Source organism: Dromiciops gliroides, chromosome 6 (assembly GCF_019393635.1).
Source record: "Dromiciops gliroides isolate mDroGli1 chromosome 6, mDroGli1.pri, whole genome shotgun sequence".
NCBI lineage: Eukaryota > Metazoa > Chordata > Mammalia > Microbiotheria > Microbiotheriidae > Dromiciops > Dromiciops gliroides.
This window is the reverse complement of record NC_057866.1, coordinates 88,724,146-88,854,694: the sequence shown is the minus strand read 5'-3', so window position 1 is coordinate 88,854,694 and position 130,549 is coordinate 88,724,146. Positions and strand designations below refer to the sequence as shown.

The 130,549-nt window shown below is 37.4% G+C and overlaps 1 protein-coding gene and 1 pseudogene across 5 annotated transcripts; both read right to left on the bottom strand.

Annotated features, from left to right (window-relative positions):
• Positions 1 to 19,421: 19,421 nt before the first annotated feature.
• KIAA0232 (KIAA0232 ortholog) lies at positions 19,422 to 122,115 on the bottom strand. 5 transcript variants are annotated; one of them, XM_043971034.1, is made up of 9 exons: positions 121,917 to 122,114; positions 85,103 to 85,602; positions 73,335 to 73,472; positions 44,319 to 44,385; positions 43,051 to 43,132; positions 37,332 to 40,629; positions 24,455 to 24,563; positions 20,621 to 20,718; positions 19,422 to 20,251 (listed from the first exon to the last, which is right to left on the bottom strand). In XM_043971034.1, exons 2-9 carry the CDS (start codon positions 85,331 to 85,333, stop codon positions 20,072 to 20,074), a joined length of 4,203 nt encoding a protein of 1,400 aa, XP_043826969.1. In that variant the 5' UTR covers positions 85,334 to 85,602; positions 121,917 to 122,114; the 3' UTR covers positions 19,422 to 20,071. The 5 variants fall into 5 exon arrangements, with proteins under 5 accessions (XP_043826969.1, XP_043826972.1, XP_043826973.1 ...); XM_043971037.1 differs by having other exon boundaries at positions 85,561 to 85,602; XM_043971038.1 differs by lacking the exon at positions 85,103 to 85,602.
• LOC122732028 lies at positions 110,028 to 111,005 on the bottom strand (annotated as a pseudogene).
• Positions 122,116 to 130,549: the final 8,434 nt, after the last annotated feature.

Here is a 130,549-nt window from a genome sequence, read left to right as displayed (position 1 = left end):
CATTTAGAGATAAAAATTTCTCTAAATATTGCTTTGGCTACATCCCACAAATTTATGCTATCTCATTGTTATTAATTTTAATGAAATTACTGTTACTTTGATCTATTCATTCTTTAGGATAAGGTTATTTAGTTACCAATTAATTTTTAACCTATTGTTTTTTTTTTTAAACGGGGCAATGAGGGTTTAAGTGACTTGCCTAGGGTCACACAGCTAGTAAGTGTCAAATGTCTGAGGCCTGATTTGAATTCAGGTCCTCCTGAATCCAAGGCTGGTGCTTTATCCACTGCACCACCTAGCTGCCCCCAATTTTTAACCTATTCTTCAAAGGCCCTTTATTGAATGCAATTTTTATTACATTATGGTCTGAAAAGGGTCCATTTAATATTTTTCTGCATTTGTGAGGTTTTTCTGCTCTAATACATGTTCAGTTTTTGTGAAGATACCATGGACAACTAAGAAATAGGTATATTCCTTTCTATTCCTATTCAGTTTTCTCCATCTAATTTTTTTAAACATTCTATTCATTTCTTCAATTTCTTATTTATTTTATGTTTAGATTTAGCTATTTCTAAAAGTTTCCCCCAGTATAGTTTTGGGTTTTTTTGATGAGGCAATTGAGATTAAGTGACTTGCCCAAGGTCACACAGCTAGTAAGTGTCAAGTGTCTGAGGCTGGATTTGAACTCAGGTATTCCTGAATCCAGGGCTGGTGCTCTATCCACTGTGCTACCTACCTGCCCCCTCCCCCTCGCCCCCAGTATAGTTTTACTGGCTATTTCCTCCTGTAACTCATTTTAACTTTTCCTTTAAGAATTTGCATGCTATATAATTTACTGCACATATGTTTAGTATTGATTCATTCATTATCTATAGTACCTTTTATCAAAATGTAGTTTCCCAGGTTATCTCTTTTAATTAGGCCTTTTTGTTTGTTTTATTTTTGCTTTATCTGAGACCTTGATCTTTACCCCTACCTTTTTTAAACCTCAGCTGAAGCATAATAGATCCTTCTCCAGCCCCTTATTTTAACTGTATCTGTTTCAAGTGTGTTTCTTGTATACAACATATTGTTTCTAATCCATTCTGCAATCTGCTTTCATTCTATGGGTAAATTCATTCCCATTCCCATTTCCATTCCCATTCCCAGTTATGATTACTGTGCATTTCCCTTTATCCTATTTTCTTCTATTTCTTATTCTTTCTTTTTATTCTGTCCCTCCTCAAAAGTCTGTTTTACTTTTGGCCACTGCCTCTCTCAATCTGTCCTCCCTTTTACCTGCCCCCAACTCCATGCGCTCTCTCTCTCTCTCTCTCTCTCTCTCTCTCTCTCTCTCTCTCTCTCTCTCTCTCTCTCTCTCTCCCTATCCCCCCACCTTCCTCTGTATTCTTCCCTCTTTGAAATTATTCTGATAAGAGTAAGGTTCAAGTGTTGCCTGCCGTTCCCCCATCTTCCCCTCCACTGTAAAAGCTCTTTCTTGTGTCTTTTTGATTTAAGATCATTTTCTCCATTCTTCTTCTCTCAGTGAATTTCTCTTTCTCACCCCTTGATTTTTCTCTGGAGATCACTCCAACATAATCAGCTCACATTTATGCCCTCTGCCTATGTAGACTCTTTCTAGCTGGTCTAATAATGATAAAGTTCTTAGGAGTCACATTTCATCTTTCCATTTATGTATGTACAGTTTAACTTTATTGAGTCTTTTATAATTTCTCTTTCATGTTTACATTTTTATGGTTCTCTTGAGTCTTGTATTTGAATGCCCAAATTTCTATTCAGCTCTGATTTTTTCATCAGGAATCCTTGCAGGTACTCTATTTCATTAAAAGATTATACTCAGTTTTTCTGAATAGACTATTCTTGGTTCTAATCCTAGGTCCTTGGCCTTCCAGTAAATTATATTCCTAGGGTGTAATTTTCTTCACTATTTTTTGTTTCTTTTACCATTATTTTCTTGCATCACTCTCATTTCTATTTCCAGTTTTTCCTCTACCATTCTTATCACTCTCCTTTGTTCTTCTATGAATTCTTGTTGGGTTTATGTCCAAATAGCATTTTTCTTTGAGGTTTTGTTTCCAGTGATTTTCATGATGTAGTCTTCTTCTAAGTTTGTCTTGATCTTCCCTGCTACCATAGTAGGTTTTTTTATGGTCATATTCTTTTTTATTGTTTGCTAATTTTTTTCCATCCTATTTTTTTGGCTTTGAACTTTATGTTAAAGTTGGGCTCTGTTCACCTGGAATTGGTGAGGCACTGTCCAAACTTCAGGCTTTTTCATGTAGCTCTTTTCACAGCTAATTCTATGGACCTTTAAGTTTTTGGTGCTTCTAAGGTGGTGTGACTTGGGAAGAGATGTGGTCACTGCTCTCCTGGTCTGCTTTCTGGTCTTTACCAATGAAGGGCCCCTGCCCCTCTGCAGCCACAAGTGCTAGTGCTCCACTAGGCCCTAGAACTGTGACCATGTCCCCTGTTGTCTTGTGACTGACCACAAGTGCTTCTCTCCATCCTGGAAGGACAATGGAGTTGCCTAACCATGCCAGGCCTTGCACCCATTGCCAGAGAAAGATCCCCTTTCTGACCTGTTATCTGAGCTCCTTACCTTCTCTAGGACAAGAGCTCCCAAAGCTACTGCTGTTGTCTCAGTCTCCAAGGTCCACCACTACTTTATGCACTCTAGGCCAGCCCCTACCCTGATGTTGCAGATCTCTCTTGTTGACCTTGGGCTGGAAAAATGTCTTACCTCAAGCTTTTGTTGGCTGTGTTATTTTAAAGTTGTTTGGAGGGGAATGCTGGGAGTTTGGCTGGGTAGCTGCCTCTACTCCATCATCTTCGCTCTGTGCTACCCCTCACTCCCTCACCTGCATCAATTACCAAGCCTTTCCTGATCTTTCAACTGGAAATGCATCTGACAGGATCATAGAATCTCAGAATTAGAAGGGACCTCAAAAGTCAAATCCAATCCGGAATGGAACAGGAATCGCCTCCAAAGCATCCTTCTAAGAGGGTCATCCTGCTCCTGTATGAAGCCCCCAGGGCTTGCGACCTACAGAAGCAGCCTATTCCATTGTTAGACAAATCTACTTGGAAGTTTTTCTGCATTTTATGCTCCAATCTGACTCCCTGCAGCTTCTAGTACTGTCCTCTAGTGCTAAGTAGGACAAGTCGGATGCCTCTTCCATGTGATAACTCTTCAAATATCAGACATCAGAAACCTTAATGCACTTCAAAATCTCAAGTGACAGAAAGGAGGCTTCACTTTTCTTCAGCCTGCTTTGTGCCTCATGACTAATGTGGAATCAGACTATCCCCGAAAGGGATCCGAGAAAGAAAATAAAGACACATATATGCAAAAATATTCATAGCAGCTCTTTTTATGGTGGCAAAGAACTAGAAATGGAGGGAGTACTTAGAAACTGGGGAATGGCTGAACAAGTTATGGTATATGAGGGTGATAGCACAGGATACTATTGTATGGGAAGAAATGAAGAGTATGGATTCAAAGAAATCTGGGAAAACTTGTTATGCCAGGCAAAGTCAGCAGGACCAGAACAATTTATACATGGCAACAATATTATAAAGATAAACAACCCTGAAAGACTTAGGGACTCTGACAGATGCAATGACCAACCACAATTCCAGAGGATTCATGATGAAACATGCTATTTATGGGCTGACAAAGAGAGATGATGGACTCAGAGTATAGATTGAGACTTTTTGTTTGTTTGTTTCTTGAGGGGCAGTGAGAGCTAAGTGACTGACCCAGGGTCACACAGCAAGTAAGTGTCAAGTGTCTGAGGCTGGATTTGAACTTAGGTCCTCCTGAATCCAGGGCCAGTGCTTTATTCACTGAACCACCAAGCTACCCCCGAGACATTTTTTTTTTTTTTGATAGGACCTCTGTAGGAATTTGTCTTACTTGATTACACATATTTTCTTTCTTTCTTTCTTTCTTTCTTTCTTTCTTTCTTTCTTTCTTTCTTTCTTTCTTTCTTTCTTTCTTTCTTTCTTTCTTTCCTTCTTTCCTTCTTTCTTTCTTTCCTTCTTTCTTTCCTTCTTTCTTTCTTTTTTGGTGAGGCAATTGGGGTTAAGTGACTTGTCCAGGGTCACACAACTAGTATGTATCAAGTATCTGAGGCTGGATTTGAACTCAGGTCCTCCTGACTCCAGGGCCAGTGCTCTATCCACTGTGCCACCTAGCTGCCCCGATTACACATATTTTCAGCAGGAACTTTGTTCTTCTTACTGGGAGTGAGGAGGGATGGGAAGGATAGAAAGTAAATTTTCATTGATTCAAAAAAATAAGTTAATTTTTTTAAAGTAGTACCAGAAAAACTTTTTTCTTTTACCTGAAGGCTTCATTAAGTTATTATGAACCATGAGAGCACTGCTATTTTTTTTAATTGGACCACAGTATCATAGATGGGATCTAATATAGAAATAGTAATGATAAATTAAATTCCACTTTAAGATTTACAAAACACTTCCCTGACATTAGCTCTGTGACATAAGCAGCAAGAGTGTTATTCTCATTTTGCAAATGAGGAAATAGTTTTAGAGAGAGGAAATGACTTGCCAAAGTTATACAGTTGGTAAGTGGAAGAGCTGGGATTTGAAATTAAGTTCTCAAAGTCCAGTTCTTTTTCTTCAAGAACATCAGACCAACTTTATTAAACCACCTTTATGAAAATGAAAAGCACCCATGTGTGTGTATATATATCTATATATATAAAATTTATAGTATTTTTTTTAGTGAGGCAATTGGGGTTAAGTGACTTGCCCAGGGTCACACAGCTAGTAAGTGTTAAGTGTCTGAGGCCGGATTTGAACTCAGGTACTCCTGACTCCAGGGCCAGTGCTCTATCCACTGCGCCACCTAGCTGCCATGTAACTCTTTTTGTTATAGAAAATGAAACTAAGAGGGCAACCATCAATCGGGGAATGGCTGAATGAATTATGGCATACAAATGTAATAGAATATTAGTGGGCCTTAAGAAATGATGAAAGGGATGGTTTCAGAGACCTGTTATGACCTATATGAATTGATGTAGACTGAAGGGGGCAGAACCAGAAAAAGTTATGCATTAATAACAACATTGTAAAGAAAAACAACTTTGAAAGATTTAAGATTTCTGATCAATGTAATGACCAACCACAATTCCAGAAGTACCATGTTGAAGCATGCCATCCACCTCCTGACAGAGTTGATAGATTCATGTAGCAGAATGAAACCTACATTTTTGGTCATGTCTAATGTGGGAATGTGTTTTGCTTGACTATGCATGTGTTTTACAAGGATTTATTCCCACCTTCCCCTATGGGAGGGCAGGGGGAAAGGAAGAGCCAGTACGTAGAGAATTGGTCTAGTGATAGGGTTACCCCCGCAAAAAAAAAAAAGTGAAAAGAAAGAAGAGGGTCATAGAAGTATTTTGGGGGAAAAAGATATACAGCCACAAGTGCTGTCAGAAAAAGAGACAAACAGGGCATCTCTCAGTTACATGAATTTATGACATGCTTAAAGCAGAAAGTAAGCTGAACATAATAGAGATTAATTTCACATACAATTTCCTTTTTCTGTTCTACTTTGTATGTAGAAATGCTCATTTTATTTGGTTTTTGTTAAGTTTAGAATAAAAAGAATGTGTTCTCAGAACTGAATCAAGCTAACATTTCCCCACTAGTACCTGATTCAAAGTGATTCTGGAAACTGTCCCCCATGGTCAGTTTGATGGAGGAAGGGGAGAGAATTTCCACATTGGCAGACACACGCCTTCTGGATATTCTTTTTAAAAGTCTTGCAAGGTAAGAACACAGTGGGAATTTAAAAAACAACAAGAGCTCACATTTCTATATAGCTTTAAGGTTTATAGTGGTGTGTTGTTTTTTTTAATCACCAAAACCTCATGGGGTGTGGAAGTAAAGACAGATCTTTTGGTCCTCAAATAGAGAGAGAGAGGAGGGAGAGCTTACGGGAGGGATGCCTCTGTAACAAGAGACCTTTGGGTACACAGCTCAAAATAGCTCTTGCTCTTGTATCATGTTACACACCCCTCGGAGTTCGCTTCCTTCCTTCCTTCCCAGATACCACTTCTGCTTTGGTGCTATGATCATTATGATGTTTATATACTTTTTTTTTTCAGGCTCTGGACCGCAGAGTCCCCTGCCTCCTATACATTTATTGGGCTTTTTAAACCAGAATCCTCCTCCACCCTCCTTTATAAATCTACTGTGCCTTATTCTTCTTAGGAGTTAACAAAAAGGAAAACTCATATCAAGCTGGGCATTTCTTCTGAGTACCCAACTAGTGTGGATAACATTGTTCTCTTTTCTAGAGCCTTCTTTGATGGGAACATCTTGTTCTTATAGGTTCACCTTCCCCTTCCTTCCCAGAAGGTTCTAGCAGGAAGGTGCCTTTGGGGAAACCTTGAGCTCAGGCCCTCACTTCCAATCTGCTCAACTATTGTATTAAACTCCTAACTATTCTCTCTACTAACAATCTTTCCCTACTCCAGCTGCTTTTGTCAAATAGTGAGTTTTTACCCCAGTAAGGGTCTTTGGGTTTATCAAATACAAGACTTTGGGGTTTGTTTGCTTCTGTATGTTGTGTATGTTATTTGTTCCAGTGATTGACCTCTTTATTTCTTAAACCAGTACCAAATTGTTTTGATGATTATTGCCTCATTTGTAAACTTTGATACCTGGTACTACTAGGTCTGGGAGCAGCTAAGTGGTGCAGTGGATAGAGAGCTTGACCTGGAGTGAGGAAGATTCGTCTTCATGAGTTCAAATCCAGCCTCAGAAACTTACTAGCTGTGTGACCCTCCTATCTCTACTCAGTTTCCTCATCTGGAAAATGAGCTGGAGGAGGAGATGGCAAAGCACTCTGGTATCTTTGCCGAGAAAATAAGGGGCTCACAAAAGTCAGACATAACTGAAATGACTGAACAACAATTGCCTGGTCCCCTTCTTTCCCATTCCCCCCCATTATTTTCCTTGATATTTTTGACTTTTTCCTTTTCTTGATGAATTTCATTATTTTTTTCTGGCCTCTATATTATCAAAGTAATCTCTTGGTCATTTGTTTGGTATGGCATTGAATAAGTAAATTAGTTTAGGCAGTATTATAAGTTTTATAATATTGGCTTGGCATATCCATGAGAAATTACTATTCTTCCAATTATTTAGGTTTATTTATTTCCATAATGAGTGTTTTATAACTGTATTCATATAGTTCTTGTGTGTGTCTTAGTGGATAGACTCTCAAGTATTTTATACATTCTGTAGTTATCATCAACGGAATTTCTCTTTCCATCTCTTCCTGTTGAGTTTTGTTGGGAATATACAGAAATGCTGATGATTCATGTAGGTTTATTTTATATCCTTCAACTTTGCTAGTTATGGATTAAATTCATTTTTAGTTGACTCTGTAGGGTTCTGTAAGTATACCATCTGCAAAAAGTGATCACTGTGTTTCTTCTTTGCCTGTGCTTATTTCCTCGATTTCTGATTTCTCGTCTTAATGTTCTAGCTAGCCAATCTCAAAGCATATCAAATAGTAGTTATGACAATTACTGGAAAGGCCACTCCCAGTTTTCAAAAAGAGGAAGAGAGTAAAGCCTGGCAACTGTCAGCTACTGAGGTTAACTATGATTCCTAATTGTCTTCTGTGTGCCAGGGGATTTGAAGACAGAAACAAAACAAGCCTTACCCTCAAGAAACTTATAAATAAATACAGGATTGATTCAGAGTGAATATAAGGTAGAGTGGCAGCATGACATAATACGAGGGAACTGGTGTCATAGTCAGGAAAAGCTGTGTTCTTCCTTCATGTCCCAGGTTTGCTGTGTGGTGATGGGCAAGTCACTTAGCCTTGGTGCCTAACATAATTCTCTTAGACTAGAATCTCCTCACAGGAAGTTTCCTCAACCAATGAAGTCACAAGTCTGGGACAAAAGGCCACAAACATAATTGTAGGGATGCATTGGTAGTTGAGGGACTGGGGAAAAGTTTCATGTAGGAGGTGCTGTTGGAACTGAATGTTGAATGAAACTTGGAGGAGAGAGTACATTCCAGGCATGGGGAAGGGGACCCGTATGAAGACAAGGAGAAGGGAGACTGAATGTTGTGTGTGTGCGAGGAAGGGTAGAATTCGTGGAGGGAGTAATCTGTAATAAGTCTGAGAAGGCTGACTGAAGTCAGACAGTGAAAGGCTCTGAATGCCAAACAAGAGTTTAGGAGCCACTGGGGCTTTGTGGGAAGGGCAATGACACATCATACCTGGGCTTTGGGAATGTGGATTTGTTAGTTTTGTAAGGGATGGATTGAAATGAATTGTGGAAATTTATTTTGATTTGGGGACCCTACCTTTGGGCTGAGATCGGAAAGCCTTGGGCCCCCAGGGTCTCTTCTGTGTGGGGGGGTGCTGGTGCCCCTCCCCCTCTGCTTCAGCTGAGCCAGGGGACCCCATGGGCTGTGTAGGACGCCAGGTCAGACAGCTGGGGGAAAAAAGCCCCCAGCTCCCTCCAACCCGAGCGGAGCTATCCAAAAGATCCCGGATAGCCTGTGCTGAGGCACGTGAGGCTGGAGGGCGCAACCCCCTCCCCCCCCAACCAGCCCCTTGCTGGCGGATTAGCTTGGTCTGTAGGGGTGCAGGAAGCCCCGAGATTTGAGTGGAGAGAAGAAAAAGTATTTATAGACCTGGGAGTTAGATTAAGAGGAGGGATGAGAGAGGCTGAGAAGAGGAGCGGTCAAAGAGACGGATGGAGAAGAGGTCAAGGGGCGGCTGACTAGATGGCAAAGGTTGGAGAAGGAGACGGGGGACGAGACAAACAGTAACGCAGGACTAGGAGCAAGGAGGAAAGGCCGGCGGACAAGATTAGAGGGGCGGCAAAGGCGGCAGAGGGCAGACTGACCAGGAGGCAGCGGAGAGCACAGAAGGGTCAGCACAGGGGACAGGTTGGAGAAAGTGAAGATTAAGAGGAGTTAGAAGAAAGGAGCTGAGCAGGGAAAGTGTAACGTGCCCTGAGGGGAGAGGTGGCTAAGGCCCTTATTGTATTAAAAAGGTTACAGGCTCAGCAGGTAAAAAGAAGAACCAGAAAGCAGTCAGGTTTTACATTTTATTTCCCTGTATTCTTAATTTTAAATAGTATCTCATAAATAAACTCTGCTTTGATTATTTAGTTAAGAGGCTTCTTAATCTTTTGCTTATCAATTTGGGAGTGAAGCAGTGTGGTGGAACTTTATAAACGGCCCACATTAAATTGACAGTGGTCAGATAGCCAAATAGTCAAAAGTTCCCAGATTAGTACCCCAGTCAGCTTTAGCCCCCAAACTAGCCCTAGTCAGTAAAAATATTCTTACATTTTGAATGGCAACCCAGATGGGACTTACGGCCCAATTATAATTTCTCTAAGCTTATAATTTTCATATACTTATAATTTTTCATAAGTCAAATTATATAAAATTTCCAGATTAGATATAGTTATTAATAATTAATTTTTTGTACAGAATGAATGAATATAAAAGTATTTACTAAGTGTTTACTTTGTGAAAAGAGCTGGGGATAAAAACAGAAGTGTGGAGACAGTCCTTTCTCTCAAGGAGCTCACATTATAATGGGAGAGATATCACATCATTTCAGACTTCCAGGTCACTTGAACAACAAAATGATGCACTAGACATTTTCTCTGAAACCCCGTGATCTCTCAAGCCTTTCCAAAACAGAAATACAGTGCTAAGGGTAAAGTAACTTCAGCTGTCTCCCTGGTCTAGGACACCCTGAATCCAAGAGAAAGTTAAAGAAAACAACCCCCAAACTCACGAATTGATGGTGACTGAGCTGGAGTCATTCAGTTCCCCTCACCCACCTCCCTCAATACAGGTAGTGAGGCTGTGCTAGCAAAACCAAGGACCTGACTCAGGCTTATGACACAACCCACTGCTCCAACCTGCGCCCCCCCCCCCCCTTCCTTTTTCCAGAGTCACAGGGACTCAAACTCTAGACGGCAGACCAGCCGTGTCAGCCACAGCCATCTAGGAGCAAAAGCCTGTGGCATCAGCGCTGCCACACTTCAAACTTCCTGCCAGTGCTGCAAAGCTCTGTACTGCCAGGGCCAAACCAGAGAACTGAGGAACAGAGGGAAGGGGATGGGACCGGACATCATTAGTGTGTGGGTGCATTTGGGAGAGGGGCTTTTCCTGGGGCCAGTTCTGACCACTCAAAGGCCACCTAGGGCAGAGACCTAAGTTGGTGAACCATGAATTGCCCAGTGTGTGAGGAAGGAATGGAATAAGTATTCCAAAGAGCAATGGTGTTCAGGATATAGCCCAGGGGGACCCACCCTGTAGATCTGCGTTCAGCCATGCATGAAAAAATATGATGTTCAATAATAAAAAAGGTGTTTGAAACATTTTAGGAAGAAAAACATAACCAAAGAGATATTTTTGCTTCTTGAACACTCTAAACAACAAAAATGCTAGAGGAATTAAATGAAACAGCCAAAGAAGAGCAACAGCAATAGAGTGACAATAGAGAGACCAGTAAGAAACTTTTTTCTAAATATGTATTAGGAGACAGGGTGGAGGTGAAAGTTTTGTTGAGGTGCCAGTGAAGAGAGGTCTAGGGCATCATGGACAGAATCTGTTGATACCCTGCCTATAGGTGAATTAAGATTTTTATGTGGGACTATATTGCGACAAAGGAGGGTACAGGAAAGCAGGGAGGAAAACAAAGGAAGAGAGAGGAATGTATCATGTGTCAGAGTCAAATCAGGGGTTAGCAGTGAAGGGGGTGACCCCTATGGTCTCAGAAAGAGAAAAGCTTATGGGAGAGTATGGGAAGAGGGAGGAGCAAGAATAAAAAGGAGAAGGAAGGAGGTCTTGCTTCGGTGGTGGGAGGGGTTTTCACTGATGAACGTTTCTATGAGTAAAGAGAGATACTCAGTGAAGGGACGGGAGGACCTTACTCTGAAAGAGGCCAGGGGTGCAGTGGGAGATTTGGTACTTGAAAAATCTACTTGTCATGGGAAGAGGAGAGTCGGAACCCCTGAGAGCTACTGGCAACTGGAGGAATGAGAGAGCATGGACAGATGGAGGAGATTTCCAGGCAAATGTAGGAAAAAAAGGTCAACAAGAGATGGCATAGATCAGCAGTGGGGGAGGGGTACTACCATAGGGCAATGTTATCTTTTACACCTAAAAAAATTGGCATTGTTCTTAGAGTAAGGCACAATGGAAAAGTGGAATTCATGGGGCAAGCTCTAGAAGGTAGTGGCAAAAATCACCTAGAGGGAGGGAAGAGCCTAGAATGGGTATCTTGGAAGCTTTGATTTCATGAGGAATACAGAGAAAAGAGAGAGACCAAATAATTATAGAGGTCATGAATCAGAGAATGAGGGTCTAGAGTAGAGAGAAAGAGGAATAATGAAGAGTATGAAAAAGTCTTTTTGGAAAAGGGCACAAAAATGAGATTAAAAAATCTAATGAGGGGCAGCTGGTGGCACAGTGGATAGAGCACTGGCCCTGGATTCAGGAGGACCTGAGTTCAAATCCAGCCTCAGACACTCGACACTTACTAGCTATGTGACCCTAGGCAAGTCACTTAACCCCAATTACCTCACCAAAAAAAAAAAATCTGATGAACAAGATGAGTTCAAAGGGAGGAGAAAGGGGAATCTATGTCACTTAGAGGGGAAAAAAAAGAGGGAAGACATTAACTAGATAAAAGCAGGAAAGAAAAAGGAACTAATAAGCAAACCCCCAAAGAGAAAAGGATAACAAATGAGAAGAAGGAGGTATTAAATGTGAGGGAAGAAAGCCAGTGGGGATAGGGCCAACTTTAAAAAGATTAACATAAAATAACTAAAGATACATACTACTGTATTTACAGAAGAGGGGAAAAAATAAAAACTTGAAAAACAAAACATTAGAGACAGATAAAGGAAAAATATAAACCTAACTCATAACTTTAAATGTGAATGGAATAAACAATATAATAAAACAAAGGTGACAGGTTGGGTAAGAAAACAAAACCCTACAATCTGTTGCTTATAAGAAATATATTAAAAAAAACAAAGATATACACAAAATTGAGGGAATAGAAATAAATTTACTATGTATGAAGTGAATAAAAAAGTGGGTATTGAAATTATGTTGTCTGACAAAGCAAAAAACAAAAACAACACCCGCCAAACTGACAACAAAAAACAAAAAAATTCAAAAAATATAAATAAGAAAATTATATTATGCTTAAAGGAACCATAGACAACAAATCATTTTCAGTAATAAACTTATACACTCCAAATGACTTACCATCCAAATTCATAAAGGAAACATTAACTGAGCTACAAGAAGATATAGATGGTAATTCAAGAGTGAGAGGAGACTTCAATATCCTTCCATCAATTTTGGATAAATCTAACAGAAAGATAAAGAAAAGGGAAAATGTCGAACTGAATAAAGTGCTAGAAAAACTAAAAGACTTATTGTATTTTCTAAATGAAATAGCAAAAAAAAAAATTACACATTTCTCTGCACCACATGGAACTTTTACAAAAAATGACCATGCAGTAGAGTATAGAGATATTGCAAACAAATGTAAAAAAGTCAGAAATAGTTAATACATCCTTTACAGACCATAGACACAAAAGTAATTGATTTAGGGCTCACAAACAAAAGATCAGACCCTAATGGAGATTTAACATTCAAATCCTAAATAATGAATGGGTAAAAAACCCAAATCATTAGAACCAATGAATAACCATGCAAAAGAAAATGAAGATGATGAAACAACATAACAAAATTTTGGGGATGAGGTTAAGGAAGTCATTAGGGGAAGAAATCATATCCTTACAAATGTACATTAAAATTGTTTTTAAAAAGATTAATGAACTGAATTTTAATTTTTAAAAATGAGTAAGCCAAAAGAATAAACAAACCTAAAATAAGCAAAAATAAGAGCTACTAAAAATCAGAAGGGAAATTGATATATTGGAAACAAAAAACCATAGAAGTGACAAAACTAAAAACTGATTCTTTGAAAAGATTAATAAAATCGACAAACCTTTAGCTAATCTGATTTAAAAGAGTAGAAAACAAAATCAATAAAATAGCAAATGACAACATACAGAGTAACTACAACAATGTAAATGGAAAGAACACCACACCAAGAAATCAAAAGTAAATGTAACAACATTAAGATCATTTACACAAAACAAAAACAACAAAAAAGATCATTTAGGACTCAAATGAAGAGATATAAAAGGATATCCCTAACCTACCACTTTGTGGAAGTCCACAGGTGTTACACATTGCACATGTTTTGGGACTTTTTCTATGCATCTGTCGGTGGTACTGACCCTTTTTTTCTCTCTCCAAAAAATATTGTTATATGGGGTGACTTTCAGGGAGAGGGAGGGGGAAGAGTCCTTGGGATAACCAGGATAATGGAAGAAACAGAAGATAGCAATAAAAAATTATTAAAAACAAAGTTTCAGCTGTGAGTCAGAGGAAGTGACTAGATGCAAGGAGTCCAATTAGAAAGCTTTTGCAATGATCATGGGAGATCAGAGCCTGAACTAAGGTGGTTGGATTGTGTGGCTAGAGAGAAGGGGATGGATGTGAGAAATACTGTAGAAATATAATCTATACAATTTGACAAGTGATTGGTGAAGGAAAGTGAGAAGTTGAGGATGACTGAGTAGCTAAAAACCTGGATGCCTGATAAAAGGCCACTGAATGTAGCAATTAAGAGATCATTGGTAACTATGGAGAATTCTGTTAGAAAGAGCAAAGGGCTAGTTGTGAGGGCAATCTGTAGGGAGGAAATGAGAGGGTATGGAATGAAAGGGAAGAGCCACTTATTCATTAGAGACTGGAGTGAAGAATAGGTGATATCAAGGGATTTTGAGGTCTAAGGAGGGGCAAAGAGGGAGCTGTGAATATTCTTTATTTTCTCAATAAAGTATGATGCTAGGTCCTTTGTGTTAGTTACTCCTTTTGGCTTTGTGCAAATCCGATAAGTGAATATAAGAAAATGGATTTATTAATATGCCAGGCACTGTGCCAAGCGCTGAAAAAAATACAAAAGTAAGTTCTTATCCTTAAGGAGCTTGTTTATATTCTTTTTTTTTTTTTTGCAGGGCAATGGGGGGACTTGCCCAGGGTCACACAGCTATTAAGTGTCAAGTGTTTGAGGCCGGATTTGAACTCAGGTACTCCTGAATCCAGGGCTGGTGCTTTATCCACTGCACCACCTAGCCACCCCCACTTGCTTACATTCTAACGAGGAGTGGTGGCCAGGGAGGGAAGGTTAGATTTGGGTGATTTAGTTCTTTCAGGGCATAATCTCAGGAAGTTGCATCTGGAGAGTAAAGCAGTATCAGGTCTGAAGGTGGTTTGGTGAAGAAGCAATGGTCCCAGAATAGGAGCCAAAAGTTGGTCCCTGGAGGTCTGGTTTAAGGGCAAATAGCAGTTAGGGTAAAGAAGCATGGTTCTCTAGGGCTGAGTGGCTTAGCTCCTTCTAGAAATGCTCTCTGATGAGCATATCCTTCATCCCCTCTGCCAAGACATTGATAAAAATGTAAAATAAGGAGTTTGGCTATGAAAGGGAAAAGATATAGAAGAATTTGAGGTGTTAGTATTGGAGGCTATAATAAAAGATCAAGCTCAGATCCCTGAGAACACTACACAGGAGACCTTCTGAATCATAAAATGAGTAATGATTACTCTTTGGGTCAGGCCAGTCAGTTCCAGATCCACCTAAATTACATCCTCGCCTCCATTTCTTTAGGAATAGCATGAGCTACTTAAATTTTGGTAAAGCATTTGCTAAACTATCTACATTTCCCTGATTTGAGGGTATAGTAATGTCATTAAAAAACAAAACAGCAATTTGGTACATGACCTGTTCTTGAATCTCTGCTCTGAGGCAGTCATTCCCTTTTCTGGATTTTCATCAAATTCGCTGGTCTAGTTTGTAGATTCTAGTCTCTTCCTTGCTCTAAAATCGGGGACATTACCCCGTCCACTGCTGTTAGATCTCAATAACATACTTAAGTTCTCTCGTGTATATTGTTATAGAATTTGTCTGGAATTGGTCATGTGAATTTATCAAGGGCACTGAAGTGCTTTTACTATACTCATTGTTTGTGGTATCGATTACACTATTCCCTATACTATCAAGCATGAATGTTCTGTCTTTTCCATCCCAAAGATTATTCCTGGCAGAGAAAACAGAAGTGACCTAAGAGTTAAACAATAACTTTCCTTTGTTCCTGTCTTGCCTGTCCCAAGCACGGGTCCTAGTATTTCATCTTTTGCCAGCATACCTAAAACAAAACCTTTTTGTGATCATGGTCCTTCTTCTCTAGTCTCAGCTCATTCTAATCTGACATTTCTGACACTATTCTTGTAGAACAGAGGCAGAGATATCAAGTCTCGAGTGCCACTGAACCAGATTTAAATGCAAGAGGGAAATATTTAACAAAATAGATAATAATACAATAAAACACAGATAACTTCACATTAAAAAAATAAGTCAACATGCAGTCCACAGGCAAACTTATACATGGATTTAGTGGCTACCATTTCTGTTGACATCACTGCTGTCCACTGTCTTTTTGTCTGTTTTCTTTCTTTTTTGGGAGGCAATTGGGATTAAGTGACTTGCCCAGGGTCACACAGCTAGTAAGTGTCAAGTGTCTGAGGTCGAATTTGAACTCAGGTCCTCCAGAATCCAGGGCTGGTGCTCTATCCACTGCACCATCTAGCTGCCCTATTCACTGTCTTTTTAAAATCTTAGTGTGTTGGCAAGTTCCTTGTGCATCCACTGTTCCTTTTAGACATGTTCCCCTTCATTCTCTAAACTGAAATTGTTTGTACCTTCAGAATTCCACCAAGAGCTTCACTTCCCTTTTGGGCATATTTTCCTTATATGATTTCAGTTCATGGTATCTTGTTTATCCTTTTCTGAACTTTGAAATTCTCCCTTTCGAAATTTGGGATGACATGTCAGATAATTCCCAACTTTCCTCTACTTCTCCATCACTAAATTTAAGATGGAATATTCATTTCTCCTTAAGGTTTCCATAATTTCTACCCAAATCCAAAGTCATATAAATCATATGCAGAAAAACAAAGAAGGATAGGAGGTGTTCAAGAAAAGAAGAGAAAGTATAGATCATCAGTTATGGGGAGTATAATTGAGAGTCAATAAAAGAAGAGTAAAAAGAATTACTGCATAACAGAGAGGGCCCAGTTAAGGGTAGATAACATAAATTTATTGTAACTCTAATCATCATGATTTTGTAATTTTTTCTAGAAGCAATCAAGAACTCAAGAATAGTAATAAATGAGACAAATGGAAGCTAGTGAAGTTTAGCAAAGAGGAAATGGTGGTAGGTCAAAGGGCAAGAAACTGAAGATTGGGTGGTTTTACCAGGGGGTTAAGACTAGAGAGGGAGGAAAGTGAGGCCAGAATAAGTGTGGCAGACAAGAAAAGGAAGGAATTTAGGAACATATATGGAGGGAGAAAGGAAGTATAAGAGAGGTGGAATGATAGACTGGTTAAAGAAAAGTATTTGAGCAAGGATCTTAGAGATACTGCTATTTACATTAAAGCTTTGATATTAGTCATGGGTTAAGCATGACTATATCTTAATAGGATACTCAATTGTTAGCAATAAATGACAGCAGGGTTTGGGGTGTATTTTAATTTCCAAACCATACCACTAACATTTTAACATTAATCTTACATTTGAAGTCATTTGGGGAAAATTGGTCAGATACCTTATACTTTAATATTTAAAAAGATATCTGCTTTCATTGTTATGGATTTTCACTTTACTCCACCTCTGACTTAGCCAATAATCCTCATTACCTGGTGGCTACCATCAATCTTGGTTGGGCAGGTAAAGCTTAAAGAGACACAGTCTATCACCAGACCCATGCTTGAAGCCTTTCCATTGGTTCAACCTGACAGACATTATGTTCTGCTGGAATAGATTTTGAGAACTCAGGATCAATCTAAGGCAGGATGAAGGATCTAAGGACTACTTAAATAGAGGCAACTTCCTTTTAATGAAAGGAATCTTACCAAAGACAGTGGTCAAACCTTAGTTTCAAGCATTGTGACCTCAGGGCTCTCCCTGTATTCCATTAGCACAAAGAATCATATTCATAGAACAGTAGCTCTGGAAGGGCCTTTAGAGATCATCTAGTTCTGTTGAGAAAGTGAAACCCAAGAGAAAGGTAACATCATTGTTAAGTGGGAGAATTTAAGTGTTTCTGGCTCACAGTCCAGGACCCTACCAGGAGGAAGCTATAGCTTGGATGTGTTTCTAAAAGAATGGTGGACTCTCCCAAATGAAAACATGACACTGTCCTTTTAAATTTTTATTTGGTGTTAAGTAACTCCACAAGAAAACAAAATCAGTTACTCTGGTGTACGTGAAATCAGAACAATACAACCACTTGAAGCAAAAAAGTAGAAACAAATCTCAGCCCAGGAATGGAAAACTGATATTTCAGTGCTATGGATATGCCACGCGCTTCATACCACAGTGTGTTTCAGCGTTTTGCCAACCTTTAATGCGGTTTTGTGTCTATCCATACAAATAACTAAAAATCACACTTCAACTCTCTTGCTGAAAGCTTCTGAGCCACTTAAGTATGGAAACAAGTAAAGACATAATTTGTTATTACCCAGGCCCTCCCTGCCCCACCCCCTCCCCTTTACAAGGGCTGTCTTTCTACATGATGATGTGAGTGAAGTCAGCACCTCTGCCCTTCGGAGCCCTTTCTTGGTAGAGAAACAGCTCAGTTGAAAAGAAACTGAGCTGAAGGTTGTGTTTGAAATGTGTCAGTGTCATCTTTGCTATTCTACCCACAATTTCTATAACAATATCCACTGTCCGAATTTGAGCAATTTACAATCAATCTTTTTTTTTTTTTTTTGCCTTCACTGTTCACAATTTTTTTCAGTGTAGGTGGTTAACAACCTTTTTTTTTTAAAGGAAGCTCCAGAATAAAGTTACAAAAAAATTTATCCAAAGTTTGTAAATAAATAACAACAACAACAAAACCCCTTTAAAGTGTTAAATGATTTGCTGCAGAAATATAAACCCTAATATAATTCTGTTTATTTGACAAGATGAAACCTAGCCAATTTAATCAGGGTTTTCAACAGCAAGGACATAGATAACCTCCTCAAATGACTTTACAACCTTAGACAGTGTTTTCCATGTTATCAATAAAAGGCAACAAAACCCAAGTACTTAATCAAAATCAAATAACATATTTTCAAAGCCAGTTCAGCTCACATTTCAAACAGAATTTGTATGAGTTCTTATTGCCTGTCAAAATGAAAAGTTAAGCTTTCAAGTCAACATTGGACTCTCTACACTTCCTGATGTTCTAGACATGCTGCTACTGTATAGATTAGTTCTTAAAATAATGAGTTGGTAAAAACTTAGAATGTTTAGGTTTTGCAAATATTGCTCCTCTTGGCTTCAACATTTTGCATAATGTGTTAAAAGCACTAGGAGTTGATAGTCTTCGTACAGATAGAACTTGACGATGTACTGTCTAGGTTAACAAAAGAAAATTTAAAAGCAAGTCACAGAAAGCAACCATCACTACTGCAATCACACGTGTATGTTGAAAAATCATTACTCTGCACCCCACCCACCCACCCACCACACACATAACTTGCCCCTAACATTCTCTCAGCAAACACAAAATGAACTACAAGATCTACTAAATTACAGCCACAACAGCGGCTAACTGCAGCAGCCAAAGATTTCTTTCAAGTGAAGTGTGACCTTTTTTGCATATAAAACATTTTAAAATATGAGCATTTTAGATGAGTTCAATAGGCTCAAATTCAATACAGGATGCATTGCAGGTTACACTAAGGTAATCATTTGCAAGGAGACATAGTCCTTATTTCTTGTTAAAAGATTTACCGTCACAAATCCCTGTTCCCCCCCACCCCAGCCCCATGACATTTTTTGGTGTTGTTTCTCAATGTTCATCAGCTTTATAATAGAAGAAAAAAGACAAAGAGAGATAGAGAGATGGAGAGAGATGGAGAGAGAGAGAGAGAGAGAGAGAGAGAGAGAGAGAGAGAGAGAGAGAGAGAGAGAGGGACTGAGAGGAGAGATGGAAAGAAGGGAGATGAAGAGAGGAAAAGAAGATAGAGAGGGAAAGGGGGGAGAAGGGGAGAGAAGGTGGGAAGAGGGAGAGAAGAAAGGGGGAGGGAGAAGACGGGAAGAGAGACTGGACTAAAAAGGAAAAGATGAGTACAAAAGAGGGGGAGAGAAGAGGAAGAAAGGGGAAAAGAAAGAAACAGAAGAGAGACTGCAACCCCCTCACATTGCCTCCACACATACCAAAAATTAAAAAAAAAAAATCCTTGGCTTCTCCAGTTAGCAAGAAAATCACAAACCATAGAATCCTCTGTGGGTTTATTCAGGGGGGAAAATATCATAAGATAGAAAACACAGTATTCTGTAAGTCTCTAAAGCACAACCTTGTTCCTACTTCAAATTTACATGAGATTTTACCAAATGAAGACTAGACAAGTCATTCATGCTCTTCTCCTGCATTCAGAAAGGCACTGATAAATTACAGTGTTCAGTATTTATCTCCCAGTTCTTAGAGAACAAAGCTAAAATGTGCCAAAAGCTAAAGTCTCTGAATAGCAGAAGGAGTTATAGACACTGCAATGCTAATAAGATAATAGTGGTGAGGCTGCAATTACAAATGAAAATAACTGCAGTTAAGAGGCAAAGAGCAGTGATGCATCTAAGATAAGCACATGCACACCCATTCTTGAATTGACAACACAATCTAGTCTATTTCAAATAGCCAAGAATTGAACAGGTTGGGGGAAAAAATGTTCCAAGAAGAGAGTTATCCTCAACCATAAAATAAGCAAGAAGAGAAAGATAAATACGCCTCTGAATCAGTTACTTGAAGAGGAAACCCAAGTTGTTGTTTTAGAGTAACAGGTCTCACAAAAAGGAGTTTTCCATCATATATTACTTTTTTAGACAATTGGTACTACTCTGCAGTTTCATAGATGAGTTCGAGAAAAAAGCTCCTCTTCACAAGGATCAACCCATTCACTACCACCTTCTGAGGCTGTGTCTTCGGAGTTGGAACTATCACTGGAATATATTTTTTTCCGGAAGCCATTTGATTTTGTTCCAGGATTTCTTTCTTCTGTACACCTTGCTTCATAAACAGAAGACACCTGAGAATAAACAAACAGTTTCTAGTAGGTCTCAAAGGCTATGGGTGAATAAACTGGTATTTTAAGAATTCACAAGGTTTATTTGTGACATAATCCTTTGACACAAAGATATGACAATTTTCCCACCTCCCATACTTTTTGTACAGGGATCCCAAGAAATTTATGAAGAGCATAAAGCATCTGTTTCCACACAGAATGTTCAGTCCTTTGGGTCAAAGCTGACAGACAGGATAAAAAATAAATGACAGAGAAGTGATTTTTTTTTGAGAAAATGATTTGAATTGTCATTTTAACAGTGGTAGAAAAAGTGTGTGTAGGGGTAAGAGGCTGGTGGCTTAGCAGCAATACAATTCTAAAAGCAATACTTACTCTATTAAAATCTAACAGATGCTCTCCATCGTTGGGTATTTCTTTAACATCTGGATATTCTTCCAAGCCATTCTCTCCCTTGGTATTTGTATAACATTCTTTTGATTTTGAGTGCAAGAGAACAAAAAAAGAAGGAAGGGTGAGAGGGAAAGTTATTAAACGGTTTTTACGTACTATTTTCATTATAACACTCATTTAGTTACATTGGTAGCTCAGTCTTAGAGAGATCTGCCTGAAACCCTGAGTGGTTAATTGATTTGCTCATGGTTATTATGCAGCTAGTAGATACCAAAAGCCGGACATGAATCCTGGTTTTCCTTACCCCAATGCCTGCTCACTAATTTGAAATACTACACTACCTTTGGGACCATGGTATAAAGAGGTCTCAAAGGATTTCTAGTCCAAATCCTTCATTTTTCAGATGACAAAACTGAAGCCCAAGTGGTTTAAATAACTTCTAGTGTCAAAGGTAGGATTTGAACCCAGGTCCTCACACTCCAGAGCAAGGGCTCTTTCTATTGTACCAAATTCTAATAAGCAAATAATTTAGGCAATATGGTGAATAAAGAAAATGAATTGTATATATTTTTGAAATATTTTTATTTTTAAAGATTATATTGTTGTAACTGTATTTCAAAGACATAAAAGAAATTTCAAAGTTTATTCACTCTTGTGTCCATTTTTACTATTTCCTTCTCTATCTCCCCAGAAAACCAAAAACCAAAAACCAAACCTCTCTGAAAAATCATCCCCCAACGAACAGCCTTTATTTTAATGGAATTATAGAACAGGGAAAGAATTTAATTCAATTAGATAAATATCAATAAGGAAAAATGGCAGTGTGCAGTGATGGCCAGATCCCTTAATGGGATGAGAGGGGAATCATAGAGACTTGACCCTATGAAGAAAAAGTCTGAACTGTTTTCTGTGGTCCTGGAAACAGGGCAAGCACGTTTCCCAGGAAGTTTCAAGGACTCCAAATAGTACCGTTCTAATGGGGGGAGTGGTGGCAGAGGGAAGATAGAGCCCTACTAACTCAACTATGTTTCACCACAGCTTTGAATAGAACTTAACTATTCTTCACAGTCAGGACCAAAGCTGCCTCATGCTGCTTCCTTGGGCATTAATGGACCTACCACATCACATCCTCCTAACGACTGGGAGCAAAATGTTTCCTGTCCTAGAGTTACTGCTTTTACCCATAAGGATATCTCCAGGTTCACCGAGTCATGGTACTCACCCACCCACTTGGGTATTATCTGTCCTTCCTGTGATAGATGATTGAACATTTCCACAACTCTTGTAATGTATATGCTAAAGAATGTGAACAGTCGGGGCTCCTGGAATTTTAGGATCTTTCAACAATACTACATATGTAAGAGCACCGTAACAGCATGGGCACATTATAAAATATCAATTAACTATAGAGGTGGAATAATGTGAATTTAAACATCACAAATACTCTTTTAGTAACTGAAAATATCAGTCATTTTTATTCCCCAGAGCACTCCTTCCACTAATTCAAATTCACAAGCTCTTCATACTTTAATGGATGCTTTCATAGGTTGCTGTGGAGAAAAAAAATAAAATCATCCGACGGCCAACTTTGTGCGCTGAAGCTCCAGATAGCCACTGAAAGGCCTATCCTGGACGTCAGGCCCGAGCCCACAGCCTTCCCAGATTGCTAGGACTTGCAGAGTTGATGTACTGCTGTCACAGCACCTTCGTGTTACAGAGCAGCACTTGGAGGACTTTATTGTTGAACATATTTATAAGTACCTCATTCTTCAAATCCAAAGCACCTCATGGACATTCATTAATCTAGCCTTCAATAAATTTCTGCAACTTAAATTTCCCAGAATTGGAGATGGTAAAAGTGAACACCCAATAAGAGTAAGGATGTTTCAGGAGTCTAAACACTTGCCACAGCTAAGGGCAGATTGCTAAGGCTAGGTGCATGGATGCCTGTTATTTCATGGCTATTCTAATCTAGTCCCTATTAGGAACTCTATTTTTATAGGAATGCTTGACAATGTCAGAGTTCCAGAAATGCTTCCCCCGCTGCCAAACATTATAGTGACAAACTCATTATAACAAGTTATGCATAACTCATTCAAGACCGCATTATTACTAATTCAGCACAAGTTTAACTTGTATATAAGGGGCATGCTACTTTGCCATTAACACAGCTTTAAGGATTTAATTACTAGAAGTATATACTAGAGAAACTGTACATATGACCTGAGATGTAAAGTTAATAGGTTAATAATCAAATTCACCATGTACCAACTGTTCAAAAACCAGGACACTGGAAGAAAAGCAATAGAATCTTTAGACATTAACATGGCATGTGGTTAATGAAAAAACACTGGAACAGAAGAGTTCAATTCCAGTCATATTTTTACCATAAACTGTGTGACTCTGGGCAAACTATGTCCCATTCTCTCAGCATCAATTTCCCTTATTTATAAAATGAGGAAACTGGACTACATCATCTCCAAAATCTCTTCTACATCTGATATTCTATAGATATACTATGCCTATAAGGATGGTGCTGCTAAATGACTTGCCATCAATAAGCAAGGTAAATACTTCGAAAGGGTTGATCTAATTATACTGTCTCACTTGGTGGCCTTTATGGCCAAAGATATATATTGCAAAATGCCTGGCTAGGATTAAGGATGTAGTGTGTGTAGATGAGAGGAAAAAATTCACTGTCCTGCATGGAATTAAATCTACCTTATTAATCTGTTGCTCTCACCAACTAAATTACCCAGCCATAGTAAAAACCTCCAACTAAAGCATACAGAATTTTGAATAAAGTTAATTCTATCATACTACATGGAAGAAAAGCAACAGGTTTTTTACTGAGTATCTATTATGTGACAGGCATAGAAGTTTATACTACAGGAAATACCAAGATATGGACTTTGACCTCAAAGAACCTACAGTATAGTTGAAGACACAATACATTAAATATGTACGAAGTCAAATAACAACAAAAATTACAAATAACAGACAAAATAGAAGACAAGTCACAAGGCAGGACACGATAACTTGCCAAATGGCGACTGTATATCCAACTTGAGCTACAGCATCCATGTTGCCAACATGCCATATTTTGAGAAGTGGAAAAATAAGATTATCAAATTAAAACCCCGAGCTTTATTCTGAGGATTGGTTTTGAACACAAAAGTTATACTCGTAATAACTTCCCTTATTGATAGGCTAGAAATATATACAAAAGAAATACAGAATCAAACTTTCAAAACAACCATTATGGAGGGGTCACTGGCAGAATGACAGAAGAAACCCCACCACTATGCGCTAAGAAAAACTTAAAAGACTAATGCATAGCCATTACCTATTGGGAACAAAGAGATAGGGTGATGTTTTTGAAAAAGTTTGCAGAGAATAGCTATGGTGCTCAAGAAGAATATAAGTAGAGACAAAAGGCAATGTTGTACAGTGGAGAGAATACTGGACTGTGAGGTATGAGACCTAGATTCAAATCTTGGCTTCCCTACTTACTATATGACCATGGGCAAGCCATTTAAACTTTCTGAAAGTCACTTTCTTCATCTGTAAAACAGTTGAGCATTTTACACAACTTCTTTTCAATACCTGTGTGAGTTAAACAATATAGCTATAGAAGCACAGAAAAGGCTAAATTGGGTGCTGATCTTTTCACACTAAGGTAAAAGGTGCACTTGGAGAGTGATGCACACACTATGTCTAGTGCCCATGTATGCTCTGTGTACACTCTACCTAGTTAATTCTAAAAGTACATGTCAGCATCAGATTTGCTTGTGTGCTCGCTGTGAGACTGTTTACCTTCACACTCTGATCCAGGAAAAAGGGGAGAGTACAGCGCTTTTCCCCACCAGCACTGCTTCTCTTGATTGCCACTCATTCCTTGCAGATCAGTATTCAATATAGGAAACTGTTCAGATAAAAGCAAATATAGTAATGAATCAGAATCCCACAAATGGGGCAGGAGTCTAGTATTGAAAACAAAGAAAAATCCAGGAAATTTTTCTCTGAAAAATATTTTGATTTATAATCATAAAATAGCAAGAATAGTCATGATTGTTACCTAGTCTATAAGAAAGATGTACCAGATGATAACAGATTAAGGAGAGGTAGCATAGGGTGCTGTTTATTAGTATTGTGAATACTCACGAGCCTTTTCCCTCTCTGAACCTAGTTTAGGTGGTCTCAAATATAAAATGGGGGTAATATCACATGCACTTCCCTGACAGATTTGTGTTAAGAAAGCGCTTTGTTAACTCTAAAGCATTAGTAAATGTTAGCTGCTGGGCATCGCCTAATTAAAGGATAATTGGGGACTTCTTTGGGAGAAACAACTGGGTGGGGGGAAGAACTTGAGGAATCACTTGCTGCTTTAGTAATTTAGACACCTACTAATGGTAAGTTGTAAGAACACTTTAAACACAAGCAAAAAATGGTCACTGTATGAAGAAATGAGTGTGTTCCAGTCATGTTGATTTATACAGATCATTCACTTATAAAGCTAGGATTTGAAAATCTGCCTAGGTCAGAGATTTAGTCTTCACATGGTCCACTAAGAGGCTAAGATAGAAATACTTCTTCCAATTCTGGTATAGGGACTATGGGGCACAAATAAAGTATAGGGAGAAAACTCACCCCTAAGGCATTTCTAGTTTTAATTCTATAACCATTTATTAAAAATTTACTATTTGCAAGATACTGTAGTAATCACTGGAGTTACAAAGATGAGAAACTACATAATCCTTATCCTTAAGAAATTTATATTCTAATACTGGGGCATGATATGCACTAAAATAAATAACACAAGGTAGATTGTAATGGAATAAAAGAGAGAACAAGATGAAGTATTCTAGGAAAATTTAAGGAGGAAGAGATGATTCAACTTTCCATTCTTTGACTGTGGTTGAAGAAGACTATTCAAAAGGTCTGAAAATAATAGAGTGCCATATTTAACTTAGTTATGAAAAAATTAAAATAAATTAAAGAAAACCTGAAAAAATATAATGAAATGATTTGAATCACAGAATCTAATGGTTGAAAGGAATTTTAGATATCTAGTTTAACCCCTACTTTAAACATGAATCTACTCTAATACCCACAAGTAGTCATCCAACCTTACTGGAAGAATATGTTCAGCACCCACCCCTTTGCCTTGCCCCAAGGCAATCTATTCCATGTTCCGACAGCTATTCTAATTGTTAGGAGGTTGATAATCCTAAGTCAATATCTGCATTTGTACCTTCTTAAAGTGCCTACAAAAGGCTTTGTACCTTACTGTTCAATAAATGTACACTCTTTTCAGAAAAATTTGAACTTCCTATGTGGCTTGACAAAAACACTACAAATATTTAAAAAACACACTAAACCTATTCTGTCCACTGAGCATGCCCAAGCTAACAACCTTTTATGTAGAGATCCTGTCTCCAATTTTTGTTGTGAGTGGAAGAAAATAAAGAAGAAAGAAAAAGAAATGATAAGGCATTTGTGTTTCACTAAATTTGCAAAATTTATTTGTAGCAGGAAGCTAATACTAAATAGATTAATAAAATTAAAGATAATAAATATTTAGATTGTTCAAAGGACAAAGGAGGCATTTAAAGCTATTATATACTCATGAGGTGATGCCTTTTAAATCGATGAGCTATTTCTCAAATCTTCAAGTAAACTGCCTACCAAACAAGGGAATATGGGATAGTGGCTCCTAACCTATGAGCTGTGACGTTATCTGTTGTGAAAATGAGCTACCATGAAAACTCATTTCAACAGCAAAATTTTCACTATCCGAGGATCTTTTCTGCTCTGCTGACTTTCCTTCATTCTGGCCCTGCTAATTCCCAATCCTATATAATACTTGCCATATGCACATGCCTGCACATGCGTTGCTAAGCATGCTGATAAAATTAGTCAGAGAAATAAAGATTTCATTTACTATAAATTATAATGAAGGGCCTCACACTCTTACTACTGCTTGGTAACCCTTCTATATATCATTTATAAGATCATCAGATCCAGAGCTTGAAGGGAATTTAAAAGAGCATTTTGGGGGAAAAAGAGATGATTTAACTGACCCATTTTATGGATCAGTAAACTGAGGCATAGAGAGGTGAAGTGATTTGTTCTCATTACTACTTGGAAGTAGCAGAGCTGGGATTCAAAACTGGATACTCTGCTTCTAAATTAAAGACTTTTTTTAATGACAGCTCATTGCCTCATGAACTCCCTATCTTATTCTCTTATAATGCCTAACCTTTCTCCTCTTGCCTCACTGAAGACACTAAATGGTCTGTAAATCTTAAAATACTACATAAATATAAACTATTCAATGTCCCCAAGTCCTTTAATCCTCCATTTCTTTCTTATATACTTATATTTTAAAATTTCTCTGTGTCTTCATCTATCTTCTTCTCTTTCCCTCTTGTCTCTGAGGAAGAAGTGGCCTTCCTGGCCAGAGCTGTCTCTTCCACCGGTACTTGACCCTACTGCCTTCTATCTTTGGAATCTCACTCATTTATACCTTCTCTATCTGTATTTTCAAGATTCTTTAGTATTGGTTTCTTCCTTGTGTCATCCTCAACTTTCTCTTTTCTTCTTTTCCAGAAAACAAAAATAAACCTTCCTTCAAGCTCAACTCCCATTGCTCCTTCTTCCTCTTTCTGCCAACTTCTTCATATCTAGCTTAAACTGTATTTCAAATCCCAAGACCTAGCAAAACTCTGTTACAAGCTGAACTTCGAACACCAAACTTTTCCTTCTTCATGCTTTATTTATTATGCTGGTTTTTTATGCCTATAATGCCCTCACTCATCTTTGCTTATGTCCAATCTAGAACAGAATCAAAGAAGCTCAGACTGGGAAGGAATTTCAAAAGGCCATGTAATCCAAACCATATCTGAACAAAAATGATTCCTACAATATGTCTAACAAGTGGTTATATAGCGTTGGCTGGAAGACCTCCAGTGAGAGAAAAGCCATTATCCCCAGATTATTAGCAAGGTTTTCCTTACATCAAGTCTAAGTTTGCCTCTTTGTAAATTCCACACTGTTCCTCATTTGGATTCTGAGGCCAAAAAGAGCAAGTCTAATCCTTCTTCCATGTGACAACCCTTTAAATTCTTGAAGATAAATATCATGTCTCCATTAAGTCTCTTCTCTAGGATAAACATTAACAAATTCTTTAACCAAACACCATCTAGTATGAACCCAAGACCCTTCTCCAAATTGGTTGCCCTTCTTTGAGGGCACCACCTTCAATGCCTAAAATTGGGCACAATATGGTAGAACCATCACTTCCTTAGTACTAGACACTCACTCTCTCTCACCTAGGAATAATACACGCAAACACATACATATACACACTATACACACTATATAGTATAGTAACACACACACACACATATATATATATATATATACATATACACACATTTGGTAATAGTAAACCCCTTCCAATTCTAACTCAAACCTACTTTTATCTGGGGGGGGCATTTAATTATTTTTATATTTTATTTTTTCCCCAATTATATATAAAAACAATTTTAACATCCTTTTTTCAAATTTTGAGTTCCAAATCCTTTTCCTCCCCACTTCACCGAAAAGGCAAGCAATTTGACACAAGTTATATACATGTGCAGTCATACAAAACACATTTCTATTTGAACCTACTTTTCCACAGTTATCTCATATAATATGGCCTAGACAAAATTATATATACTACACATATTATATGTATATAATGCATATATATGTGTATATGTGTGTATATATACATATATATATATTATAGAGAGAGAGAGTATGTGTGTGTGTGTGAAAGAGGGAGAGAGGGAGGAAGGAAATGTCTAGAGGACTTAACAGAGGTATGATAGTTGCCTTCAAGTATTTGAAGGGCCATCCTGTGGAAAAAGGATTAAATTTGGGTTTTTTTGGCCTCAGAGTCCAGAATGAGGAACAAAGTATAGAATTTACAAAGAGGCAAACTTAGGTTTGGTATAAGGAAAACCTTCCTAATGTTTTAGGGGAAGCTGTGCATGTGTGCATGTGCGCGCGCGCGCGCACACACACACACACACCTTACTGATCCCTCAGATCAACTTAGCTTTCTTGGCTGCCGTTTCTCACTTTTGACTGCTATCGAGCTGGAAGTCCATTATGACCCTGTTGGAAACAGTCCAGGATCTTGAGCCTAAGAGTCTGGGAAATAGCAGTTTCTCCCTCCCAGACACAAATCCTGCTTCCACAGCAGAATCTACAGCCATGATGAAAGGGAAAAATCATTATGAAGAGGGAGCCCATCTTCTTTATTACCACCAGTGACAATTGATGATCAATAGCGAATAGTCAGATAGACAAAAGAACCCTGGGAGTGGTAGTACCACCCAGTCCTGCTTCTAGTCCAGTCCTCATAGCCATCATTACAGGAAGCAACTGATGAGGAGAATGGGCCAGCAAGTCAGCTTAGCTGAAGCAGCAAGGCACCATGTGCCAGACATGTCAGATGACTACCACCACCACTACCTTAACTATCATCTTTCCTCAAACCCTGATGGAGACAGCTCTGGACCCTGAACCCATGAGTCCAGGGAGTAGAAATGCTTCCAGCCCAATGCCCTCACCAGCACCCTGGTAAACAACATTGGTGGAGATGTAGCCTGGCCACTGCTTCTGCTGGTGCTTACAGTCACTGGCCACTGATGACCCAGAAATCAAAGTTCCTTTGTGTCAAGTGTCTGAGGCTGGATTTGAACTCAGCTCCTCCTGAATCCAGGGCTGGTGCTTTATCCACTGCGCCACCTAGCTGCCCTCAAAATCAAAGTTCTTGCTGCCAGTATCCTTAACACTATCCAATGGTGCAACATAAAAAACTGAGGATTTTATCAGTGGAAATGATATTAAAGAAGAGGCACTAACATCTGCGTTGCTGCTGCACACTAAGGACAATGGGACTTTCCCATCCAAATCGTAGCTGAGATCTTCCATTGGTGGTGTTTCCACTCCCTAAGAATGTGAACTCCTGGAAGGTAGAAATTGTCTTACTTTTCAGTTTGAAACCCTATGGTTTAGCAAGTCCTTTGCATGTAGTAAGCTTTTAATAAATACTTCATTCATTCAACTGATCTATCAACAAGAAATTATCAAGCACTCAATAGGTTCCCAACACTGTAAGTACTTGGGAATACAAGGAGGAAAATGAAACAACTCCTGCCTTCAAGGAGGCTTGTATTCTATCAGAAGGCATAACATGCATATATCCAAATACTTACAAAATACATACAAGGTATTTTTAGGGGAAAAGAGCTAGTAACTAGGGCTGGAGGATCAAGAAAGGCTTCATGTAGAACACAAGTCTGAGATGAACTTCTAAGAAAACTAGGGATTCTAAGGGGTAGAGGTAGAGAGGGAGTGTACTCCAGACATTTTGGCTTCCAGCCCAGTGTTTTTCCACTAAACCAATGTGTATGTTATGCTCTATCACAATTTGGGGGGTAAATTTGATATTCTTTCAAAAAAGGAAACTAGAATGAACATGCTATGATTTGTCTTGCCCCTTTTATGTTTTCAGAGAAACATTTTGTTATAGTGGTGACATGATATTTACTGTGAAATAAATTTAAAAGTTACATGAGAGGTTACTATTGGTTAGACTAATGGTAAGTTCATTCAATGTCTGACAGCCTTCAGACTGATTTGTATCTTTTGTGACATTATCCCAAAAGGTTTGGAATATACTCCAAATAAGAATGGTGATTTTTCTGGTCCAAAATAGATAACTGATCAAAGGATATAAGTTGATAGCTTTCAAAAGAAGAAATATAAATTAATAAGTGCTTGAAAAAAATGCGCAGCTGTCACTAATAACCAAAAATGCAAAATTTAAAACAATTCACATTCATCAAACTGGCAAAAAAGAATAAAAGCAATTAAACTAAAAGTGGGGTTGTGGAGAAACGTACATTCACTCATTCCTGGTAGAACTGCAAACATGGAAAATCTTTTTGGAAGCAATCTGGCAGTATACAGTGAAAGTTACAAAAATAATCATGCTTTATGAGCCAACAGTTACACTGCTGCAAATATACTCTGAAAGTGTCATCAAAAGAGAGCTATCGACTCAACTATGTCATAGCAGCATTATATGTAAAAATCACAAAAATTGGAACAACCCCAATTCCCCCAAATAGGGAAATAGTTCAATAAAATGAAGCTCATTAAACATAGTGGAATACTATATTGCAATTAAGATGGCTAAGTATGAAAAATACAAAGACATCTGTAAAGACATCTAATGAAATAATATGAAGAGAAAAAAGCACAATCAGAAGAATGGTATACACACTATAAAAGTGATTAAGAATCAGGGAACAAAGAACCCTGATGAAAACTTAAGAGTAACTAAAAACTATTATTATACATTATACCTCGATATGAATTTAAATGTAAGTAGTTACTTAAGGAGCTAGATAGTTCAGTGGATAGAGTTCTGGGTTTGGTGCCAAGAAGACCTAAGTTCAAATCCAGCCTCAGATACTTACTAACTATGTAACCATGGGAAAATCTGTTTCTCATCTGTAAAATGAATTGGAGAAGGAAATGACAAACCACTCCAGTATGCTTGCCAAGAAAACTCTAAGGACATTATTGGTATACTGTGGTCCATGGGGTCATGGAGAATCAGACATGACTGAATGACTTAACAAATTACTAAGAAAATTTATTTGGTGGTTTTGATGTTCAATGTTAAAGTTTTACTAAAATATTTAAATAAAAACAAATGTTCCAAACTGTATATGAGGGGGAAATATATATATAATCAAACAGATCTGACTTAGCTATTACCTGCTCATTGTTGTTCAGTCATTTCAGTAATGTCTTACTCTTCCTGCCCCAGTTGGGGTTTTTTTGGGCAAAGATACTGGAGTGGTTTGTCATTTCCTTCTCCAGTTATTATTATTGGATTAATTATTGTTAATTGATATATATTACCTGCTAGGGATCAATTACTGATTTACTGGAAACCCTTATTGAAACTATACTGTCTCCTGGAGGCAATAAGTTTGTCATTATTTATTCCACTTGTGCCTAATAATAAAATGAATTCATAATGAATTTTACAGTTTATAAAATGCTTTCTTCATAACAACACTGTGAATTAGGCAGTCCAAATATTATTACCCCCATTGTGAAGATGAGGAAGTGAGTGTCCAAAGAGATGAAATGTTTTAAGTTCAGGGCTTTGGGCAGGATTGGAAAGGAAGTTAGTTCTAGGTTACTGATTTATTTGGTGACCAAGTCTGTTTTCATCCCAGCCACACATTTCCTAATTGTATAGGAATGATAATGTACCAGCTCATTCTTGGCTTTTCCCAAATCTTAAGTCAGTTTCCATCTAGGTACCCTTTCATCTCCTTGATTATTCATTCATTTTTGTTCTTTTCTAGACCTTCTCGGGCTTCATTTCATGTCTTCCTTCAGGTATAGCAACCCAACTGAAGGAAGTATTCCAGGGGCAGATGAACACAATTCTATAAATGGGTAGAAAATTTTATGTTTAATTTTTGTTACCTTTCTTGAAACTCAAGATTTTGTCTTTGGACTCCTCACTTCCTCATTCCTCAGGCTCTTACAATCTGATTTCTTTTTGACCCCAGCACTTGATTGCAGCTGTTCTTCCAAAGATTGCCAAAGATCATTTAATTGCTAAATCTAGTGTCCTTTCCTCAGATCTCATTGTCCTTGACCTTTCTACAGATTTCAACATTGGTGACCATCCTCTCCTTCTGAGATACCTTCTCCTCCCTTGGCTTCAGTTACATTGCTTTCTCCTGGTTCTCCTATCTTTATGACAGTACCTTGGTCTTAATCTTCATTAGTTCCTTATTCTCCTCTTGCTCCCTAAGTGTCCCCCAAGGTTCTGTCCTGGACCCTTTGCTATACTTTCTCTCTTGGTAATCTTTTCTCCTTTCAATATTCACCTTTATAGAAATGATTCACAAATTTATAAATCCATCTCTAATCTTTTCCCTCTAGTCCTTTATCTCCAAATGCCTTTTAGACAGCTATACCTTTGGTGCCAAGAGAACACCCCACTCCTGTGTCCAAGAAAGTGAACTCACTATCTTTCCCCTGAATTCACTGTTCTATCCAACTCCCCTTCTGTGGACAGTATCACCCCATTCCCCAAGTGAGAAACTTCAGTCATCTATTATCTTTCTTCTTCACCATGCATATGTAATCACTGACAAATCTGTGAACTTTACCTTGACAGCATTTCTCAAATTTGTCCCCTTTCCTGTAGCCACATCGCACTGTCATGACCTCTCACTTGGATTATTGTAATAGTCCCTGGATTACTATATTAGTCCCTTTGCCTGATCTGACATCCCTTTTCTAGCCTTTATGCATTTGTGCATGATGTACCTTGACCTTGTAATTTACTCCCTCTTTATCTCCACCTTTAAGAATCATTCAGCTCTTTCAAGTCTCAGTTCAGGGAATCTGTTCTTTTCCCTTTCGCCTATCCTCCATTATAATCAATATATGTGCAAATCATACCATCCTTCTTGAGGGTAGAAACCATGCCACAGTCCCTAGTAAATAGTAAATGTATAATAAAGCCTTGCTGAATATTCTCCAGATTTTTAGCAAAATTAAGTTAAATTAAAAAGAGGCACACATTTTCCCAAACAATTTAATTCATTTGAATTCTTAAAATTTCATAAAGTCCTTTAAAAAGTCTCCTTTAATCTAATCATAAAACAAAAATAACTAAATTACACACATATCTACCCTTGAAAATAAAGAGATGGCTCCCTGACTCAAATATCTTCCCACTTCAGTCCATCTGTAGCTGTCACATTGATCTTCCTTAAAGCACAGGTCTGACCATGTTACTCTTCAATTCAATAAACTCTAATGGCTTCCTCTTACCTCCACAATCAAATAAAAAAGCTCACTTGGCTTTTAAAGCTCTTCATAACCTTTTCAGTCTTTTTACACCTTAATTCCTAACAGATCCTCTGCAATCCAGAGACACCGGTCTCCACATTGTTCCTTGAACAAGATCCTCGACCTCCTGACTCCATGCATTTTCACTGACTGTTCCTCATGTCTGGAATTCTCTCCCTAGTTTCTGCCTCCTGATTTGCTTCAAATATTAACTAAAATCCCACCTTTGCAGGAGGCCTTTCCTGATCCCCTTAATGCTAGTACCTTTTCTCTGCTGATTATTTCTAATTTCCTTGTATACATCTTGTTTGTACATAGTTGCTTGCAAGCAGTCTCCCCCATTAGAGTATGAGCTCCTTTAGGACAAGGACAATCTTTTGCCTCTCTGTGTATCCACAACACTTTGGAACATACTTATGGAATTCTCCATTTTCTTCCACATACCACAGAAGCAGAGAAAGAGCTTGGCAATTTGAAAAAAAGGTTTATACACTCAATAAAAGCTACCTTTATTTAGGAAATTTAGAATTTAGGGGAAAAAGGACTTATCTTTTGGGCTCTCTAAAGCTTACCACGTTTCTTTTGTATAATATATGGGAGTAAGGAGACCTGGGTTGTTCTCTTTACTCTCTCACTAATAGGTTTATGAGACCTTGGGACATTTCAACTGTTTCTGGGCACTGACTTCCTCATAGGTAAAACGAAGGGGTTAGACTAGACAATCCTTTAAGGATTCAATCAGCCTTATGAGTCTATGGTTCTAAGATGGAATGTGAAAGGGATCCTATAAATCCTATAAAATATAAACAACTGGATGATTCCAAAGTATCTGTTCAACACTGGTAGCTAAAGCCTTTTCTAGAAAAATTATGACTTCTGATAAACTTAACACAGAGAGACAATGACTAGCTAAAAAGTATAAGGAAAAGGTGACAGTATAACGTGAGCTCTTTTGCTCTTTTTTCTTTCCTTTCCATTGTGAAGCCAAATGAAGCACTAAGGAGGATACGAAACACAAAACAATGATTGAAAAAAATGCAGAAAAAGAAAGCTAACGTCACCCTATGTCCCCCACACTACTTCAGATTTCAGTTTTCCCATGCAGTTTATGTCATGGATATTTAGTTACTTCACTTTAACGTATAGTTTTAGGAATCCTAATGATCAGGGGATGGACTGAAAAGTTAAAACAAATTCAAAAAGAGAAAATTAAAACATAGAAAGCAAGTAAATTATGCAGGATGCTAGAAAGCTAAAGATGTGGTCTAAAACAGAGACATGGTTTAGTGGAAAAAGCACTAGATTATTGGTTAGGAAGGAAGACATTCTAACTTCAGCACTGTTACCAACTAACTGCATGGCACAGGCAATGTCACATCTCTCTGAGTCTCAGTTTTTTTCATCTGTCAAATAAAAGAATTGAAGTAGATGGTCTCTCAAGTCTTTTCAGCTCTGAAACTATATTTGATACTGTGAAACTGAGGATTAACAGGGACAAATTCTTAATCTATATCCTGAACTAATTTTTAATGTTGACATCCATTGTTATGCAATGTGAAATGCTTAGAAGTACAGTTTAAGAAAAATGAATGGAAATTCTGACAGGATAATGATTCTTAACAAATTAAATGAGATAGATTTAGGTGAATGAGAAGTCAAACATAAAATAAAAATAATACAAATTGACTAATACTCATATGCCATTCTAAACACTCAGAATTGGTGATTTTTAAAGAAAAATGTAAAATAGAGCTTATAAGATCAGGTGGAAGTGAGTTAATGAATTAATTTTAAAATGTAATTATATTTCAAATATAAAAGATGAAAATTTTATTAGCAGACCTTAAAAGATATTAATCCAAAGTTCAAAACCCTCAACTCTTCATCTAAGAAAATTCTAATTCTAAATCTTAAATCATTAAGTGTCCAGTATGAAAAAGCACATAGTGACAATAATATTAAATGTAACTTTAAAAAGAATCAGCTTAGTGTTTTAAAAATAAGACATAAACAATGACCAATTCCTGATATTAAGAGTTGTGGCTGGTGATTAATGTTGAGATTATATTTATAGCGTGGTTATGAAATTTCAAGTATTAAAGTATGATTTAATCTAGATGAATAGCCTGGATCAATTTGAAAACAAAAAATGTTTGCCTTTTCCTCTAGGAGATTATTCTAACCTTGTTAGTACTATAATTCCCTCTTTAGCCATGTCACTGTTATTTATCTAGAAACTATAAGATTTCTTTGTTTGACATCTAACAATGGCTGCATAATGAACACTCACCTATTCTCTTATTACAGCTGTGAGTATATATCCAATTATTTCTCAAAAAGCTGCCATTAGGGAAGGCAAAAGCACTGCCATGCTTATAGATGCTTTGAAAATTAAAGTGACAATCTATATCTTTTTGTAAAACAGATTAAAGTCTATTAACTATCACTACTAAGAATCAATTGGATCTCAAATCATTTTTCAGTAACATACTAGTAGGAAATGAGAACTACCATTAATGAAATATAGTAATATATTAACAGATGTTTCTTAAAATGAATGCAAATTTAAAAATGCAATAAAAATATTAATCGCACTTTTCATAAAATTGTACAGGTATACAAGAATACCCTGGCAAAAATTATTAATGGGGGTCCATCAAAATAAATGGGTATGTGAAATATTACAGGATAGCAGCAAGCTTGGACTGTCACTGACCATTCTACCTGTGTCACAGGTGATTAGCTAAAAATGTTACAATGGAATTTTACAATATTATGAAGGGATATTGTTATATAAGGTAGTAATGGTATTATTGCAAAAGTGATGTTATTCAGGGAATATCATCTGGAGTTTGACTATACCTTGGCTTTACATAAAGAATATGTTCTTGAATATGTATGAACTTTATTTCTACACAAATTGAATGTCTTAAATGTACACAGAGGAACTTGCTATTTAAAGAAGCCCAGCGATAAAGAATTCTTTAAAGTAAAGGTACCTTCTGTGACATTAATAACTATCACATAATATATCTATTTTCTACATTAGTTTTTACGTGTTATACTTAAAAATTTTCAAAGATCTATGATTTTATTATAATTTCTTTCAACTAATGCAGATTTATAGCCTTTCAACCATGTAGATGGTCTTCATAATGCTAAATTCATCACCTAGTGGTCAACCCCCTGGTTAAAAAAATGACGACAAAAACAAAAAACCCTCTGAACTTAGCTAATTGATCTTTGGGTTGCAGATGTACAATTCATCACCAGATTCTTACTCAGTTTTTTATGCTTGGTAGAACCTTCTAGAATCCAGTATCATTTCCACACAATGAAGCAAGAGAATAGGACTTTACAAATTAAGTATTCTTAAATTGGTAAAAGCTTTTGTTAAAGTGATCTGTGACCTGCTTAAAATGCTGACATTTCCAAGGGGGTAAAAACAGAAATGAAATCTACTGATGACAAAAACCATATTAAGCATCAGGTTAATTTTAAACCCTAAGGATAACAGTTTTACAAAACTAGAAAGATTAAAGTGTTTTCAAATGATTTTGCTATAATATTTCTAAGATCACTTCTCAGTAACTGTTAATTGTCTTTTCAATTGCCTGATATAATTGTTAATGAATTTGTCACTCTACAATCATCAGTATGAAAATGCTAATTGTGTATCCATGTATGCATGCGCAAACACATATGTGTTTGTGCGTGCACACACACAAATACATACCTCTTCTAGCTCTCCTGAAGAAACAGGATTATCTTCATATGCAGGGAATTGACAACCTGATTTACAACTGCAAAAATTATTTATTTCTTCTTCACAAGGTGCCAATATTTTGCAATTCACTTCTGAGTTTTCTATATGCTCTGTTTCTAAAGATTCTTTCATGCTACACTCCAAACACTGATCTTGTTTTCCTATTGGCAAAATCCCAGCTGATTCCTCCTGGGAATCCAGTGATGTCTGAGCACTCTTCTCCATTCCAGATTTTTTCAATCTGGGAAGGAATTTTCCAGACTCAAGCTCTGACTTTCCGTAGTAATGCCCTTCTTTCTCTGCATCTTCTTCCAGGGGTTTGAGATCTGCTTGTGGATCTTCAAACACATCAACTTGAGAAGGGAGAGGATTTGCCTCATCTTTTTCAGATTCAAATTCTGACTCACTTCCTCCTCCTGGAGATAGTTCAGAGGCAGAAATTGGGCGAAAGTGAGTCCTTGGAGAAATCCTTATAGCCCTATATTGTGTTCTGTCAACACCACATATCCTAGGATGAAAAACTTCACTGTCTGAATCAGAGCAGAGGATTGATTTAGGTTTAAAACTAGGGCTGAAAGATGCAATCCCTTCTGGTTCAAATGAACATTCTACATGAAGAACTTGTGAAAATGGATTGTTTAGATCAAAGGAAGAGAATGAATATTCAAGTCCAGGATCTTCGACTTGAAAGTTACCACAAGCTCCTAGTAAGTCTTCATGGAAGATAAAAGAAAACCCTTTATTTAACCCACTTTCTCCACTTTTAGATTGATCATTCTGTTCAAATGAAACAAATGGTCTCCATAACTGCCTGTGACCTGGTGCAAAGCTGTTTCCTGGGGTCATAAAGACGTCTGTACCAGCTATTGTCACTACATCGGAAGCTGCACACTGTAGTAGGCTTCCTTTTGCGTGACTAGGTGGTACTACAGCCCATTCCCCATCACTATTAAATGTTTTGAGTTCTCCATAAACTCCACCAAGAATAAATGCATTTTCTTTATCCTCGTTTACATCCCAAGGTTTGGAGGGGGTAGTATAATCACCACCATCTACCTTAGATAGCTCACTTGGAACAAATGCTCTTTTCTCCAAGTTCTCTTTCTGTCCCTCCCATAGATGGTACTCTGATCTCTGCACTGCCTTATTAGGCTCATGGAGGGTTTCCATTTTAGCTTCAGTATCCAAACAGCAGCAGTAGTTATTTACATCTGTTGAAAACAACTCATCATCTATTCTTTCTATTTCTACCATTGCTACAGAATTTCTGTCTGTCATATTTGTCCAAATGTCTTTAATAACCCCTGAGCTGTAGCCATCTCCTGGTGGACTGCTATCACTACAAACTTGTGTAGCTTCATAGTCTTTACTTTCTGTTTTTTGTTCTAGCTGAATACCACAGACAGATTCTAGTTTAGATTTTTTTTTGAAAACCAAATTAGGTATCTCTCCTAAAGTTCTATCATTTTGCTGGCAAGTTTCTTCTTGCAAAAAATCTAGAAGTTCTTCATCTACATAATTTGAGGAGACTCTGGGAACTACATAATTAATATCTTCTGCATTAAACTGCGTGGATTCTTCAAACTGAATATTTAAAGTCTCATTGTCTGAACGTGTTTCTTCTGAGTGTGACCATGGACTACAAGTTCTTGTTGAAAGATTGGAACAGTGTTCATTTTCATCAAAGGCACTATTTTTGGTCCATATTAGCAACCTAGACTGTGTTTTTCCAAGCATATTAGCACTACTACTAGAATCTGTATTTTCATTTCCCAAGTTGAGTGTTTCAAAAGAAAATGGTAAAACAGAATTACTGCATTGCACTTCAAACACTGAAAAACAAGAGTTTATACCAGACCCTTCATTAATATCTGAAAAGAGCTCTTGATTGCCAGCAAGCATGTGTGAACTAAGCATTGTGCTGTCTAAGATAGGTGAGAGTCTAATAGGAGAATCACCTCCAAAACTTTCCCCATCTGCATCACCAGAGCTTGAAGATGAACAGCACTCCAAAAATTGAGCTAAATTACTAAGGTCTTGCAAGATTAACCCCTCAGCACCAACAGAGCTGGTAGAATCTGTCCATATTGCACTTTCCCCTTGCAACTCCATTCCATCTAACACTATGCAACATTCTGCCTCAAAATCAGTTTTCTCTTTACTCTTTTGTCGAATCATATTCAAAATCCGACTTTCTCCTTGCATCGTATCTGAGGCACCAGGATCCAACATGGATTGATCAATATCTACTTCATAGAAGTGTGTTAGTTCTGACAGATGAACATCATCCAAATATTTATTGTCCTCTTGTTGAGAACATAATGAGGTCCCAGTGAGGTCAATGTCCTCATTTATAACTGCAGGCATTTCTACAAAGTGACCATCAATGAAAGTACCTGCTGCGAGGTATGTTTTATGAATATTATTGTTGCTAATACAAAGACCATGCACTGATTCTGACAAGGCTTCTACTGCTTCCGATGTTAGATCACATGTATCTTGCCTGTTTCGGTATGTAGTCTCAAGTTTACTTTTTCTGCTCACAGGAACAAAATATTCTGCAATTGGTTCCGTATACCATAATGGCTCCTCTTTATATTCTTTTTCATTTCTGCTCTCTAAGTACAGATCTTTTCCTTCTGTGATGCTAGGATCGGTTCTTCCAATTTCTTTCAAATGTCTTTTGCCCCTTTTGCACAGCTGTTTGATGGATCCACTGCTACTGCTGCTGCTACTTCCAATATGAAACTTTCTTTCAGCCCTTTCACTGGTTTTCACGGAAATCCTGCTTTGACCATTTCGCCCTTTTTTGTTTCGAATATCTCTTGTTCTGTGCCTTACTTTCACACATTTCACTGATGCTTTTAATTCTCCCTGATTACCACTTGAGCTTGAGCCTGCTTCGCTAGAACCTGAAGACCAGGATCGAGGGCGAATTTTTCCTTCAGGTTTGTGTCGGGTTTGCTTTTTATAGAAAGCAGGCTTCTCTTCAGTTGTGCCATTATTATACTTGTTCTCTTTCTCATTTTTACTTTTTTTCAGCTGGATTCGCTCATGTACAGCGCTGGACATGTCACTGCTTCTCTCTTGAATGACTTCACTTTCACTGTTGCAGTCCTTGGCAGAGGACGTGTCTGTGGTAGCTGGTGGAGCTGTGGATGATGAGGATGAGCTAGAGTAAGAGCAAACTTTAGACTTATTCCATACGGTCATGATTTCTTGCAGGCAAACTGGTTTCTCAGAGAGTGGTGGGAATGCTTCGTAGTACCTAAAAGTAAAGAAACTTTCAAAAATTAGCATTTAAAAATATAAGCAGGATAAATTCTCCCTTACCTGGAATGATATCAGAAAACTGGGTATTCTGGTAAAGGGGATGGCATATATACCACTTACAAATAACTAATTTAATGAATTAGAACATAATGAAAAATAGTTAAGGATAAATCATGTTTCTGGTCTTTCCCCAGGTGAAGAGTACAAAAGAAAAGATACAGTCCCTATCCTCAAGGTGCTGCTTAAATTAGACTGCGTTGATACAACTAACACCCATGAAGTAATGGTGAGAAATACGAGACGATCATCAAATATCATAGAGGAGACAGAGATCGTTACGGGCTAGACTAAACAGAGAAAGTCATCATGGAGCAGGTGAGACTTTGAGCTAGGCCTTATCAAATAGGTAGAATTTGGAGTGATAAAGGGGGAAGACATGCCAGACAAGAGAAACATAACCAAAGCTATGAAGACAACTATATTGTAGTGGAAAGAATGCTGGACTGGATTCATTAGACCTGGCTTTGGAAATCAGCTCTGCTACAAGGTCCATGCCACCCTAAGTATGTCACAAACTCTTTTGGCTTCAATATTCCTCATCTGTAAAATGAGTGGACTGAACTAAACAGCCTTCTAGCTGTAAAACTTATGTCACATTCATGAAGCTTAGAGGAAACCAGCCTGCCTATACTACAGTTCTTATGGGGGATATGGTACAGTAGGAAACAAAATAGAATAGAATTCCCTTACTGAGAGACTAGAAAGCAAAGCAGAAAAAATTTTCATTTTCCATCATGAGAAACTAGAAACCACTGCAGGTTTCTGATTAGGATAACAAAGAAAAAAAAGCAGCAAGAGTATACAGGACAGATAAGCGAGGGACAAAGTCAGAGTCAGGGAAGCTACTTTAGTAATTCAAGCATGAGGTGATGAGATAGAATGTAATTCACCAAAATATTACTGACAATTAAAGTCGTTGTAATATGGTGCTTTAATGTTTACAAAGCATTACTCATAACAACCATGGCGATTTTCCCCATCTTGCAGATGGGGAAACTGAGGCTCAGAAGGGGAAATAACTTATTCACAACCATACAACTATAAGGGCCAAATCTGGGATTTGAATGCAGGTTTTTAAATGTCAAGTTTGGTGTTCTTCCCACTATACCAATTCTAAATATAATCTTTTAAACTTTTTCTGAAGGTGTTACATACAGTGCTTGGGGTCACCACACAGCAACTGTATTTCATTTATCTCTGGCTGCCCCACAGCACCTAACACTCTATTTTGTACATAGGAGATACTTGAACATTGGTTGAATGAGTGAAGTAATTTTACTCTAAGGGTGAAAGTTTGGTTTATTACTTATAGAAAGTAGGACAATAGTTTATTGTATTGTGAAAAGCATAAAACAAAGTAACTGCACACATCAAAGTGACAAGTCAAGTAATTTTTAAAAAGTTTTAAAAAAATTTTCATCAATATTAATATTAATTTTCATAACCTACTAATATTAGGTGATGGAGCAGCTGGAGGTAAGGTTGTATTCAAAAGGAATTAATTACTGACTCATTGTTGAGTTGGGAACACAGTTGATATTTTATAGAGACTAGGCCTGGACTTTAAAAATGAACAGAATTATCCAAATGAGTTATTTTTCTCTTTTCACAATTATGAATATGAGCTTTCTTACAAGATCTTTAATTAAGATCTAAGCTTCTCTTGCTCTTCTAATATGCTCAGTATTTAAGCTTTTCATTTTCACAGCAAGATGAAATATCTGGCTGACAAATGCATTTCAGGGTGGGTTAATGTGAATGGACTTCTAAATGCTGTGATTTTATTAGAAAACTCATTCAATACAGTACTTACTTTAATCATATACCATATAGCCACTGAGTCTATGACAATCTAATGGATACAACTACAGTGGTGATCAGGTGATCTGGTTCCATGTCAAATTCCACTAAAGACTTACCATATCACCTTGGGCAATTTGATCTAACCCTCAAATTCCCTATTTGCAAATATAAGAATAATATATTTCCCCTTTATCTAGCTTTTACCTTTATTCACGATAAAGTAACTGAAGTGTTTTAATTCCCTTGGACGAAAAGGAAGCTCAGTGCTGAAAATTGTATGAAATATTTTGTTCTGCTTTAAAAAGAAAAAATAAAAACCTATTTCCACACAATTAAAAATAACATTATAACAACAGGTTGAAAAGTAGAGGCCTTCTATCAGAAACCCGACCTTAATACTTAACACATAACATAGAAAACACAAAAAGAAATATCTATGTAAACAGGACCTCCAGAAAACATGAAAGCTAAAAACCAACCTTCTTCTCATCTATTAATTTGATTTTAATCAACTTAAATTCACATTTTAAAAAGAAAATAAAAACCCACATACATTTCCACTTGATCCTTTGCTGTGGGAGATATTTCTGCCTCTGGAGAGGGAGAGCCCTCTAATTTTTTGTTAATCTTCTCTTCTGTTACAAAAGAAAAATTTAAAAATATTTTTTATTTCACTTTTCAAATATTGATTTGCTTATATTAAAAACTCTCAATTAGAAGTTATAGAAATTATTATTTATTTAGAACATGTTTATATTATTTTCTCTATTTAAAAAGCAACAACAATCAAAGAACACTTGTCCTATTTGTCAAGGGTCATCTTCTTGTGCTAAAGTTGTGCCAAAGGCTAGAAATTTTCAGAAGTTATGTCTATTACAAATTATATACATGCTTATATACTAAGATAAATATGAAGTTCTTTGAGTTTTCCTGATATAAAATTGACTTAGAGGCTAAAGAACATAAGACATCTGTTTTCAAATCCTGAAAACATCCCACCATTTTGAAATCCTGAACATGCATGGACACTGCCAGATATTGGCTAAAATTAACTAACTGAAATGTTTAAAGAAATGTTTTAATATGACAGGTTAACAGTTACTTAGTGTCTAGGTCAATACAGACATTTTATCATGTTCAGTAACAAAAGGAACTTCTCAGAATGACTCCAGGTGTGTCCTCAAATAAACTGCTAAATATTACTGTTGTTTTAGGCATGAGGCAGGAATATACTTAGGAAAGTAGCAAGTAGGAGGAGTCACTAAGAAAAAGAAGAGCAATAGTTCAAAGGGCTCCCTAGCCCATTGGGAGGAATCTATTGCTCCTAATACTTGTGAAAGAAGTCATGACCAGGAATCATGTACTGTGGGGACACATGACACATACACATATATCTCCCATGTCCTGATTAGTTTGTCAGATTCCTGATTACTTCTAAAATGGGAATAATCAAGTTAGCTTCAAAAGTAAAGTAGCAGTTAATTTGTCTTGGCTAAGAAAAGGAGGATACTTGAAACCTCTTTCAGCTTCAGGTTCATTGTGGAAACAAAATTAAATGGCTGCCAACAACCAGAAAAGGCTGGGTTCTGCAGCTCTCCTATATCAGGACAAAGTAGATAAAGGAGCTAATTTCATTATGATTATTGTTGAAAACATAGAGAGCATGGTGCTGCATTGTTGACTCACTGACAGCTACCTATCACAAAGAATTTGTCTATGCTTTCCTTGATCAGGAATAGCAAGGTACTAACAGATTTAAGTTCTTAGATCTATGATCCTACTGTATGTTAGAACCACTCATTGCAAATAGGAATCCCTTACCTTGCTTACTCTGAAGGTCTTTCAGTCTGGAGCAGAGCTCCTCCACTAAAGTTTCAATCCCAGAGCTCTGTATAAGAACAGAAATAGACAGGTTATGACCAATTACAAAGTTTGGAAAATCATAGTCTTTGGTTTGATATTGATAGATAATTCTCACAAGTTTTCCAAAAAACCACATAGTTAGCAATATGTTATCCGAATGTGACTAGACCATTTAAACGCTTGGCTTCTTGTTGGTGAAAGCTGCCAACCCAAGAAGCATGACACTCCCCTTGCTGGGGACCCCTTCCTGGTAGCAGTAAGGGGGTGACCTGGTCACATGCTGAGCTCAACAAGTGCATCTTGTCTGGGGAAAAACTCAGCAGGGATAGAAAACATTCCTGGAAAGCAGCATCCTGAAGGGTCTGGTGCAAATTATTTGCTAAAAAAAACAACAACACATAATGTTAAACTGGGAAAGCATAACGTGGAACCTGGTATTCAGAGAGTCTTTATTTTATCAAGTCAGATAATATATTCAAATGGAATAGAATGCACTAGAAAAATGTGGCCCCAAAACAGCAACATTTGTTCAAAGTAAATGATAATACCATAATCAAACAGAAAAGATACAATGTTTTATGGTAGATTTTATATGTTTTCTTCGTTATAATGTTATTCCATAATGATAAATAGGAGTAGAAAGAGTATAACACTTGGGTTCTGAAGACCTGTGTTCAAATGCTGTTCCTTTTTCTAACAACATGACCTCAAAGCAACTCACTTCTTTCCCCTGAGCCTCAGTTTTCTACTCTGTAAAATGAGGGTGTTAATATTGGCACTACCTACCTCACAAAGTTATGTGAATCATATGAAATAAAAGATCTCTTGTAGGCAGCCTGATAATGGAAAGTACGAGTGAGTTAAGAAGACTTCTTCAAATTCCCCTCTGACTCAAGCAATGTGACCATGGGGAAAGTTACTTACTCCCCAAGACGCAATTTCATTGTCTCTAATTTGGGAGAACTTCATCTACCTAACAGTATTCTAAAGATTAAATAAGATTATGTATATAAAGTAGTTTGAAAAGCTTAAAGCAATGTATGCCAGTATCTTCATTATTATTAAAGAACATGATCTCATTCACTGGGCAAAATAAGGCATTAAATGAACAAAATATGGGTAAAATTATATAGCCATTTGTCATGTATTAAGCATGATACAAAAATAATTCAAAAAGACCCAATCCCTGACCTTTAGAATCATATAACCTTTAGTTAAAAAAAAACAACAACAAACAAACAGGATATATAGACAGCAGAACAGAAAATTTAAACCAACGTCTGAAAGGACAGCAAGTTATTTTTATAAATATTCAATTAAAATATTTATACTTGTAAAGCTATTATTGAATTAATTGCATTTTAAGGGTGAAAGAATTGGGAATCATGGAAAGCTGAGGGTAGAAACCAGATTAGAGAAAGCAAAGAGCAATCAGTAGCTAAAATCTTGGTAATATGGTAGGGGGTGGGATTTTTAAAAAAGCAGGTAGCTAAATATCTTTTCATCAAAAAATGTATAATATGTGTGACTGCATTTCTCAAAAAATAAGGAGAAACAAAATCCAGAAAATCAATAAATATAAGTAGATATATTTCTAAGAAACTTGAGTCATCAGGCTTACATCTGAAGGATAAAAGTCCTATTTAAACCAGAGGTTTAAACAGGTCTTTCCAGTTTTAAAACAATTAGAACAAGCATACATGACAAAGCACTTCTCTAACTCATCACCATCACTGGAACCTTGAGGGTCTAAAAATAAAACTTTACACCATTTGCTTAACTTAAAATGACTTAGCACTGGTATTAAAAATAACCTAAATAAGTAACATACAGTTACACAGATTAAGAAGCTGGAAATGCATTAACACTGAAAAGATGAACATTAAAAATCAATACTCACATTTCATGTGTGAGATGTAATAGATTGTATAAAGAAAAGGAGAGGGAGAAAGGGAAAAGAGCCCCAAATCTTTCTCTCAGTTTTACTCTGCTGCCCGCTAAAGACCATGAAAAACCTAAAAGAAGAACCTGTGGCTGATGTTAGCACCAAATGTTGCCATCACTCCAACTTAATAATTCCATATGAAAAAATTGGCTTACCATACTTTTCAAGGAGTGACAAGTTTTGGAATTACACTCCATTTCCTCCTGATCCTGAAACTAATACTTGAGTCAGCTGACATGCTGCATTCTGTTCTGTAGCACAAGCCTGGGCTAAAAAATAGTCTCCAGGGCAGAATGCCAGCCTCTAGGGATCGCTTATTCCTCTGCTTTGGTACTCTCAAATGCCTGCAGCTCGGTGTCACATCACCTCAGAAAGGCTAAATGTATTCAAATGATTGTGACTACAATTGATTGAATGTTGATATAACTGTTGGTGCCTTATCACAGGCTTTTGCTTCATACCAAACAGTAATGTAACTATTCTATCAATCAAGACTGCAGGGTTTTAGGGCTTTGATTTGCTTTAATACATCCACTGTAAGCATGATTTTAGCCTAACAGTCTGGGTTAAAAATAAGCTTTATATGTATATTCTTGGATTCTTTGCTTGACTCTGTATTTTAAATCATTTATCTTAATCTTTACAGTACCGTGTTAACATATAGTAAACATATGATTTTAACTGACTGGTTGATGATCCATAACAATGCAAACATTCTCAGAGGGAATGAGTAATACTAAAGTGCAACAGGTACCAAGTTAATGAAACAAATATTCACATTTTTTTAAAATTTCTTGTTTATCTAGAACACAAATTACCAGACCACAGCTTTAAAAAAAAATACTATTACTGATGTTTATCATGTGACCACCCCATGCATGGCCTCTTAGCCTGGGCCCCATGGCTTTTGATTGGGGAGCCCTCATCATAACTAACCTTGCACATACTCCATTACTGGAGTATAAATACTCATTATCTGCAGCCAGATTCATACCCTGGGAGGTCCCTCTACCACACTCACTTCTCCCTAGACTACCACTCTGTAATTTGTCTTATCTTCTCCCATTAGAATATCAGCTCCTTGAGTGCAGGGACTATCTTTGTTTTTGTTTAATTTGAATCCCCAGCACTTAGTACAAAGCAGGGCTCAGAGCAGAGTTTAATAAATGCCTTTTCATTCATTCATCCATTCAAATTGTTTCCAGTATTCAATTGTTGTTTGTCTTTCTTCTCTAAGAGAACCAGGACTTAGGGAAGTGATATCATGACTTGCAGTGAAATGGATTTAAGTGAGGGTGGGCTGTGCAAGGTTAGCGACCTTACTCTCTCCTCTAGAGCCATCTGGGTCTAGTGGTAAAATATACTTCAGGACAACTGGAGATGGCCCTGGATGTTTGAGGCAAATACAGGCTCACACAGCTAGTAAGTGTCTGAGGTGAGAGTTGAATTTAGGTTCTCCCAACTTCAGGGTCAGTGCTTTATCCACTCCACCACCCATCTGCCTGATGTAGGAAGCAAAAAAAGGGGTTAACAGAAAAACCTAAGACCTAAGCTTTAATTTAGATATGAGCTCTAAAAGGAATTCAGACCCCAGTTAATGGATAACTTAAGACTTGAGTCTTCATTAATACAAGTCAGGGCCTAGGTTCTCCTAACCCACATTAATCAGCACCCATAACAAGAACATAAAGACCCAGGTCATAGAGACCTTAACTATAACAATGATACACAGACAAGGTATAGAAATTCAACTGATAAATGAAAATATTTTGAAACCAAGCATGGGAATCAAAAGGTGACATGCACAGAAAAGGCTAAATTTGTCCCCAGATTCACCTTATGACATGTAAACCCCCAAAACACACCTCTATGCCTCAGGGGTTGGCTTAAGCCCCCAGGAACTCCAAATTAGGATAAACTTTCCCCTGTATCTCCCTAAGGTGGAGATTATTATAATAAGACTGATAATAAATTTATTCATACTATAAATATAACTGTATTTTCTTTTCTTACTTGAGAGATACCTTTCCACTTTTCTAGTTCTCTCCCTGTGGTCACTCACAGTATTGTAATAAAACTTGGGAAACTGAGTCACTGAGTCTTGTAATTCTTTTGGGATGACTCATGATCAATTTGACCCTAAATTCCATGCCACATCATGCCCACTAGTATTCATTTAAAAATTATGAAGACCCTTCTAAGTTCTAGTACTGTTCATATTTTGGTATTAAATGCATTTTGTTGCTCTCTAATTTACTGAAAATCAGTAATCCACATATTGTATGTATGGTAACATTTACTTAGCCAGATTACTAAATTAACCAAAAATTTTGGATATATGGAAATTTATTCATATGCTGGGAAGGGAAAAAACTAGTACTTTTCTGAAAATATACCTATTCCCTTTGACCTTCTTTTTCTTTCAAGCCTCCCTCAAACTTCTAAATTCTCTACACTTTTTCCCTGAAAATCTCTTATTTTTTGACATTCCATGTAAACTGTAAATATAAGCTATTATTTAACATATTACTATTTCTTTTTTAAACTGTCCTTAATTACTGAAGGAGTTTAGATTATCACAGGTTTTGGTGGGGGGAGAGAAAGCCTACCTTATTTAGTTAGTGTTTCCTAGTTTTGTAACCCTGGAACTTTGGCAAATGCCCAAGGCCATGAGTGGAGGGAACAAAAATGAATCATTCCCCCTCCCCATTTTCTTCTCTTCAGAAGCATAAGAAAGGAGACGAAAGAGAACAGTCTGTGGAGATACTGAAAGATGAAGTCTTCTGAAAAGTTTTTGTTTTTTTTAAAACATAGTGTGCCAGAAGAACACTAAGGAGCTTCAGCCACTGGGGACAAGGGACCAGGAGAAATGGCTTCTCTCAAGGAGAAGATGAACTCTCTTCATCTGAATGTGAACATCCAACTGAAGGGAGAAAGGCATTACCAAGGGTTCTTATTCTAAGGTCCAGGAACTTGTGTTTTAAAGCAAGAGAAGCCAGGAGAGAAGGCCTGGAAGAAAAATAAAGGGAAAGGACTGGGGAGGCTAACAATTTGGAACCAGACCACAAATCTTTAGGTTTATATAGGTTAGTGCTACTAGGGTCAAAGCCAGAAAAGGCAAATATGGGCTTCACTGTAGTAATTAAGCACTCTATTTGTTATCAACTTTTTTGGCTCCTGATCATGCATAGGGAATATACTGGGGTATAGATTATAACTTACTATGTGTGAAATATTGTGAATTTAAATTTAGAACAAGTAAGCTTTGAATCCTCATTGAATATCAAATCATAATTTACAAAAGTCAAAACCAACATGCTCCACTGTCAGGTACTAACATTGTCTTACTACTATCAAAGGCAATAAAAAAGTACTTATCTTGTGTGTGTAGGAGGAAAAAAATGGCAGAAACTCTAGTATATCATTGCATTTTACTCTGAGATTCTCCATGAAGGCAAAGACTGTTGTCTTATTCTTCACAGAATCACAATTTTGTGAATTAAAACATATCTTAAAATTATCTAAAGTATCCCTATCTTAGAGAGCGAAACTAAGGCCCTAAAAGTTAAAATGATTTGCCCATAGACACACAGCCCCTAAGCAACATATTTGAGATTCAAACCCATTTCTTTTATTTGTTTATTTGTTTGTTTGTTTATTTTGGTGGGGCAATGGGGGTTAAGTGACTTGCCCAGGGTCACACAGCTAGCAAGTGTCAAGTGTCTGAGGCCATATTTGAACTCAGATACTCCTGAATCCAGGACTGGTGCTTTATCCACCATGCCACCCAGCTGCCCCTCAAACCCATTTCTTTTGACTGGAAGTCCAGTTATCTTTTATTTTTTTCAAAGAAAATTATGAATATAGCCATCAAGTTGCTAACATTTTAAGACGCAAGAAAAAAAAAAAAGACCAGGGAAGATGAATGACCATCTAAGAAACTAAGAATTGCTGTCATATAGAGTTTTTTTTTTAAAGAAAAATATATAAATGATCCCTGCTCTCATAAAATTCATCCTAATGCAGGAGATAATATGTAAATAGCAGGTAAATACAAAATGAGACAGACCTAAGGAAAATAAATCTGAGGCAGGGGAGGCACTAGTAGCTTAGGGAATCAGGAAAGGCCTCCTGAAAAAGGTAAGATTTGATCTGAGTCTTGAAGGAAGCCAGGACAGCTAAGAGGCAGAGGGGAGAGGGGCAGAGCATTCCAGGCACATCCTGGGCAAAGGTGCAAAGTCAAGAGATGGAGTGTCACATTCAAGAATCTTCCTGGGCAGAAGAGCCTGATGGTCAAATGCTGTGACAGGAAAGAAAGACTGGAAAGGTAGGAAGAAACCAGGCTGTGAGGGTCTTTAAAGGCCCAAGCCAATTTATATTTAGTCCTGGTAGAAGGGGGGAGCCACTAGACTTTAATGAGGAAAGGATGTGCACCTGGCAGCTGAGTGGAGATTGGGTTGGATCAGGGAGAGAATGGTGCCAGGAGGCCTAGCCTATTAAAACTGTCTGCACATGAGGCGACACAGTGACCTGTACCAGGCTGGTATTCACAGAGATGAAGGGAATGTATACAGAAAGTGCTGTGAAGGTAACAACTGCAAGACTTAGCAAAAGACTAGACATGTTGGGTAAGTGAGAATGTGGAATTGAGGATGACACTGGGGTTGATGGCTTGGGTGACTGGGAGGATGATGGTGCCCTCAACAGTGACAGAGAAGTTCAGAGGGAAGAAATTATGGGGAAAGATAATGAATTCTGTTTTGAAGATGTTGAATTTGAGATGCTTATGGATTATCTAGTTCAAGATGTTCAAAGGTAATTGGCAATACAAGACTGGAGCTCAGAAAGGAGAAAGTGGGGGGCAGCTAGGTGGTGCAGTGGATAAAGCACCAGCCATGGATTCAGGAGGACCTAAGTTCAAATCTGGCCCCAGACACTTGACACTTACTAGCTGTGTGACCCTGGGCAAGTCACTTAACCTTCATTGCCCTGCAAAAAAAAAAAAAGAAAAGAAAAAAAAAGAAAAGAGAAAGTGCCCAGCAATAGGGCTAGGTATATAAATCTGAGAACTGTCTGTACAAAGATGATAACTGAACTCCTAAGAGCTAAGGAGCACAAAGTGAGAGAACGTAGAGTGAAAAGAAAAGAGAGCCCATGACATAGTGTTGGGGGGGGGGCGCGGTCACTGGCTATTAGTTGGAGAGACACAGATGAAGAACCAGTAAGGAGAATGAGGAGCAGTAAGACAAGGAGAACCAGGAGAGAACCAGAGGGAAGGACATCCAGGAGAAGGTGGTCAATTGCCAAATGCTGCAGAGAGGTCAAGGCAGATGAGGACTGACAACAAGTTATGAAAGTGAGCAATTAAGAGATCACTGCTAACTGTGGAGAGAGCATTTGCAGTTGAATAATGAAGCTCCTTTCCCTCTGTGTCCCTTTGAAAATGTTTTATTAATGCTCTTTCATTGCTGTCTGCAAACTCCCTCTACTCGTGTAGATCAGCAACTCATTAGTATCTTAGCTTTAGCCAGTCACAGGGCACAGAGATGAAGTGATTTCCATAGAGTCACACAGCTACTATGTGTCAAAAGCAGAGACTGAACTCAGATGATCCTTACTCCAAGGCTGGCCCTCTACCCACTTTTTTTTTTTAACCCACTTTTCTACATAGCATACACTGAAAAAATAAATGTTTGTGGTTGTGCATTATAATACACCCATAAAAACTAAACAAAGCCCCTTTAGCTGCCTTATGACCTCACAGTACTTAGTGAACATGTTCATACAACAGTGAGTAATTCACAGTAGAGCCAGTCTCTTGCCTTGTCTTCCAAAAGCCTCCTGTTGGATCAACCTCCTGGTTGATTTTTTTGCTCCTACTCTTTCATCTCCAATCCATCCTCTACAGAGCTACCACATTAATACTTTTTTTTTTTTTTTTTGGTGAGGCAACTGGGGTTAAGTGACTTGCCCAGGGTCACACAGCTAGGAAGTGCAAGTGTCTGAGACTGGATTTAAACTCAGGTCCTCCTGAATCCAGGTCCAGTGCTCTATCCACTGTGCCACTTAGCTGCCCCAACATTAATACTTCTAAAGCACAGGTCTGACCATGTCACTGCCCTGATTCAGAAATGCCAGAGGTATCCTATTTCCTCTACCAGAAAATACAAATGCATTTAAAACCCATCACAATCTTGCACTAGTCTCTACCTATCCAGTCTGGCTACTCCCTTCATCCACCTGCCATTTCTGACTTCCATATGTCTGTTTGGAACAAGATGACCTTTGCCTTTTGGAACTCTTGGCTCCCATTATGGCTAAACTTGTTAAGTATTTACTTCCTTTAAGAGATCTCTCCTAATTGCCCCAGTTATTAGTGCCCCATTGCTTTGTATGTCTTTATTCATTGTAGTTTGAGTATTTATTATGATTATCTTGTATTGACTGTGACTAGGTTGTATCACCTTAGTAAAATGTAAGCTCCCTGAAGGCTAGGATCATCTCACTTTTGTACTTGTATATTTAACAAATGGCACATAGTAGGTACTTAATAAATTCTTGCTGAGGAATACCCACTCATTGCCATAGAACAACTCACTTTCTCTGTAGCCACCTCATCCTCATCACCTCATCTATCATCAGCATTTCTCTAGCTACATTACTCCTCATTACCCCATCGATCATGACAAATACTTGTCTAATGAATGCATGGCTTTCTAGGTACACTATGTAGATAATATCTCAATTGTTAGAGATTTTGTTTTAAGTCTGAGGCCCTTTCTGTGGAGTCAGAATTTTAAATGTGGGTCCCAAGATAATAGAACATTAGATCCATCCTTCCATTTAACAGGGTAAGGCCTCCAACACCCTCTAGGTTCAATAAAAATAACAATGGCTCTCATATCTAAAGTCCTTTAAGGATTTCCTCACAAAAATCCTATGAAACCTAGGCTCATTTCTAGATAAGGAGTGAGCTACACATAAGCTAAGTGAACCAAGCAGAGTTGGATCAGAATGAAGACAATACTTACTGTTAGACAAAGATAAACACTTAAGGGATAATTTCTGTAACTGTACAAATAACCTACACAATAATTCTCAATTTTCAGTTGAGAAATACACAGAACTCAAGTCAAAATTTTTAAAAGAAGAGGAATTCGAACAATGTAAACATAATGAAAATGGTTTGAGATGTATGCAATTCTGCTTTATAATAAGACACACAGAGGTTTGTCAATATTCTACATGTGTCAATATTCTACATCCCAGCCTCTGTTTACATATATCCTCCAGGGTGAGAAAGTGGAAGAGAAAAAGAAGACATCTTCAGCTGGTAGGAGAAGATAGCTTTTGACTCCTCAGAATTAGTTCTTAATTTAATAATAATTCAATAACATTTCTCTCGTTAGTTCATGGTAACACCTGAAAAAGAAAATTAGGCCCTGGCTTTTAACATACTTATAAAAAGTAATTATTTCCTTTCACTTGGAAATAAACAAAGGAGAATTTCTTTCCTGTTAGATTCATATCTGATTCAGTAACTAAGATGTTTTCTGAAAGAGATAAAAGAGAGGCTCACATAATCATTGATTTAGAACTGGGAGGGACCTTAGAGACATCATCTAGTTCAGTGGTGTCAGCCTCCAAAACAGAAATGGGGACTACTCATCTGTATGTAAGGAATCCTATTGGCCCCATATAGACTTAGTTTTTCAATGTAATATTAACTATGCTTTATTTTATTTTTATTTTGTTAAATACTTTCCAATTACATTTTAATCTAGTTCAGGCTACTGTAGGCAAACAGGAATCCTTGTACACACCTGATACCTCTGATCCACTCCACTCCCTTCATTTTACAGATGAGGGAATTGAGAACAAGCAAACTGGCCAGGCTCAAATGCACATTAAGTGGCAGAACTAGGATTCAAATCTAGGTCTTCTGGCTTCAAATCCAGCATGTTTTCCACTCCACTGTGCTATTGTATACTTAGGGAAGTTACATTTAAAATTTAAAGGTAAACTAGGTTGGGCCATACTATTTTTCAGTGAATGCAAACAATTACTCTCTAATACTCATCTTGGAACTTACTAAATTTCTTTCCTATGGTGCTGTGCCCTGTCCCCTCTTTCTGGGTCTGTATTTCTGTCTCCCACAGCCTAACCTGGGTGTGCCTGTTTCTATTTCAGCCTTCTCTGTATTTTCTTCCTCTTCATTTATTTCCCATTTCCACTAGTTTTCTGTGCTTCTTCCCAAATCTCTTCCCCCTTTCTTCCTTCTGCTTCTCTTTTATCTCATCAAAAATATCTTCCTTAACAGCTTATAATATGAAAGTGAACAACATATTTACTATTTGTAGTTATTATTGAATAAAATTTTAATGGTTCTTTAAAATTAATTAAATGTTCCAAATTTCTCTACTCAGAGAAATTTACATATTAAATTTCTTTTTTTTTTTAATGTGGCCCTGGAAAAGAAAATTTATTTTTCCGACCCTTAATGACATTTACTCCATTCTTCCCTGAAGCTCACCTTTTGCCATAGTTTATTAATATATAATTAGATTAGGCTGTTTTAAGATATTATTTTATAGAATTACACATTTAATATAATTATTTCATGAAGGAAAAATGACTTCTAACAGAAAAAAAAAGCCAAAATCAATTAAAGGCAGAATTCTAGCTACATCACTGTGATGATCAAAGTGAAAATATTTAAGGAATTACTCTTCAATAAATTCCCTAAGGTAGCAAGTCCTGGAATGCAAAATTGACCAATAACTCTCCTTTTTTGAGGGGCAGGGAGCTGTGTGAAAAAGCCTAGGAGAAAGATCCCAGGAAAAGAAATATGAGCTCTAAAGCTTGGACAAATTACTTAACTTCTCCAGGCCTCAGGTTTCTTACTTGTAAAATAAGGGAGCTGGGAAAGATAACCTTTAACGTGCCTTTTAGATCTAAATCTTTGATACTAAGGATCTAGCTTTACCTAATACGATGGGGAATAAAAGAGGAGGAAGGCAAGATTAATAGTTGATTTTGTCACAAACAAATCTTTTCCATTAAGTAGGTTAACAAGCTAGGTTGTTACTAAATATGTGAAACTCTGATACCTACATGCTTGCAAAGACACCCAAATTGTATCCTCTAGAGAATACATTCAGATCAGTGCAGTGCTGGTGACAGGTGATGTGTTGGAAAGAGGCCTGGACGAAAGGTCAGGAGAAAGAGGTTTGAAGTTCTAGCAGGATTTATCATCTTGAGCAAGTCACTGAACCTCATTGTCTCAGTCTCCTTTTGTCTTAGATGAAAATAAACCCAAAGAACCAACCTTAGAGGGTTCTTTGAAGATACTTTGACAAACTGCTTTGAAAACTATTGATCTCTATATGTATAAAGGGTATTTTCCCCCAAACAGTCGGCTAAACAAGCATTCAACATAATGGATACAAGAAAAGATAGTCCTTGTTCTGTAGGGACATATATCTAATTAGAATCTTCTACATATACCAATAGAAATGCTCAAAAACTCTATACTATGTTCTGTGAAATCTTCTCTCAGTTTACTCATCTGACAAATGAGTATGTTAGACTAAAAAATCTCTAAGATCTGTTTCAGTTCTAAAATTTCATAATTCCCATGAAATCCTCTGAAAATGAAGCTCTTTATAATGAACTTAAGAGTTAAAAAAACCCAAACAACAACTTGATAGTACAATCAGGCTACTCTTGGGTGTGTAAAGAGATAGCTATGCTGCCATCTACCAGGTAAGTCAAGGCAGTTTTGGGGAACAGCCAAGGAACTCTTTCTATTGGATCTTGATGTTTATTTAAGTAACTCTTGTAAGGTTGGGAAACAGGGTATTATTTCCATCTGAAAGATAAGGAAACTGAGCCTTTGAAGTTAAATGACTTACACGTTTCTACATGGACAAAGTGTTAAAGCCAGAACTAGAACCTGTCTTCTGACTCCTTGTTTGGGATTTTGTTGGATTTCTTTATTCTCTCTCCCCCTTCCTGTCCTTCTTCTATGACTTAGCCAGTTCTAGGACTGGGGTCCCAGATAGGGCTAGCAACAGGCAAAGAAAGGTAACAGTTTCTATACCTGGTAGTGCCTGGGAGTCACAGCTTATCTCACCAGCGGGGCTCATTTCAACTTCAGTTCTGAGACAGGAGGCCACAGGATTATCTAGCAAATGCTGACAGATCTTGATGGCCTGACTAGTGTCACAGATGTGGAGATCTCATGGGATTGCTAAGAAGCCTATAGCTACAAGAGCCACAGCCATATCTGTTTCCTGATCCTTCACCTAACATACCAGCTAAATGAAGGAAAGAAGACTTTCAGTAAAAACAAAAAATAAAAACATAGATTATGTCTTGACTATTTTATACAGGGCATGCCAAAAGTCTTAGTATAGTTTTAAGCTCTTTTTAAAGATACATTACTCAAAATATAATAAGGAAAATATTAATTTTGAAAATTTATATTATTTAATATAGTCTGGCCTATGTGATGCTATTTTAGTTAGACTTAATGTTATTACTTAACTGTGTTACCCTTAACAACCCTTTTTATATTTTTTAGAACATCTTCCTGGGTCTCCTACATTATTTCTACTTTGTGTAACCAAGTTTGACCACTAGGTGTGCTATTGGAATGTATCTTCTTCATTAAAAGAAGTATTCCTACAAATTTAAAAGGACCAGTTTATAGAAATCTCAAGATCCTTATAAACTTGGCATCTGGGCTACCAGTATCTATTTGGTTGGAGTCCATTAGCTTACCTAAATAATGAGGTATGAAGCACCTTTATGCTGGAGGCACATGCTAGTGCATGCTTGCAAATACATGTGCTTCTGATTCTGAAGGGCAGAGATCTGGAAACTGTATTTTAAAATGTAAAAATCATTCTTAGCTTCCCAGGCCAAAAAAAAACCAGGCCACCAATCCAGCAATCATTTGTTACTTCTGCTGTATGGTATTAAGAAAGCTGAGGGAAGGTGGCTTTTAATTCACTTGCAGTTTATATATAACACAGGTAATCTATAGTCTGGTAATTTTCAGTGTTTGTACATATTTGTGTTTAGCTCAAGTCATTCACTAACTCATGTGTATGTATGAAAGATTGTGATGAATATATATATATGTTACTTTCAAAAATGATTCTTTCTGTCTTTCTATCTATCTATCTCTATCTATCCATCTATCTATCTATTTATCTATCTATCATTGTTATTGCTGAAAGCAAATTACCCACCAGAGGGAAAAAATCCAAAGACACACAAATAAAAAACAAAACCAAAACAACTATCCTGCTTTCAAAATCAATAGCAATCTTTAATTTACAAAAAGCTAAAAATAATATTATTGTTCAACTGGAGGAAAAAGAGACACAGAAAGGAGAACAAGAAAAGGAGAGGCAGGGAAATAGCAACTGCTGCTCACCTACTCCTTCTCTAAGCTTTCCCCCTTCTAGGCTCCCTCTAGCCCCAAGGAGCCCAAAGCCTCTATATCCCCATGATTCCATACCCAGTCAAAATTTCTCACCCATATCAGAGAATATCAAAATTGGAAGGAACTTCAGAGGCCATCTCATTTAGTCTATACCAGAGCAAGGATCCCTTTAACACTGTGTGTGTTCAGGCTTTTTCAGTCATGTCTAACTCTCCTTGACCCCAATTGGTGGGGATTTTTTGGTGGGGGGGGGCAAAGATACTGGAGTGGTTTGCCATTTCCTTTTCCAGCTCATTTTACAGATGAGGAAACTGAGGCAAACAGGGTTAAGTGACTTATCCAGGGTCACATAGCTATTAAGTGTCTGAGCCCAGATTTGAACTCAGGAAAATGAGTCTTCCTGACTTCAGGCCTGGCATTCTAGACACTGTGCCACCTAGTTGCCCTTATCAATCACTAGAACCCATCATCTACTGAAGCTCAGTCCTTCTGTGATCAGAAGTGTCACTTGCCACTGCCACTGTGCTTTTCAAACCTAGCCCATCAACTTATCATGTTAGGAACAACAATCCTAGTGTCTGTTACCCCCTTTAATTAGACTGCTATCTTAGAATAAAGGATTAATGGGGGATGTAAAAATCAGTATCTTACCCATTAAACTTTGTCAGATACTTAAGCAACTACATTTGTTGGTTCTAAATGGAGCAGTAGTGCTAAAAGGCAATTTCAGAAAATCTAACTTGGCCAGATGAAATTATGCCAAAGATCAGAGATTCCCTACCCATGACATAAGATAATAGCTGAGTGATAATTACCTAGTAGTGTTTTAAGATTTACAAGCAAAAAAAATAAAATAAAAATAAAAAATAAAAAAAGATTTACAAGCATTAAAGTAGCTGCAGAGAATATGAGTGAAAGGGACCTTCAAGGTCATTTACTTCAACAGTCTATGCAAGAATCATTACAACAATGTCCCTACCAGGTGATCACACAAAATGACTAATTAACAACCATGGGAAACGAACTATCTGTGAGGTAGCCCATTCCAATTATGATTAGCTCTGTAAAAATACTTCTTGATATCGATCCAAAATTATATTTCATATAACAAACAAAAAAGAGTTTAGATTTCATTTAATTTACTCCTCTCATTTTACAGAGTAGGAAACTGGGGCCCAGAAAGCGAAAGCGATTTTCCCAAGATTACACTCAAGTACTAATATGAACAGTTATTTCATTCTATTAAACTTGGTTCACAGTAACAACCCACTGAAATCTTTCCTGATCCTGGTTCTATCTTTTAAACTATTTGTTATCACTATCACCTTTGTATACCTATAAATTTCAACATCTTCATAAAAGTTAATGGTAAGGATAACAAGACATGTCTAAGAACTAAGTAAGCCTTACAGAGCACCATAAGATAACTATTTCTTTTTTTTAATTATAAAAGTATTTTATTATTTTCCAGTTACATGTATAAGATAACTATTTCAAAGACACAGACTATTGTGATTGAATTCAACCAATAGGTACTGCAGTGGGTCCTGTAATTTGTGTAGGTTCATAAAAGTACTACAAATACAATTGTTGCCCTCCTAACCAATATATCTAGAAATGACTTATGGTTAAATTCCACTGGTTATATAGTTAGATTCTAAATAGCTAAATTATGCCACTTGATTTTTGTTGAAAACTTAACATCTCTTTATATAATACAATAACTCTTGGACTTTTACTTTTTTATGGCAGGCCAGTGAAACACACACATATTTATTTATATAACATTTTTTTGTACCTTATGTTTAATTGTTTCTGAATATAGCCTCCACCCAGTGAGCAGTGACATATTAAAATCAATGGCAGCTATGGATCCTGATTTTTATATTACCTTGAAGCAAAGTGCTTTTTTTCCCCTTAGACTATTGCATTAAAAACAAATAAACAACAACAAAAACCCAAACCATAATCAACTATAATGGCTGGTTTTACTACAAAACTATGAAACTGGCTTTCTCCTTCAATGATTTGGGGGGAGGGTTTGGGGCAATGAGGGTTAAGGGACTTGCCCAGGGTCACATCACTACTAAGAGTCAAGTGCCTGAGTTTGGATTTGAACTCGGGTCTAGCTGCCCCCTTCAATGATCTGTTTAAAGTGGTCAAAACCCAGCACTGTGGCTGATAAAGTTAAGCACTTTTGTAATATTCTTTAACACTGGAAACAGCTCTAGGGGAAAAGTTGAAGCTGAAAGGATAAATATCAGATACTTTCACCTATAAAAGGGGATATACAATATCCTTATTATAGACAAATTGGCTTTGTAGCCCTGGGCAAATAACTTAACCTTACTGAGCCCCAGTTTCTTCATCTATAAAATGATGACACTGGATTAGATCATAGGATCATAGATTTAGAGAAGGACGGTACTTTAGAGGCCATCAAGTCCAATTCCCTCATTTTACAAATGGTTTTTATGTTTTTGGAAAACTTAATAGTGGCCAGTGGATTGGAAAGGATCCATTTACATTGCAATCTTAAAAGAGGGCAATTTCAAGGAATGTTCAGATTATCAAACAATTGTGCTCACTTCACACACCAGCAAGGTTATAAGGAACTGGGGATTTCCAGAAGAGTAGGTTGTTTTTATGAAAAGGCAAAGAAACTAGAGACCAAATTGCCAACATTTGCTGGATTATGGAGAAAAGAAAGGAGTTGGGGGGTAGGGGGCAATATATTTCTGCTTCACTCACTACACTAAAACCTTTGTATGGATTACAACAAAATGTGGAAGGTCCTCAAAGAGATGGGAGTACCAAATCATCTTTTTGTCTCCCAAGGAACCTGTGTGTGGGCCAAGGAGCAACAATTAGAACTGAAGATGGAATAAGTGACTGGTTTAAAATTGGAAAAGGTGCACAACAAAGCTGTATATTGTCACCTTATTTATTTAACTTATATGCAGTGTACATCATGCAAAATACCAGGTTGGATGAATAAAAAGCCAGAATTGTGGTTACCAGGAAAAATATCAATAATTTCAGATACAGAGATTATTTGCCACGACTATGGCAGAAAGTGAAAAAAGTGAAGAGGAATTAAGAAGCCTCTTGATGAGGGTAAAAGAAGCTTAACATAACCCCCCCCACCCCACCCCCCCAAAAAACCCTAAGCTCTTGGCAACTGGCCCCACCATTCCCTGGCAAACAGAAGGAAAAGAAATGGAAGCAGTATCAGATTTTATATCTTTGGGCTCAAAGATCACTGCAGATGGTGACTGTAGTGATGAAATTAAGATGCCTGCTCCCTGGAAGGAAAGCTACAGCAAATCTGGACAGTGTACTAAAAAGCAAAGCTATCATCTTGCTGAAAAAGGACTGTATAGTCAAAGCTACGGGTTTTCCAGTAGCAATGTATGACTGTAAGAGTTAGACTATAAGGAAAACTGAGTGCCACAGAACTGATGCTTTCAAATTGTGATGGAGAAGACTTTTAAGAGTCCCATGGACAGCAAGGAAGTCAAATCAGTCAAAACTTAAAAAAATTAATCCAGGTTATTCAATAAAAAGTTAAATACTAAAGATGAAGCTTAAGTACTTTAACCACATAATGAGAAGATGAGACTCATTGGAAAAGACCATGATGTGGGAAAGATTGAAGGCAAAAGGAAAAGGGTATGGTAGAAGATGAGATGGATAGATATTAAAAGGACAGAAGAGCCTAGTGTACTATGGGCCATGGGGTCACAAAGGGTCGGGCATGGCTCAATTACAATTTATGTTTCCTTTTAGTATCAAGTTTTTAACATTTTTTTAATTTAGTGTTTATATAGTTACACTTTGTATCTATTGCTTTATACTCAATTTTAAATTTCATATGTCTAGTTTCTCCAACTAGATTGTAAACTTCTTGAGGGTAAGGACCAAGCATTATACCTTTTTTTTTTTTGTTTTTGTTTTTTTGCCAGGCAATGAGGGTTAAGTGACTTACCCAGGGTCATACAGCTAGTAAGTAAGTGTCTGAGGTTGGATTTGAACTCAGGTCCTCCTGAATCCAGGGCCAGTGTTTTATCCACTGAGCCACCTAGCTGCCCCCCCCTTAAGAGAAAAGAGCCACTCTTTATTTACTTTTTTTTACATACTCATAGTACTTTCTTTGCCCACAACCTTCATCTTACCTTCTTTGCTCTATTCCCGAGTTGTTAAATGAAATCACAAAACCACAGACTGAATCCACTACAAAGTCATGCCATCTACCTTTACCTGGACTTTAACCAATGCACAGCAATCTTATTATTCATCTCTGACTATTACACTTTCTCCAGTGGCTGTTGCAAGCCCCACTTTAACTCACTTGACCTCACCTCCTTTTTTTTTTTTTTTAAGAAGATTAAGACCATGTGCTGGAATTTCCTTCATCTTCCTTCCACCATACCTTAAAACTTCTCAATGTTCTCACTCATCTGTTCCTCCTCCTTCCTTCTAGTCTCAGAAAATAAGGCATGACTTGAGTTGAATAAGGAAATTGTGAAGGTGACTTGGAGGGTTTTGGACTTAGAAAAATGTTCCAGGATTGAATTTGTGGAGGAAAATGTGGGAGAACTCAAGAAGCTGAAGAAATACTTGTCCTAAAGCAGAAGAGTTTAATTTGAAGAAAACAAAAGAGGATTCAAGGAAGAATGTGAGTAGGAAAAGGTAAGGCAAGTTAACTAAAATAAATTGATAACTGAAGCAAGAGGCTAATTAGAGAAGGGAAAAGACTTTGGGTATAGCTCTCAAATTAAGAAATGACAAAAGTGATTAGATGGCAAGCTTGAAATATCCACAGTTTGAAAATCACCTAATTTTAGAGCTGGAAGGGGGCCTAGCAGCCATCCAGTCCAACCTGTACTACAAAAAGAATCTCCAACCTGTAGAGAAGGCTTTCCAAACTTATCCAGTCTGGTCTCTTGAGTGACAGTCATGAAAGTCTTTCCCAAAGCCCACACATAAATCCCTTCTGGTTTGAGGAAATTTAGGAGCTAGCAGAGTTTGTAAACTATTGGCATAATATGTGAGAATCCAAGGTTTACTTCCATACTACATAGAACTAGAGTGGGAATTTAATGGGAATAATTTATATAACAATATGTATTGTGGGGGCAAGTAGATGGTGCAGTGGATAAAGCACCAGCCCTGGATTCAGGAGGACCTGAGTTCAAATCCAGCATCAGACACTTAACATTTATTAGCTGTGTGACCCTGGGCAAGTCACTTAACCCCAATTGCCTCACCAAAAATTTTTTTTTAATTAAAAAAAATGTATTGTAGTAGTAGTATGAAGGATGGTATGGAAGATGGGATAGAAATGAGAAGACCTGTCAAGAGTACAAGTAGGTGATAAGGATGGCCTATTTTGGAGTGATAATAGTAGAAACAGAGAGGAGGGAATGAATGAAAAATGTTATATAGGTGGAATAAACAGATGGTAACTGGATATGCAGTGAGAGTAGGAATGAACAAAGATAAACACTGAGACAGGGTAATTAGTGGCAGTAAACACGGTGAACTCACAAGGGGAACAGGTTTAAATGGAAAGGTAGGTTTTGGTGGAAGTGTTCTAAAGGCTCCTGGAGATATAGGTGAGAACAGGAGAGAGGTCAGTATTAGATATATGGCCTTTTGTAGTCATCTGCATAAAGGTGTTAGTTGAAGGAACAGACACACGTGTGTATATGTATACATGGATGTGTATATAATACATATGTGTACATAGGTACATATAGACATGTTGTTGTTTATCCTTTGTTCTCAAAGAGGACTATAACATTGGGATGATGTCATGACTTGCAGTGAACTGGATTTAAGTGAGGCAGGGCCAACTAAAGTCACCAGCCCCATTCTTTCCTCCAGAGCCATCTAGGTCTAGTGGCAAAATATAGATCAGGAAGACTGTAGATGGCCCTGGATGTTTAAGACAACTGGGGTTAAGTGACTTGCCCAGAGTCACGCAGCTAGTAAGTATCTGAGGTAAGATTTGAACTCAGATCCTCCCAACTTCACAATACATATATATATATACACACACACACACACATACATATATACACAAATATATACATATATAATATATGAAGGCTAAGGATAGGCCTTTGGAAAATTTCTACCCATACTGGGGCTGGAAGAAGATGAAGAGTTAATGGAGACACAAGAATGATTAGACAGAGAGAAAACCAGGATAGTCATCTGAAAGCAGAAGAGAAATATGCAAAAGAAGAGATTAGTTCGTCAGAGATCAATGAGAGAAAATACTGCATAAAGGCCAATAGACTTGGCAATTATGAGGTCTCTCAAAGAGATTTCAATAGTCCAGTGATGGCTAAAACCCTGAGTGACAAGAGTATGAGAATGTAAAAGGATAAAGAAAGAGTACATGAATGGAGGGGGAATTAGAGGTATATGGTATGTACTAACTGGTACCAGTGAAGAAGAAATTAGAGAGGGGTTGTAGGCACCCTATGCAGTATCTGGATTGTCTTTTTCTTTCCTCTCTTACTACAAAGGTTCTATTTCAGGCCTTCATTTTGTCTGCTTGGGAATAACTAAATGCTTTTTAGCTGTTATATGAAACTCTAGTCTCTCTCTTCTCTGACCCATCCTTCATATCACCATCAGAGTTCTCTTCCTAAGGCACAAGTCTGATCACATGATTCACTATGTAACAGAGAAACCTTTTAATGGCTCCCCACTGCACACTAAATACAATTCAGAATTTCTTAACATGGAATTTAAAGGCTCCTCCCTCTCACCTACAATCTAACTCCAACTAATACTTTTCCACTTTACTTAATACTATTTTCCTTCATATATCTGGCATTCTAGCCAAACTGGACTATCACATTCTGCCGTCTCCTGTTTGTGCACATGCCCACACCACTTCCCATGGCTGGAACAGGCTCCCCCAAATCAACAACCAGTAATACCCCCTCATATTCAATGAGCACTCTACTCTTCTCACAATAACCTTACCAGCTTAAGTTAACCTCATTTATGAAACCTTTCTCGATCTCCCATCTCCTACCAATTAAAACCACAAATGTTCAAGAGAATTTCCTGGTTCTTCGCTAAATGATAAATCCCTTGTTTTTCATCTCTGCATCTCTGGCACAGTGCATAGGCATTTTAACAAATGTTTATTGAGTTGACCTGAAAAGTTCTGCTGTGATCTTTTCAGTGGGGGTGGGGGGTGGGTGGGAAGGTTTCAGTAAATGAAAAATGATAGAAGGAACAGTGTAGGATTAGTTTGAGGACACAGAGGAGTTTGCCTAAAACACATTCAGGGTTTCCAAGACTATAATGCACTTAATTCTTTGTCCCCAAGTAGATGACTTCCAAATCTCTGTTTTCAGTCCCAATCTCTCCTGAGCTTTAATCCCACATCACCAAATGTCTATTGGAAAATTCAGACTGAATGTCTTATGGATACCTCCAACTCAGCATGTCCAAGGCAGACCATTCTCCTCAAACCTTTCCCTCTAGGAGAGGTCAAAGGTTATTCATGAAGTAGAATGGCATAAAGGTACCCAGGGAGGGACAGCTAGATGACACAGTGAATAAAGCACTGGCCCTAGATTCAGGAGGACCTGAGTTCAAATCCAGCCTCAGACACTTGACATGTACTAGCTGTGTGACCCTGAGCAAGCCACTTAACCCTCACTGCCCTGCAAAAAAAAAAAAAAAGGATACTCAAGGAATAGCAATATGGTGAATGCTTCCCAATCAGGCTTCTAGAACCCAAGGGTAGAAGCAGAAACACAGGTTGGAGATAGAGGCTGGAGAGTAAGAGCATGACATGAAAATGGCCTTGGAGCAGCACTCCTAGGGGTGTACTCATCTCTGCCTCAGTGACTCTGTTCTTTCCTTTAAGACTTAACTCAAGCAGTACCACCTGACACCTATCAGATTGGCTAATATGACAAAAAAGGAAAATAAATGTTGGAGAAGTTGTGGGAAAATTGGAACACTAATGCATTGTTGGTGGAGCTATGAACTGATCCAACCATTCTGGAGAACAGTTTGGAACTATGCCCAAAGGGCTATAAAGCTGTGCATACCCTTTGACCCTGCAATATCACTATTAGGTATTTTTCCTAAAGAGATCATAAAAAAGGGAAAAGGAACCACATGTACAAAAATATTTATAGCTGCTCTTTTTGGGGTGCCAAAGAACTGGAAATTGAGGAGTTGCTCATCAGTTGGGGAATGGCTGAACAAGTTGTGGTATATGAATGTAATGGGATACTATTGTGCTATAAAAACAATGAGCAGGTGGATTTTAGAGAAACCTGGAAGGACTTGCATGAACTGATGCTGAGTGAGATGAGCAGAGTCAGGAGAACATTGTACATAGTATTAACAACATTGTGTGTTGATCAACTGTGATAGACTTGATTCTTCTCAGCAATACAATGGTCCAAGATGGTTCCAGGGGACTCATGATGGAAAATACTCTCCAAATCCAGAAAAAAAAGAACTGTGGAATCTGGATGCAGATCGAACCATACTGTTTCTACTGTTTTTTGTTGTTGCTGTTTTTATTTTTTGAGGTTTTTCCTTTTTGCTCTGATTCTTCTCTCATAACATGACTAATGCAGAAATACATTTAATGTGATTGTACATATGTAACCTATATCAGATTACTTGCTGTCTTGGGGAGGGAGGGAGAAAAATTTGAAACTAGAAATCTTATAAAAAACAAATTTAACTTGAAAATAATAAATTATTTATATGAGGAAAAAAAAGACAGCTCAAGCACCACCTTCTACACAAAGTCCCTCCTAATCAGAGCCAATTACTGGTGCCCCCCCCAACTACCTTGAATATTTTTGTATTTATTCTGGATGGGGAAATTAGGTAGTGCAGTTGATAGAGCATTGGCCCTGGAGTCAGGAGGACGTGAGTTCAAATTTGGCTTCAGACACAACACTTAATAGCTGTGTGACCCTAGGCAAGTCACTTAATCCCAACTATCTCCTGTTGTCCTGATCTTGCCACTGGACCCAGATGGCTCTGGAGGAGAGCGAGGTTGGTCACTTTTCACATCCCTGCCCTTACTTAAATCCAATTCATTGCAAGTCATGACATCACCTCCCAAAGTCATGGTCCTCTTCAAGAACAAAGGACAACTAACAATTTCAACAATTTATTCTGGGTACACACACACACACACACACACACACACACACACACACACACAAACTGGTACATACATACATTGCTCCCCCCCATTTCCCTCTCTGTGTGTATATGTATGTATGTATACACACACATATAGGTCAATCTATCTATCTATCTATCTATTTGCATTCCTTGTAAGCAGAGGCTGTTTGTTTGGGATTTCTTTTTTTTCTATCTCCAGTACAATTCTTGGTACTGTGTACGTGCTTAATACATGATTCTTAGTGATTGTAAGAAAGGTGCAAAAAAGAGGGGGAAAAGGGTAAAGTGGATCTTGGGAGGAAAGGAGTTAAACAAGATAAGGATGATATTATTTCAAAGGATCCCTACATTAAATGGAAATAATATTTACCTGCCTTGCTCATTTCAGAAGGTTACTGTAAGGATCCAATGAAATGAAAAAGTATGTGAAATCACAGAACAAAGTCCTGTTTCTACCACTAACTTGCCATGTGACCTTGTGTAAGTTTCTAGCTTCAGTTTTCTGATCTGTGAGATTTGGACTAGATTGTTAAGGTTCCTTCTAGTTGTAAAATTCTCCAAGTTAAAAGTAGTATACAAATAAGGTAGTTTTATTTTCTTTGTATAGAAAAGATTTTAAAATATTTACTGTGAACTATAATCTTTCACTAACATCTAATTTTATTCAACAGAATAAATAACATTTAAATTTGTTTAATATATAGTATATTTGAAAATGTTATAATTCACTCTGAATCCAAATTAGTTGGGGTTTTATGTATATATAAATTTACATGTACACATATTCCTGTATTTGCATATAATGTAAGTAGATACACACCATTTTCCTGGAAAAGATTATTCTCAGTTTTTATTTATGTTGCATTCTACTATTTGATAAGTGCATACAAGGAATAAAAAGTCTGAAATTAGATATAGGTAAAAATATTTTAAATAATTTTGTGTTAGTGCATTGGACAATCTCGTCAAGGAAGGCATCTCAAATGCAGCGGACTAGATTGCCTTTCTTGGAATGTGGCCTGTTACTGACTGAAGGGATCAGACAGCTGTTCTTTGTGAATCAAATGCTTAGCCTTGTGAACTAATTAAACTGCAAACTGCTCTTCATTTCAAGCAGACACTTAACTCTTACATTTATAGTCACTACAAAATAAATGGGCTATGAAATTAAAGTGAAAGGAAATATTTTTTAGAAAATACAGAATAATTTCTATATATTATTGTTAATCCTCTCATCAAGAAAAAGGATAGGCACCCACCCAACCTATGATTTCACTAGATCAGGAAATTCCTAAGTGAGGAAATTTCTTCTTCTAAGACAAATGGTACCTCTTATATGATTTTTTAGTCTTAAGAGAGTTGCCCAGAGCACAGAGAGATTAATGAACTTGCTGAGAGTCACACAGCCAGTATGTGCCAGAAGCAGGACTTGCCTGGCATGAAAGACAGATCCCTACCCACTCCCACATGATAATTTGTAGCACAGCTAGTAAGCTGCAAACTACATCTGCAGTGTAAGTATTGAACAAGAAGTTTATTTTAAGAAAAGTGTATTAAGAAAAGCATCCTATCACGTTTACTGACATACATTTATATGAGTCCAAGCACACAAAAAAGGCAATTTTATGTGTATGCAATAAAGCATAATCTTTGTTTTCATCTCATGTGCCTAAATATTAAACACAAGCAAACTGATCACTGGAGTGTAAACTTTCATAAGATTTGTTTTCTATCCTTCTATCTTTAGCAACTACTACCTAGACCAAGTGGGAGGAAATGGGCAAGAGAAGAGAGAACTTTCAAAGTAAAAGTCCTCAGCTCCAGCGAACACTCCCTCCCACCCAGATCCTTGATCTTATTATTAGTATGGATTAGAACAATTGTATCCAACAGGTTCATGCTGCTCTGCAAGTTCTACAAACCTACCTAGTGACTACTGAATTGAGTATTGGTTGAGAGGAGAAAAGCCCTAGGGTGTCAGACAAAATCCACTTACCTGGAAAATACTGATGACATATGTATATATAATGATATGCTTTCAAATCCCGGTTTCTTGAAAGCAAGAATTAGCCACAAAGAGAAACTACAGCTAGTGTCCAGTCTGTTCAGGACAAGAAAATCAGCTAAGTAACAATGCATTCTTCAAATCTGTTTAAGTACCAATGCTAATTAAAATCAAATATATGAGTATAGGGGCAGCTAGGGGGCGCAGTGGACTGAGTTCTGGTTCTGGAGTCAGGAGCACCTGAGTTGAAATCCAGCCTCAGAAACTTGACACTTACTAGTGGTGGGACCCTGGGCAAGTCACTTAATGACAATTGCCTTAAACATCCAGGCCATCTCCAGTCATCCTGATGCATGTCTTGCCACTTTACCCAGATGGCTCTGGAGGAGAGAGTGAGACTGGTACTTTGCAAAGGCCTCCCTCATTGCAAGGCATGATGTCACCTCCCCATGTCATGGTCCTCTTTGAGAATGAAGGACAGACAACAACAAATGTGTATGCCACTTGATTATATTACTGAAATAAATTAAAACCAGCAAGGTCAAGTGTAAGTTTCTATCTTCTGCTACACCTAGTAATGAATGAATGAAGAAAAAACCACAATACTCCGACATTCAGCACCAGTTACGCTCAAGGGTATAATAGCAGATTACCATTAGTATATTTCAGTTGCACTTTATTTTACATTGTGAAGTCAAGGTAGTCATTTAGATTGGGAGCTATGGTAATCAACAAAGTTTTTTTTTTTTTTTGAAAGTTAAATGGGGAGAGGGTGTTTCAGGGAACAGTGTGGGACTGTGAAAAGTATCACACCATTTCTTGAATGCATGCTGATCTCTCCTATTCAACTCACTGTTGATCCACAATGTGTGTCCAAGATATACTGCCACATAACTACATATCATGGTCAGACAATAGACATTTTTAGACCATTGTTTTTTCTTGTGTGGATTGTTAGGCTAAATGCTTGAGTTTTTATATTAAATGAGATAATTAATGTTATGTAAATTGTTTTGCAAAACATGAAAATAATATGTATATGCCAGCTGTTATTAATATTATGGCAGAGTTCATTTGAGAGGCTCGTTAGAATCATGGGGCTTCTTACCTTATAAAAATAGGAACAGCTAGATGTACTCACCACCTACTCTGTTTGGGCTCTACAGGGGGCATCCTCCATGACAATGGCTAATATGTCAGTTGAGCATGTCTGTTTGTCACCCTATTTAACAGTGATAAAGTATAACTGAACAAAGTTATCTTTGTTGTTGTCTCTAACAAGGACTCTCACATGGATCTTTACATATACATGGGAAAGAGCAAATTGGAGAAAAGCCTTCTAAGGCTATTATTCTGTATTATTACAGTAAACACCTTTTCACAGTATCGCAGAATTTCCAAGTTATAGGGGACCTCAATGGCCACCTAGTTTAAGTATCTAGTTGCAGAAAAAGATTTCTCATTACAACTGATGATTCCACTCACCCTACATATCGAATCTATTGTTAAAGCTTGTCATTTTTTACCTTCCCAACATCTCTTACATATGTCCCCACCTGTCCTCACAAAGTCACTAACCTAATTAAAGGATTTGACCCCCCCCCAGACTACACTAGCCTTCTAACTGGTCTTCTTACCTCAAAAGTCTCTCCTCACTCCAATTCATTCTCCATTTAGCTGCCAAAATGATTTTCTTAAAGCACAAGTGTAGCCATGTCACCCCCTTACTCAGTAAACTCAGATGGCTATTAAATAATCTCTAGAATCAAATACAAAATTTTCTGGTTAGCATTCTAAGTCCTTTACAGCCAGATCCCTTTGTACCTTTTGTCAGTCTTCCTTCTCTTAAAAATGATCTTCTACATAGTCTGTGATCTAACTCCACTGGCCCATTTGCTCCTCCTCACATAGGACTCTCTCCCGCCTCTCCATTGCACTGGCTGACCTCCATGCTTGGAATGTTCTCCCTAATTGGCACTGGCTCCCACCTCACCTGGCTTCCTTTAGACTCAAATCAAGTCCTGTCTTCTGTAGGCCTTTACAGGTACTCCCTCCCCTCCCCTAGGAGGTAGAGAGCACTGTTCTAGGGAATGGAGAGGACAACAGTTAAATAAAACATGGCAGATCTTTGCCTTCAAGGAGCTTACCCTCTAGTTGGGGGTGGATATGGGCACATAAATAAGTAGTGCAAATAACTAAGGCTATGTATTTAAGTGAGGTCAGAGGGTAATGATAAAAAGCTTTACCTATATTATCTTGTTTGATCATTACCAACTAGGGCTTGATAGAAAAGGCGGCATTTAAGGTAGTAGGATTATGAGAGAAAAAGAAGGCATTCTAGGCACAGAGAATTACGAACAAGGCCTGAAACATGCTCAGGGCTTTTTCATGGAAGAGTAAGCAAACCATCATCTAGCATTTTTTCCACTAGCAACCCCTTTTCACCTCAGAAATTTTTATGCAACCCCAGATTTATAGGTATGTAAAATAGGTATACATAACCATTTAATACTGCCAAATTTTTCACAACCCTTTCATTAAGTTACATGCACAGTTTAAGAAGCTTTGTTCTAGATGAACTCTGCTGCAGCAAAATTCCATAACTGTTTCCGGACTAGTACCAGGTGGTCCCTAAGCTCAGACAAGCACCAGTAGGAACCAAATTCTGGTCAATAAGCCCTGTAATGAATTGAACTTTCTTCATTGTTGCTGTTACCACCTCATTGTCATGGCTACAGTTCATAGAGCAACTACAACTATGTATGTGTGTATATATAATATAGATATGTGTATGTGTATGTGTATATATAAAAATGTTTAGCTTCTCTGCCTCGGGTCTCTTCCTAGAGGCAGCCTCGGCACACTTATCTAGTTTCCCTCCTCCAACAGAATAAAGAATGCTTTTTGCTTATAGCCACTGTTGGCTATTTTATTTTATTTTTCACAGTTAACAGTTGGGTTATTTGCCTCTGTGAGCTCTTTGGTATTTTTTTCCCCAGAGTTAGCAGTAGTTGCATAACCTCTGTGACTCTTTGGTCATTTATTTTCAGGATTTGAAAGCCTATTACTTCAGTAATCTGATACTTCAAAGGATCTGTGATCCCAACCATTCATACCTTCTTATCCTTTATAATATTCTAACCTAAATGTTAGCATTCCACTACCCCTCCTGTCCTCCCCCCCCCCCACCATAATTCGACTACCCTGGTTCAGGTCAGAACGGAATTAAATGATAAATTCAAAAATGATCTTTGATACAGGTTATCCTAAGTGCCCTTGAAACAATCCTCAGCCCTTTACTTCTCATTTTTATAAGAAGCTGGGTAATAGGACGAAAAGGAGATAAGGCATTTGCAATATTCACAAGGCCTTAATCTTAGGAAGCTTTTGTATGGGTCTTGCCAATGTTTCAATTCAAGATTCTTTGTAAACAGCTTTAGGCCTTGCTAGGTAGGTAGAGTATTCAGGACTCCCGGAAAAGTGACAACTGAAGGGTAAGTACCAATTGTTAGAAGCTCCTCCTCAGGTTGAAGGAAATCTGTCTTCCTGTAATTTCCATTCACTGCTTATAATTTTGCCCTTTTGGAGCCCAGTAGAATTGAATTGCTCTTCCACATAATATGTCTTTAAATATTTGGATCATGTCTCCAAGCTAAACATATACAGTTCTTTCAATAGATATAGGCAGCCAGGTGGTGCAGAAGATAAGAGAGTGCTGGACTTGGAGTGAGGAAGACCTGAATTAAAAATCAGTTTCAGATACTTACTAGCTGTGTGACCCTGGCCAAGTCCTTTGCCTCAGTTTCCCCAAATGTGAAACAGGGATAATTATAGCATCTATCTCCCAGGACTATGAAAATCAAATGAGATGAATGACAACAATGATATTCATGTGACATGACCTTACTTGTGCTTACCACCTTGGTCACTTTCTTTGGAAAGGCTCTTGTCCCAAATAGTACAGATATGTACTGCCCAGCTCAGTGTAGAATAGAACTATCACCTCCATAATTCTACATGCTCTACAGATATTAAGGCAACTTAAGATACAATGAGCTTTTTAGTTGGGTTTTATTGGTTTATACTGAACTTATAATCAACTAAAAACCTCAGTTTCATGAACTACTGTACAGTCACATGCTTTTTAAAAATATGCTTTAAAAAAAAGATGTAAACTCATTTGACTTCCTATCTTACACGAATGTGTATTTAATAAGATAGGCTAGAAATTCCTTTGGAAATAATAAATTTTGAAATGTCTTGACTATTTAGTAATATAAAACACTCTTATAATATCTCTCAAATTTCAAACGTAGTTATGAAACATGAATAAATATGATGTTCTTAAAAAGCACTCTAAAATTCTAGACTTACTTCATCCGAAGCAGAGCGAAGACACTGGACAGCAGCCTGTTTTTTCATTTCTTCTAGAGTTAGATCTGAGCACTTCTTCTTACTCTTTCCCCATTTCTTGTAAGCTCCTTTTTCCCAGCCCAGGAAGATGTCATTCTCCTAAAATAAAATGCAGTAAGGTTAAATGACCAAGGTTAAACAGGATATTGTGCTACCTTTTCTCATATTTAAATACTACATTCACATGTCAAAAACATTTATATTATTAATCATAATTAAATCAAAAGGCTACCCCAGGAAATGGCAATCACAGTACTTCAGAATAGTTCACTACTATTTGTCTCTGTTCCGCCCTCCCCCTCCCAATGAGGGTTAAGTGACTGGCCCAGGGTCACACAGCTAGTAAGTGTCAAGTGTCTGAGGCCAGATTTGAACTCAGGTCCATCTGAATGCAGGGCTGGTGCTTTATCTACCGCACCACCTAGCTGCCCCCTGTCTCTACTTTTAAAATAAAACAAATGCTTGAAAAAATTTCAGGCATTTGACAGATGCAAAAAATCAGTTTCATTAACCTGAGAACTTGCAATATTTTTACCTGTATAATAAATCTGCTTCTACCTATATTTCCTTCTGTTATCTAAAAACCTATTCACAGGCATTTGCAAGTATTTTATTACAATAATACATAATGCTTTATGCCTTACAGTACATTATCTTACCTGATTATTACAAAAACCTTATGCAGTAGAAAATAAAAGTATTATTAATCTGATTTTGTAGGTAATAACATTGGGGCTTAGAGGATGTGAGGGCTTTGATATGGGTCAGGTAGCTAACCAAGGACAGAGTCAAACCCAGATCCTTCTATTCCAAACTGGGGGCTCTTTTGACTATACCACAGGGGTTTACCTTTGGATAAAAGTAATTTTTTCAGTATAAATTACAAATCAAAGCCTCTCCTTTTTTACATATTTTCTAATCTTTGGTTCATAATATAGTATATAAGGCAAATATTAGATAAAATTAGATAATGGCCCTGCTTTCAAGTGTGTTTCAACCTAAAAAGCAGAGAGGTTGCAGACAGAGATATATATGTAAAAGTGTGTATATTATGTATGTGTATATGTATGGTATTTTAAAATCAAATCCTATTTTCCTGGACTCATAAATGTAGAACTGGAAGGGACCTTAAAGACACTGAGGCAAAACTCAGCAGTGAGGAGAACAACACAGATGATGGGGGAAAAAAATGTTTAAGGCCACTTGGAGTCTAACTACAGGGAATGAAAGCACACTGGCTTAATTCACCCCATTATATCTACCAGCTTAGAATTATAAACATTGATTTCATGAAAAAGAAGTGAAACAAATCATGAGATTATTATGGAGGAGCTAATATTAAGTCTCAATTAGTGTTGCTCTATCATCATGTCTTTTCCCGTGGTGAGTAAAGTTAAATAGATATTATCAAATTGATACCTTAAAAATCACTAGTTCTGACTAGAGGTAAAGAGACTAGATATCAATGGTACATTTCTATTTCCCTTGATGGTCATTTAATATAATCTTGAAGCCTGTTATTTACAATTATGGGAAACACAGTGGTGATCCCTTAATGAGGAACCAATATGAGAAAACAGAAATCATATAAAAGATGTTAATGTTCCATCTGAAGGTAGTGAGGCTGATACCTGTTTCAAATTTCCTTTCTTCAATTTCTCTGAAGTCCACTTATCTACTTCTATGTGATCTAATAAATTCATGTTCTATATGGCATAACTGATATTTGAATTTATATAATTAATGTAAAATATAGAGAAATACTATGAATTTAAATTAGTGAAGTCTTCTCAAGATTCTACTATACTATAACTTTAGGCATAATCCATCCTACAATCCAGTATATCACTAGGCTAAGAGAAATTTTCTACCAAATACAAGTTTTTCCTACAAGTCCAAATTCTCATAAAATCTAAAACCTAGTAGGAAGTAAAAGGTGAATTTATTTTGTCTCATTTAGGCCTACTTGTTTGCCAAAGTTTCTTTAAACGCTGGCATTTAGATGCGTGTTACTTTGCAGGGATGTCTTAAATTCTTATTAAAACTTATTCAGTAACTTTGAAAGGACTTAAAATTTGCTATTTAATTTTCTTCTTCTGCAAGGAATATTTAACTCTGAACTTTTCTTTCAGAAATTCAGAAACCCTGATGACTTTGTGATTTGCAGGGATAGCCTTTTTTTTTGGTGAGGCAATTGGGGTCAAGTGACTTGCCCAGGGTCACACAGCTAGTAAGTGTCAAGTGTCTGAGGCCAGATTTGAGGGATAGTTTTAAAAGAAAAGAAAGCATAAGAATGAAACAACATGCTTTTATAACATTTGTTTCCTACTTAAACCTTCTTCAGTTTCCTTTGCTCTTCCTAGGTGCCATTTAAAGTTCTTAGAAGTAGACATAGTTCCCTGGGCAAGTCACTCAATCCCAATTGCCCCACAAAAAAAAAGAGAGAGAATTCTATATTGTTTTCGGGGCTAGGTGGCACAGTGGTTAGAGCATCGGCCCTGAAGTCAGGAGGACCTGAGTTCAAATCCGGCCTCAGACACTTAACGCTTACTAGCTATGTGACCCTGGGCAAGTCACTTAACCCCAATTGCCTCACCAAAAAAAAAAGAACTAGACATAGTCAAATGATCCAGTAAATATGTGTTTCCAAAGTCAGGTGCCTAAAGGTAGAATATAATTATCAACGAAGCACCAAGGAGGAGCTATGGCCAAAAGTTTCACACTGTTAATTCATTTTCCATATTCAAGTGAATTTTTAAATCTCTCAAGAGCCTATTTGTTGAGGCTGCAAGTTCAAATGAATTGTTCTTGTAATCTTAGATCTTGGAACTAGAAGGACCTGCACAGTTTATCTAATCCACCTACAGATGAGGAAGCTGTGACCCAGTGATGGAAAGTGATTCATCAGATAGGAAAATGGGAGCTGGAGTAAGGAGAAGGAAAAAAATATAACTTTTTGCAAGTACAGTTAGCATTTAAGAAAAAACCTTTTTTTTAGAAGTATTTCTCAAGGGAAGCTAGGTGATGCAGTGGATAGAGCCCTGGCCCTGATTCAGGAGGACCTGAGTTCAAATCCAGCCTCAGACACTTGAAACATACTAGCTGTGTGACCCTGGGCAAATCACTTAACCTTCATCACCCCTCTTCCCCCAAAGTATCTCTCAAATAATTCCCACTGAAAAATAAAATAAAATATTATCTTCAAAAATGTACATCCTCTTTCACACTGGGTTAGCTTCAGATTGAATCAAGTCAATAGTTTCCTGTTGCAGTTGGAAGGGACTTCAGAGGTCATCTAGTTTAAGCCCCATCTACCAGCCTATCTACCCACATTTTCAGGCAAGTAACCTCCATTTAAAGAGCTCTACTTAAAGAGAACTCCCTATTTTCTCTCTTTCCACTGGGAAAAGCTTCAAATGCCAGAGGAGATTCTATATGATTCTAAAGGTAATGGAGAGACTGAAGTATGCTATTTTTCACTTTCTTTCATTTTTTTCTTTTATTTGAATTTCTTATACAAAATGACTAATATGGTAATATTTTACGTAATTGCACATGTATAACCTATATCAGCTTGTCCCCTCAGAGAGGGGGTTGGGGAGGGAAGGAAGGAGGGACAGAAATTGGAACTCAAAACTTTAAACAAAAATGCTTATTATTAAAAAAATCAGAACTATCCATCTGCTAAAAATAATAATAGTTCTCACATAAAAGTCCCACCTTCTACAAGAAGCCTTTCCTAGTTTTAATCTTAGTGCTCTCTCTTTGAGACCGCCCTCTAGTCTATCCTGTACACACCTTATTTGCATATGGCTATTTGCATGTTGTCTCCCCATTAGACTATGAGCTCCTTGAGAGCAGGGACTCTGTTTTGCCTTTCCTTGTACTCCAGCACTTAGTACAGTGCCTGGTATTTAGCAGGTGATTAATAAATGCTAGTTGACTTGAAAAAAAAAAAGGTAACTGAGAGTCTCACATTATGTTCAGTGTTCCATTCATAGTTCTTCACCTCTGTAGGTAGATGCTTTTTCATATCTCTTCAGAACCAAGCTTATTATTATAATTTTACAGCATTCCATTTTGATTGTTTTGTCAGTTCTTTCCATTTACATCATAGTAGACACATAATGTGAGACTTTTTTGACTTATAAAGTTTTTCCTTGGTAAAGATTTATCCAAATCTTTACAAAAGAACACACATGTACATGAATATCCTTGGAAGTCTGACTTAAGTGGGCACACACATTTCTGGCATTAAGCTCTAATTTAGACGATTCTTCATGTGTGTCTTTAAAGGACAAACACTTTAGTTTCTTTGGAATAATCTAAATCAATTGTTATTACAGACTGCAAAATTCAGGATTACAGTTTATCAGAAGAATTAAGAAAATTTTGCCAACATTTTGCATGTATATTTATTTAATGGCATGTAAACAGAAACATTCGAATGCAAATGGATAGACTTAAATGTTATTAGGAAGGATATTTCCGAAGGAGCAAATCCAAGCCTCTCCAGTACTCAAGGTTATTACTAAGAACTTAAAGGAAAGTCCTTGCTGGATTTGCCTCAAGAATTCTGAATGAAATGCTCTGAACATGTTTTAGGTTGAGGAAACTAATAAAAAGTTTTTGAAAGGGAGCAAAGGACACATTTTAACCTCTTGGCTCCCTTAAATTGTCTTAATTTAAACACAAAAAAATAGTACTGTGGCTATTTATAGGCGCCTTTTTCTAGAGAGCTCAAGGCAATTTCACAGGTATTGGCACATTTATCCTTAAAAAAACCAACCCCTCTACAAATCAGAGGCAGGTGCTATTCTGATGGGAAAACTGTGTGGTGGGTTCAATACTTTCTTGTCATACAGCAAGAGGAAGCAAGAGGGACCAAGTCTCTTGACTAGGCACTTTTGACAGTCAATGAGAGGTTCTTTCACAGAATGAGTCACTTGGTGCTCAAAAAATGAGTTACCTGACACTAGGTTTTAAGTCAAAGAGTCATGTATGACCCCTCTGCCTCAATGAGAATAAAATGCTAATTACAGGCACATACTGCCAAGAAGTTTTGTATCCTAACTTGATTTGGGGAGATGGCGGGGAGGGGGGGGTGTCAATGAGGGTTAAATGACTTGCCCAGGGTCACACAGCTAGTAAATGTCAAGTGTCTGGGGCTGGATTTGAACTCAGGTCCTCCTGAATCCAGGGCCAGTGCTTAATCCACTGCGCCACCTAGCTGCCCCATTGCATCCTAATTTGAGCTTGAAATTTGCTTACCCCAGCCCTTCAAATTCCTGAATCAAAGATGAAGAAGTTGTGCTTCATTATGAATACTTCCCCAAAAATCCCTCGAGGAAACTAGGTAAGATGATTGGTAGGAAACTTGGATTTTATAACCTGGTATAGCTCAAAACAATATTCATCACTAGATCCCTATGCAACAGGACAAACCCGAGGTCCACTTTTTATATCATTACTGAATGGGCTCCTCTTCCTTAGGCACAGATCTCTTCATGTCACTGCTTCAGAAGCCTATCTAATAAATCTCAAATGCCTTTACCAAAATTTCAAGGCCTCCACAATCTTCTGAATAACCCTATGCTTTCCAAGTCTCTCCTCACTGCAATCCATCCTCCACTCAGCTGGCCAAATGGTCTTCCTAATGCACAGATTTCCCCCAGTTCAGTAAGCCCCAATGGCTCCCTATCAGCCTCTGTTGTTGTTGCTTAGCTGTTTCAGTCATGTTCAACTCTTTTTTTTTTTTTTAGTGAGGCAATTGGGGTTAAGTGACTTGTCCAGGGTCACACAGCTAGTAAGTGTTAAGTGTCTGAGGCCGGATTTGAACTCAGGTACTCCTGACTCCAGGGCTGGTGCTCTATCCACCATGTTCAACTCTTTATGACCCTTGGCAAAGACACTGGAGGGGTTTGCCATTTCCTTCTCCACTTCATTTTACAGATAAGGAAACTGAGGCAAACAGGGTGAAGTGACCTGTGTCCACTGTGCCACCTAGCCACCCTCCCAGACCAAATATAAAGTCTTGTTTGTCATTCAAAGCCCTTCATAACCTCTCCCTCTCCCCCAATACTCTGTCATCAGTGACACTGGTCTCCTTGCTGTTCTTTCCATAAGCCCCTCCAGTAGCCAGTAGCCAGGGCATTTGTACAGGTTGGAATTCTCTTTGCTCATTTCTGCTCCCTGGCTTCTCTGGCTTCCTTCAAGTCCCAACTAAAATCTCACCTTTTACTGCAAGCCTTTCCTGCTGCTCCCTTTCCCTTTGTTCTAATGCTTTCCCTCTCAAATGATCTCCTTTTCCAAAACTATCTTGTTTGTACAGTTATTTTCATGTTATTTTCATTAGACTATGAGCTCCTCAAGGTCAGGGATTGTTTTTATGCCTTTTTTTTTGTATCCCCAGTGCTTAGCACAAGGTGTGGCACACAGTAGGCACTTAATGTTTATTGACTGACTTGGCTGAAATAAGATCCTCCATCCTTTGAGAGAGTTGGACTAACACATATGGATAATGTATAGGACATGATTTTGGCACATTTTGAAGATGGGTAATAAGCTGGGCCCAAAATGTAATAGTGAAAGGGAGAAGAATGGGTTTTCTTAATTTTTTCCTAACATTTTCTCAATGAACTTAAACTTTCCTCTGAAAACAAAACCACATATTTTTATACCAATATTCTTCCAATGATGCTTTATAACTGCAAATGATAGAACACCACAATTTCCAAAGACCAAAATCACACGTAATCCAAAAGACACAAAGAGACATGTGGTGGGTATAAATAAACTGTAGCATTATCAAGCAACAAACTAAGTGCAATAAACAAAAGAAAAAAATTTTTTAAAGGAAAAAGACAAAATTTAGGAGAGGTAGAATAGAAAAAGGCTCTGGACTGATTATATGAGAAAAGAATATGAGATTGACAAGCTTCACACTATAATGGTACTTGCATAATAACATTAAGCAACATTAAGGTAAGAATTACTTTACTGGAGGACACAGACAAAGACTAGGATAAAAAGATGCAGATAAATTATGATATTCATGCCATAAATTTACTATTGATTACACAAAGCCTTCCATTTATTTGTTCTAGATTTAGTTCTTTCAAACTTTAGGGCATCTTTATTCATGTTCATCCTATATATACTCTCGATATTTTTATAAACTTCAAAAATAGTTTTTTTTTCTTTTTCCTACTCTGTGTTCATCTCTGCAGAGTAATATTTTAGCCTGTTCTCATAAAGGAGGGGATAATAGTCACCAGAAATAATCATTAGCTCACAAGGGCTCAAACTCAGACTAGAAAAGATTAAATTAAGAACAAAGAGTAGAAATTGTACCATCTTTATAATAATAATTCTGATTCTCTCACCCTTCAATCCTCCCTCCCTAATCTCTCACTTTCTCCATCCCAGAAGCCTTAGAAATTCCTTACTTGTTTGGTGAGACTGGTTTAGTAGGAACTATCCCCACATATGTCTTTCATCCTTCTTGGGTGAAGGATAGGAAGATGAGTTTCAGTGGTTATTCTGCTGAGTCCCTGAACTCTGATCACAATCCCACAAATTCTCATCTTCTGACCCCATTTTCTTTGCCCTCTTGATCTTTGCTTATATATGCACACTCTGAGTTCTGTTGAGCAACCATTTTCTTTGAACAATGCTTTGCCCAAAAAAGGGTGTGCTACTATCCCAACTTAAGATGGAGTTTTGTTATTCATTAATAGCAATACTATGATGCTACTTTGGTTGGGGAAACTTTATGTAGGTTATTTCTGAATGAAGAGGTCTCATGAGGCTGTAGTTAAAAGGTGGCAAATGACCCTAAACTTAATCCAAATTGTACTTAGGGAATGCCTTGCAACTGAAGACTTTAAATTACAAGTGGGGTTGACTTGCCCAGGGTCACACAGCTAGTAAATGTTAAGTGTCTGAGGTCGGATTTGAACTCAGGTACTCCTGACTCCAGGCCTGGTGCTGTATCCACTGCGCCACCTAGCTGCCCCTAATGCTAATTTCTTAATGCTGCTCAGGTTAGTCTTTTTGACCAGAGCAACATTGTGGGTCTACATTCAAATGACACATCCATCAAGTCTTAGGCCTTTGACAGGTAGTGGAAGAGAAGAATTCCACATAGTTGCAATTTTTAAAATTATAATTTACAAGAAACTTTGCTTACCTATAGAACTTCTAATAAGAGAAACTATTCAGTCAGAGGCAAACAAAAAAAGTGGTCTAAACAATGGAAAAGCTTTTTGTAACACAGAATGTTAATATATGTGCTTTGATCATATAATTTTTTAATAAAGTATTTTATTTTTTCCCATTACATGTAAAATAGTTCTCAACTTTTGTTTATACAAGTTTCCAATTTCAGATTTTTCTCCCTCCCCCCTCCCCTAGACAGCAGGTAATCTGATATAGGTTTTATATATATATATATATATAATAAAATTATACCTATTTCTGCATTAGTCATGTTTGATCATATAATTTTAATAAGATAATATGGTTTTGTCATTTCCCTTTTCCTATTTTGAAAAACATTCTACAGTTTGCTAAATAAGCTAAAGGGACTCCTATCTACTTTAAACCATCAACATGTAATATGAACACGGGGAAAATGCTACCTCTAAGGGATCTTAATGCCAGGGATTACAAAATGTGTATATTTTACCAAAGTTCTCTCAGAGGAATCTTTAACTTTGTCAAAGATTTTTTTAAATCCCTAAATCTGCTTACTTATATCTTAACAAAATAAAAATCAGCAAATCAGTTTCTCAAGTATCTCAGCAGCACCACAATAGAAGAAAAATAGGAAAATAAAGAGAAAAAAAATTTAAACTCTACCCAGAAACTCTTATGAAACCATAGCTCTTCCATTTATATATTTCTTTGAAATAAAATTTAAAAAGAAATAAAATAATCCTAAATACTAGAAAAGGAATCCTACTAGTATATGCATGCAAGTATGTATGTATGTATGTATGTATGTATGTATGTATGTATGTATGTGTATATATATAAAAACACATGTGTATAAAAGTATATACACAAACATGATAGGTACAGATAGGCAAATGGATAGTCTACATTAAGTGAGTTCTCACTCTTCTGTTCTAAATTCATACCTGTAAACTTAAAGACTGAGAAATGTCAACATTTGGTATATGATTATAGGTATATGATTATATACCTGTCATGTTCTATGAGAAAAGATTTAAGTACTGTAAAAATGCATTATATTCTTTAAGTAAAAAACAAACAAAATCAAAGCCAAATGGCTAGTAAATAAGGGAAAAATCAGATAAGACTATGATTACATCATATAAAGTGGCATACAACAAAGCAAATAAAAGACATAATTAATAAGGAATGTATATACAAAATAAAGATTTTCAAAAGCAAAGGGAAACATGGCCAACAAATAGATTCATCTGATATTTCTAATTGTTACAGAAACAGTGACTAATCACAATCCTTTAAAATCTTAATCAAAGGGTATTTACAATGGTAGTATCATAATAATCAGTTATTTCTTTTTCAGCTGGGAAATAAAATTTCCTTTCAGGCCTTTATAATGTCATATAATGCTAATAAAAATGTTTCAATAAAGTGATTCTATTAGAAATACTGTTCTTAATAATAAGAACATTTGGTACTGGAACCACACATTTTTGGTACTGGAACCACACATTCTTAAAAGACAAAATTTTCTTGAAATAATGCCTCAAGAGATCCACTAAATATGTCATTTCTCCTTTCAAAATCTCAACTTCAGGCCAAATTCCCTCCAAAAAAAGTAGGCAGATAAAATAGAGACTCTTGTGCTTACTATTATGTGACTATAGATAAATTACCTAAACTATCTGGGCCTAGGTTTTGTCATTTGTAAAATGAAGAGGCTGAACTAGATCAAGGGTTAACCTTTTTTGAGTCATGGATCACCCCCACCACCACCACCCCGACAGTCTGGTGAAGCCTATATAGAAGTCCTCAGAATAATCTGATATAATCTTAAATAATTGCAGGAAATGATAAATTTCATTTAAAGGCTAGTGAAAATAAGGATGTAGTTTTTTTCTCATCCAAGTTCACAGACTCCTTGGAAATCTATGGATCCCAGGTCCATACAACTCTTGGATTAGATAGATTGATGGCTTCTGAGTCTACAATCCTTTCCCCAAGTGAAGAAACAGTTCAAGTCTAGCCAGAAATGAAACATCAAGAGTGTGTTAAAGCACTCTAAAGTACAGATATAAAAATAATAATAAAAAACAAAATCTTATGTTTAGAAGGTACTTTAGAGGTTATATAAATTCTATCTTTCATCAAATATATGAATCTCACCTAAGATATCCTTGACAAATGGTCAATTGAACTCTCTACTTAAACCCATCCAATAAAGAGAAACTTACTATGTCAGAATGTAGTAAATTCTATCTTGGGTAATGCTGCTAGACAATTCTTTCTTATATTTCGCTAAGTATATAACCTAATCACAACCTCTCCTTATCTTTTTGTCCTGAGTAATTGTCTATATTTTACAAGGAACAAAGGCAAAATAAGACATGGATAAGTCCTTCCTTCCATCAAAATCTGCTCCCCTAAAATTTTCACTCATTAGTCCTAGTTCTGTTCTCTGGAGTCACATTATAAAGCACAGGCGCCACATTAGAAGTATAGTAAGCCTTAATGCTTTAATCACTAATAGCTTAAAACTTCACTAAGATTTTTGTAACACTGTTTTGAGATTTAAGTTTCATTTTTTGGTGGGGGTAAGGATAATGCTATTGTCAAAGGAAAACACAAACCACAGATAAAATTCCCCAAATCCCTTAGGCCTCCCCCCACCACCATAAGGTTCTATAAAAATATATGATCTTACTTTAAATTCTTCTATAGTAGTAATTCAGAGTACATTAGCTCACTGTTGGAACTTTGTTTTGCTTCTGGCTAAGAAGCAATTGCATCTTTTGCTTTTGTGGTAGAAAAAGTCTGAAATTTTGTTTGGGTATTTGGAATTGGCTAATTTTTTTAAGCTCAGTGCATAAATTAACCCCAGTTGGGGGAGTCTATTTTTAAATGTGAGTAATCAGTTTATATGGTGAATTATTCAAGGGTTGGCATAGGATGGATGAAAAGATGGGAAAGAAATTACTATGTTTGGCAAAGTACATTGCTCAGCCAAACCTGATCCATAATGCACGCTAATTTAAAAGTACTTTAGCTTGAACCTTCTATAAAACTTAAAAATTTTATTTCAATTAATGAACACTTATTTTAGCATGTTATTGTTGTTTAACACTAAGGAACTAACGTTACTTCATATTATTTAAGAGTGTAACTTAAGAAGGTTAACATGACATATAAAGGATATGCTATAATCAAATATAAGAATATAAAGCTTTCCTAAATACTAGGAAATATTTCAGAACAAGAAATTCATAGGACCAGAGCATCCCAGATTTAGACTGAAAAGGACCTTAGCATGCATCTGGCTTCACCCCCTCATTTTACAGATGAGAGAACTGAGGCCCAGGAAGTAAACCCCTAAGTGACAGATATTAAGTTGTAGAGCAGGGACTTGAACCCAGGTCCATTCATTACCAATTGAGCACCCTTTCCACCGTCCCAAATGTGACCTCCCACCAATAAATACATATGTAGAGAAAATAACAGTTTACTAGCATGAAACATCTAAAATATGTAAATACCTGTTCCTGTAGATCGTAGTCATAGCTATCATGCAGCAGAAGACTGAGGACATACCGAGTATAAATCATGGCATCAATGCCACACTTCTCTAGCTCTTGTCCCAGCCAGGTCTGCACTGGGCCCAAAGCATGAAGCAGAGACATTTCAGAAACAGATACAGGGCCTGGATAAGAGCTTGAGGAGCTTTCAGATGGCAAACCATCCACAACAACTGTACAGAGAGGGTGCATGAATCTAGGTGGCTGGCATCCTTAAAACGTGAAGCATTTTCTGTAGTTGATATTCCGTTGGTATCTGGAGGGGATTTTCACTCCAGTAAACAGGAGAGAGGCTTGACTTCTAGGATAATCATTTATATTTGCTAGCAGTCAGCTGTCTAGAACTGAACTTCCCTCTTCAGGCATGACCAGTGAATATACTTATCCTAATAGCAACACATGTAGATGTGTTTTTCTACCTTAATTTCACATTGAGGCCAAATGTGAGTCTCCGGCAGAACCTACAAAAATGAAGAAAAAAAAGTACAAATGTGAATACAAGGACAACAATCAAACATTTGAAAATAATTTTAAAAATTCAAATCAACAAAGTTGCTTTATTAAAGTAGCTTTGAAAGTAATATTTTATAAATACTTCTAATCCTCTTTTTCATTAAACCCATTAAAAAAACAATCTTTGAGAAAAAGAATATATTCAGATTTGCTGATGGTCACGTGCCCCAAATAACAGCTTATTAAGGTAGGGTGTGTGTTTAGTAATTCAATTCAATAAACATTTATTAAATGTCTACTCTGTGCAAGGCACTGTTTCTAGGACTTGGGGATGTAAAGACACAAATGGAACAATTCCTGAACTCAGGGAGCTTACAGTGTAGGGAGAATAAGGGAAATAAATAGCATGTACACAATAAAAATTATGTAAAAGATAATTTAATGAGAGAGAGAGAAAATACCAACAAGGAGGCATGAGGGAAAGTTTGCCAGAGGCAATGATACATAAATTGAACCTTGAGGGATTCTGAGAGGTAGAAATGAGGAAAAGGTACATTTCAGGTGGAAGATTCAGCAAGGTTAAAAATGAAATCTTGCTTAATTTCACCCAATCAGAAATTATTACTCTGCCTTTGGAAACAGGTGCATCCATGGAGACAGCACTGGGTCTGGAGTCAGGAAGATCTGACTTGAAATCCTGTCTTAGACACTTTGTGACCCTGGCTAAATCATTTAACTTTATTTCAGTTAGCCTTAGTTACCCCAATTGTAAAGTGGGAATCTTAATAGCACCTCCTTAACAGGGTTGTTTGCGAATCAGATCAGATAACATCTGTAAAGTGCAGAGCACAGTATCCAATAGATAACAGGTGCTAAATAAATGCTTGTTCCCTTTCCCCTTCTTTTTCAGTATGCTCAAAGTACCTTGTTTCTAACCTCTTCTATGCACTTAAATTCTCTTTATAGCTAGCTACCCTATATTATACTCTTCTAGAGAATAAGGACAGACTTATCTTTACCTCTCCCCAAGCACCTAGGACAGTGGTCTACATATATACATTGGGTGCTCCATAAAGGTATACTGTTCAATTGAATGGGGTGGGGTTTTTTTTTTGCTATATTGCTAGACTAGGAAAATGTTGGCTTCTATCTGCAATGCTGAGTTAATTAATCAAGCACTAAAATATTATCTTATAATTTGAAAAGGTATAAATCCAAAACTAAGTAGTAATTAGCTTAACAAACGCATAGAAATAGTACTTAAGCTTGACAGACTAAAAAGATTTTGTTGCCTGGCAGTTACTATTTATTTATCCTTTAGGCAAATAACATGGTATCAAGATTACTTTATAAAATTAAGGAGAGGGCACATTTCTGAATATGTTAAGCACACAGGAAGAAAAGCTGTATCAACTTGACTGTTAAGACTTACTTTGTTTCCCCTAATATTAATTATTACCCTTTCAGTAAAAACTGGGGTCAAGCTAAAATATGGTCCCTATTGAATGATAACACTTATGGTAAAGCCTAGAACATAGACACTTAAAATAGCAATTTGTAGCTTAAATAGAAAGAACATAAGCTGTAAGCTTCATCCCATACTGCCTTAGCTTTATATAGTACATGCTAGATGACAGGAGGGTTATCACAAAGTGATCATTTTTTAAAGCAGCATTAGTAATTGTTAGTGAAAGCATCAGGTGAGAAAGATGAATATTCCTTAAACATTTAAAGCTAAAATTCTTTTAGAGATAAATGAACATTATCCTAAAAGTCTTTTGCAATAGTGTACTAAATCTGAAGTTTTTCTTAAATAAGAAAACATTACTAAATCATTTAAAGATCAACTGCAAGAAAGAAATAAATTTTTTCACTAAGGTGTCACATATACTAAATTCTATTTCATTTCATTTAAAAATACTTTTCAGCTATTACATTCTCTCTTCCCTGAATTTAAAACAAATCTAGATACCTTAAAGAAAAGTTTATACATGTCCCATGTATATTTCTAGTTGGCTGTCAGAGTAAAAGCCTTTTTCATAAATCACTAATACAGGTAATCAAACATTACAAAACAATGTTTCAGAAAAAATGCTTTAAAAACCAAGTCAGAAGTAACATTTAGGGGCAGCTAGGTGGCGCAGTGGATAGAGCACCAGCCATGGAGTCAGGAGTACCTGAGTTTGGATCCGGCCTCAGACACTTAACGCTTACTAGCTGTGTGACCCTGGGCAAGTCACTTGGCCCCAATTGCCTCACTAAAAAAAAAAAAAAGTAACATTTAATATCACTTTTACTACTTTAAAAATAAATATTTCACAATGTAAACTGTAAAATAGAAAATGGAGGTCTAATTTCAGACAAAGGTAATCAGAATAAAACAATCTCTTTGGCCCAATTGCTAAAGACTTGATAACAATAAATCAGATGTTAAAAGAGCAATTAAGCATTCTTGCTTACATTTTCATCAGCCCTTCACATCCCCTTTATTGTTTTAATCAAGTTTTTAGGAAGCCTCTACTCCTACTGCTATTGTTTGTCCTTCATTCTCCAAGAGGACCATGACACTGGGGTGATGTTATGACTTTCAGTGAACTGAATTTAAGTGAGGGAGGGCTATGCTAGGTCACCAACCTCACTCTCTCCTCCAGAGCCATCTGGCCCCAATGGCAAGATATAGATCAGGATGACTGGAGATGGCCCTGATGTTTAAGGCAATTGGGTTTAAGTGACTAGCCCAGGGTCACATTGCTAATAAATGTCTAAGGTGAGATTTGAACTCAGGGCCTCCCAATTTCAGGGCCAGTGCTCTATCCACTGTGTCACCTAAGTGCTCTGGCTGTCCTACTGTTGTAGACAATGAGGCAAATCATAAAGGGGTAAAATTATGTGGAGAAAAAATATCAATTAAATTTACTCTGTAAATCTTGGGAGGGTGGAATGAGGAATATCCAAAATGGAAGTAAGGAAGGGTAGAAGAGAAGCATTTATTGTTTATTAAATGAAAGCACTTAAAACAAATGAGATTCACTAGAAATTCTGATGACACAGCTCAAGTAAACACTGACATAAGGACAATATCCTTGAGTCAACTTTAAATTCTTTGCCCTCTAGGGCTCCCCCCAACATTAGCTCCATTTTGCAAAGTTTGGGTATTTAAAATTTTATCCTATGAATAAGTGCATCAAAAATCTAAACTTGTGAAAAATCATAGTCATTATGATTGGAAATCTAAAAACTATTATTATTTAATAATATCATTCAAATCTTAAGATTTTTTTCTCCCATCTTCAGGGAAAAAGACTTCTACTTTTCCTCAGCTAAGTGATTTAAAGGAGAAAAAAGAAGCAAAACATGCACATAAAACAAAGTATAGAGCAGAAAGTTCATTCCTAGAATTTACTTCTGAGAACATTACTACCCCTCAACAAATTACTCTTTCCCTACAATTCATTACAGATGTCCATAATTTTTCTTTGTCTAATAATATAGGATAGTCTAATAAATATATATTTGACCATATACTAAGAGGCACTAGTAAAAAATTCAGACCTTGATTTGTTTTACAACCTGGGCCATGAAGACCATGAAACATGAAAGTAAAAAGTATGGTGGATTAGAATTTTTTTTCCCTTGTCCAACAGGTGCTATAGACTGGCAGTGCTTGAAGTGGGTACAAGGACCAGCACTAGGACTGGCTTCTTCTGATGACAGGTCAGTATAACCACAGATCCAAAGAATGCACAAACCTCTGAACAGAGAGTTCTTTTTAGACAAACAAGTTCTTCCAAAATCAGACTATATACCTGGGCTCTGGTCACCAAGTCAAGATACCCACATTCATCTAGATCTGGAAATTACCTTTCAGTTGTGAATGGCCTAAGAACTTCATGAACCTGCCTTTGGTTCTATGGTCTACTATTCTATTAGTACCAGGAATGGATGGTGGCACGTGACTGGCCTCTATGGGGGCAAACCACCTTTCATCCAACTGATGGAGTTTAAAAATCTGCCTAGCAAATAACATAATTTCCTCTATACCACTACTGAAACTAAGTTCATCCAGAATACCTGACATTTTATGTTCATTTTTTTAGCATTAAATTATTAAGGAATACTTTGTAACTGAAGAAACTGAGACATATTGAGATTGTATTCTTGCCATTAAAATCACCTCTTTTATTGTCCTTATTTCAGGTAGAATGTACCTAAGCACCTTAGAGAGATAAATATCTTTTAAAAACATATTAAATGCTTAAAGCCATATTTATGTATTAAATTCTAATTATTACAATCTCTACCTTGTAAAGCCCTACTTGGAGGTGGTCCATAGCTGGAGAAGGAAGCAGCATGGGCTAAGAATCAAATTATCTGTTTCAGTCTTGGCTCCCATACTAACCAGGCAAGTAACAACTTTTCTGCACCCCAGTTTTTTCATCTGAACTTTAGGCATAATAATAGCTGCCCTATTTACTTCACAGGGTTGCTATAGATTAGATAATGTCAAAGTTCAGACTATAAATGTAAACTCTTACTATTACAAATCACTTTCCTCAATTTAATTTGAAACTGGATTAGGTGGCCAAAACTAATGTATGCTCTAACTCAAAAGGCTTTTGAATACCTTTGGGGAATCTTTATATTTGTCTAAAACAACCAAAAATGCTTCCATAAGGTGATCATCTGAAGTTATGCTTGGTAATTTTTCCTATATGATAGTATTAGGGCACCAAGAGAATTCAATTTACTTGGGAGGGGGGTTTAAAAACAAAAGTATCAAACCATGAGATTGTAAACTTTCCCCTGGTTTGAGATCTTAAATTTTCTTTTTAACATTGAAATATAGAGAACTATAGTGAATCCCAAAACTGTTGTGTTTATGTGATGCTCCACTATAATTCTGGGGTGAATTCAGATTGTAACATACAAATGGACTTTGATATCCAGTTTCATTACGATTTGCTGATTGCATGTAGACATCTGTGCCATGAGAGCACAGGGCTTCCTGTACACACACACACACACACACACACACACACACACACACACACACACACACCACTTTAAGCCAGTCTGAATTTTAAAAAATAACCTGGGGACTGAGAAGAAACCCAGCACAGACTCTATTGCCTATGGGACCAATTCTAAAACCAGCTTCTCAGCAGGAATTTTGGATTAAAAGTACCTCTGGAGGTGATAGAGGAGAGGTCAATGACTCAAGTAATTTTAGGGAACTTTGTCGAAGTCCCCAATGCCCATCAAGCAATCTTCCTATTTAACCTTCAGGCCAAACTAACAGAATAATCTCACTACTAGTTTTACTTGGCTTAAAAGTGATAGAGTATGGTTCTTTCAATTAATGTCCACTGGCAGAACAGGCCTCTAACCGAATTTCAGTCCCCTCCAAACATACTGCCCCATCCAGGCTTACACACTAGCAATGTGACTCTGGGCAAGTCATTTAACCTCTGCTGGTCTCAGTCAATGTCCTCAACTATAAAATGAGGATAATAATAGCACCTACCTCCTCAGAGGTGTTGTGAGGTTAAATGAGATATTTATTTGTAAAGCACTTAGTACAGTGCCTGGCACATGGTAGGCATTTAATCTATCCTTGATTCCTTCCTATCTAAAGCTCCAAAATGTGTTAAGTTCTAAATATTCATACTACCATAGAGTTAGTGGTAGAAGGGATGTTATCTGGACCAGTTTCCTCATTTTACAGCTGGGGAAACTGAAGCTGAGATAAGAGAGGTCAAGTGACTTTTTCTCAAGGTCACATAGGGAGGAAATGGGTCAGGTTTTGTAGTGAGATCCTGACTCCAAAGTCAGAGTTTTTTCCCACGTACCACTTAGTTTCGCTTAATTTGGCCTCTCTAATATAAGTTCTCATGAAATGGATCTTCTTAACCCAAAGGTATCCTCTGGTCTACCCTTTGTCTCCATTTTAGAAGCTATTAGAAAAGAACCTGTCTTTCTTTTCCCATAGTCAAATACACATCAGCAATGAGCAGCTCTTGTTCTTTTTGGGTTTTGTTTGGTTTTTGTGGGGCAATGAGGGTTAAGTGACTTGCCCAGGGTCACACAGCTAATAAGTGTTAAGTGTCTGAGGCAGGATTTGAACTCCAGCACTCCTGAATCCAGGGCCAGTGCTTTATCCACTGTGCCACCTAGCTGCCCCCAAGCAGCTCTTGTTCTAATGAAGGAAGATAAACAAGGGATTGACATATTTATGAGGGATACATACCCCACCCCCCAATCCTCAAAACTATTGAGAATACCCACCCTTATTTCTGGAAAGTGTGGGACAAGAATTGTTATCTTGCTATGCACTAGTTGATTTTTAAAGCAGCCTGATCATACTGAAATTCCCCACAATGAGAAAATGCTGTGGAAGTATTTTCTTGAACCTTAAATTCCACATTTGGGTGATTTCTACATTTCAGTTAAAAGGAAGCCTTTAACTATATGCTTCCTGGGAATTAACAGTTGAATTCCCAAATCTTCTGAGACCTCCCTCAGTAGAGTGATACAGTTGTGCAGATGATAAGACAATACCAAGTTATCTAATTCACTGGTAATTCTCAAAATCAGATCAGCAAAACTGGTTATTTAATAATATTTATACAATCACATAAAGATATAAAAGTGAATTTTAAAAGCAAAATTGCTTGCTCATTTTCTGACAACACTCCAAGGATACTTCTGAGAAAATTTACATAAAACAATTTAACCTAGTTGAATTATCAACCAGTCATTAAGGGTACCAGACAGCTAAGCAAGTTTCAGAACGGTACCCTGTAGGGCAAAATATGAAAATAAGACCTCTTATGAAGAAAAATATGGGCTTACTTCTTTCAGTCTATCTTTGCAAATGTAAACTGCTATACTGAAAGGAATACATTTTTTTTGTTTTGTTTTTTAGTGAGACAATTGGGGTTAAGTGACTTGCCCAGGGTCACACAGCTAGTAAGTGTTAAGTGTCTGAGGTCATATTTGAACTCAGGTCCTCCTGACTCCAGGGCCAGTGCTCTATCTACTGAGCCACCTAGCTGTCCCAAAGGAATACATTTTTTAAAATAATAACTTTAAATCACCAGCAAGTGAGTGCAATACAATACAATATCAGACTTCTTTTCAAGGTACATATATAGTACCCCTTTCCTACACACTTAGCTACCTTTTCTTATACCCCACTTTGATCCCATAAGTCATAGTATCAATCACTGCCATTATAATACTTTTGGGATTATGAAAATATCTATGACTGAGGATTAAGATTTAGGAAATATTTTAGAGGGGGAAAAGAGAATAGGTGATCCATTCTTGATTTTCCTTATAAATGTCAGCTACAGGTCAAAACCCATCACAAAGAATCAAATACCACTATAACCAAAATTTTACCATAATCAAACTATTTCTGAGTTCCAACTGATTACCTAAAGTAACCACACTTTGCTAATCTTGGTACATTTATATTACCAGTAAATCTATACTATGTTGTGACCATTCTTTGTTCACATAATTACTAACAAAATAGAACATAAATTTAACACTTAAGTTTTTGGCATAGAAGAATATAAATATATTGTTAATCAGGTAAAATTACATTAAACCAGTTTATATTTGTCAGCTATTTTATGAAGGTTTTTTTACATATGTATGTATGTTATATATACATATTATCTAGTGGACAAATGAAAGGATGAAGAAGAGGGAAAGGATAGTCCAACTGAAATAAGCAATTGTCCCAAACTTCACTGCTACCTGATGCTACATTAATTAATGCTTTGGGAATATTTTAGAGCAAGAGTCATGTGTCTGACCTGCACAACTACAAATAATGTCTGGTCTAAAATAAAATTCCTTGTTAAGATAGTAGTAATGTCACCACAAGCCAACTTTTCTGCACTGATTCTTTAAGACTAACTTTAGATTTGAACATAAAAAACTGATTATACCTAATTTACTAGCAATTAAAAAGTGCTATGAAGTATGTTCCTGAAACTCAGACTCCACATGCCAGTAATTTTTTTGCCATTTTACTTAAAGCAATCTTTAAAAATGTCCACCTACATTCTTACAGCTTATAAGAAATTAAGCTGTGCCAAATTAAATGGATCTTTAAAAATATTATATATGCTTTCCAACAAGTTTCTGTTCTGTTTGGTTTTCATAAACTTTGGTCAATAGTAAGAAATTAATCTGATGGTGCTAAGTGACAGTCAGAAAAGGCAAGAAGCCGTAAGAGCAGGTAGAAAGCAACAATTAGATTCACAGTGGGACTAATGAACATTTGGAGGGGAAGACAAAGATGTTTTCCTAAAACTACCTGAATTTCTGCAAAATTATAGTCCTAGTTTATAGGTAGTTAACCACAAACCTGACTCTACCAATCAATGGAATTTGGAGGAGTAGTTGCTGTCAGACCTGTAAGGAACCTTAACATTCCTTAAATTATTAGTCAATGAAACTAGAACTTCAGCCAAATTGTGACATTTAGAATATTAGTAGTGCAAAAGAATTTAAACACTAAAGAACACAAGTGACAAAGTTAGACTATCAAGATGCAGAAACAATTAGGTAGCAAGTAGCAATCCGAAGAAGTTGAAGAAACTGTTTCTGAAGATGGTTAACTTCTTTCGAGCCTGGAACACGACGCTGAAAACATGAACAGCTAAATGACTCAGATAGAGACCTAAACTTCTCTATGAAGCTTCCCTTGAAAATTTCAGCCTACTTGGATCTTTCCCTGCTCTTACCTCTTCTAACATTTATTGCCCATTCCATCCCCTTAGGCACTTAATTATATACACTTGTGCTCTATTTCACTTGCAGACATCTCTCTGTAATGAGATAAAGTCCTTTAGGTAATACTTATTTTATAAATGTAAAGCCTCTCTTCACTAGCTAATAGTAGTTTAATTGAAAAACTTCCTAGATCTAAATCTGAGAGGAAAAAGAATCCAGAATTAGAGGTCTGTTAATTATTGCTGAATACTCAAAGAATTGAAAGAAAACTGAAGAGTTAAATTCTTTGCCTTCAGGAAAGTGAATGTCTAATTCAGGGGTGAAGAATCAACAAACTACAAAATAGAGCTCATTGTTGGCTTAATGTTATGTAATTTATAAGTCAATTACTAAGACTTGTTAGAGAACTACTTTTAATTAATCAACAAGCATTTACTATGTCTGGCCTACTACTATATGTCAGACATTGTCTTAGATGCTGGAGATACAAAAACAAAAAGTGAAATAGTCCCTCCCTTCAAGAACCTAAGACACTCTACTTGTTTTATATGTGCATATCTCTCTAAGTGAGATAAAGCCAACTTTATGATATTTTTTAAAATGAATTTCAGCCCCATCAACACATACTGCTCCAACTACTAAAATAGCTGACTGGCAAGATTGTTGGGGAGGAAGTGCAAGAGAAGGAATAATATGTACACATGTAAGTAAATTCAGGTTAATTAGAAGCTTGGGGAATGCACTAGAGGTTGTGGCTATGGATAATCACTTTAAAATTGAAACAAGTTTGAAAAAATAAAACAATTTAAAGAGCTATGTACAGTGTTTTAAATGTGGTAAGTTGATCACAACAATCTAATAGAATGCAGAGTAAAGTAGTAGAATTACTTAAATCTTCTGCATGTCACACTCTTTATAAGTACATTTCAATATCAGTGTTTAATTTCTCCCACAGTAGTATATATTTCCCACTCATTCTTGGTGCTTTGTTCAGTAAGCCCTCAATAACTGTCTGTTGAATTGAATTTGAAATGACTCCTAAGCCTTTTTCTTCTGTATTTTTATCTAGTCCCATCCTACCCTAATCTGTATTACTTTGTTCATGTGCTACCTTTTACTTTTTCCTATAGAAGTTCAACCTGATTTAACTGTGGCATTTCCCTCTAATGAATCCAGGATCTTTCCTCCTTTTATACTGTTCTGTTTTTAACTGGTCCCCTACCTTTATACTGAAAACAAAGCACAATAGGTTTCTTAAAGGACTCAGTTTTTAAGGATTTGCAATTTCTGAAAATGACTGTCACATCATCTTTTGGGGACCAAAGAAATTTTGCATAAAGAGAAAGACTAGTAAAGGTAGGAATAAGTATATAACAAAATGTAGAAGAAAGAAGAGTAAAGAAGAGATGATAAAGAAAATAGATGCCTAAAAAGGTTGACTAAGCTAATAATAAATTGGGGTCTTTCACTAACTCCTAAATGACATTTAATTGCTAAATCTGAGAATGCAAATACCAGGACAGATGGTTAGGCTTTCATAAATAAGAATTCTTACCTGTTCAGTTTCTGCATCTCAGTGAATGAAATTGGAACAGAAGGTGGTGTTCATCCTCCTTAGCAGATGGACTGGTAGCAGAACCAATCTATGTCCAGAAGAGACACTCCATAGCCTATTCTGAAATTCTATCACTTAATACAGTGTTCAAGGGCTAAACCTAATGTATTTTAAATTGCAAAATTAAATTTGCAAAAAGACACAGCCAGGCCACAAATCATAAGGAATTGTCAGCCTACAACTGTTTCCAATGATATGCTAGAAGTATATCAAATCCTATGGCAAAATAACCTTCCTTGTAAAATATATCTAAATTAGTAATACCAGGGTAGAATTAGAAGATTGTCTTCCCTCTCTGGGTCACTAAAATATGCAAAAGCATACTAAATAGAAATGTCTTGCCTCTACCTAACCATTACGAATTCAAAGTTCTGTTCGAACAAGCATGATACTTGAGACTATGTGGTCAAGTTCTAATTCACACCTATGCATAAAGAAAGACTTCATGGAATTCAATGTTTTTAAATAACTTATCTAGAATGTATAAAGAAAATGACTGTTAAATAGAAAACTGAATGTTGGTTATGCTTGGAATCTGTCCTTAATGACTCTAGAACCATAATCACTGAAGGTATGCACTCAAAAACTGTATACTTAGCTAGTTTCTCATGTCATAAATTTTCTCTTAATTTCTATCACCTAAGTAACCTCATAAAAAGATATTTTTATAAGTAACCCTAATTCTTATGAAGACCTCTTAAATGGCTCTTTAGGATGAAAGAATTCCTAAATATTATCATAGATTCTGAGATTATTCTCCCCAACCAATCAATTAAGAACTATTAAATATCTGAATTAAGTTGTAGGCATATGATACACCTTATATTTAAGAGATAAGAAAGAAAAAGAAAATATATGGATTCTTTAAATTAAAATTTTAGCTGAAAACTTTCAAGTTATGGATAGAAATAAGACCTTCCTACAAGAAGCAAAACAAATAAGATCAAGATCTGTTCTGTCCAAGTATAGATCCAAATTCCAGTGTCAGAGGCACAGCTCTGATTTTTCTCAGTTAACAATGTAATGGTCAAATGCCTACAAACTTGAAAATCTACAAATGGTCTCTATGTTTTTTAGTATTTTAAACTAAGTACTAGAAAACTACTTCAAGCACATACTAGCTACTGTTGTATTCCTGAACTTTGCTTGTAGCTTAAGATCTGATCACAAAAAAATCTGTGTAAATTTTCCGGATTAAATCACTTTCTACAGATTGGAATTTTGACACTTTTGCTAAATGTATGGTTGATCTCATTCTATTATGGAATCAAATTATTAAATAAGGGTAATTTATAGTTCACCAAGATGTTCTAAGCATAAAAACTATATCTTATATCACCAGAAACAGGAGAGATGGATGTCTATCATACAAGAATGGGCTGGGAAAGTAGACAATTCACACATATCACTACATCAGTGACCAAATTGTTTTCTGGATAAAAGCATACTTAAATTATTTTTTCAAAGTTTCACATATTCACCCCCCCCCAACAGAAGAGAAAATACTCTTCACTACGGGAAGAAATAAAACTAAACTAAAACTGTCTTATTGTCTGGACTTCAGAGGTTAAAAAAACCAAACAACTGATGCTTCACCATTATTAAATTACACTAGAAACTTAAAACCTTTATAAAGGCATTATTTTTGCACAAACAATAAAGTTAAAGAATCTGGACATTAAAAACTGTAAAATATTATAAAATAATTTTACAAATTAAAACTGGATCTTTAATTTTGTGAAGAATCCTAAAGCTATACATGCTACTCTCTAAAACTGAAGGGGTAACAAGGATAATAAGTGAATATGATGAGATTATATACTTAAGGCATACATTTTAAATCCACAAGTTCTGAGCCCAATTCCATGAGAAATATACGTTTTACAACAACATAAGCATGTTTATTTTTATAGAGCATAATTGCAACAATTAAACTTATCCAAAATCTTACTTAATGTATAAAAATCAACAAAGATCACAAGCTTTGTTTAAGTTGACTACATAAAATACTAGATATCAATGATAACTCAGACACTACATTCTAAAATATGCTAGACAAAATGATACAAGATATCTCTTAATGAAATTTCTACTCCTTCCAAACACACTGGAACAGATATGGTCAACAGTTTTTTAAAAATTGTACTTCCAATGTTTGATGAGTATAATTTAAGCTAATAAATTTGGCAATTTACTGGCAGGGCTGTCTTTCAAATAGTAAACTGACTCCTAATATAATTTTTCAAGATAGGCTTTGGTAATACATAAAGATATCATGATGTATTTGCCTAGTTTTCAATGGTGCCTAGTTCAGTGAAGAACTTCCACAAGCATACCCTAACCATCTTGTTGGTTAGAAATGAAAGAGGATTGGGAAAAAAATCATGAATTTTGAAAATTCTAGTTTCAATTGAACAATCAATCCATGCACGTAAAAATTCAGAGTAGGATTAACTAGGTTGTTGAAATCAGATCGACTTAAACTATTCAGCAAAAGTTATTGCCAAAACGCTAAAGTATATAATTTTTAAAATGTATAGTCTCGTCTTCATTTATGGATTTCATATTTGGGATATTCCATCAATAAATTTTCTAGTTCAAGAAATTAATTCTTTAGGACAAATCCTAAGCATAAGCAAGCTATTCCTGTGCTCTAAGTCAGACAAGAAAGGTACATTAACTTTTCCAAGCCATTGGAGAGCTTTTAAAAACAACTGGAGTCATAATTCGAAAGGATAATCTAGTAAAAATTAGAAAGCTAACATTTCCCTAAGGCCTAATTTATAACCAAGGAATAACTTAATTGAAGTCTATGGTTCTTATAGTAATCGTAAAAACCAACAAAAGAGTAAAACCAGGGATTCTAACCCTTTCTCTGGGATTGAATATCAGACAAATCTAAATAGTTTCGGCAAGAGTTTATTTAATAGTTGTAAATGTTTATTAATCTTTTACACATTCTGATTTGCTTCCCTCTAATATACATACTTCTAATTTTAAAATTTTTTTGACTCATTTCAGGTTTTAGGTACTTTCAGCTTTGTTTTATTTCTTGTTGGGAAAATAGTTTACTTAAGATGGATTTTTGAGCCTAAGTAGCATTTCTGTGAGAATTCCTTTTATACTTTATAAATTGAGCCTGGTGCTAGCTTGAAATTTATCATTACCCAAGTAAATGAAAAGACATATATTTATTTAACAACAAAGACTGCGAGCATTTTTTAAAAAGACATTTTAATAAAGCTACATTTCAAAGTACACATTTAACATTTTATTGATTAGATTGCAATCAAAGCAGAATACATTTTGGATTGGTATGTTGTATTATGAGGAAAAATACATTAATACAATTGAAGCAGCATTGTAAATCAGAAAGCATTTTAAATTTGAAACATTACTACAAATTAAAATATAATTAAAATATACCTTGGTGGATGCAGACAAAAAGAAAAAAAAAGTATTACAAGAATAGATATTCCATGACCCAGCAAGTTTAAAAATGAAAGAAAAAAAAAGAGGTGGTGAGGATAAGGAATAGAGAATGGGTAGAGTGTTAACTATTCAAATGCTAAGAAGAAAATAAATTCTATTCCAAAATGCTGACAAGTGAAATAGAAAGTATATTATCTTTTTCTCATAAAAGACTTCGTCAGATTCTTTGCCATTCTAAATTCTGAGTTTAGAAATGTTAATTGGATAAAATATCAATTTCATATACCTTACCTTAGGTTTTAAGTACCTCAGTTAAAGGTAAATATAAAATTTACCTTAACCTTCAAGAAAAAACTAAGTTGTTCACCTTAAAATATTTAATAAATTGGGATAAAATGTTCCATTTTCTTCTAAGGTGATGTGGTAAAGTGGAAAGAGCCCTGGACTTACAACCATAAGGTCCAAATCTGAATTCCAGCCTTGTACTAACTTTGTGTAACTGTAAGGAAGTTACTTAATCTTTCAGCCTCAGTTTTTTCATCAGTAAAATTAGTTGAATAACAGCTAATTATCTCATTGGGTTGTGAGAATCTAATACATGCATAAAAGACTTTGTAACCTTGAAATATTATACAAAATATAAGCTATTGTTCTGAAATTACTGAGGACTTTACTGATGCAAAATGTTTACTAGAATGAATGTCTACAGTTGGGCCACACAGATAAGTTTACATATGGACACATTCATTCCATTCAACAATTTCCTTGATTGTCTTTTTTCATCAGTTTAAAAGATACTCTGACAGCATCACAGACTGAATTTGTGAATTGGTACTTTTTTTACCTATCAAGTACTCTTTTACCTATCAGGTACTCTTTCTATCAGCTCATGCGTCACCAATTCCATGAAATCTGTGTTAGAACATAGGACAAATAACACAAAATTTGAAAGCAAATTGGAAAACATTTATTTTATGTTAATAATAATTAATGATAATATAATTGGAATTGGTAAAACACACACACATATGTATGTAAATAAATTTGAAGTTGGTCTAGTTGGTTCAACTCTAGTCTTTGTGATTACTAAAATGAAGAAAGAGCTAGTTTTGGAGTTAGAAATTTCTTTCATGTGTCATGTTTTGCCTCAACCATCACAGTATAATGACAAAAAGCACTTGATTAGTATTCTGAAGACCTGGATTCTAGTCCCAGCTCTCCCACAAACTAGCTGTGTGATCTCCCTCACTGGGCCTCAGTTATTCATTTATGAAACAGCAGATTTGAATAAGACTCTCTCAAGATTATTCTAAGAATAATATTTCTTGATCATAACTGTAATCTAGAGAAGGCACTTAGCAATATTCAAATATAACAATTTCTTCATAAGTAAAAATAGAAATAACCCTGCTCTTATTACAGGTATAGTATGAAGATGAGTAACCATGTCAAAGTTATTTCAAGTCAATGTGGTAACTTAGTCTTTTAATCGTAAGACCATAGGACCATAGGTCTAGAGCTAGAAAAGTTCTTAAAAAGCATCTAATTGAAGACTTTCATTTTACAGGTGAGAAAGCTGAGGCCTAGGGAGCTTGTGACTTAGCTAAAGTCACATGAGTGGTATCAGTGGTATGACCTCTACTCTTTAGCTATCACTTCTTTGACATCTTCAATCCAAACCTCTCCCATCAGAACAGCTCCACCTGGATATTACACTCAAAATAATTTAGTTTATACTAATCCTAAACTGGCTCCCTCTCTCAAATATCCTTTTCCTACGTCTATTAATTCATCCAACAAGCTTATATTAATTGCCTAATCAGGTTCAGGCACTGTGCTGGGTGTAAGGAACACAAAGACAAAAATACAAGTGTCTGTCCTGAAGGAGCTCACATTCTGTTGTCTATCAGTAGTACAACCATTTTTCCAGACTTTGAGGCTAAAATCTTCAGAGTTCTTCACACTCTACATCCAATATCCTACCAAGTTTTGTCACTCCCCCCGACCCAAGTGGGCAATACCTCTGATCTGCCCTATTCTCCACTGTCCCCTGTCATTTTCTCAGATCTCATTCTAAGAGCCTTTTAACTGATCTCCCTACCTTTGGTCTTTCTGCTCTCCAATGGGTCCTGTCTGAATCATCTTCCTAAAAACATTTTTAAAGATGCTGCTGTACCCGTAGTTACCTACTCTGTATGAAGTCCAAAGCCCTTGGCAAGGATCAGGCTCTCCATGGTCTTCATTCACTTTCTAATCCCTCCATCTTCTCATTTCTTGGTCCTAGCAATGCCCAATTCTGTGCCTATTTTATTTTTGTCTTTGTACCTCCAGAACCTAGCACACTGCCATGAACAGAATAGGAACTAAAGAAATGACTGCTGATTGGCTTCTCCTTTCTAAGAACCCTCTTTCTCCTCTCTTCCATCTTCTAAATCCCACCTGCTCTTCCTAAGGCCAATTCTTCCAAAACTCTTCTCTGCCTCTCTGGCTCACAATCATCTTCTCCATACTCCTACTGCACTTATTACCATAGAGGGGCATACTCATTCTTCTTTTCATCTAAGTCCAAGTGTTTAGCATAGTTCCTGGCACAGAGAAGATACTTAATAAATGTTTATTAAATTCAGTTGTCAGTTTTGTTTTCCAGAATCAGATTTCAAGTTTTTTGAGAGCAAGAAACACAAACTAATACTTCTATATCTTCCACAGCACCTAAAGCAATGTGTCTACACAGTAGTTGCTCAGTATGTTGACTGACTGAAAAAGGAAAAACCTTTTATAATACTGCAATGTAATCATAGTTGAGTTATCCTTATCCCTTTCAAAGGTGGAAGAACTAATTAGCAGTGCAAGAACTAAATGGCAAACAAGGTCACTGAAGTGGTATGGTAGCTTATATAGCAATGAAGTGGCTAAATCTTGCTTCAATACTTTTTTTAAAATAGAGGGAAAAACATGACTTAGGATTAAGAAATATAAGACAAATTATTTAAAAGTCCCAAGCATGTACAACATAAAACTTTTCTTTAAGAAAAATGTTGAAAGGTGCTAGACATGAAAATCATTGAACATCACAAAAATGAAAGTCACTGTATCTTAAAGCTAAAAAATGATTGCTTTTTGACGGGGGAATACAGCAAGATCACCAACTTAGAACGAAGGTAAACAATAACAGCAAATTAGAAAAAATATGGCTGGGAAGACTAAACTTTGTACAATTATAGCAACTTTAGCACGACGTATTTAAATAAGCTGTTGGCTATGAGAAATGGAAAACACATAAAAGTCATTGATTCTATGTATTACCAATTGTTAAGAAGTTTAAATATCACAGTTAGGAGGTGAATAAAGCCAGGACATTGCCTCAGCTAGATAAAGCTGATCAAAAGAAAGGAGGTCAAGGGCAACTCTAATTTAGAGTAAAAGGTCATCTTCAAAACACCTTTTCAGCAGGAAAGGAGAAACCAAACTTGCAACTTGGCATTTGCTCCAACTAAATAAACTTGATCACCCTAAGAACGTTAATATACAAAACTGAAAGAATGACAACAAATGAACACAAAATAGAAGACTGTTTGCCAGCATTTCTATAGAGATCTGTCCTCATTAATAGTAAAACAGACACATTTGGAATCTTAACTTTCAGTAAGAGCAGGGACTGTTTCAATTTTGTCTTTGTAACTCAGGATTTAGCACAGTGCCTAACACATACTAGGGAGGAAGGGTTTTTTTTGTAATTAAATTGCTATAAAAGGGGAAACAGTACTTAAGAAAGCGGAATCAAGAAGAATAAACTGAAATTGACTAAATATGTACAGAGGATATCTGAGCTAGAGACTAGGCAATTTTAAATACATTCAGGGATTCAAGATAGTAAATATAAAAGGTTACATACAATAGCATTAAACAGACATCTGTAACCACTGACCCATGTGTTTACCTTCTCATCTCTGAAAAATCTTTACAAAAATAGTCTACACATGCATCAACATTACTCTAGGAAAATGAAAAAGGAATAGACAGTATTTCACAAATTTTCTACAGAGATAACATTTGCACATTCATCTGAGAAGGGTAGTCATAAGATCCCATTGTGATTACTTGCCTAGTACCCCCAAAAAGGGCATATGATTGAGTAGAACAAAGCTTCTCCCCACAATGTTAAGATTCTTTTTTAGAGGTAACTATATAGATAACTTTAACAGATGATCCTTTAATTATCAGTATAACCAAAGCATAAAACAGGGATGCACAAGCTCACCAAATATGTTCACTGACGTTATAAAAGATGATGTCTGGCTCAGATTCCAAATGGAAGATGGCAAGGTTCTTCAGATGCTCAAGTTACATTTTTATTAGCAGTGTATAAGCTCTTTAAGAGCAGGAACTGTTTCAATTTTGTTTTTGTAACTCAGGGCGTAGCACAGTGCCTAGCACATACTAGGCACGGGCAAAAAGATTTTTTAACATCCTTTATAAAACTAATACTTTTATTTCAGTGTGTTAACTGTTAAATCATCTTCAAAAATAGAAATGCTACAATCATATCCAAACTTAATTGTGAAACACTAGGGAAGTACATGGGTTTCTTAGAACCATGCCAAATTCTATCACATCTTCATTACTTTGATGTAATGTTGAATGGAAACACAATCATAAAGGGAAGATGGGTCTTATGCTATACTTCAGTATACCATTACCTTCTTTTCTGGATGTTCATTTTTTAAAAAGCTCCTTTGTGGTAAAAATTTATACATATATTAGGTCAGGATCAAAAGCAGCAACAATAATTGGGTCAGTACCACTAGTAATACAAAGAAAGGCATGAGTTCAGAAACCAATGGCTATAGAAGAGTTAAAATGTACTTCTTATCTAAATCCAACAAAACCTTGAATTAGTTCTGAAGTGGAACTTCTCTCTTGTAAAAGGAATAACTTGGAGTGTGTGTGTGTTTAATTTTTTTTTAACCTGGAGTATTTTGTGATCAATATATACATACATATACACATGTTTATTTTATTTTTTTTTTGTGGGGCAATGGGGGTTAAGTGACTTGCCCAGGGTCACACAGTTAGTAAGTGCCAAGTGTCTGAGGCCAGATTTGAACTCAGGTCTTCCGGAATCCAGGGCTGGTGCTTTATCCACTGCGCCACCTAGCTGCCCCTACACGTTTATTTTTGTTGTTGATGTTGTTGTTGGGTTTTTTGTTTTTGTTTTTGTTTTTTTGCGGGGCAATGGGGATTAAGTGACTTGCCCTGGGTCACACAGCTAGTAAGTGTCAAGTGTCTGTGGCCGTATTTGAACTCAGATACTCCTGAATCCAGGGCTGGTGCTCTATCCACTGCGACACCTAGCCGCCCCCTACACGTTTATTTTTAATGGAAGTGGTTATGGGATAATCTTTCTTTCTCCTCCTCCTCCTCCTCCTCCTCCTCCCCTCCTCTTCCTCCTCCTCCTCCTCCTCCTCCTCCTCTTCTTCTTCTTCCTCGTGGTGCAATGAGGGTTGAGTGACTTGCTCAGGGTCACACAACTAGTAAGTGTCAAGTGTCTAAGGCCGGATTTGAACTCAGGTCCTCCTGAATCCAGGGCTGGTGCTTTATCCACTGTGCCACCAACTGCCCCACCAAGATATTTGTACCTTTAGACTAATTTTTCAGCAAATGTGAAGCTGAAGTCACAAAGGATTCTATATCACATTAATTTAAGTGCTATTCTCTGAATTTAATTAAATGAAAATATTTTTGTCTAATATTTCTACCTTCTGAATACCTCAGATTAACACGAAATCATAGTATCAGGATTCTCAAATAATAAACTTTCATTTTTAATGGTGTCTAACGTATCATCATAGTGTCTCTTCAAAACACAAACACAGAAATACCCCCCCAATACTTTGTAAAACCAAATTTAAATGTGCCTATTGCTTACTGTAGATAGAAATCTCAATTATAATAATGTTCCAAAAATCTCAATTCAGAGAACAAAAGCACTGACCAGACAAGATATTCTTCTTTTGGGGGGGGGGGGGGGAGATGATGAGGGTTAAGTGACTTGTCCAGGGTCACACAGCTAGTGTCAAGTGTCTGAGGCCAAATTTGAACTGAGGTCCTGCTGAATTCAGGGCCAGTGCTTTATCCACTGCGCCACATAGCTGCCCCCCAGACAAGATATTCTTTAAGGACATAGGACACTCATTAGACCATAACTACAATAAGAATGAATTATAAGAAAAAAAATGTCAGGCTAGATAGTATCAGAATGACAAACAGAAACAGGTTAACAAAAAACAAAGTACCAAAGTACCAAAGCTCAAAAACAAGTTTAACTGAATGGAATAATGTTCTAAACATCATTTTCAGACCTCTTCAGCTTTTGTAATAGTGTGGAGGTTGTGAGTGTCCTACAAACCTTAGTAGTGGTAAGGGTTCAATAGTTGATAAACACAATTAATCTAAGTATAAAGTGAACATATACTCCTCAGTAAATTAAATATAATCATTTACACACTTTGGAATTATGGGTTTCTCTTTGTTCCTCACACATAACACTCCACTTCCCATCTCTGTGACTTTGAATTGGCCGTGCCCCATTCCTGGAATGCACTGCCTCCTCATCATAGCCTCAAAGAATCTTCATCTTCCTTCCAAGATGAAGCTCTCAAGCACCACCTTCTCCACAATCCCTGCTAATGCAGATCTGCTAGATCTCCCCCTCAGATTACCTTGTATTGAACTGTTTTGTATTTATTTTGCTTATACTTTATATCTTCTCATCTTCCCCATTAGGGGGTAAGCTCCTTTTAAGTAGATCTGTCAGTCAACAATTATTTATGAAGTGCCTACCCAATGCCAGGCACTATGCTAAATGCTGGGTATATAAAGAAAGGTGAAAGAAAATCCTGGCTCTCAAATCTAATGGAAGAAACAACATGCCAACAACTATGCATAAACAAGATAAATTGGAGATAATCAATAGAGGGAAGGGACTGGATTTAAGGGGGAACAGGAAAGTCTTCTTATAGAAGGCAGGATTTTAGCTGGAACTTGAGGGAAGCAAGGAGGAAGAAAATTTCAGGCACAGAGTCAGGAAATGAAGTTTTTCTCATTTGAGGAACACCGAGTGTCACTGGATCAGAGAGTTCTGGAGGTAGAGTAGGAACAGCGTAAGAAGACGGGAAAGGAAAGGGGGCAGATATGAAGGGCTTTGGACATGAAACAGAGGTTTTTATATTTTCTTCTGGAGGTGATAGGTTGACATTGGAGTTTATTGGACAGGGGAGTGACATGGTCAGACCAGCACTTTAGAAAAATTAATTTGACAGCTGGGTAGAAGATGAACTATATTGGGGAGAGACTTGAGGCTGTTGAAAAAGTCTGGGCACGATGTGATAGGGCCTGTACCAGAATGGTAACAGTGTCAGAGGAGAGAAGGGGTGTATGCAAGAGATGTTACAAAGGTAGATACAACAAAACTTGGTAACACATTTGATATGAGGAGAGTGAGAAGAACCAGGATGACACCTACTGTGAGAGCCTGGGTGACTGGGAAGATGGTGGTACCCTCAACAGTACTATGGAAGTTAGGAAGAAGGCAGAGTTGGAAGGAGAAGATGATGGATTTCCTGTTAACATTCTGAGTTTAAGATGACAACGGGACATCCAGGTCATAATATCTAATAGGCAGTTGAAGATACGAGACTGGAGTTCAGCAGAGAGGTTAGGGCTGGATAAGGAAATTTTGGAATTATTAATATAGAAATGCTGATGAAACCATGGAAGCTAATGAGATCACCAAGTAAAATAGTTAGGAAGGGAAGAGGAGAGGAAAGGCCTGGATATGATTTGGGTGAAGGTCTAGCAAACGAGACTGAGACAAGGTGGTCAGAAGAAAAACCAGGGGAGAGTAGTGTTATGAAAACTTAAAGAGAAGAGAGAGTCAAGGAAAAGAGGGTGATTGACAGTGTCAAAGTTGGAAAAGAGGTCAAGAAGGATAGGATTGGGGAAAAGCCATTAGACTTGTCAATTAAGTTATCATTAGTAATTCTGGAGAGAACGGTTTCAGTTGAATGATGAGACTGGAAGCCAAACTGTAAAGAATTAAGAAGCATGAGATTGAAGGAAATAGAGCAATCAATTACAGATGGCCTTCTCAAGGAGTTTAGCCACAAAAGGAAGGGACTGTGGGATAACAGTTACCAGGGATGAACAGACCAAATGAAATATTTTTTGAGGATAGGGTGATATGGGCATGTTTGTAGCCAGTAATCTCAGACTGACTGAAGATAAATGAGAAAGTAGGGATGACAGAGGGGGTAAAAGACAGGATAGAATGGGATCACTTGTGCATCTAAGGGATTTGCCATACAAGGAGAGAGAAATGGGTAAAGGTGGAGATAGTAGAAGAAGGCATCTGGGAGATATGAGATTAGGAAGAGGGAGAAAACAGGAAGTTCTCAGTGAATGGCCTCAATTTTTCAGTAAAATCAGTTGAAAGGGGAGGGAAAGAAGAAGCTATAGATGAAAAGGTTTGGAAAAGCTGCTGTGGCGAGTTCATTAGGAAGGTATAAAAGGATTGCCTTGCTGGCATGAAGGCCCAGTTATATATTATGTAATGTAAATTTGTTACCTAAGGTAACATTTCATAGGTAACAAATTTATCATATTGTTTCATTCACTATTTATTGTATCCATATCATCTAGCATAGAACCTAGCATATATCAGAATTGTAAATGCTTGTTGACTAATAAATGAGAGTAATAGCTAACATTTATATAGCACTTTACATATATTATCTCATTTTTATCCTAACAACCCTGGGAAGGAGGGATAGGGAAGAGAATACACACTTATATAGCATCTATTATATACCAGTCTTTAAAAATATCTCATTTGATCCTCACACAATCCTTAAAGGTAGGTGCTGTTATTACCTCTTATTTTACAGTTGAGGAAAGTGAAGCAGAGATGAAGTAACTTTGGGGCACACAGCTAGTAAATGTCTAAGGCTACATTTGCACTTTGGTTTTCCTGATTTCACTTTACTATCTAGCTGCCTTTAGTAGAAGATATTTATTATTCCTGCTTCACAGATGAGGAAACTAAAGGTCAAAGAGGTTAAGTGAGTAGCCCAAGGTCACCCAGCTGGTAACTATTTCTACAAACAGGATTCTAAACTCAGGCTTTGCTGACCCCAACTCAGTTCTCTAGTGGTCTAGTTGAACAAAAGTTTATGAAATTATTTAAAAAATGTTACTTCCCCAATGAAAAGATGATCTTTGAAGGTAGGAGCATTTTCCATTTTTTCCCCATTTTTTATATGACTGGTATTGTCTACACAAAATGAATACTCAACAATGTTAGCAGTTTTTGTAACCTCCATAGCCAAGCCACTTGGGGTTCTTAGTAATCTATTCTCCAATGAAACCTGTTGTTTTAAAGTACCTTGATTCTTTTTGGATTATTTAATGTTCCAATAGGATCATTAATCAAAGTAGCAGAAAGACCAAACAATCTTTTTGGTTTGGTTCTCTGCTGAGTTTGCTAGCCAAGAGCTTAAGAACTTCATGTTAAGATCTGTAAATTGAGGGGGTTCAGACTAGGTGTTTAAATGTTTTATTTGAAATATTTGGACACCATTTCTCCAACTCAGAAGAAAGAAGATTAACAGAAGTGCTATTTTCTCTTTCTCAAACTGAAAAACTGTATTGCCTCCACTTCTCCAACTCTCCTAAACTCTCAGCAATCTGGGCCTCCACCATGTCATTCAACTAAAATTACTCTCTCTAAAGTTACAAATGATTTCTAATTTACCAATCTATGCCTTTTTATTAATCCTCATCCTTCTCGACCTTTTGGTAGCCACTTGGCACTTCTTGATGACCTCTTCTCCTTGTTACTCTTCCATCTGAGTTTTCATAAAATTGTTCTCTCTTGTTTCTACATTGGACCTATCTGACTGCTCCTTCTCAATCTCCTTTGCTGGATTATCATCCATACATACTGTGGATGTCCCCCCACCCCCCACCAAGGTTTTGCCCTAAACTATCCTTTCTCTGTGTGCTCCCACTTCATGATCTCATTGGAATGGTTCAATTATCACATTTCTATGTAGATGACTCTTAGATCTATATATGCAGCTCTAGTCTCCTATTCTGAGCTCTATTCCTACATCAGCAACATTACAAAGTATCATGCACTCACCCCAAACTCAACATGTCCAAAACAGGACACATCTTTGCCTCCCACACCTACCCATCTGAACAATCCAATCACTTGCTTTTTTCTACTTCCACAAAATTTTTTGCATATGTCCCCTTTTCTCCACTCATATGTTCAGGCCTATATCACCTCTTGCCTGGAACAGTAAAATAGCCTCCTAATTGGTCCTCCTATGTCAGATCTTTCCCCATTCCAATCCATCCTCCACAAGAGCTGCTCAAATAATTTATCTAAGACTCAGTTCTGACCATATCACTCCCTCTCCATCTACTCAAAATCCAGTAGCTCTCTATTACTATCTCATAAGATAAAAAATAAACTGTTTATTACTTAAAGATCTTTAAAACCAAGCCCTATGTTACTTTTTTCCTATGTTACTTTTAAAAATTTTCAGTCTTTAAAAGTTGAAAAATATTTTACACTGATTCTTGAACTGATGGCTCATATTCAACAACTCTTTATACTTTCATGTCTGTTTCATCTTCAGAAGATTTTCTAGAGCCCCTGTCTTCATCATGTAGTTTCATTAGTTTGGGGGCTTTTTGAGCATCTTGACTTTTTGAGCAAATATATCATGGAAAGAGTAAACTGATTGGCAAGTCTTTTCTGTGTCTTTTCCAATGGTGTCTGGAATCAACTTATTGTCTTCTTTCAAATCATCTGTCTGCATCTATGGGTGGTCATGATTTCTGTCATTTTCTTGTGAATCTGAAAGACCTGCTGTGGCTGGCTATAAAAGGTCTCACGGATCTTGCTATATTTCTTGGTAAAAATCCACACAAAAGAGGCAATGTAAGTAGCTTTGGTGTTTTTGACATCAACGTAAGCTTAAATCACATCTTGTTCAAGGTAAGGTCCATTCCATAGAAATTAGCCAGAAAATTTTTATCCTGCACATCTTTAGTAATCAATTTGAACTTAGTTCATAATTGTGTAGAATACCATGGCTCTTTTTCTCTTGTAACAGGATTAATGCAGAAATAGGATTAATGTTATTATGTGTATATATATGTGTGTGTGTATATATCTATATCTATATGTATATGTATAGAGATATATAGATATAACCTATATCGGATTACCTGCTGTCTAGGGAAGGGAGGGGAGGGAGGGAGAAAAATCTGAAATTGTAAAGCTTGTCTAAACAAAAGTTGAGAACTATCTTTACATGTAATGGAAAAAATAAAATACCTTATACATGATTGAAAAAAAAAAGAATACCATGGCTCACTTCAGAAGTAATTCCCATTTCTTGAGTCCTTGTGACTAGGACCTTGTCAATATTTTTACACTTGTGCCTTGAAATCATACTAATCTTTCTTTAAACCAACCACTTTCTTTGTGGCTTCTTTTTTGCCCACTTTGGTGAGGTATTTATTCTTGCCAACTTCCATGATCCCCAAAAGCCTTTTCACTGCATTTGCACAGTGACTGGATAGAGTGGGTACTTAATAAATGCTGGTTTGGGGACATGATCTGACTGTCCTCCATGCCCGGAATGCATGTACCTCTTCCTCTTTAAATTCCTGGTTTCCCCTGGAGGGTCTTGCATGGGCGGATGATGAGTGAGATGAGCAGAACCAGAAGAACATTGTACACAGTATCATCAACATTGAGAGTTGATCTACTGTGATGGACTAGATTCTTCTCGCCAATGCAATGGTACAGAAGAGTTCCAGGGGACTCATGATAGAAGAGGATCTCCAAATCCAGGAAAAAAAAAAAAGAACTGTGGAGTATAGATGCTGAATGAACCATATTATTTCTTTTGTTTTTGGTGCCGATGTTTTTCTATTTTGAGGTTTTTCGTTATTGCTCTGGTTTTTCTCTTATAGCATGGCTGATGCGGAGGGTGTATATATATATATATATATATATATATATATATATATATATATACACATATATACATATACATATATATATGTATATATAGCCTATGTCAGATTACCTGCTGTCTAGGGGAGGGGGGAGGGAGGGGAGGGAGGGAGAAAAATCTGAAATTGGAAAGCTTGTATAAACAAAAGTTGAGAACTATCTTTACATGTAACGGGGAAAAAAAATAAAATACTTTATTAAAACAAAACAAAACAATAAAATTCCTGGTTTCCTTCAAGACAGTTCAACTGCCACCTTCTGCATAAGACCTGACCTGACCCCCTAAGCTGCTAATGCTATTCCCTTCAAGGTTAATTTTTATGTTTTTCTGTACTTATACGTGTACATATTGTTCTACCAGCACTGCCACCATTCTTTAGGATGTAAGCCACTTAAAGGCAAGAACTATTTTTCTCTTTTGTCTTTGTATCCCCAGCATCTATCACAGTGCCTTGCAGAATGAATAACTTATTGAGAATAAGCTATCAGAGTATATCCTAAGTATTTATTCATTCATACCTACATTCTATATTTCAAGTATCTATGATTTCATGTATGCCTCTACCAAAATAGGTAGAGCTAATTGTTCTTCCTATTTTGATATCAACATATCAAAATCCTACTAACCAGTAGTCTTGAGAGTTACCGTAGTTGGAAAATTCATTTTCTTTTTGCTGCCCCTGGCATCTTCAAACTTGGTGACACAAGTTCTTGGACAAAAGACACATAGGCCACCACTAGGCCCAAACTCCTTTCCAGGGTAGTCGAAACTACCAAGGCTTGAGCCACATATTTGGTATAACCATTGAAAACACAATTGAGTAGCACTGTATCAGGCAGCAAATCTTCCATGAAGGCATTTTACAACTAGAATGGGCCTTAAAGTGTACTGAGTCCAAACTTCTCTTTTTTACAAAAGGGAAAGTAACAAGTGCCAAAAAAATTATCTGGCTCAAGGAAAAGAAGATAATATATTCTTTTGGGGGGGGGGCAATAAAGGTTAAGTGACTTGTCCAGGGTCACACATCTAGTAAGTGTCAAGTGTCTAAGGCCAGTCTTGAACTCAGGTCTTCCTGATTCCAGGGCTGGTGCTTTATCTACTGTGCCACCTAGCTTCCCATCAAGATAATATATTCCTTTTGGGGGAGGGGCAATGGGGGTTAAGTGACTTGCCCAGGGTCACACAGCTAGTAAGTGTCAAGTGTTTGAATCCGGATTTGAACTCAGGTACTCCTGAATCCAAGGCCGGTGCTTTATCCACTGTGCCACCTAGCCGCCCCAAGATAATATATTCTTAAGGGCCTTTCCCACTCCAAGCATTTTTGATCATGTTACTGAAAAGTAACCAACCATTGCCCTAAGTCATTCTTCTCCTCACCCTACCTCCTAAACCCACTATCATAGCTTTGCAAATTTTCAATGCCCCCAAATAGAGAAAGGATTCGAAGCTGTCCCACAGGACTCTCTATAGGTTGACTCCAGGGCTCAACTTGCCCTTTATCAAGGGATCCTCATCTTATTAAGAGACGTACCAATTCATCCAGTAAACTTCAGTAACTAAGCCATCCCTCCAGAAGTAGAAGCATGCTATTAGAGTAAATAAAATTAAATCCATTGGGAAATTATGGGTTGAAGCAAATTGCCTAGAACAAATACACTTGTGGTTCCTAGGATTATCTCAAGGATACCAGTTCCAGATGCCCAAAGAGCTCAATGCCATTGATTGGTCATTGAAAGCATAAAGTTAGCTATATAAAAACCAAAAAGCATTAAAACTAGCCATAAAAAAGAGTGAGAACTTCCAACAATGTTACACAAATAAGCTGGTACACGGTGGTATGCAAAACTATTAAAGGAACTGGCTATGTTGAATCCAGAAGAGAACACAAAAAAGATGATCCAATATGTATCCTCAAATAGTTGAAAGGTTGCCATATAAAAGAAGGAAAAGAACTGTCCAATGTTGTTCCAAAAAGTTTTGGGTTTTAACCTAAAGAAACTTATGGGTAAAATTAAAAGAAACATTTTTTGACTCAACATGAGAAAAGTTTACAATTAAAATACTTGTCAAACAGTAAAAAAAAAAAAAAAGTTGCCCTATAAGGAGCTCCTGCAAATGTTTGCACATAGGCTAGAAAGTCATCTGTCAGACACTAGAAAAGGAATCTCAACGAGGAAGTTTTGCTGGATCACTTCAGAAATCCATTTTAACGATAAAACCTATGTTGTTGTTGTTTTATAACTATAGTGGTCTAGCTGCTTCCTTTTTCATAAAACTTTAAAATAAACAGAATACTGAATAATACAAGGCCCAAAGTAAGGAATCCTTCCTCTGAAACTTATGTTTTGGGAAATATAACAAATTTAATATTTCTTTGGTAATTCAGAAGGTAGCAGTATTTCAGAGTCACCATTATGAATATTATTTTACAAACAGAAAAATATAATTAAATTTTCTTTTTTCGTATAAAAAATAGCCTGCAAAGTAATCACCATCCTAAATACTGCATCTATGGCTCACTCAGTTACTTCCTTTTCACTCTAGCAATCTTCACACAGTCAGACTAGAATTTATTTCAGCAAACAATTATTAAGTATCTACTATGTTCAAGGCACTAATGATAGATACAAAGAAAAAAATGCAGTCCCTAATTAATGGAACTTATAAACATGGGGGGAAATATGCTATAAATAAGTAAATAAATAAACAAATGAATGAACATAAATTGAGTTGAAAAGGGAGACTACTAACAAAGGAGTAAGGGTACAAATTGGGAATCAGGAAAAGTTTCACTTGTAAAAAAGTGGCACCAGAACTAAAATTGAGAAGGTAAAGAATCTCAGAGGCAAGGATGAGAGAAGCAAGTACATTCCAGTCATGGTGGACAGCTTGTAAAAATGCCAAGGAACAGGAAATGGAATGTCAAGTTCATGGAACAACTAACAACATGGTTTGTATGGAATGTAAAGTGGGAAAGGGGGAGTAATGTAAAATAAGATTGGAAAAGTTAATGGAGTTTGTATTTTTTCCCCTTGGAGGTCAAAGGGTACCACTGAAAGTTTTTGAGCAAAGGAATGATGTGATTAGACTGACTCCTTGGAATGATTATTTTAGCAGCTGTGTGAAAGGGAGATTAGAGAAGGAAGTGACTGGAAGCAGGAAGACCAGTTAGGAAGTGATGAAGATAATCCAGAAGACAGATGATGAGGGCCTGAGAATAGGAAAAAAGGGGGGGACAGATTCAAGATATCATGGAGATAGAATCAATGGAACTGGGAAATAACTGGGGGGGGGGGCAGGGAGAGAATAAAAGGGAAAGGGAAGAATTAAGGATATCACCAAGATTGCAAACCTTGAGAAATTGTTCAACAGCATCAGAGTACCAAGTTTTTCAGTGGGTAGGGGTATGGGGGACTGGCAATATACTAATAATACTAATAATGTGACAAGGACTCAACAGCCAGCTGCTTTATTAAAAAGTCTAAATATCCTTACCTGCCAAGGGGACATTGTCCAGTTTTCAGAATAGAATTATTCTAACACTGCTACCATCTATAAACATATACACACATATGTGCCCATATATGTAAAGTATTCCTTAGATTAAAAAAATTGTATAGTCATATCATTTAAAAGAGGATTAGATTGCAATACTATCTCACGTCTCTTAGAAATGATCAAGTAGAAAGAGCATTTGGTTAAGTCAGAGGACCTAGGTTGGAATTTCATTTATTTATTTATTTTGTGAGGTAATTGGGGTTAAGTGACTTGCCCAGGGTCACACAGCCAGTAAGTGTTAAGTGTCTGAGGCTGGATTTGAACTCAGGTACTCCTGATTCCACGGCCAGTGCTCTATCCACTGCACCATCTAGCTGCCCCAGTTGGAATTTTCTTTTTTTTTTTTTCTTTTTCACTTTTTTTTTTTTTTTGGTGAGGCAATTGGGGTTAAGTGACTTGCCCAGGGTCACACAGCTAGTAAGTGTCTGAGGCCGGATTTGAACTCAGGTACTCCTGAATCCAGGGCCGGTGCTTTTCCACTGCGCCATCTAGCTGCCCCCCCAGTTGGAATTTTAACATAGCACCAGTATGACCTTAGAAAAGTTACTTAACCTCTAGGTTTCATTTTCCTCATTTGTAAAAGGAAAGAACTGGGCTTAATGCACCTTAAAGTCTTAACTTGACAAACTTCTTCCTAATGCTTCTGTATCACTCCCATCCTCATAAAGAATTCAGATCAGGGGCAGCTAGGTGGTGCAGTGGATAGAGAGCACCCGCCCTGGATTCAGGAGGACCTGAGTTCAAATCTGGCCTCAGACACTTGACACTTACTAGTTGTGTTACCCTAGGCAAGTCACTTAACCCCAATTGCCTCACCAAAAAAAAATCAAAAAATAAAGAATTCAGATCCACATACTATAAACTAGGCAAAAAGAACAGATGAGCTCTCTGTTCTGTAGAAATTTCAAATACTAATTATGTGAACATGGAGAAGTATCCATATGGCTATATGAAGAGACAGAACTCTAGAGTAAGAAACTAACTCAGTAGCAAAAGTTAGGCTTCTTCAAGTCTGTTCATACCATGAGAGACAGGGTTCCCCTCCATCTCTCTTCAAGGTCCAGCTCAGTTATCACCTCCTCCATGATCCTTCCTTTATGGATCTGAATCACACCCACCCCAGTTACAAAGGAGTCCTGAAGCTTAGTCCACTCTATTTGACCTCTAGGTGTTATAGATTTGATATAATAATTATAATCTAATAATATCTATAGGTTTATTTTTTCTAACTTTTACTATAATTATTTATATAAAATGTTCAATATTCTTTTCCCCCAATTAGACTGTAAACTGCCTGATGGCAGGGAGGCAGGTATATTTCATTTTTGTGGACCCCATGATTCCACAGAATTGGTCCTTGATAAATATTTTAAAAATACTTATTGCCTGTTTTTCATAATTTATCAAAATATTATAGTTCAATTTGTATCCTCTCAACTGAGAAGTCCCCGACAGAACTTGTACTCTTAGTGCTTGCAGTATAATAACAAGACAAGAACAAAAGCAAATAACTCAAAAAACTATAATACAGTCAGAGTGAAAAAGCAGGCAACCCCACAACCTTAGCCAGAAGATGTTAGGAGAGTGATTGGTGACTAGCTCTCGCCTTTCCATTATTCCAGCTAGTGCCAAAATTCTGGGTATGATACGCAGCATCTTTAATTTATCACTTTTGATAAATATCTTTCCAAAGAAAACAAATTTCACCTAGTTAAACTCTTGTTGACATCAAAATTACTACTTCATTACAGAAAAAAGTTATGTTGAGAAACCCTTGGGAGTCTGGGGAGGGGGGGGGACATGAAAGGAAAAAATAATATATAAGGGGGCAAATAATAGTAACAGAGTACTAATTCTGCAGCTAATTCTTAGAATTCCTCATTCTTCCACTTCAGAGGGCATTCTAAGCACTTCATAACTAAAGAGCATGTATACATAAAAACCTAAATCTCTATTTAACTGGGTTATCTTAGTTTAAGAGTCACAATGCATTAGTCATTTTTATTTACACTGCTGACTTACCTATGGATGATCTGGTTTATTTAATTCAGTTTTATTAGGTAGATTCTTTCATCCGAAATATAATTCTGTGAAGGTTTGGCTGTTTTTCTGGAGTTGTAAACTTTCTATTATACATAATAATAGGAGATAGGAATATTGCTGTAATCAAAAATAATCCCAAAGCCTCATTTTTCCCATCCATTTCAACCTCATCTCCAACTAAACTCTTTATAACAGTTTCTATTAACAAAGTGCAAAAAGTGCTAATGAGTAACATAATAAAACTTGGCGTATGAAGAAAAATTAAGAGCTTAGATAATCTTGAAAATGAATAAGCAGTTCCTAATATTCATGAGTGGGTTGTGGGAATTTTAAAACTGCTTTGGAAAATGTGAAATTTCTTGTGTTGCATATAAACCTCCCAGTTAAAAGAAATTCTTAGAGCTTCTACAAATACTGTTAATTTGCTAACTACTGGCAGCTAGATGTCTAACTACTTCAATCCCTGGTGCAGAAGACAGTGGGATTTGACAAATTTGCCATGGGGGATAAAAACAACAAACTTATAATTAAAAAAACAACATGTTTATTACTATGTTCCAGTATACATTATTATATACATAATATAGAGATTCCAAATTTTTTTCTGAGAAACAAATTGATTTTTTTCTTTTTAAAAAGCTCCTCTGTAGATGAGTTTATTAACCAGTACTGAAGAGAACAAATGGCTTCAGGGCCAGGAATACCAGGCTTTATCACAGGCTCTATCACAAATACTGGCTGTATGATCCTGGGTAAGTCATTTAATCCTTTTATGCACTAGGCCAGTGGTGTCAAACTCAAATAGAAATAGGAACCACTAATTTGTACATAAGGATCCTGTAGGCAGCAAAATGACTCTTTTAAAATGTAATGTTATCTATGTTTTGTTATAGTTTTATTTATTGAGTTAAGTATTTCCCAATTACGTCTTCATCTGATTCAGTTGGACTCTGAAGTGTAGTATAGCTAGCTGAATTCTGCCTTGTCTTTGACACCACTGCTACAGACAACTTTCTAAGACTTTAAGTTGTAGAGGAGCTGACCTGCACTGGCAGAGGGACTTTCCTTATGGGATTCCCTGAAGATTTCACACAAAATAGCCAATTCTCTTTCAATGCCCCCCCCCCACTCACCACCTTCTTTAAGGAATTTACTCCCCTTCTGATTTCATATTCTATATAGGCTTACCATGGCAGTGGATGGGAGCCTTGCCACATCTTGTCGTGGTTCTAACATTTAGCAGAGGAGCAATGGCCAAACAAAGAAAAAAAGAGTCCTTGGAGCAGAAAGATGGCTTCCATACCACTCCAATACTATTATAATACAATACTATTCTCCTCTCTTTCAGAGGAGACACTGGGGAAGTATGCCACCAAAAGGGGTGGGGGTTCAGGACATAACCCTATTTAAAGTCCCTGATGAATAAGCAATTAAAAGAAAAGCATACAGGCTTTTTTTATTTGGGGGGAGGAGTGAGGCAATTGGGGTCAAGTGACTTGCCCAGGGTCACACAGCTAGTACATGCCAAGTGTCTGAGGTCGGATTTGAACTCAGGTCTTCCTGACTCCAGGGCCAGTGCTCTATCCACTGAGCCACCTAGCTGCCCCTTGTGCCACCTAGCTGCCCCCATGCATTTTTATACCAGTAAATTTTAGGTCCATATTTTGCAAAACTATTTAACCCCATGAGGGAAACTGTAGTTCAATAACTAAAACTCTGAAAGGCCAAATTTAATTACCCCCCCAAAAGTCATGTTACTTTCTTAAAGCTTTCATTGTAAAAACCCATTTCTAATCGTATTTAGCACCTCTGCTTAGATCCAAATCCAATTAATCGATGTTTCATATTGCATAATGATTCACGATAGCCTTCAAAATACATTCATTTTGAGTATCTGGTTTGATTCTTAAAACAACCTCATGAAAGAGGCTGAGCAGATGTTAGTCTCAGGTTACAGATGAGGAAGGCAAGGTTTAGAGAGGTTAAGAGACATCCCAGGTCAGAGGGTTAGCAGTAATTTGAATCCAAGGAAAATGCACTGGACATTACAGTAAGGATGAGGGTACTCCCTCTGTGTTAGCACCTTCTCTGTAATGTAGCATCTTAAGAGTTGCCTAGGGTCACACAGCCAGTATGTCAGAGGTGGCACTTGAACCCAGGTCTTCCTGACTCTGAGAACAGCTCTCTTTGCACTATGCCCAGATGCCTTTCTTGACATTACAGTATCCAGCTATATAAAAAACAATCATTTGTGGAAAAATAATTTTGGTAAAAAAAGCATAAATTAACATAATTACATAATACCTAAAATTGAATTTTCTGGATATTAGTTCTAACTTTCTAGAACTTATACATAAAAGAAATATGAGCTAACTATACAGTGTAAGTAGCTGGAGGGTAGAGACAATTTCCTTTGTATCCTTCCCTAATACGGAGCATAGAGCCTCATACCTAGTAGGCATTTGTGGAAAGCTTGTCAAATTGAATGAAAATATTTTCAAATGTACCACATTAGTAAATTTTTGGTGAAATATTTGCTTTGTAACTTATTCAAATATGATATTTCCTGCTTCTTTAGAGTGTCAGCAATCCAATTAAGATTTTCTGAAATAGAAATATTCAGACCTTCACAATTCATAAGCTTATTGTGAAATAAGAACCAATATTGTCCAAAACACCACATTTCTATGAGTATGCTGCTTAAAATAGAAATCTAATTATTCAACAAAATAACAGTAATATCATCAATAATGAGGCAAGGTAAATAATAGTAAAATCCTCGAAACAGCACACCACCCATGGAGGGGAGGGGGAAGAGGGAGGGGGACAGGGAGAGAGAGAGAGGGAGAGGGAGAGGGAGAGAGAGAGAGAAGAGAAGAGAAGAGAAGAGAAGAGAAGAGAAGAGAAGAGAAGAGAAGAGAAGAGAAGAGAAGAGAAGAGAAGAGAAGAGAAGAGAAGAGAAGAGAAGAGAAGAGAAGAGAAGAGAAGAGAAGAGAAGAGAGAGAGATCCACAAGGACTCATTTGAACTTTGTTCAAGGAACTACTGTCTTCGAATATTTGACCTTCAAAATGAAGTAAGGCAGGAGACCAATAGACTGTTCCTTAAATCCGTTAAAAGTTTATTTTTTTAAAGGTGTTTTGAAATGGCTTTTGTAATTCAGTAATAGAAATCTGGCGTGCGAATTAATTACGTGGTAACAGTTTTATCTACAAATCTTATTCTTCAGTAGTCTCTACTCCCCATCTCCCTTCACTGATATCCCAACATCTGACACCATGCTTTTCTAATATCACTGCAAATAAATAAAGTCCATAAATATGAAACCGGATGAATAGAAACTTAGGCTATAATTTAAAGTATTTAATCCAGGAAGCGATTTACAAAAGCTAAGTATGGTTAAATACGTCCCAATAATCTCATTCTCCTCCCTTACTTCTAAAAGAGTGCACAGATTGCCCCAATGAGAAAAGGCCGACTGCAGAAAGAGAAGAGGCAGACATGGATCCTACTCCGAATGGGGGGGGGGGGGGAGAAGAGCTTACCAATACAACTTAGTAGGCACCTTTACTCTGTGGCACCACAAACTGCAAGCTAAATGACAGTTGAGTAATTTGCAGCTATTTAAATGACGGCAGATTTTGGTTTTTCCTAGCAGAGACGCCAAGAGCTCTTTAAACGTCGCTTAAGGAAGGAGTACTCTTAGGAATGATCTAAAGAGGGGCAAAAGCTAGGCAGGAGGATCAGATTCTTCCGAGTGACTTTTTGGAATACTCTTTCCATTAGAACAGCGCAATGAGTTTGACTTTGTTGGTCTGTCACTTCTGCATTCAGCTGTAACCTTCGCCAAACCTTGTGCCGCACCCCTTCTCCCCCGCCCACTCAAGGCCCGCCCAAATAGAGAGCAATTCCAAGTCACCATAGGACACCGTCTCCTGTCAGTCAGCCCCCCCCCCTCCCCTAGCAGTTCCTCCAGCAGCTCGCTCTCCGCGGTTTCCCTTCAATAGGCCCCTAAAGGACAATGCTAAATGGGAGGGGGGAAGGAGGGAGAGGAGAGGATCCGGGGGGAGTCCGTCTATCCGGCCCAACACGGCCGTGAACAATCCCTGCGGCTCCTTGACAGCGCAGCCCATTAATTGCAAAGTCATCTTGGAGCCAAAGGTTCCCTCCACTGTTTACCCCTCTAGCCTTCGGATGCCCGAGAGCATGAAGGGCTTCGGGGGGAGGGCATTTCGGTCCTCCCCGCAGGCCCCGGCAGGGAGCAAAAACGCCGAGCCTCCCCGGGCAAGGTCCAGAGGCGCCTCTCGCCCTCCCTTCCTCCCCGACCCCCGGCTCCGACCCCACTCTCCAAACCAGAAATGGCCTCGAGTCCAAGGTTAGCCCATTGTGCACGGGCAGAGCTGGACCGGCCGAGGGGATGGAAGGGTCCCCTGTGCGCAGACACCCCCCCCCCCCCCGCAAACGCAGAGAGGGGCCGGGTCCGCAGAGGCCGGGCAGCCCCCGGCGCCAACCTGCTCCGGCGCCCCGCGGGGTCGCTGTCCAGGGGCCCCCGCCCCCCTCGGCCGGCACCGGCTCCCGCCTGACGCACCAGAGGCCCTCGGCCGTGGGCATCATCCCCGACCTTTCCCGGGTCCCCTCTCCCGGCTCCCGAGGCCCCGCCGCCGCCGCCGCCCCCGGGAGGCCGGGATGCCCCTCCTCCCCCCGGGCCCCGGCGACAGGCAGAGGAGGCAGGCCCGCAGGCCCCGAGGACCAACGAGCCCAACCGTCCCCTGCCCGGCCCCGGCGGCTCACCCGCCCCCCAGGCTCCCGCCCGCTCCAGACGGTACCTGCCGAGGCTGCGGGGAGGGCGGCGGCGGCGCCGGCGGGAGCGGCCCACAGCGAAGGCTGGCGGGCGGCCTCTCGCTCCGACCGAGACCCCCGTCCCGCTGCCGAGCGCCCGACCGGCCCTGGCCTGCGCCTTACGTAAACCGGCGGCGGCTCCGGCGGCGGCGGCAGCGGCGGCAGCGGCGGCGGCTCCGGCGGCGGCTCCCAGCGCCACTAGGCGGAGGGGAGGGGAAGGGAGGGGGCAAGGGAAGAGGGAGGGGGACGGGGAAGCCTCTCCGCTCGGTTACCCGGCAACTGGCCTCAGCGCCCCGCCAACCAGGTGATAGCTCCATATCCTTCCGCTCAGACACCCGGGATTACATCAGAACAGGGTCACATAGTCCCCTCCCCCTTCAGGGCGGAGAGCGAGCAGAGAGGAAGGGAAGGAGCGGAGGAGAGGAGAAAGAGGGAGGAAAAGAGGGCGTGAGAGGGAAAGGAAGAAAGAAAAGGAGAGGGCAAGAGAAAGGCGGAGGGAAGAAGAAGGGGAAAGGAAGGAGACAGGGTAGCCGGTGCAAAAGGGAGGGCTGTGGTTAGGAGGTGGGAGAGAAGATTTGGGAGGGGGGAGCTATGCAAAATATACAAGGAAAGAGAACGTCAATTTTCCTTACACGGAAAATAATGTGCAGAAGTGAAGATAGAAGGCTAGGAGGAGACGGGGAGGCACCCCACTCTCCCCCCCCCCCCCAATTCTGCTATGCATGGAGAATAGCAAAACCAGCAGACACGGTTAGGATCGCTTTCTTTCCGTAGCCCACCCTAGTGTCTGGAGATTAGGAAGGGGAGCGGGAGCTGTCAGCTTGTGCAGCAAGCCCCACCTCTGACTTCATTCATTCCCCTTTCCAATGAGACTTTTCTACTCTCCCCCCTCACCACACGCCCCCAATCCGCCACCAGCCCCTTCTAGCTGTTCTGCATCCCCTCTCCTCCATCATTACCCGCGGGAGGATCAATAGACCGGCGGAAATGACAGCTCTCCCCTCCCACCCCGCTGATCAGGTGTGTGTTACAGAATTTTAAGTGCCTTCCTCAGATGCTTCACCTGTCAGTTCCCCTCTTCTTTATCCTAAAAGAAGGATGCTTTTTAAACCTGCCTGAAAAGCAAAATTCAAAGGTCTGTTTTTAATCATAAAGAAAAATGAAAGTGATATTGAAGGATATGAAAGTGAAAATCCACTTGGCAAATAAAGCACTAAACCTTTCCATCACCTTCAACCTCTGACCCTCCTATTGTGCCCAGAATAGAATTTTCAGAGCCTGAAGGAACCATGGAGGTCACCTATCCAACCTTTATAGAGGAGGAATCTGAGGCCCAGGGAAGGAAAGTGACTTACTCCTGGCTACCCAGAAACTAGGGGCCTGACAATAATAACAGCAACAAATCAATACTTGCGGTGGTCATAGCTCTCCAGTGTGCATTTCATTCACCTTAAGGGGTTTTTTTTTGTTTTGTTTCGGTGAACTTAACTGCATGAATTTATTAAAAGATAACACAGAGACCTGTTTTGTATTCCTCCATTTGTTTGTTTGCTTTTCCCTGAAATACTTGACTGGCCCTAGGCACTTTGCTACTGTAAAGTAGTTTTGAGGGAGTGTGGAAACTGAGGGAAGAAAACAAAAGAGCTTTCAGGCATGTGAAGGGCAACAAGTTATAAAGGTGAAAAGCTCTTACCTGGGCATTTTGAAGGTATAGGCCTTTCCCAGAACTCACCTAAAAGTCCATACTTAATTACCCTTCCCTTTAAAAATAAGAATTATGATAGCTTTCTTGCCCCTTATAGTTAAGATTCCTAGGGAACACAGCTGAGGCCAAGCAACTGGAGAAGAATTTGAGATGTTAGAATAGTTTCACAGAGTACAACTGATTTGGGAGAAAAATTCTAATAAAGCTAGAATTTAATAGTCTTTATGAGCCCTATCTATAGAGAACAATTCACCTTCTCCAGTCAACTGAAGCAAGATCAGACTATAGTGAGGACAAAGACCACATGGTATATAGTCCTTTAAGCTGAATATGTAATAGTAACAGAAGCATGGCTGCTTTGATGTCAGTGCAGTGATTGCCTATCTGGAGAATTCTAGCAACTAAAAGCAAATTTTAGTAGTTTTAGTCATTTACATGTTCCATAAATAGAGTCAGGAAGATCTGAGTTCAAATTCGACCTCAGACTCATTTGCTAGTTGTGTGATCCTGAGCAAGTCAGCTAACTTCTGTCAGCCTCAGTTTTTTCAACTGTAAAATAAGGACTATAATAGCACTTACCTTCCAAGGTTGTTGTGAGGTTCAAATGAGGTAGCATTTGGGAAGCATTTAAAACAGTGCCTGGCACATAGTAGGTGCTATATAAATGCTGCTATAATAATAATAATTATTATTATTATTATTATCCCTGACCCGAAGCCCTTAATGCTAGCCATGGTATTGATCACCACCAATAAGGAGAGAGTCCTGTATCAGTGGGCTTTGGGGCAGGGATTACATTATGTCGCTGCTACTTCTGTTGCTGTATGGTGAAAACAACATTGGACTGACATATTCTGTGAGTTATGATTGTGATTCAGAATTCATAAATCCCAGAGATAAAAGAAAACTTAGAGATTATCTAGTTCGTTTAATTTTATAGATGAGGAAACTGAGTCTCAGAGGAATTAAGTGCCTTGTCTAAGATCACAGAGCTAGCAAATGATAAAGACTGGATTTGAACCCAAGGAAAAGCAAGCCAACCTAGTTGAAGCAACAAAGTATCCCAAGGGTGAGACAGGAGGCAGTATGGGCCAGGCCAGTCAAATTACCACCATTACCTTGACTACCATCTCCTCCCAGTCCTCTCAGACCCTAATGGAGATAGCCCAGGAGCTTGAAGCTAAAAACCTTGGGAATAATAGTATCCCCCTTTCCACATACATACACAATGGACCAGACTTCACAGCCATCAATGACAGGAGAAATCAGTGTGAAGAAGGGGCCTACTTTCTTCATTACCACCAGCAACAGCTGCTGACCAAATACCAACCATGAATGGATAAGCAGGAGCCCTGGGAACAGCAATACAACCCAGACCACCGGTTCTGCTTCTGTCACGACCCTCACAACCACTGTTCAGGGAAGTAGCTCTTGTGGACAAGGGGCCAGATATCCTCACCAGCTGCCCTCCAACAGAATGCAAACCAGCCTACCTGAAGCAGCAAGACACGATAAGGAAGAAGCAGGAGACAGCATGTGCTGGAAACAGTCAAACCACCCCAATGACCACCATATCTCCTCAGACACTGGTGGAGACAGGCAAGGAGAGAGCCATGCTCTGAATCCAAGAGCCTTTGGAACAGCAGTGCTTCCAGCCCAATGTCAAATCAAATGGTTCCACATTAGAAACTGAAAGGATTTTATCAGTGTGGATGACAATAAAAGAAAGGTATTACCTTCTGCTTTGCCACTGCATTTCCTTAGAATGGAAGCTCCTTTAAAGCAGGCACTGTCTTATCTTCAGTGCTTAACACAGTGTATTTATTGCACATAGTAAGAGGTTAGTAAATGCTTTGTTCATTCATTCAACCCCATTGCCTCCAAGATACCTATCCTATCTTTGCCATTAACCAGCCATGTGATCTTGGAGAAGTCAGTTCAATTTTCTTTGCCTTGGTTTACTCACCTGGAAAGGGAATTTTCAAGGTTGTTAAGGTCTCCTCCAGCCCTACAATTCTACATCCCATGGTCTATGGTACAAAATGATGCTGTGATCTGTTGAGCTCCCCAGCTATCCTATACCATGATGGACAAACAGCTTGAATTCATGTCACAGACAAGATGCAAATGGACAATTATAGAACCAAACTTTCAACTGTAGTTGCCTAGGCTATATAAACCCATACCTGAATAGAAAGGAATATACAAATACCCAGGATGGCCCTTTAAAAAAAGCCCCAGCAAATGTAGAAACTTAAGATGCACTGTTTTATATATGGCTAATAGCTGCTGCTGCCATTTAACTCATATTAACCCTTCCTTAAATCCGGTCATGGACTCCACTATATTATGTGTCATGGATAAACTCTCTATTTCCAAGGAGCAAACTTCTTTCATTTATTTATTTCATCTGGTCCTTAATGTTAATTGTTATTATTGTGATTATTTCCCTCTATTTACTCCCTCTCCTAGCCAAATGGGATTGTTCTCAGCCATCCAAAGGAATGCTCTACTCTCCCCATTCTGTGCCTTTTTCTTCTGTTGCTCAAGGTAATAGAACAAGGACTGGAGTTGGAGTTTTCCCAAGTTTGAACCCCAAACCTGCCACTCACCAGCTGCATGGCCTTGTTATGTCGCTCAACCAATCCAGGCCATAGTTTTCACATCTGTAAAATAGGATTTAGAATCCTTGCAGTAGAAGCAGCTAGGTGGCACAGTGGATAGAGCACCGACTCTGGAGTCAGGAGAACCTGAGTTCAAATCCAGCCTCAGACACTTGACACTAGCTGTGTGACCCTGGGCAAGTCACTTAACCCCAATTGCCTCACACACACACACACACACACACACACACACACACAAAAGAATCCTTGCAGCAGCTATCACACAAGATGGATATGGAGATCAAATCCAATGATATTATTTATGGGAAAATGATTTAAGTGTTATGTAAATGTACTATTATTCTGCCAGACTTTTCCCAAATGATGAGCATCAGATTCATCTTTCAATCAATATTGATATAAAGCATTTGCACTCAACATTAGTACATAATGTAAACACTTTGTATAATTGGTTTGGCAATGTTTGTCCAGCTGACCATCGTCTATGTCATTTTACATATTTGTTTTATTTTAGGTCGTAAGGTGCTTCAGGGCAAAAGCATTATGGTTATATCAGCTTAAACTTGTACAGCCAGAACAAAATCACAAATAAGTAGCATTTCATACTTGTATAGTGATAATCCAAAAAATCCATGGGAGCTTTGCTATACTTCGTATTCAGCTCCAAACTGAGGTGAATTACCTTGTGTTGGATTCTCACTATCAAGAGCTATTGTGGTTGTATGACCTATGTTATAAGAATGCAAAAAAACAAAAAGAATGAGGGAAGGCAAAGAAGTATTGTCAAAGACCTGACTTATTGACCTCCCCCTTGTCCTTTTCTTTTTCTTTTTCTTTACACAAAGTCAATACCGCAAGCCCCAAGGTATAATCTATACCTAGGACTTCAGGTACCTTATAACTCAATGAACATGATGTTCTCCAGAGATAAACACAACAAAGGGCAGATAAAACATACAGGATAAGCAATCTCTTTGTCTAGTAGCAATGTCTGTCCAATAAATTTCTATACTAATAGATTGGCTCAATGGACTGAGCTATTCAGTTCACTGCATGACACATACTAGCCAATTGACATTCTTCATCCACTTGTTTTTTTCCTGTTTGGATTGTTAGGCTCAACTCTTTTGAGTGATTATAGATCTCCTTTGAGAGGCTCCATCATGTTCTAGTACTTGATGCAACTAAAGGAATTCTTTTATCCATAGGAAATCCTACCATTTGTACTGGATAGTCTCCATGATGATAATGGCAAACATGTTTGGAGATTCCTAGTTCTATTTTTTATTTGTTGTTAGTAATCAAAATAGTAATTTATCAAAGTTACTGCTATTTGACTACATACAAGAAAGCCTGTTATAAGATAACCAGAGAAGGTTTTTTCTAGAATACATACACACATACATACGCATGCACACGTAAAATATACTAGATATATAGTGTCCTAAGTCTTAGCAAAGTTTTAAGCTTTAATAACTTCAGAAATTAAAATGTTACAAACTTACAAAAACATAATTTGAAAGTTTCCTTAAATTTCTTTTATATTTAGCTTTGTGAATTTTGAATAATAAAATTTAAATTTTAACAAGTTGTGAGGCATCCTGTCATTTTGCACTGTGTGTGTGACAGTTTCTGGATGATACTTTCTCAGATCCATGGATTGGTAAAGGAAGCCCTTTTTCTTCGCCACCTCAGTCACCGAATCCATCACCATTAGATTTTTTTTCTTGTGAAAAAAGCACAGGTTGGGAGGTAGGCAGTGTGGTATAGTTAATAGCTTGCTAATTTCAGAGAAAGTAAGACCTGAGTTTATCTCACACCTGACAGATACTGCTTTTATGACCCTTGACAAGTCACTTAACCTCTTAGGGCCCCAGCTATAAGTGGCAGAACAGTTGCCAATCTGCATTGTCAAAGGGAATTTCCTATACCAAGAAAATCACAGACCCAACCAGAAAAAAAAAAGAAGGTAATCATCTTTGTCATTATTATGTGGATCAAGCTGAGATGGATCTATCTACCTTCGACTATATTCTGTTCAATATCAAATAGTGTTATAGAATAGCATGAAATTAATACTAATTGAAATCCTTTAACCAGAATTGTATGATTAAAGACGTTAAAGATTTATGTCAATGTAGTAGACTTCTAAATGCTGTGGAGGAGGCATTCCAATTGTAGTATGTCTGGTGGTTTGTATGTGGCTCTGAAGTTTCTGGCTGGTTATTTCCCCAACAGCTATTTTAGTGGGATACTGCTAAGACTGAAGAAAGCAAAGCAGTTCCCCACATGGACTCAACGTGGAAGGAATGCCTGGAGGGGCAAGAGCCTATGAAAAGTGGCAAGGTTAGGGTTAGGAAATAAATGTCAGGGAGAATTCAAATGGAGGACCACAAAGTAGGGAGACTGTTGGGCATGCCCCCTCTGACTTCTTTTTGGAAGCCCTGGATGTTCTCCCCTCCCCATGCACACATGCACACTGGCAGTGCCATGAAACCAAGAGGATGGTTCAGTTTCTCCAGGAAAGGGAGTTTCTGAGATCCTTATGCTTCAGATGTGTGCCCTGACGATTATCCTTCTGAGCTCAACGCAGATATGGACCTTGGTTCCTGCTTTCCACCATATTTTACTGTTCTGGAAAAGAACCTTCACCATTCCAGTGACTTGCCAGAGCAAGACACCCTTCATGGATCAACATTGTGTTGTCTCCTACAATTAGAATGTAAGTTCCGTGAGGTCTGGGACTACATTCACTTTTGGATGGGCATACCTTATTTTATTGCACTTTGCTCTATTGCACTTCAGAGATACTGCATTTTTTTTCACCAAATTGAAGGCTTGTGGCAACCCTGCATCAAACAAGTCTAGTGGCACCATTTTTCTAACACGATGTGTTTACATTATGTCTCTGTGTCACATTTTGGTAACTCTCACAATGTTTCAAACTTTTTCATTATTATTATTTCCATTATGATGATCTATGATCATGATGCTTTATGTTACTATTGTAATTGTTTTGAGCACCATGAATTGTGCTCATATAAGGAGAACTTAATCAGTGTGCTCTGACTGTTCCACCTACCAGCCTTTCCCAGTCTCTCTCCTCCCTGAGACACAACAAGATTGAAATTAGGCTAATTAATAACCTTACAATGGCCTCTAAGCATTCAAATGAAAGGAAGAGTTAATCAATGTGGCAAATTTCATTGTTGTCTTACTTTAAGAAATTACAACCATCATCCCAACCTTCAGCAACCACCATCCTGATCAGTCAGTGACCATCAACATCAAGGTAAGACCCTCTATCAGCAAAAAGATTAAAACTTGTCGAGGCTCAAATGAGTGCCTTTTGGGGGAGCATGTTTGAGCAATAAAAGTATTTTTAATTAAGGTATTTGTATTTTATACAATATTTTAGACATAATAGAATGGGTTCTTAGACATAATATGACTGTACCCTTAATAGACTTCAGAGTAATATAAACGTAACTTTTATATGAACTGGGAAACTGGGGAAAAGTTCATGTGACTCCCTTTATTGAGATATACTTTATTGTGGTGGTCTGGAATATCTCTGAAGTATGCCTGTATTGTTATTCCCAGAACTTAGCACAATGCTTAACACATAGTAAACACTTCATACGTGTTTTTTCATTTACTCACTCCTATTGAGGCGCCTCAGTCATAGCAAAGAGGTCCAACCCATCAATCATCCAATAACCAAGAAGCTATTAAGCACCTACTCTTATGCCAAACACTGGGGAGATAAATGAAAATTATGAAAGAGGATCTTTTGCCAAGGTGCTTATAGTCTAATGAGGGAGATAGAGTACATATATACAATGTATCTCAAAAGTTAGTATAGTTTTGAATAGATAAGAAGAGAATACATATGAAAAAAATACCAAGTAGTTCAATAAAAGGTGGTTTGGGAGGAAGGATACTAGCAATTGTGATCAAAATGTTTTATGTAGAGTTGAATCCATTGTATTCCAAATAGTGGCAGCTTGTTTTCCTTTAGAGTGCCAGAAATCATCCCTAGCTCCTGTGGCACTGGGAGGTGGGAGGTTTGTATTAAGCCACTGAATTTCCCCATTTCTTTTTCTATAGCTCAGGAACTAAAAAGAGTGAGCAGAGAAATCTGACTTTCCTAGGGGCTAGGGAGTTAGACTTATAGCAATTGCTGCTGCTTTGGCTGCTACACCTTATATTACCAAGCATGAACAAAAGCTATTTGATTTCACCATCATTAGAGGTAAAAATGATTTTTAAAAAAAAGTCCATCTTCCTA

Bases quoted from the DNA above. Each gene is read 5' to 3' on its own strand.
- KIAA0232 (XM_043971034.1), bottom strand. From the start codon at position 85,333: ATGCACCCTCTCTGTACAGTTGTTGTGGATGGTTTGCCATCTGAAAGC. The intron at 24,564-37,331 runs GTATGTATTTGT...TTATCTGAACAG, and splicing joins CTTCAGGAGAGCTAGAAGAG to TTTCCTATATTGAATACTGA. The intron at 20,252-20,620 runs GTAAGTATTGCT...GTTTATTCTCAG, and splicing joins ATCTGTTAGATTTTAATAGA to GTGTCTTCTGTTTATGAAGC.